Source organism: Myodes glareolus, chromosome 22 (genome assembly GCF_982192425.1).
Source record: "Myodes glareolus chromosome 22, mMyoGla1.1, whole genome shotgun sequence".
Classification (NCBI taxonomy): Eukaryota; Metazoa; Chordata; class Mammalia; order Rodentia; family Cricetidae; genus Myodes; species Myodes glareolus.
This window is the reverse complement of record NC_142047.1, coordinates 34,025,586-34,169,764: the sequence shown is the minus strand read 5'-3', so window position 1 is coordinate 34,169,764 and position 144,179 is coordinate 34,025,586. Positions and strand designations below refer to the sequence as shown.

The 144,179-nt window shown below is 40.6% G+C and overlaps 2 protein-coding genes and 1 long non-coding RNA gene across 13 annotated transcripts; 1 reads left to right on the top strand and 2 right to left on the bottom strand.

Annotated features, from left to right (window-relative positions):
- Positions 1-22,715: 22,715 nt before the first annotated feature.
- Positions 22,716-28,374, bottom strand: LOC146890139 (uncharacterized). The gene is made up of 3 exons (XR_015735900.1): positions 25,949-28,374; positions 23,869-23,976; positions 22,716-23,071 (listed from the first exon to the last, which is right to left on the bottom strand). It is a non-coding gene; the product is annotated as an uncharacterized LOC146890139 (long non-coding RNA).
- A 13,340-nt stretch (positions 28,375-41,714) lies between these two features.
- Nfat5 (nuclear factor of activated T cells 5) lies at positions 41,715-129,953 on the top strand. 11 transcript variants are annotated; one of them, XM_085681614.2, is made up of 16 exons: positions 41,715-42,136; positions 43,875-43,928; positions 72,637-72,762; positions 87,568-87,707; positions 87,849-88,126; positions 93,206-93,398; positions 100,031-100,221; positions 103,232-103,404; positions 105,303-105,437; positions 105,559-105,611; positions 108,610-108,742; positions 111,231-111,314; positions 117,323-117,471; positions 118,190-120,728; positions 121,474-121,717; positions 122,189-129,953. In XM_085681614.2, exons 1-15 carry the CDS (start codon positions 42,064-42,066, stop codon positions 121,707-121,709), a joined length of 4,557 nt encoding a protein of 1,518 aa, XP_085537740.2. In that variant the 5' UTR covers positions 41,715-42,063; the 3' UTR covers positions 121,710-121,717; positions 122,189-129,953. The 11 variants fall into 11 exon arrangements, with proteins under 11 accessions (XP_085537740.2, XP_085537737.2, XP_085537736.2 ...); XM_085681611.2 differs by having other exon boundaries at positions 87,568-88,126; positions 111,234-111,314; XM_085681610.2 differs by having other exon boundaries at positions 87,568-88,126.
- Positions 129,954-137,414: 7,461 nt separating this feature from the next.
- On the bottom strand, positions 137,415-140,466 carry Nqo1 (NAD(P)H quinone dehydrogenase 1). Its single transcript, XM_048432716.3, has 2 exons — positions 140,327-140,466; positions 137,415-138,561 (listed from the first exon to the last, which is right to left on the bottom strand). Exons 1-2 carry the CDS (start codon positions 140,381-140,383, stop codon positions 138,274-138,276), a joined length of 345 nt encoding a protein of 114 aa, XP_048288673.2. The 5' UTR covers positions 140,384-140,466; the 3' UTR covers positions 137,415-138,273.
- Between the last annotated feature and the right edge of the window lie 3,713 nt (positions 140,467-144,179).

Sequence of the window (144,179 nt, the reverse complement as noted above, 5' to 3'; positions counted from 1 at the left end):
CAGGTCTTACTATGTAGTCCAGGCTAGTGAAGCAGAACGTGTCAGATGGGGGTGGGGCGAGTAAAGGAATCCCACGCTAGCTCAGAATAGGGTATACTAAGGTTTTTTTTTTTTTTTTATTAAACGGGAAACTCACGGATTACAATGAGGAAAACAGGAACGGAATCCAACCATCCAGGTGTGACGAGTCAGTGGGGGGGAGGGAGACTGAGTAGGCGCTGCTGGGCTCTTGGGTACCAAAAGCCACGCCCCACCTGGTTCAGCCTCTCAAAGGCCATTGGCTGAAGGAGGTTTCCCATCAGGCTAGCCTCAAACTAAGGATCTTCCTCAACCTTTCGCGTGCTGGGACTACAGATATGCAAAACCATCCTGGTTTGCTTTCCTATTTCTGTGATAAACACTGACCAGAAGCAGCTTAGTTGGAAAGGGCTTATTTCACTTACAGTGTACAGCCCATCAGGGCGGGAAGTCAAGGCAGGGCTCCCAGCTCCGGGTAGGGCCTGGTGCAGAAGCCGTGGAAGAACACTGCTTCCTAGCTTGCTCCCCGTGGCTTGCTTTTCTTTATTTTCGACAGGGTTTCAGCTTGCAGCCCTGGCTGGCCTGGAAATCACTACCGAGACCAGACTGGCCTCAGACTCACAGAGACCCACCTGCCTCTGCCTCCCTAAGTATTGGGATTAAAGGTTTGCGTAGTGAGTTGCAGGCTTGGCAGGGTTACAAAGTGAGACCCCATCTCAAACAAACAAACACAAAAACAAAGGAAAAGGAGAAAACAAGAAGCAAAGATGTTTCTCAAGAAAACACTACAGATTCCTTTTCGTTGGAGTGTTGGTAATAACGTAGCCGCACACCAGCATTCTAATTTATACAAAACAGCCCAAAGCTTTGATTTTTTTTTTTTTTTTGGTTTTTTGAGACAGGGTTTTGCTGTAGTTTTAGAGCCTGACCTGGAACTAGCTCTTGTAGACCAGGCTGGTCTCGAACTCACAGAGATCTGCCTGCCTCTGCCTCCCAAGTGCTGGGATTAAAGGTGTGCGTCACCACTGCCCGGCTTTGATTTTAAAAGAAACATGGTGGGGGCTGTGATGTGGCTCAGTGATTAAGGGAGCTTGATCCTCTTGTCTGGAGTCTGCTTCTCAGCTTCTGCATTGGGCAGCTCACAAGCACCTGTCCCTCCAGATTCACAGGATCTGACAGGTGCCACAGGTACCCACACACACACTTCTTTACAAACAGGCGTAAAACATAATAGACAATAAATCCAAAAGGTAGGACTTGTAGTGGGTACACATGTGTGTGTTTCCATACATACACACACACACACACAGAAACTGAAAATAGGATTTAAGAGTGGAGTCCGGCCACACAGTGGCACACACCCTTAATCCCAGCACTCAAGAGGCAGAGGCAGGTGAATCTCTGTGAGTTCCAGGGCAGCCGGAGTGGAGGCTGGAGTTGGGGTAGGAATTGGATAGAAATAAAACTTGATAGGAACCATTTTCCAGTGAGTGTATATGTGTATTCTGTATGTCACTTTTGACTCACGTGACTGTATTATGTATAAAACATTGTATTCCCAAAATATAAACAAGCCTCAAATGAAGAGGATGTTTAGTCCCCAGGTGTAACTCCGGACTGGTGGCATCTGTGCGGGGGTGGCACTCTTGGGGCAGCCACACCACATGAGCATCAGTTTACTCGGTCCTGGCCCCACCCACTTTAGCTAATAAACTGAAACCAAGTCTGGGCTCCGGGAGAAGGCCAAGAGTGGCTTGTGGCCTGATTCTGAAGGGAGCAGAAGCATGGACGCTTTCCCCCCCACCCCCCAAGGGTTTCTCAGTGGCAAAAGCTCCTTTTAGTCTCTCACCGGTGGAAAGAACTTCACCTGCAGGTCCTTCTTTAAGGAGTTAAGGTGGACCGAATTTGTACGTTAGCGTTAGCGTGAGTGTCCGCCAGGCGAGTTCTGCTGAGGAGCTGCTGCTCTCCTAGCCCCAGGCATAAGACTCAGAGACTTTGCCCCAGAAACCGTGTTTTGTGAGAGAGCAAGAAGAACAGATGAGGACTCTGGCCAGATGACAGGAACATGGAAGACAAGAGTTCATTTCTTCAAATTTGTTCTGGGGCAGACCTGGATGAGAGCTCCACAAAACACAAACCGGGTGTGTGTGTGGGGGGGGGGGAGTGGATCCAGCGCCGTCTGAGGCTCCGGCTTTGGAGGCAGGCCTGAATTGGAGTCTCAGCCTCTTCTTCACTGAGCTCTGAGTGTTGAACCTCTGGGAGTCTGTTTTCCCCTTTGTAGAGTGGGGTAGTTGATAAGCCCCCTGTGGAACGGCCGCGTTTGAGAACAGAGCCGCAGACGAGGCTGAGGTGCTGCCACAAATGAGGGGCTTTACAAGACCAGTCGCCAGGAGCCTTTTCTCTGTAAAGTGTGCAGGAGCCAGCCACCTCAAGGCCACACATGTGGTTCAGGGGAGAAAGGTGACAGAGAGGAGCAGCCACGTGGAACAATACCAAGAACGAGAGCAGGGTGGTGGGACTGACTCACCGGTGAGTCACTTCCTTGCCCGGGGAAGCTCTGAGCCAGGCTGCTTCTCACATGCCTCGCACCTTAGGTTCCCTTTCTGTGGAGAACAGACCCCTGCCCCTCAAGGAGAGCGAGCAGGGCGTCACACTGTTCTCTCCACCCCTGCCCCTCAAGGAGAGCGAGCAGGGCGTCACACTGTTCCCGACATACCCAGCTTCAAAGGAGAGCTCAGTGAGTTGGAACCTCAGATCTGAATTCAGGAAAGAGCAGTTGCATGGTTAGAAGGAAGGATAGCTTTTGACTGGGGTGCAGGAGAGACCCTGGAACCCTCTTGCCCTTTTCTGGATTATCACATGGGTATCTGTACCCCGCAGGAAGGCACAAAAGAGTGTCAGACACTGAAAAACCCACCCATCACTCTGCTACCCGGACTCAGTCATAGGGCTCGCTTTGGTATTTTTCCACTCCATTTTTTTTTCACTTGCCTTTCATCTCAGCCAAGTTTATATTATCTGTATAAATACTATTCAAGAGACATAAACTTGAGAAGTAGAGACGGGATGGGGGGGGGAATGGAAGTTCAAGGTCACCTTTGGATATATGGTAAGTTCAAGGCTAGCCTGGGCTATATGACACTCTACATCTTTTTTTTTTAAGGTGAACAAAATAACAAATGCGAGTCACACGTGTACCTGTAGGTGGTTCTCAGTAGCCTCGTTATTAAAGAACACGGAAACTAGCCAGTCATGGTGGCACACAAGCCAGTCCCAGTATTTGAAAGGCAGAGGTTGACCAGGGGCCAACCTGGTCTACACACTTGAGTTCCAGGCTAGCCAGAGCTATGTAATGAGGCCTTGTCTCAAAACAACAAAGACAAGAGACAAAGAAAAGAAGCACACAGAATGCCCTGAATATATCTTCTTTAGATCAACTTATCCCAAAGGTTTTCACCTTATCACAGTGAATCAGTATAAAAATGATCGTATATCTCAGGTATGAGACTAGGAACACCTTGGGTGCTCAGTAGCAACGTGGGCTGGCGGTACACCAGCAGATGGTACACGTCTCTTCATTTCCCATCTTCCTTTAGCTTTTGCTTGAGTTGCACCCTGGGTACGTGTCATAAAATACCCTATGGGATAGGTAACTTTCAAGAGCAGCAGTGGCATCAGATGTGACCGTGGACACCTATGACTCCAGCCCCGGGGAAGTGGAGGCCTGAGGGACAGGTGTCAGGAGATAAAGGTCATCCTTAGCTCCAGAGTGAGCTCTAGGCCAACCTGGGCTACATGAGACCTTGCTGCCCCACCCTCAACCCCCACCAAAAAAGTTCTACAGTAACATGCCTACTCTCTGATTTCAAAGGTAATAGATTCAGTTTCTGTTGGGTTGTATTTTGGGTATTTTCCGCTCGAGGACAATGTGTGATTTGCCACTTCATGCAATTACTTTGGACTATTTTCTCAGTAGCTATTCATATTAAACAAAAATTGAACATACATAATATATACTTCTTTATAACTATTCTTTTTATTTCATGTTATATTGTGAACACACAAGCGTCACTAATCATGTCAAAGGCCAACTTCCGCCTCTGCAGAGAGCCGAGTGTGTTTCAAACACCTGTTCCCCTCCCTGGGACAAAGCAGAGCATTTCCATTCCCTGTTTCTCAGATGTGGAAACGGAAGCTCTAGGTTAGTACAAAGACTTTGGATTCTTGGGCTAGGGACTGTAGCTCAGCTGGTAGCCCAGCATGCCCAAAGCCCTGGGTTCGATTGCATAAAACCAGGTATGGTGATGTAATCCCAGCACTTGGAGGAGAAGCAGGAGGATCAGAAAATCAAGGTCACCCCGGCTACACAGTGAATTCAAGGCCAGTCTGGGATCCATGAGACCCTGTCTCAAAGGGAAAAAAACTTAATTCCTGCAAAGCTGGGACTCAGCCCAGAGCTGATTTTAGCCCCGGAGCCTTTCATTTTTACCATATGGTCTCCTTCTGTAGGGAGGCAGGGAGAGGAGCCAAGACATGCCAAGGAAACAATTTACAAATTAACTTTTGCAGTAGGAGCCTCAGGAAATTGAGATTTTTCTCTCTCCATACTTCTGCCTAACAACCTCCGTAATCACTCAGGTAACCCCTCCCCTCTCTGCAGCCCCCCCCCCCCCGGGACTCCAGTTCCCTCCTTAGACATAGTTTCCTTTGCAGGTTGCTTTTCTCGGACGGCCAAGAAAGAGACCCTAGAGTCTAGAGTCAAGATTGCTTAGGAGCAGCACTCATGGTATTCAAGCCGGGGAATTTCTTGTTGTTCGATGCTTTGGAGGTGGTTTATCAGCATCCTTCATCTCTATCTACCAGATGCCAATAGCGTCTTCCCGCCCTCACTTCCACCACCCCAGTTTTGGCATTTAAAACTGCAGGTATTGCCAAACGTTAGGTGTGGGGAGCACCCCCTCCTGCTGGGAGTCACCACTTTCATTGGAAGAGATGGGAGATGCTTTCTTGTATGTTGCTTGAGATGGGTCTTGGTGTCTGTCCCTGGCTGGTCAAATTCTTGATATGTAACTCAGGTTGGTCCTGTACTTATAGTAATCCCCTGCTTTGACTTGCTAAATACTGGGACCTAGTCTTTTCTAAACCAGTCATTTGAGGCTACCCAGGGGAGAGACAAGACAATCCCTTCCCATACAGGTTGCATGGCCCACCGTTAGGAATCCATTCTTTCTGCCACAAAGTCTCCATTGTCTGTATACAGTGGGCACTCAATAGATGTGGGCACTGATGATTTTTGTTGTTTAGTTTATTTATTTTTTGAGGCAGGGTGTCATAGAGCTCAGGCTAGCTTCAAACTTATTACATAGCTGGGTCTGGCTTTGAACTTCTGACCCTCCTGCCTCTGCCTCCCAAGAGACAGGATCATCGGTATGTGCCATCATACCTGGTGATTTGGAGTGGGGGTTTTATGTTAAGCTTTTCAAGAATGCACCAAATGTGCAGAGCACATGTCTCAAGCAAGAATACCCTTAAAGATCATTTTCTTGGGCGAGCATGATACTCATCAGATAAAAGCACCTGCCACGAAGGCTGACAGCCTGCATTCCACCTGAACCCACACAGTGAAAGGAGGGAATGGACTCCTAAAAGTTGTCCTCTCACTGTGGTATGTGTGTGCCCACATACATGGACACATGCAATAAATAAAATGTAATAGGCTTCTTTTTAGGAGATACACACGTGCAATAAATAGAAGGCAATAAGATCACGTGCTTTTCTCTTGGACTTCTACACCTTCCAGATTCCTTTAGCTAATCTGTTATTTAGATACAGTCTTACCAACCTATCCCTAAGTATTATATTATTCTTTGACTGCACATACATTCCCTGTGCTAGGTTGGCAAATATTTCTGAGGCAAAAAAAAGATAGTTTTGAAATTTACATTATATACCGCATATCACTTGTCAAATGTTATGGTTTACGTTGTTCCCAACTTACTCATATTTTCAAAATTTTGCTTGTTTGTTTTTAAAATTTTAACTTTTATTTTTATTTTGTGAGTATGGGTGTTTTGCCTGCACGTATGTCTCTGCATAGATCTCCCGAGCCTGGAGTTACAGCTGCCATGTGGGTGCTGGGAATGGAGCCTGAGTCCTCTGGAAGAGAAGCCAGTACTTCGAATCACTGAGCCATTTGCCCAGTCCTGCTGGTTTTTGTTTGTTTGTTTTTCTTTTTCTTTTTGGTACAGCGTCTTTCTGTGGGACCCTGGCTGGCCTAGAACTCCCCCAAAATCCTCCTGCCTCAGCCTCTTGAGTGCTGGAATTACAGGCATGAGCTAACATGCCTAGCTTCCACTTTAACAGTACTACAATGAACATCACACACACACACACACACACACACACACACACACACACACACTCCTCCTTGGGATTTTTCTTTCTTCCAGATGAAGATCTATCTTTGGAATCAGAAAGAACAAATTCGTTCTTGTTTAACACGAAGCCTTTTTAAACTGAATTTTACAGCTGGAAACTCCTCTGAATCAGAAAATAAATCTCCAACATAAACAGAACTGGTCATATTCCACTGGATTCAGCTCAGGTTGGCCTTCTGGAGCGGAGGCTTTGTAGACAGTAGCTTTGCAGATACTTGTCTCTCTTCCCAGGTCTTTAATCTCCATTTCCTCACTTTTAGATGGGGCGGTGCTGCTGCCAACTTCAAAGAGGAGTCCTGAAGGATTCAGCGAGATTACCCGTGAAGCTTCCCGGCACATATAAGAAAACAATAAAAAGATTCAAGCTGATCTGGAGAGATGGATCAGCATAAGATGGTATCTGCTGTGCGTGGCCATCTGAGTTGGAGTCCCAGAACCCTCATAACGGTGGAAGAGAACCAACTCCTCAAAGTTGGCTTCGGACTTTCAAACATACTGTGGCACAAGCCCACCTCCACCACACATGGCACTTAAAATAATAATAAAAATAAAAATTATTTAAGCAATGTAATACAGTGTTTTTATTTTATGGTGTGTGTGTGTGTGTGTGTGTGTGTGTGTGTAGGACAACATTTTGGAGTGCACTCCACATTTGGTCTGGAGTGTGTATGGAACTCAGGTTGTCAGGCCTATGCAGCAAGTGCTTTCCCCCACTGAGCCATCTTCTTGGCCCGGGTGTAGTGAAACTAGAAATGGAGCAATCTAGACGGTGGGTGTATGTGAGTTTGCCCCCCAAAGTTCCTTCTTGACTGCGTATGACATTTTTCATAATCAAACTCTGAGAACAGAAACCTTAAATTTTATTCTAGTTTGATATCACAATTTTTACAAAAGAATGAACGGGGCAAATATTTGAGCAAGATGGAACATATTATATCGAGCTTAAAATGTGGATTCTGAGCCGGGTCTGGCCTCTCATGATTATGATCCCGTCTAGGCAGATGTGGAGGCAAGAAGGTTAGGAGTTCAAGGACATCCTTGGCTGTAGAGGGAGTTTGAGGCCACCCTGGGCTACTTGAGACCCTGTCTCAAACAAACAAACAAAATACCAAAAAGCAACCAGAAACTAACAAACAAAAAATGGAACCTATACTTGGATTATCTCATTTAGTTCTTTCCTCTTTGAACACAGAAACCTGTGTCCAGAACTTATGTACACACCAGGAACGGCCTTCAGTTTAGTTTTACCATCTGGTCTCAGAATATGTAGCACTATGTGTGTGACTAGCATATGCTATGGGATGATTGGGTGGAGGTTTTTCTTTTTTGAGATTAAAATATATGGTTTGTTTGCAAAGCTACTTTGAAACAGTTGGAACAAGGAGCTGCCTTAGAGTCAAATGCAGTGGGTCTGACTTGGCAATCCTTTCTCAACTAGTTTGTGACATTTGGGTGCAGCAACTCTCTTTTGGGGGCTCAATTTCCCGGACTGGAGGATGGGGATGAGCACCTTCCTCAGCAATGTGAAGGTCAAATAAGAGCACGTAGAAGTACGTGATGTAGAGCGTGGCTCCACATGGCTCCGGCGTAGGTTATTAATGTGGATTTCCACTCCTCCAAGGGGCAGCACAAATATCCAGTGCACTACTCTACTGGTGAATCTGGAGGCAGGCACACGGGTTGGGGGGGGGTTGAGGTTTTCTTATTTGTTTGTTTTTGTCTGGGGAGGTGGGGCGTAGTTCAGTTGAGAAGGTCACAACAGGGCCCAATCTTCTGAACTGCCAACCCGCCCAGGGTGAAAATATTGTTCCCATTTCCTCCTATTCAAAGCCCCTACGAGCAGTAACTAGCTTTATGATTCACATAACAGCCTCCCCTCAAAATTCACTTCGACCATTTAAGGTGTGAAAATTCCATTCCTGGCGAGTGGCTCACATGGCTTTGAGAGGAGGTCTGAGTGCATCTTATGCTCTGAATTTTCTATTGGCTGAATTCGGAGAACTCACTATGTGTGCCTGTCATATGGGTTTGCTAAAACGATACAAAACACCAGGCATGGTAGAATGGCTCAGCAGGCAAAGGCCTTGCCACCAAGCCTGATGACCTGAGCCCAATTCCCGGAACCCACATAATGGAAGGAGAGAACTGACTCCTGCCAGTTGTCCTCTGACCTCCTCCACATGTGCAGCGCAGCACACCCTGTGTTCCAGAGAGCTACAGAATATATCCCTCCCATCCGATGCCAATGGCAACATAAAATACATATAGGATCACATTCATTATTTTCTAAGCAATCGTGGTTACTGCCTGCAACGCTTTCCTCTTGGCAGAGAACAGCAAGGAAATAGGAAGGCTGATGTTAGCCTGTGGGAGCCTTGTGCCAAGTGAGGGAGCCCACCCCCACTGCCCACCCCAGGCACAGCCCTTTCCAAGCATCTACTATGTAGAGCACAGAGAGATAAACCAATGCCTGCTCTCCTGCCTCCTAAGCCCGGGGCATCCCGGGAACAGCATGGATTTACTGCTTCCTAGCTGTGATTTTGGGGTACTTACTCTCTGAGTAACCTGAGACTCAGTTTCTCCATTTGGCTGTAATACCATCTTCACACCATTATTTGAATGGTTTAATGAGTTACAATATCCTTTAGATTTTTATTACATTTATTTGTGTACTGACTTGTGTGTATATGTGTGGGCATACCCGTGTCATGGCATGAATGGCTGAAGGTCAGAGAACAACTGCAGGGGCCAGGACTCTCCTTCCACCCCGGGGTCTCCGGCAGCAAGCGCAGGTCACCAGACTTGGCAGCAAGCACCTTTCTTTGCCTTTACCCACTGAACCGTCTTGCTGGCCTAAGACACAATATTGTAAAACTTGGTATGTTTGCATAAACATAGATTCTAGAAAAAGACACACAGTAAGCTATTAAATAGGTTTGGATTTAGGGGTAGAATAGCAAAGCAGAAATATTTCATTCTTTTGGTAAGGTTGATTTATTTGTTTATTTATTTTATGTATAAGGGTGTTTTGTCATTAAGTACATCTGCACACCAGAACAGGATATCTGATCCCGTGAGACTCCAATTATCGATGGTTGTTAGCCTCCATGTGGGTGCTGGGAATTGAACTCAGAAGAATAGCCAGTGTTCTTAACTGCTGAGCCATCTCTTCATTTACCAGAAAGGAGAGATTTTAATTTCTTTAAACTTTTTGTTTTCTTAATTTTAAACCAGGTGTGGTGGCACTAGATTTTAATCCCAGCACTGAGGAGCCAGAGGCAGGAGGATCTCTGAGTTGGAGGTCAGCATGGTCTACACAGAATGTTCTAGGTCAGCCAGTGCTACATAGAGAGAACTGTCTCTGCATCCTCGTGTGTGTGTGGTATGTGTGTATGTGGTGTGTGTGTGTATGTATGTGTGGTGTGGTGTGTGGTGTGGTGTGTGTGTATGTGTGTGTATGTGTGGTGTATGTGTGTGTGTGTGTGTGTGCAGGTAGACTTAAAACCAGAAGAAGGAGTGAGATTCTGTTGAGCTACAGTTACAGGTGATTGTAAGCTTCCCAACATGGGTGCTGGGAAGAAATTTTGGTCTTCTGGAAGAACAAACAGTAAATGCTCCTAATCACTGAGCCATCTCTTGAGTCCTTATAAGCATTTATTATTTCTTTGTATTTTTAAAAATGATTTGTTGTTTTATAATTTTATGTACAGGAATGTTTTCCCTGTGTGTTTGTATGTGCATTACGTGCCTGGAGCCCAAGGAGGCCAGAAGAGGATGCCAGATCCCTTGGATGGTTGTAAGCTACCACACGGGTGCAGGGGCCTGAGCCTGGCTCCTCCACAAGAGCAGCAAGTGCTCTTAATCACTGAGTCATCTCTTCAGCCCCTTGAATTTATTTTAATGTGCCTTTTTTTCAAACAATGACTTTACTGTAGACTAATTTTGTATCTATAAAAGAAATACAAAGTAACACACACACACACACACACACACACACCTGTAACATGAAGGCCGGCTTGTTGGGGTGTCTGTCCCTGCCCAGTACCCCACAACCGGCAAGTCCCAGAGAAAAATCAATCACACAGAGATCCCCACAGCTGGCAACTCCCAAGGAAAATCACACACAAGACTCCATAAGATTATAAACTGATTGGCCCATTAGGTCAGGCTACTTATTAGCTCTTATAACTTTTGTTACCCCATTATCCTTATCTATGTTAGCCACACGGCTCAGTACCTTTCTCAGCTGGGCAGCTTACATCTTGCCTCTTCTGTGGTCTGCGTAGAACTGCGGAGGGAGCTTCCTGCTTCCCAGAAGCACCCTTTATCCAGCTCCTCTGTGTTAATATTTTACATAGCATTTGTCAAAACTAATAAACCAGCTGAGCTAGGTGGTGGTGACACATCCCTTAAATCCCAGCGCTAGGGGAGGCAGAGGCAGGCAGATCTCTCTGAGTTCAAGGCCAGCTTGGTCTACAGAGTGAGTTCTGGAACAGCCAGAGCCCATTACATGAAAAAAAACCCTGTCAACAAAAACAAAAACAAAAACAAAACAAAAAAGAAAGGAAAGAAAGAAAAACCAGCTGAACACAGTAAAGTGCATCTACCATCCCAGCACTTGGGAGGTTGAAAAGAAAGAATTCAAGTTCAAGGCCAGTTTGAGCTACTTGAGCTACACAGAGGCCCAATCAACTAAACAGCAACAGTAACAATAACAACAACAAATAAACAAAGCTATATTAAGAAATCAACATAGTGCATCACTATTTAATTGCAAACGTCATTGGTTCTTTCTACTAATGCCATTTTTCTATTTCAGTGTACCACAGTGCATTGGGATATATTTGTGGTACAGATGTATGAATGTATATGTAATATATTAAATAATATAACATGTTGCTCCCAAGTAGGTAAAAGAATAAATCAGAAGTTTGAGGAAGACTCTGATTTGTATAGTTATGACACTTTCAGCATGATACTTGGAACTCCATAATCTTGTTGGTAAAAGAAGTGGATAAGCCCAGCATGGTGGCTCATGCCTGTATCCTAGCATTTGAGATGTGGAGGCAGAGGCGTTAGGGAAAGTCATGATCTGTTACCAGAGACCCTGTCTCCAAAAAACAAAGCAATAATAACAACTAGTGGCCAGCGTAGGAGATCTCTCTCACAGCCCAGACCCATTGCTCTTCAGAGAGGAGAAGGTGAGGATGTTAAGCCAGTGCCCAAAGGTGATTCTAAAAAAGAATTCTCAAAATATTAAAATTGATACCATAGCACCAACAAGTCCCTGTTGGCCTCATTAAGGAAAGAAACACAGCTAAAAATCTAACCACGCCTTCCAACTGGGGACTCCTGACTCCCATGGCCACTGGGGATGGAGGTATTTGGGGATCTTGACGGTCTTTTCCATTCCTCGCTGCTAGCATTTATCCTAGTACCAGGCTTAGAGGGAGGCAGGGGGAGGGTTCCATTCAAATTCTATAAGAAATGACAAGGGGTAAGTTCTGATTCTTGTTCTCTGTTACTTGTGACCTCTGTTGCAGAAGATAGCATCTGAGGCTGGGCTCTGAGTTTAACCGGCTGTTTTAGTCTGAAGTTCATGGCACCTTGCCCATGCTGTACCACTTGAGTGAGCTTTAGATAGCAGGCCCTGAAATGGGTAATTACCCTACAAAACCCCATCTACCGCGGTTGGCGCTGCGGCACAGCGAGGTCATGACCTTAGCGTACGTGGGTCTTGGGTTCAGTCTCCAGCACTAAAAGCACGCAAACAACATCCCCTCAGCCCACCTTTGTTTCCCAAAAGGAACCTGACATCTGACTTCCTTTCCCCGGGACTCTTGACCTGGACCTGTTTATTCAGGGTTCTATTGGTGGCAGGCAGGTTCTGCGCGTGTTTGGCTAAAGAGATTATGTTGTCATATCCTCAGGGAAGAATTCATCGTCTGCCCTGACATAATCACGTGAAGTCTCTGTGTATATTTTCAAATATCTCTCATGTTTCATTTACAAGGGAGTGTATTTGTCTCCTTGGAAATATTTACCATCATTTCATTAGTTTCTGTCATTCCTGGTGGCTCTCAGTGAAGCCAGTTTTGTGCTTCTGGAAATCTCTGGCCATGTTTGGACACGGTTAATGGCTGGCTATCACAGAGCGAGGGCAATGGCGCTGGCATCTAGTGTGTAGAGATAGAGATCAAAGGTGCTGCTCAAAGGCCTCCCATGTACAGGACACTCCATGACAAAACTGTCCATCCAAAATATCTGTAGCTGGGGCTAGAGAGATAGCTGAGCGGTTAGCATGCACTGCTCCTACCAAGCACCCAGGTTCAGTTCCCAGCACTCATATCGGGTGGCTCACAACCATCTGATACTCCAGCTCCGGGTCAGCCTACATCTTCTATGGGCACCTGTGCTAATGTATATACACACACACACACACACACAATGCACATGCAATAAAAACAAGCACAATTAAAAACAATAAAATAGGCCGGGTGTGGTGACACATGCCTTTATTGTCAGCACTTGGGAGGCAGAGACCTGCAGATCTCTGAGTTCAAGACCAGTCTGGTATACAAAGTGAATCCTAGGATAGCCAGGGCTGTTACACAGAGAAATTCTGTCTCAAAACACCTAAATAAATAAATAAAATCTTTAAAACAACATCCATTGGTGAAGGAGTTCCTTCTGTTTATGTGTTGCTTTCATTGGTTAATCAATAAAGAAACTGCTTGACCTGATAGGACAGAACGTAGGTAGGCAGAGAAGACAGAACTGAATTCTGGGAGGCAGGAAGCAGAGTCAGAGAGAGAGCCGCCTTGGAGATGCCAGGTCAGACATGCTAAATCTTTCCTGGTAAGCCACAACCTCGTGGTGGACACGGATTAATAGAAATGGGTTAAATCAAGATGTGAGAGTTAGCCAATAGGAGGCTAGAGCTAATGGGCCAGGCAGTGATTTAATTAATAGAATTTCTGTGTGATTATTTTGGGTGTAAGCTAGCTGGGCGGCCGGGACGACAAGCAGCCCACTCCTCCTGTTAGAATTCATAGTTTTGAGTGCTGGAGAGAAGGCCAGACTCATCAGTTTGAACTTGATCCCTGGGACCCACATGATGGAAAGAGAAAACTAACTCCCACAGTTATCTGACCTCAGCTCTAGTACCATGGCATGCATACACTCATGTACACACATGCGCATCCACACACAAGAAATAAATGAATAGTAAGTGCAAAAAAAGAGACACAAAATGCCTACAGTCTTGAGAAATTCTGTTGAGGATCATGAGGCTTGTGAGGACGGGTTCAACACTGTCAACGCCTACTGCCGGTTTCTCCCAGCATCTGCCACAGCAAAGGCATTTATTTGGAACGGAGTTGAGAAAAGACACTTGCCCAATCTGTCCGTCTGGGACTTTGATGGCATTGGGTTGATTATTGCCCTCTCCAAATCTATCTGTCTATATCTAATGCAATTAGCTTACTGTAATAGCCAGTGGCTGATAGTGAGCACATCTAAGAGCAATGTAACTCTTTTAGAAGACGTCTACGTTCAATATCATACCCCATCTACTGTGCCCATACAAAAACAACACTGGAAGTTTTTGTATACATAGACTGCAACCTGGTTTTCATTTTGGTCTACTCTACAGAGGTATTCTGTATGGCTGCTTTCATGATTTAATTCGCCATCCTTCTGTGATTTTCCAATTTTTTTTAATGCTCTTATTTAAACAATGTCTTGGTGACGATCTCTGTTCTTTGGCTCCTGCGCAGCTTCTCTTGAGAGGATTGCTCACATGTCATAGCGTAATATAACTTTAATATCATCATTTCCTGCTGAAATTGTGCCCTAATCTATCCACCTGTTAAAGGAGTGAGACCCAACGATTTCTAAGGTTTTTTTCCCAAGGTGTTAAAACCCTATCCTTCTGGAACAATAGACGCTAACTTTAAGCTCCTGGCAATGGCCTAGTCTACACCACCTTCAGGCACAGCGGAAACAGGTCCTATCCAGGGTTACATGTTCCCAATTGTTCCCTCTCTGGGTCCCTGGGAAGAGAAAACTCCATAAAGCATCAGATCAGATTTTCTTATAATCCTCTAAGTAATGAAGTGAATCAAAGATTCTGACCAGTGGAAAACTCCGGTTATTCAATTTCATTAAAATAAACCTGTTTCCAGACTTGGAAACCCAAACCTCTCTCACTCAGATGGCTACAAAAGTAGGAAGGTTTCCATGTTATACACACTCTTTCTAACTTCCCCCGTGTGACTGGTTTGGGGTCATTTTACCCAGTCACACCTGCTCTTGCCCAACTTTATCAGCTCAATGAATGACGTCACAGACTGTAAGGGGAACCCTGTCTAATTCCAGTAACTACCTCGTTTTCAATTTTTAGTATGCCAGTTGTCTTTGAGCAGGAACCACAGCTCAGTGCATAAGAATATATTCACATGCAGGTAACCATATATTTTATTTCTTGGGATCGAAAGACACAATAGACATCCTGGCTGTGATTCATGACCACATGAACTTGAAGCTCATGAGAAGATTCTAGTTCATTTGTCAGGGTGGGAGAACACTGTTAGGGTGACAAGATTTTCCATCATCTATTTAGTTCAGAGAATGGTAGCATGCGCTACCATTAATCCCAGCTCTTGGGAGGCAGAGGCAGGTGAATTTCTGTGAGTTAAGGATAACCTGCTCTACATAGTTCCAGGTCAGGAAGAGCTCTACACAGTGAGACTGACCTTGTCTCAAAACAAAACAAAAAACTATCTTATCTACTCATTTATCTATGCATCTATGTATGTATCTATGTATATATCTATGTATGTGTGTGTGTATGTATGTATGTATGTATCTATCTATCTATCTATCTATCTATCTATTTTTAATCACCCACTTTATGGGTGGCATCATTCCGTTGGCTAGGGTCCTAGACTGGCTAAAAAGGAGGCGGTGAGCTGGGCACAAGCATTCACCACTCTCAGCTCTTTGGCTGCCCATGCAATGTGATCATCTGCTTTACACCCCAGCATTCATGACTTCCCTTCACGACGGGCTGTGCTCCCAAACTATGGGCCCAAACAATCGTTTCTCCTTTATAGTCACGTCCAAGAGAAATGTAATACAGTGGCTTTACAGTTTTTTTTTCCCACCATTCTTTGTAACTGTTGTTTGGGTGGATAGTGATGAACAGTGCTGTTTCCATGTGTAATGCACTGCTGCGACCTCATTGCTTCATGCTGGAAGATTGGCAAGGTGTGATGGCTCACACGAAACGAGAATAGTACGTGTGAACGTCGCACCCTGGATGAGATTATTAAGTGAGATACCATGATAATATGAACACTAGGAACACTCTCTGTGCCTCGCTCCCTCCCACTGAGACCTTGAGACCAGCTGGTGAGACTCTAGTACTAGCTACTTATGTGACCTGAGTCACAAGCCTGACCCCTGTGAACCCGAGTTTTCATGTATTTATAATGCAGATCTCTGTGTGTGTGTGTGTGTGTCTACCTGTCTCTATTTCTCTCTTTCTCACACATACACGTACATTGTGATAATGAAGTAAGATAACAGAATGTCTTTCCTAGGGGGTGGGGACTGACATATTGTAAACACAAAGAAACTAAGAGCAGCTGAGTGTCATTATGTCCTTAGCCATTACTCTTTCATTTGACTCGCTCGCTTTAAAATTAATTAATGAAGTATTATTTACACACATGTGGAAGTCAGAAGAAACTTGTGAGAGTCAGTTCTCTCCTTCCAGCATGTAGGTTTTGGGCATTGATCTCAGGTCATCTGCAATTTTATGAACTGAGCCATCTTGTCAGTCTTCTTTGTTTCTCAGGTGGTATAGTAGTCAGGGTTCTTACTAATAGAATAAATAACTATACAATTCACACACACACACACACACACACACACACGCACACACACATATATATATGGGATTCATTAGCTGTGGTCTGAGTAATCCGACAATAGTTGTCTCCTGATGGATCTGGAAGTTCTTCAGTCCGTGAGGCTGGATGTCTCTCGGCAGTCCCAGTCTGGTGCTGGAATCCTGGGAAGGTTCTAGAGAGCTGCCAGTTCTCACTATATATTGGGAACAGAAAGTAGGTTCTAACACAGCAAAGGACAGAAAAGCACAGGCTCCCTTCTTCTACATCCTTTAGTGGGCTACCACCTGAGGTGTGGCCCAGATTTAGAGTGGATCTTCTGACCTCGGAAGATCCAGATTTAGAGTGGGTCTCCAGCCTCAAGTAAGCCAACCAAGAAACAATACCTAGGGTTTGCACAGCGGCTTGGGTTTTAGTTACTTCCAAATGTCATCAAGTAGACAACCAAGAGTGACCATCACAGTCTAAGACTCACGTGATCCAAGCAGTCACCCTTAATCTCTGATCTTCCTGCCTCTACTTTTCAGTGAGTTTACAGACATATGATACCACATTTAGCTCTCAACAGATGTCAATGGCTGAACGTGAATTGATGGAAAAGATGTTTGGTGGTCAAGTGAGTTTGGGGAGCTCCAGTTAACCCTTGACTTATAGTGCATAGAAAAATATTTTAAAAGTACATTATGCTAGGTGAATTGATCCAGAAAGAAAGAAGAATCAGACGTGATGTTACCAATTGGTATCCAGAGGATAATTGGATAGAGGAGGGAGAGGTTAGTCACAGGTCCAAGGTTGATTATGAGGAGGAGTAAGTTCTGGTGTTGTGTTTCATTATGTTCTGAGTAGAGTCAGTACTGTTGCGTTGTGTATGTCAAATAGCAGGAGGAGACGCTTTTTAGTATTTCACTGAATAGACAAATGATAGGGCTGGGTGCTTGGCACTTGACCATGAAGACCCTAGTCCAGACCCTAAGCTCGCATGTATAAAGTTGGGGGTAGCAGTGCACATGTGTCCTCCCAGGGCTGGGAGGCAGGAGCAGGTGGATTTCTGGGGCTGGCTGGGCACCTAGGGTAGCCAATCTGTCAGAGAAGGACCCTTTCCCAAAATAACAGAGCAGAAAAGAGAAAGAATTTTAAGGTGTTCTGTGCCCACCCCAAGAGCATGTGCTGGGCGTGTGCTCACACACACACACACACACACACACACACACACACACACACATGCAAAGAAGTTCCAAGTGTGGTTGCAAAGATGGTCCAGTGGTTAAGAGAATTTGTTGCTCTTGCAGAGGACCTAGGTTCTATCCCCAGTACCCATTTGGAGGATTATAACCATTTGTAACTCCAGGTCGGGTGCTATCTTCTAACACCCTGCCTTGGGTACCATGCACACTTGTGATCCTCCATACATGCAAGCAAAACATTCATACACATAAAATAAATAAATCTAAAAAAGTTCAACATTATGTTTGGATATATACATATACATTATGTATATAATCTCAACCTGGGTGTCATCTTGAGCCACATACTTTATTTGAGAAGAAAGAAAGAAAGAAAGAAAGAAAGAAAGAAAGAAAGAAAGAAAGAAAGAAAGAAAGAGAAGTGAATTTCTGAGTTTGAGGTCAACCTGGTCTACAGAGTGAGTTCCAGGACAGCCATGGCTACACAGAGAAATCTTGTCTTTAAAATTTAAAGAGAGAGAGAGAGAGAGAGAGAGAGAGAGAAGCAAATTCCATCAGTTATTTTTGAGTTTGCATATACATGTATGTTTACGTATATGTGTACATATCTAAGCAAATATTACATATAATAGAATCTTAAAAGCAAACAGGACATGACATACTCTAACTTCAAATTTTAGAATAACAGTTAATATGGGGGATGAAGGAATTAAGTATGGTTACCAAGACTTCAATGCCATATATAACGGTGAGTTCTTTTTAATTTAATTTAATGTGTATGAGTATTTTGCCTACATGTGTGCCTGTGTGCCACATGCGTGCCTGGTACTAACAGAGGCCAGAGGACGATATTGGATCTCCTGGAACTGGAATTACAGAGGTTGTGAGACACCGTGTGGGTTGAGAATTGAACCTGGGTCCTCTGCAAGAGCAGCCAGTACTCTTAACCACTGAGCCATCTCTCCAGTCCAAATGCTTTATTTCTTTCTAAAAGTGTGAAACGCTGTGGGGACAGCGAGATGGCTTAGTGGGGCTAAGTACTTGCTGCCGTCATGATGGCCTGAGTTTGATCAGGGATCCACTTAACGGATTCTCTCTCTCTCTCTGAATATAATTAAAAATAATGTGATGCTTCTATTAAATCTGAGTAGTAGGGAAGATGATATCTTTTCTCATATACTTGAAATACGTCTTCTCTAAAATAAAAAAAAGAAAAAAATTTCACTTAAAGCCGATTAACATGAATGTGAGCCTTTGTACATAAAATATTTCTGTCTCAAGTATTTGATTTCATTTTTTCACTGGCGAGTTTTGTGCTTTGGTCCAACTTATATGAGATGCTTCGTCCATGGGTCGGACATGTTGGATGTTATGGTTTGATTGGTCTCTAGGGCCTAGAGTACAAACGCATAGGCTTTGCTCAATAGCTGTGTCTTTTTCCTTAAAAAATAAACAAACAAACTGGGAGAGCTGGGAAGATAGCTCGGTGGTAGAGACTAGCCCACGTTTTGAACTCTGGGGCTGAGAAGAAAGGAAGAAAGGAAGGCTTTGGATTACTGGGACGATAATCTCTAGATCTAACCAGCCAGATTCAGTACAGTTGCAAGTGACAGGAAATCATCGCAAACAGATTTAAGACATAGTTTTATCTGTCGAGCTGGGCCTCTGGGAAGTGGGTCACATTTTAAGCACTGTATTAGGGACTTTCCTATAGCTGTGACTAAAATCCGACAAGAAATGATTTAAAGGAGGCTTCCTTTGGCCTGGGCTTTGAGGGTACAATCCATCATGGTGGGTTAGACCCCTTCTGGATTTAGTTTGGAGCGAGGCAGCAGGAATATGAAGCTGCTTGTTCACATCTCCGTGGGCTGAGAAGCAAAGAAAAAAGGAAACACAGACACTCAGTGGCTTTCTCTGCTTCCCCTTTCTAGTCTGTCTGGGTCTCCAGATGGCCAGAGGGTGCCTTCTACATTCAGGCTAGCCTTTCGCCCTTAGTCAGTCCTCTCCAGCAAAGCCTTCACAGACACACCCTAGGGTTGCCACATTCATGTCCTTATTTTTATTATTATTTTTTTGAGACAGGATTATGCTATATTCCTGTTTTTCTAGACGAGTCTTGAACTTGATGGTCCTCCTGGCTCAGACTTCCAATGCATGTCACTAACTGAAGATCTTCTGTTTGTCCTTTAAAGGAAGATTAATTTTTTTTATTTATTTGTATATGGGTGTGTGCCTGTGTGCAGATGTCCTCTGAGGCCTGAAGAAGTCAGATCCCCCTGGAGTTCAGGCGGTTACAAACTGCCTGACTTGGGTGCTGGGAACCAAACCTGGGTCCTCTGGAAGATCAGGAAATAGTCTTAAATCCTAAGCTGTCTCTCCAGTCCAGATTTTCTTATTTTGAAAAAATGATTCTGGATCAGCAAAATGGCTCAGCTGGTAAAGGCTGTACAAGCCTGATGACCTGAGTTTAGTTCCAGGGACCCGCGTGGTAAAGAGAACCCATGTGCACAAACTGTCTTCTGACCTTCACACATGTGCTGTTCGCATGCACACATATGCACACATATGCACACACACACACAATTAAAACTGTAAGAAAAATAATTTTTTTTTTGAGATAGGGTTTCTCTGTATAACAGCTCCAGCTACCCTGGAACTTGCTCTGTAGACTAGGCTGTCCTCGAACTGCCTCTGCCTCCCACCTGCTGGGATTAAAAGCATGCGCCCCCACCGCCAGGCAATTTGTTAGGATTTTTATGGATCCAGAGTATTAGTCTTTTGTTGGATAAATGGGTTGTGAACATCAAAATTATAGGTTAAGCTCTGGTTGTTTCTATGATGATCTTTTGTCCATACATTTCGTGTTTGAATTGTGTTTGTGTCAGGGGTGTCCCTGTGTGGGTGTGAACTCTGTGCTGTACCAGAGGCCAGAAGTCAACATGGGTGCTGTTCCTCAGGAGCCATCTACCTTGTTTTTTGAAACAGGGCCTCTCATTGGAGGCTAAGGTACACTAATTATTTTAGGTTGGTTGGCCAAGGAGCTTCAGGGATCCTCCTGTGTCCACCTCCCAGGACAGAGCTGGGATTACAAGGACAGCTTTCATAGCTTCATGCCTCCATGAATGGCTTTTTTTTTTTTTAAAAAGCAACAACAACAAAAAAAACCCATGTGAGTCCTAGGGTCCAAACTCAAGTTCTCAGAGTCCTCTCATGCTTGCATTTTTACGGATTGAGCCATCTGTTCATCCCCTGTACACAGATATTTTGTGGTGTGTGTGTGTGTGTGTGTGTGTGTGTGTGTGGCGCGCACATGCGGGGGTGGGAGGGTGGGCAGCCATTCGAGACAGGGTTTTTCTATGAAACAGCCCTAGCTGTCCTGGAACTTGAGCTCACTTTGTAGACCAAGATGGCCTTGAATGCCGCACCTGCACGGACTGGAACCACGAGTCTGCACGAGTCTTGGCGGAGGGTGAATGAATCCACAGAACACGAAGTTGAGGTGGAACAGCTTCTTTATTGGTCTGCTGGTGCTGGCTTTTATACCATGGCACCAAAAGAGTAGGGGGCTGCGAAGGGACTGTCACCTAACCCCAGCAGGGACTGTCACCTAACCCCAGCAGGGACTGTCACCCGACCCCAGCAGGGATCAAGGAATGATCACGTGCACTCAAACTTCCTTACCCAACTCCAGGAGCAGAGGGAAGTTATTATGTTTTCTTTGCAGAGAAGCACCTCAAATGAGTCAGGGAAATGTAACTCGGGGCTGCAATTCTTCCCACACTTGAACTCACAGAGATCAGCCTGCCTCTGCCTCCCAAGTGCTGAGATTAAAGACAGGTGCCACCACCATCTGGCTCCCTCAAAGTACTCTTTTAAATTGGATTGCTTTCTTTCTACAATAAGAAACTGATTCATTTAGTTTAATTTGTTGTTTAAATAGCTAATAGTTTCAGAACCCCTAAGTTTTTCATCTTTCCTCACTGGTTTATAGTGCTGTTTCTGTTTTCTGATGTTACTGTGTATATTTCAACTGTGTCTGACCTATCTTCTTGGGTATTTGTCTGTCCCTCAATAAATGGTGCATTAAATGAAATAAGCCTGCATGATAAGTGCATTCATCCGATGGATGAAGCCCCCCCTTTGTAACCTCAGAGCTTTTTTTTTATGGCTATTTTGGTCAATTCATATAAAATTTAAGACTAGTTATAGGAGCTATAGAAGTACCCTTGGGGCCTGAAAAAAATGGTCGGCAGTTAAGAACACCATCACTCTTCCTGAGGACTCCAGGTTTGATTCCACACACCCGTATGGTGGCTTGCAGCCATCTACAACTCCATTTCCAGAGGATCTGACATCTGCTTTCGGCCTCCACAGGCACCAGGCACATAGTACATATACATACATCCAGCAAAACATCCATACTAATAAAATGATTTTAAAAAATGTTTTCAAGTCCTCTCGGGCCGGGAGCTGAGCGTGGTGTTAAATGCCTGCAGCCTCGGCATTTGGGAGGTGAAGGTGGGACAATCAAGGGGAGTTCAATGCCAGCCCAGGAACTTGCTTGGCAGGGAAAAGGCACTCGCCACAAAGCCGCGCCAAGTGAGTTTGATCTCCAGGATTCACATGGTAGGAGAGTGACTCTTAAGTTACACACACATACACACACACACACAGAGTCTGGAGAGACAGCTCAGTGATTACAAGAACTTGCTTTTGCAGAGATTCAGTTTGGAGAACCTTTATGGCAATTCACAACCGTCTGTAACCCTAGATCCAGAGGACCTAACACCCTCTCCCTGGCTTCCTAGGGCATCAGGCATGCACACGGCACACATATATACATGCAGGTGAACATACACATAAAATAATTAAATAAATCCACAAAAAGTAAATAAAACAAACAAAAAATTCTTCTCAGATTTTTTTGTAGGGGAGAAAGCACAGGGTCTCACAACACAAACCTAGCTGGCTTGGTTGGTACTTCACTATCTAGATTAGGCTAGCCTTGAATTCAGAGATCTTCCTTCTTCTGCCCCCCAAATGCTGGATTTAAAGGTTTGTGCCACCTCACCTCGCTTCTTGGAACTTTTGTGATGCGATAGTGAACTTTCTAATACTAAGCCAATTTAGGAACATACTACAGTCTCCAGGCTTTTTTAAAGATTACTTTTATTTTATGTGTATGGGTATTTTTGCTTGCATGCATGTCTGGGCACCACATGCATGCAGGATCAGAGTCAGGCATTCAATCTTCTGAAACTGGAGTCCTCTGGAAGAGCAGCCAGTGCTCTTAACCACTGAGCCATTTCTCCAGCCCCTATAGTTTTCCTTTTAATCTTTCTGAATCCTTTAGCGTGTTTCTTTGACGTCTTGTCTGCCTTCTGTGGTTTGTGATGGGCATCGCCTAGGTTTCATCAGGTTTACAGCGCTTGAACTCTTTATCACGAGCCCTGTAGAGTGTTTTGGATGTTTTCCTTAACAGCAAGTTGTTGGGTTGTTTATGTTTTTCCTGGGTTTCCTGTGTAAACAATAATTTCCATTACAAAAACAAACACATGTTCTTTCTTTATCCTCCCCAAGGCAATGAAGATTGAACCCAAGCCCTTATCCATGCTAAGCAAGTGCACTATCATTGAACTTTAAACGGATTCCTTTGAAACCAGTGCTTTCTTAGTTTCTAATTTTGAAGCTTCTGTTTTTTTCTTATTATATTTACTAGAACCTCTATGACAATAATTAAGAGTTTCCTAGACTGGTCTCAAACTCACTGTGTAGCCAAGGATGACTTTGAAATACTGAATCTCCTGCCTCTACCCCCAAGTGCTAGAATTATAGGTGTGCAGCACCATACCCAACTGTTTCCTTTATTATCTAATTTTGCTTGTCTGTTTCTTTTGATACAAAGTCTCACTATGCAGCCCGGGCTGTCTTGGAACATGCTATGCAGTCCAGTCTAGCTTCAAAGCCACTGTATCACCAAGCCTCCCGTATTTTTCCCCATTTTGTATTTTAGGTGTTTGTTTGGTTTTTCTCTGTAGATTTGGAGCCTGTCCTGGAACTTGTTCTGTAGACCTGGCTGGCCTCAAACTCACAGAGATCCGTCTGTCTCTGCCTCAACCTCAGTGCTGGGATTAAAGGCGTGCGCCACCACCCCTCGGCGTTTCCCCCACTCTTTAGACAGGGTCTCACTAAGGTAACTTAGGTTGGTCTAGAACTTACTGTGTAGCCCCAGCTGGCCTGACACAATGATCTTACCACAGCCTTTCATATGCCAAGATTAAAGATTATAGGTGTGATCTACCATTCTTGGCCTACCTTCTTATTGTAACGAAATCTTTCCAAATTTCTTCTTTCATTTGATGTTTTTGTAGGTTTGCTGTAGCTTTTTGGTAGGTAGTTACCTGCTATTGTCCGTTCTGGTCTCTATAGCAAAGAAGAAATCATGATTTTAGAAATATTTATTTTTAAACTGTGTGTGTGTGCACGCCTGTGCATGCGTGCTCATGAGTGCAATGCCCATAGAGGTCAGAAGAGAGTGTCTGATCCCCAAGAGCTGGAGTTACAGGCAGTTCAAGCTCAGGTCCTCTGGAAGAGCAGTGCTCACTCGTAGCACTGAGCCATCTCTCCGGCCCCCAGAGCTCCAAATTGTTAACTGATTGTGTAGCTGTCTGAAATCCCAATCTCGTTCCACTTCACTTACAGTTAGCAGGTGTGGCTGCACCTCTAAACTCTGGGTAAGCTGACATAATTGGAAGTGACCTTTGACCTTAAAGGGAAGGAACTCAAGATAGGAGGGATCTGGGGTAATGAGGATCTTGGAGCTGCCCTACTTGCTAGAGATTGCTCACATTCGAACAAGGAAGAAAATTAAGTCATTTGCAGCTAACCCTATCTTAATTAAATTTCTATTAGGTTAAGAAACTCTTGTGGGAGGCTGGAGTGATGGCTCAGTGGTTAAGGGCACTGACTACTCTTCCAGAGAATCTGGGTTCAATTCCCAGTAACCACGTGACGGCTCACAACTGCCTGCAATTCCAGTTCCAGAAGATCTGACACACTCACACAGGCATGCATACAGACAACACACCAATGTACACAAAATTAAAAAAAAAAATTAGCCGGGAGGTGATGGTGCACACCTTTAATCCCAGCACTCAGGAGGCAGAAGCAGGTGGATCTCTCTCTCTCTCTCTCTCTCTCTCTCTCTCTCTCTCTCTCCTTCTCTGTTCCCCTCTCTCAGCACACCTACCTCACCAGGCCTGTACAACCCCCGTCCCCCCATAAACTCCTAAGCGGATTTGTTGTATGTTCCGTGTTTCCTTCTCACTTGCGCCAGATAATTTCAACAGAGGATGACTCTGAACTTCTGATTTTCTTGCTTCTCTCAAGTGCTAGGATTATAAGAGTGTACACCACACCTGGATAACACTATGTTTTCTTAAGAAATATTTTTATTATTATATTTTTAATCATTGTGCATGCATGTGTGTGCGTGTGTGTGCTATACTGAGACTAGAGGACAACCTGCAGGAGTGAATTCTCTCCTTCCACCATGTGGGTCCTGGAGATAGACAATAGGTTATTAAGCTTGGTAGCTAAGTGCCTTTGTCCACTGAGCTCTCTGGCCAGCCCTAATAGCACACGTGTTTTTCAGCTGTCTGCTGCCTCCTCCTCCTCTTTCGTCTCCTCTTCCACCACCTCTTCTGGTGCTGGGGTTCAAATCCAGGGCCTTGGCAGGCGAGGCAAGCATTTTATCACTGGACTCTGTCTTCAGCCCTTGCTGTTCTGAGACAGGGTCTCGCTGTTCTCACCGTGCAGTCCAGGCTGTCCTTGAACTCTGACCTTTCTGCTCCCATCTCCTGACTGCTGCTGGGATTTTGTTCACGTATCCGTTTATACTTATGATAATATTGTAATATAGGTTTTGGCATTTTGATAAATTAAATATGTGGGGTCCAGTACTGGTGGTGCACACCTTCAATCCCAGCAGTTGGGAGGCAGAGGCAGGTGGATCTCTATGAGTTTTGAGGTCAGTTTGGTCTAGATAATGAGTTTTAAGTCAGCCAAGGCTACATGGTGAGACCTTGTCTTTAAAAAAAAAAAAGTTAAAAAATCAACTTGACTTAAGTTTAAAGTTCAGGACACTTTAAGTGCCTGCCAGAGACCTGTTTTGGTAGGGGGTTAAGTCCCAAAAGGAATGTGTGGAGTTGGTGTAGGGGGTGGGGTTTGGGCGGAGTGGACAAGATCTGAGGATGAATCAGAATGGCTGGAAATGAGTTTATTGAAAAAGAATACCTTTTAAATTCTAGAGCTGAAAATAGGGTTAAATCGGAGAAAGGAGGCAGATGAGTTGGGGTGTGGTTTGAGATCAGGGGTTGAGGAAATTAACACTGACCTTGATAAAAGACACCAGTCTTCTGTTAATAGAAGGGCCACAAGGTCCTCTTGCCAGAGATAAGAATTTGTCTCCCTTTTTAGCAAGCAGAAACTTTCTTCAAGCACCTGAGGAAATGGGTACTTGCATAACTGCCTGACCTTGGGAAAAGGACTTTCTTTTCGGGGCTGGGGGTGGGGAGTGGAGGGTGGGGGTGGGGCGGTCAGACATTCCATTATAGAATGTTGCAGTTTCTTGTTTGACTCAGTTTATCTAAAGAGCTAAAGTTTAACGTGAGCAAAGACGAAGCTAGACAAGTACTACTGTGAACCTGAGTAGACTTTAGGAATTTATAAATCTTGATTATAAAATATAAAGTGCAGGTTACTTATGTCATTTTTCTAGCAGCTTGGTGTTAGCTTGTATGGGAGTAGGCAGTTACCAGGCTATACAGTTCTACATGGGTGTGGATTTTTTTTCAAAGAATTATTTTGTTTAGAGAGGCTGCCATTGTACACATTTCATTCCTCACCAAAGCACGCACAAAATTTCCCAAAGGGAAAGTCATAATAATAGTGAGAATCATTAAAAATGAAAGTAAGCTGGGTAGTGGTGCACCTTGAATCTTGGCACTCGGGAGGCGGAGGCAGGACTGTTACACAGAGAAACCCCATCTCGAAAAACAAAACAAAAACAAAAAACAAAATGAATAAATAAAAGGGGAAAAAAAGAAAGTGAAAGAGTCTTGGAGACTTGCCATCTGCAAAACTGAAATGCTGGGACTTTGTCAGGCTGCAGTGGTCGCCACGGGGTGCACACCAAGTCTGCTGGGCGGTGCACACCGAGTCTCCACATACGAAATGATACTTACAGCGAAAGTATCCAGAGTCCATCTCCTCTCAGCTCAGTTCTCCAACAGCCGTCTAGGATGACGGAAGTCTTTGCGGCTCTAGGATTGGTATTTGACGACAGGTTTTGTTGAATGCTCTCAGACCATTAAGCTCTGCTCTGTTTAGTTTGGTTTTGCGTTGCGGGCACAGGGTCTCCCTATAAAGCAATGGTTTTGAACTTTCCTAATGCTGCGACCCTTGAGCGTAGATCTTCGTGTTGTGGAAACCCTCAACCAGAAAATTATTTTTATTTTTACTTCATAATTGTAATTTTGCTACTGTTACAAATTGTAATGTAAACATCTGTGTTTTCTGATGGTCTTGGGCGGCCTCTGTGAAAGGGTCGTTTGACCCCCTACAGCACCTCCCCGAAGGGGTCGTGACTCAGATGTCGAGACCTGCGGGCTTGAGAGCTCTTACAGGCCTGGAACTCGCTATGCAGGAGAGGCTGATCTTAAACTTGCACAGGTCCTTCTGCCTCTTTCTGAGTGCTAGAGAAACAGGTGTATACCACCACACCTGGCCTTTAAATCATAAACTTATTTTTATAATAAAAAGTAGGTCTGTCTGTGTGAATAGATACAAGCATTCATGTCTATATGTGTGCACGTTTTGAGACAGGGTCCCACACATCCAAGACTGGCCCCAAAGCCACCATATACTGCAGGATGCTTCTGCCCACACCACCGCCTGAATACTTGCGTTATTGTTTATGTCATGCCTGGTTTTATGCAAGCTAGGATTGAACCCAGTGTCTTCTGCATGCCAGGCAAGCACTCTATCGTCTGAGCTACACTCCCAGCCCCCACATCACTAAGCTCTTATATTTAGGTTGCAGCTATACTTTCCAATCTTTGTGAGGAAAGACTGGGATTTTTCAATACTTCATCAACGGTAGCAGCAACTACTGGAAACATCTGTGTCCTGGCATTACGCTTTACTAAGTGTTTTCTCACAATTTAGCTCGTTTTTCTCCTGAAGACAGAACGTACTGTTATTAAAAGCACTTCTCCAAGGAGTGGATTGGATTTCAGAGTGACTGAGCCACTTTGGGACGGGAGGGGTAACTCAGGGGATGCAGCAAGCAGAGCGGTGACATGCTTCCAAAGTCCCGGGGACAAGGGCAGAGCTTGGTCCTCAGTCCTGACAGAGGGAGGAGAGAGAGGCCAGGAAGGAGGAGGTGAGAAAGGGAGCGGGTCAAAACACAGATGTTTTGCCTTTTCCACCTGCATTAATGGCTGTTTGCTTTTCTTTGTGAGACAGGATCTTATTTTGGACCCTACATGCTGGCTTCACTCCAGTGGAAGTCTCAAGCAAATTAGTATTTGATGTGTCCAAACTTTCTTGCTGATGAGTTGTGCTCTGCTGACTTGTCTTAGACATCTCACGCTGGTCTGTGCCAGCCACTGAGAGGGAGGACAGCATCTAAGTTAGCATGAAGTTCTGTGTTCTGTGAGTCTTAAGTTTTAGCATCAGCGTTTCTGCAGAGTTCTGCGGAGAGCTCCAATTTCCAGGTGTTGTGCTATGGAGATACATTTTTAACACCGGGTTCTGCTGAGTAAGCCTTGGAACCTGCAAGCCTCATGCATTTTAGGTACAAACAGTGGCAAAGAGCTATTGCGAGCTTTTTTCACTCCCTACCATTGCATATGTTATTTTATTTTATTTTATGTTTTGGTTTTTCAAGACAGAGTTTCTCTGTAACTTTGGAGCCTGTCCTGGAACTAGCTCTTGTAGACCAGGATGGCCTCGAACTCACAGAGATCCGCCTGCCTCTGCCTCCCGAGTGCTAGGATTAAAGGCATGCGCCACAACTGCCTGGCTCATATGCTGTTATTGAGCTTAGGTCTCCCTGTGTATTTCTGAATGGCCTAGAACTTGCCTTGTAGATCAGACTGGCTTCAAATGTCTACAGACTCTCTTGCCTCTGCCTTTTGATTGCTGGGATTATAGGCTAAGCATGGTTTTCCCATTTCATGTGTGTGTGTGTGTGTATAACTGGGATTGAACCCAGGGTCCTGTACATGGCCTATGTCCTAAGCATCATCATCATCATCATTAACATCATCATTAAGATTATTATTGAGGTTTCATGTCTCCTAGGCTGGCCTCAGACTCACTATATGTGGAAGAATAGCCTTGAACTAATGATCCCTCTGCCTTCACTTCACAAATGCTAAGATTACAAGCCGGGGCCACCATACTTGTGTATGGGTTTTGTGGTTTTGGGAACCAAGTTTTGTGCATGCCAGACAAACACTACTAACTGCGATATATGCCAAGTCCTCTTTTGGCATTTTGTTTTGGGATATGGATCTTCCTAAGTTGCCCAGTGTGGTGGTTTGAATAAATATGGCCCCCATAGGTCATAGGGTGTGGAGTGGACTATTAAGGAGGTAGGACTTTGTTGGAGCAGGTACGGTACTGGAGGAAGTGTGTCACTGGTTTTGAGGTCTCAAATGCTCAAGCCTAGCCAGTGTGTTTCAGTCTCTTCCTGTTGCCTGAGTATCCAGATGTAGAACTCTCAGCAACTTCTCCAGCACCATGTCTGCCTGCATGCTGCCATGTCCCACCACGATGATAATGGACTGAACCTCTGAATTGTAATTGAACCACCCCAGTTAAATATTTTCCTTTATAAGAGTTGCTGTGACCATGGTGTCTCTTCACAGCAATAGAACCCTAACTAAGACATCCAAGCTGGCCTTGAGCTTCCAGTCTCCTGTCTTGTCATTTTGAATAGCTGGGATTATAGGTTTATGTCATTGGGCCCAGCTCTCTAGCTTTCCTATTTCATCTGATATATGTATTAATCCTCTTTATTAGTTTTCAAAGTAAATCTTACTGAGGATGAAGAGAGTGTATCTTGCAACAGCAGTGACTTTTTTATTTGTTTAGTTTTTTGAGACAGGGTCTCACTGTATAGTTTTGGCTCTTCGGGAGCTCACCATGTAAACCAGGCTGGCCTTGAACTCGTAGAGTCATTACCGAGGCAATGACTTTTAAAAGACCATAAGTACAGATTTAGCAGCAAAAATGTTCATTCCAGCGGTATTTAGAAAGGTGGTTGTTTTGTTGTTGTTGCTTATTTGTTTGTTCAATTTTGAGACAGAGCCTCTCTATGTACCTTGGCTGGCCTGGAACTCACTAAATAAACAGGCTGGTTTTTATCTAACTGTGATCTGCCTGCCTCTGCCTCCTGAGTGTTGGGGTTAAAGATATGTAACACTGTGCCTAGCTACCCTCCACTCTTGTTTAAAAATGTATTATTTAACAATTTCATACACATATATAACAAATATGCCCACCCCCATTCTTCTCTCTGATCTCCCCTCCCCATTTCCTCTGAATCTCCTCTTCCCACCAAGTCTCCTTGCTACTTTTGTAAAGCATTGGTAAACATGTTCCCTGCTGCACTCTGTCAACTGAGGGAACAAAGAAGAAAAAATGGTTTGTGCCCAGAATTTAATTTAGACATAGAAGAGTTTCCAGAAGGTAAGACTTTTTAATCCATTAAAATGGGAAAGGAAGTGGCCAGGGCAGACTCAGCTGGGTGGTGTGCAGAGTTTAATGGTGGAGAGGATTTGAAGGTAGAAAATAAAAGATTTCTACAGAGAGCTACCTAGGATACAAATTGCCTTGGTATTGACTCTGAAAGGCTGTCAGTTAACACACACACACACACACACACGCACGCACACACGCACACATGCACACATGAAGACAAGGTTCTGAGGGGAGGGAAGAAATAGAAACTCAGATTTCAATCGTTCATTCATTCATTATTCACACATTATCGATTGCTCATTACAAATCCAGCATTGTGCAGTGTGTCCAGCTTTGCTCTTGACAGATTTACAGTTCAGTCAGGAGAGATGAAACAAGGAAATGAAATCACTTCAGAAGCCAGCAGCTTAGTTCACTCATGGAAGGAACCAGAATGTCTGGGACTGATGAGAATAAACTTCCTGAAGACTGATCTTTAAGTTTTAAGAAAGGTGCCTGTGGCCTCGAAGATGGTTTAGCAAGGTAATGGTGCTGCTGTTAAATCTGACAACCTGAGTTCGAGATCCACACGGTGAATGGAGAAAACTGACTATCACAACATTGTCCTCTGACATCAAACATCTGCACAGACACAGTCACATACAAAGTAAATAAAAATGTAGTCATCCTTAAGAAAGAAAAAGAGGGCAGGGTGATGGTAGTGAACACCTTTAATCCTAGCACTCAGGAGGCAGAGGCAGGCAGATTTCTGTGAGTTTGAAGTCAGCCAGGTCTATGGAGCGAGTTCCAGAACTGGGTTCATAGCTACTGAGAAACCCTGTCTTGAAAAACCAAAGAAAGAAAGAAAGAAAGAGGAAAGAAAAGGAAAGAGGGAGGGAGGGAGGGAGGGAGGGAGAGAGGGAGGGAGGGAAGGAAGGAAAGAAAGAAAGGAAGAAAGAAAGAACCCTCTGAAAACTGAAGTTCCTCCTCTGTGGGTAGGCGCCTCAAGAAAGGGTTGAGTTGTGAGTGCTGGGTGACTTAGTTTATGGCGTCCTGTAACGGAAGGGGGATGATCCATGAGTTAAGGTGTAGAAAAGAGGGGAAATCCAGAAGTAGTTGGGATTTTCCTGAAATAAAGTTTAATCTTCCTTTCGCTTTTTATATGAGGCTTACCTGATGTGGCATAGAGTCAGGTGCGTGATGGAAACAGGTAATTCTGCAAGGTTAATGATATGGTTATGCCATTATTCTGAAGCAAAGTTAGTGTGGGTCACCTTGGCCGTCTATGTTGGTCCCAGTCTTTATGGGATGGTCTTGGGTCCTTTAAGTGATTATGTGTTCTAGAACATCTGAAAAAAAAATTAAAGCAGTAAGCTTTAGTTTCTGAAACATATGAGTATAATAGAAAAAAAAATCTATCTAGAAGGAATCGAAGCTGGGTAAGATGGTCCCCACACTGAAGGTCAAGATTGCTTTGGGATTTAGGATTAATCTGCTTTTGAGGAATGATGCAGGTTCCATTCTTCTCTTCCTTTAAGTTCCATTCTTCTCTTCCTTTAAGTTCTCAGCCTCTGAGTTGAGACCCCTCTGGGAGTTGAATGATCCTTTCACAGGTTGCCTAAGACCATAGGAAAACACAGATATTTACATTACAAACCATAATGGTAGCACAATTACAATATGAAGTAGCAATGAGATAATTTTATGATTAGGGTCACCACGACATGAGGAACTGTATGAAAGGGTTGCAGCCTTAGGAAGGTTGAGAACCACCTCTCTAGAGGGAGCATATTGGCATAAGTGTCTACATGGGTCTGCTTTACTTTCTCCTTTGGTCTGAGATTGACTCCAAGCCTCACATACGCTAAGCCTAGTTGTATCCCTGAGAATTCCTTCTTTTTCATATCCCCCTGTATAAAAAAGCTTTCAGGCTGGGGTTGTAGTTCAGTTGGTAGAGTGTTTACTTAGCATGTACAAGGTTGTGGGCTTGGTGTATCCACATAACCTGGATCCCTGTCATTCCAGGACTTGGGAGGTAAAGGCAGGAAGAATAGTTCAAGGTCATCTTTGGCTACCTAGTGAATTTGAGGCAAGCCTGTGCTACACCAGGCTCTGTTTCAAAACAAAAAGCCAAGTTTTAGTAGACACATGGTTCATAAAGATGGTCTGCTCATTCTTTATTCTTTAAGGCTAAGTTCAGAGTTTCTCAGTCTGTTTTCTAAAGGTCCTGAACCTTGGTGCAGGCTTACAGAGCCAAGTCCTGGTTCATTATCGCCCAAGTCTCCCTCAAGGGTTTGCATACTTATCTGTCCTTTGAGACCACCAATAGCCCCATTTTCTTCCTTCTTGCTTTCTGTCTCCACTCCCACTTTCTATTAAAATTATTGGTCTTTAGAATTCCTGCACTTCTTCCCCATTCACTTATTAAGAAAAATGGGTGTGGAACGGCTTAAACATTAATGCTTGAGCGGGCCCCGGGTGAACACTGTGCATATCAGCATATATTCTTTCTTATCAACCTATTCTTTCCCGAGTTTAGGCAACCGGTGTTTACTTTGATTTCCTACCAGTAGGTCCAAGATCACTAATTTTCTGTTCAGTCTTTATCCTCCCAGATAACAGTGGAAAGTCTCTGGAATGATTCACCTCCATTGTCTATCCAGCGTTTTTTGGACCTTTGTCTTCACCTTATCCTATGTATTCTTCCATGCAGTGCTGTCTTCGGGTATCTGCCATTATTATTCTCATAACATGGCCGAAGCATCTCAAGCACCATTGCCATATCCTGTAATTTACTTCCTTCTATAGATGGAGCTATTTCTTAATGACATCATTGTGCAGCCTATATCTTTGTGTGACTCCTAGAATACTCCCGAGACATGCCATCTTAAACACATTCAGCCGCTGTTCTGAGGAGCGCTTCATAGTCCAGGTTTCAGAGTTGTAAAGTCAGCTCAAGACAAGTGTCTCATATACTTGTAATTTTGTTGTTGTTATTGTGTCTCTTGCTGACCAAACCTCTCCTAGTGCCTGGAATGCAGCCCTCATTATCCCTATCTGCCTCTTGACGTCTGAAATAGTTCCTCCTTTGAACTGAGGGAACTATTTCACTTACTTCACTTACCAAATAGAGTGGTGGAAGTTAGTGAAAACCTTGGTATGAAAGTAAACATTGAGAAGACTGAGATACAACACATGGGAAGGGCACACAAGGATTCTAACGTTGTAATAAAGAATCAGAACCTCAAGCAAACAGCTTTGTCTAGCTGGTAATCTCTTACCCAGAAGAAATTCTTTCTCCCTCCCCCCCCCCCCCCCCCCCCCCGCTAACAGGGTTCTCATGTATCACAGGCTGGCAGGCTGGTCTCAAACTCAACCAACTCACCAACGACAACCCTAAACTTCTGATGGACTTATAGGCCTGACCATTTTATCCAGTTTTGGAGTGATGTGGATAGAGATTAGGGTTCTGTGAAAGCTAGACCAGTACTCTACCAACCAAGGTACACCCACCAGGTCCCAATATTAAATTCTGACCAAAATGTCAACAGATGGCTACTAGCGGACTTATTTCATTCTGTCTGGGTTCTGAAACCATGTGCTCACTAGCAATTACAAGTTATTTAAGGAAAGAATTGTCTGTCATTTATTTTTTTGGTGTCGAGTTGATCCCAGGTCTTAGATCACGCTAGGGACAAACTCTTCCACTGAGCCCCTCTGCCCTCCAGGCCCATGTATGTATGTGAGTATGTCAGCAATTTGGGCCAGTGTTACAAAAAGCCATCAGACAGAATAATTAGCATTCTTGGAAACCAGGCCTGGTAACTCACACCTGTAATTCCAGCATTTGGGAGGCTGAGGCAAGAAAGAGGATTTTGTCAAGTTTGAGGCCAGCCTGGGCGAATAATAAGATCTTATTATATATATGTAAAAGGCATTTTGTATGTGTGTGTTGGCTCAGCAGGTAAAGGTGCCTGCCATACAAGCCTGACAGCTCGAGTTGAATCTTCAAAACCCATGTGAAGGTCAAACGAAAGAACTGATTCTAAAAAGTTGTCCTCTTGTGACAGAGCATGTGGGCATGTGCAAGCATGTGGGGGTGAGCACACACACACACACACACACACACACACACAAATTTCAGTGTAGTGGTACAAGTCTTTAATCCTAGCACTCTGGAAGCAGAGGCAGGTGGAGTTCTGTGGGATCTAGGGCCAATCTAGTCTATATAGTGAGTTCCAGGACTGCCAGGGCAATATAAAGACATCTTGTCACAAACAAATGAAAACAAACTAATAAATGAAATACTTAAAGATGTTGAAGAGTTCAGGATGAATTTACATAGGTAGGGCATTTTACCTTAGCTGATTTTGAATACAAAGGGATTTTTTTATAGGTGGAGAAGATGACTGAATAAATAAAGAAATATTCCAAGTTTCATGTTTTATAATTACATTCTAACACCATTTACAGATCTGTTGTGAATTTCTTCCCATGTCTGGGGCAGTCCCAGTCTTTTAAATTTTTTATTCAGCTGAAACAAATGCCTCTCAGGCAGAATATGTTATTTCTAAAGTCAATCCAGCTTATCCAATAACTTTACCTCAGCCCTTAAACTGGGGCTTAGTTGTGGATGACCAATTCGACTATTTTATCGCCACATCCTTAACCAGAACATCTCGCCATAATCCTCGGTAAAGTGGAGGAAAAGACACCTGTTGTTTTTCCAACTATCCGCTGACAAGGTCCAGCGAGGCGCAGGTATTCCTTGGAATATATGCATCAACACATCATAGCCCTGGTGCATTGCATTATCGACAGGAGTGTACTGGGACTTCACCCTGCAGAATCTGGCTCTTTTCACCCTTGGGAAGCTGCTACTGCAGCGAAGAGAGAGTGGGAGAAGCAGGAATGTGGTGTGTGGAGACGGCATTCCTTTCTTTATCCCTCTATCAAATGGACTGAAAAGCAAACAGAGCTTATTGTAGATGCCACCAAGGATTTCTTGCCTAGTACTTATCACAGTGCAGGGGTTTGTTTACGGGGTAAATGACCAGGCTGAGTTTTCCTCTTAGATCTTTGTTATCTCCCACCCCTAGAAAAGTCCTGACATCCATTGGTGGAACAAAGAAAATAGATTTGCTTCATGTAGAGGAATTTTCTTTTCACATTTTCTGGATTATATGTCTTTCTTGCAGAAAACTTAAGAAGGCTAAACTTTTAACCTTTGTTTGCTTCCCAAGGGAAGGATACGTGTAGGTACTGAATGAAAGAAAGAAAGGAAGAAAGAAAGAAAGAAAGAAAGAAAGAAAGAAAGAAGGAAAGAAAGAAAAGGAGACATGACTGTTTCTCCTAGGTATGGTGGAGATGAAGGTTTATTGTAGATAAAAGAGAGAGCGCAGCCAGAGGCAGAGACATCTGGGAGGGTCCAGAGTGAATAGGACCCTGAACTGAGTCAATGAGGAAAACGAGGAGGGGAGAGTCAGGAAACCAGGGAGACCAAGAGATCAGGAGCGTAAATGGTAAAAAGGATGGGTGTAGCCAAAATGGCTGGATTATATAGGGAAAAACTGCTGGGGATAAAGATAGTCAGTCCCTGGGCTGGAACTTTTACAGTAGGGGGCAGGGTATGCCAGTCATCCCCTGTGACAGGTAGGGACTGTGGGATGCTGGGAGAACCTGGTGGCCTGGTCTGCTTTGATTTGTTAAATAGGCATCTCTGTTAGCCGTTTGTCCTGGCTTACAGAATTTATGTACCAGTTTAGAGAGCTGATAAAGACCTTGAAGCCGTGGACCTCTAGGTAAAACTTGGTATGAGGAGCGATAGAAAAAGGGACTCCTAACACCTCTGCCAGGTCATAAGCTTGGTCAAACTAGTGTCACTGCTGAGAGGGGGTACTAGTTAGATGCAATAAATAACTAGAGGTGGAAAAGGACTTTTTCAAAGCCAGTAAGAATAAGACCTTGCTTGCAATCTGCATGCTTGACTGGCGTAGAGTTGGGAGAATTTAAAGACATATGTCCTTTTTGGCTTATTATTATTTTTATGTGTGTATGGCTTATGTGTGTGTTTACATTTGCTTTTGGATACATTTGTCACCTGTGTGTGTGTGTGTGTGTGTGTGTGTAGACCAGAGATTGACATTTGGAGATTTCTTCTGCTGCCCTCCACTTTATAATTTTTTGATATAGGGTCTCAATGATCTTTTTACTAGACTGGCTGGTCAGTGTGTCTGCCTCTCAGCACTTGGGTTACTCATTCATAGTGTCCGGTCTTCAATGAGGGTGCTGCGGATCTGAACTCAGGTCCTCATGCTTGTCACAGCAAGTGCTTTACTCACGGAGCCGTCTGTTTTCTACCCATGAGCCTCAAAGTCATAGACGACAACCGTGTGTCCCACTGTCAAAAGGCTGTTCATCCCTGTAAAACCCTGAGAAACTTGACTGATGTTTGTAAGACTTCAGATCAAAAGTGACGTGGACAATCTCATAACAGCATACAGAAGTATTTTATAGAATTAAATGTCTGGTTATCATGAGATGTAGGCACTTTGGAAGATAGAGGAATCTTCTCGATCTGATGCAAATAGCACACAGTCTAATTTTGCCTTCAGGAATATTTGCTAGGACATGTTTTCAGTGTGGCTACTGATACATAAACATAAGCAAGTATAAATTTAATTAGAATTTCAGCACAATGAGGTCATTGCTACTTCATACCACAATCAGTTCTCTTTTGTTATTATAAAGGAGTGCTCCCAAGGTGGGGCAAGAATAATCCGTGCCCCAAACCCGCTTTGGTTTATTACCCAAATTGCTCTGGAAAATTTCCTTTCTGTTTTTGCGTTTGTTTAGCAGGCTCCTTACAATACACGTGTGACTAAAATCATTTTAAAAGCCTTAATTGTATTACAAGGGCAGCGATTCTGCAGATCTTGTGACAACACATTCCTTTCTTCTGTACGCGTTTATTTCATTTCTTTTCAGTGGTTGATATTTGAACCTCTCTCATTTACAGTAGACCCAGCCACACAGTTCACAAAAGTGCCTAAGCAGGTTCAGGAGGGGTTAAAGAATGCACTGCTGATATAAAAACTGCCACTCTGTTATGTAATCGCTGCAATCTTGTAGTCGAATCTGGGCTCTTGTGAAATTATCAAATGACTAGGGAATATGATATATGATTGGGAAGTAATATAAAAAGAATTGTACACGCTGCCATACCTGTACATTTTGTTCCATGAACCTATTATGATTTTTGACAAGAAGCAGCAACTTCCAAGTTTTAGATGTTTAAATGATTTAATTTTTGTTGTTGCTTGTCTTCATATTTTATGAAGAAGTACAGGTTGTGGATTGTGTCTAAAATATATCATTACAATTCCAGACAAAACAGAATGCCAGTGAGACATTAATGAACACGCAGGGAAATACCATGGGAATTAGAAGTCACATATAATTTACAAAGAAAACAAAAACCATTTTTTTTTGGTTTGTTTTTTGTTATTGTTGTTTTTGAGATGAGGTCTCAATATGTAGCCTTGGCTGAACTGGAACTCAGAGAGATCTGCCTGCCTTGCCTCTCAAGCACAGGGGTCAAAAGCATGGGGTGCCATCACACCCAACTGTTTTTGATTTTGTTGTTTTGAAGCAAGGTTTCACATGGCTCAGGATAGCCTTGAACTTCTGGTTCTCCCTCAAGCACTGGGATGACAGCACACATGATGACAGCACACATTTCCACATCTTCTTCTTCTTGATATAGGATCCCATGTACTTCGGAGTGTTGGGGTTACAGACATGTATCCCCGTATTCAGCTCACCATTTATTTACTTCCTTCCTTGAGACAGGGTGTCCTGTAACCCAGGCTAGGGTCATAGTGGGTATATAACCAAGGAGATCTTGACCTTCTGTTCTTCTTGCCTCTACTGGGACTGAAGGTGTACTAGTGCATGTCCTCACACACAGTGTATACAGAGCAGACAACTGGAACTAGAGTTTCATCCATTCTAGGCAAACATGCTCCTGAGCTACAGTAGTCTTCTGTTTTTGTGTTTTGTTTTTGTGACAGAGTCTCTACATAGTTCAAGCTAGCCTCGAACTTACTGCACAGCCCAAGCCAGCTTTGAAAACTTGTCATAGTCTTGCTTAGCATTGCTCTCTGTTAAGATTCATGCATGAGTCACCATTCTTGGCTCATTTGAATTAAGTCAATGAAATTGAAAAGACTAAAATGAAAATCTAGTGTTTTTTTGTTTTTTTTTTGTTATTTTGTTCTTGTTTAAAATAAGGTCTCAAACTATATTCCAAATGTAACCTCAGGTTTGTATTGATCCTCTTGCTTCAGTCTAGTAAGTGTTTACATCATAGGTGTGAGCCATGCTTGGCATAAATCTAGGTTTCTATGTTGCTACAAAGCATGGACACAAAATTCTCCTAAAGAGTTTTCCAGGCTGGTAAGATGCTCAGTGAGGAAAGGCACTTGCCACACAAAGCTGGAGACCTGAGTTTGGTCCTTAGATCCTTGGAACTCAATGATTCATTTCACAAAGTTGTCCTTGGACTTGGAAACATGCACATGGCACACATTTGATTGCATAAGGCACATACATATATCATAATAACAAATAAGATTTAAGAACTTAATTGAAATAATTTTTTAAAAAGAATATATATATATCTTCGTTAATTTAGTTATAATGAATGCTTGCTGTTCTTGAGGCAGGAGGATCACTGGGCGTTTAAGGACAACCTGATCTACACACTGAAAGGCAGGCCAACCTAGGCTACAGAGAGAGGGAGAGAGAGATGCTGTCTCAAATCACACACACACACACACACACACACACACACACACACACACACAGAGAGAGAGAGAGAGAGAGTATTCAGTGCAGGACCTGCTGGGGTGATGGGTTCTGGACCTGTGGAATCCCAGTCTAAGAATTAACTGTCAAAACCAAAGTCAAGTCACACTTTGGAGGATCCCTCTTCATTTTCCTTTTTCTTTCTTTTCTTCTTTTTTCTTCTTTTCTTTTCTTTTCTTTTCTTTTTTTTTTTTTTGGTTCAAGACAGAGCTTCTCTGTGTAGGTCTGGTGCTTGTCCTGGAACTTGCTCTATAGACCAGGCTGACCTCGAGCTCAGAGATCTGCCTGCCTCTGTCTCCTGAGAGCTGGGATGAAAGGCATGCGCCACCACCACCCGGCCATTTTGCTTTTCTCTAATCAGAGGAAATTTGATAAACTAGAAAGCATAATGGAAAAAAGTCAATAAAGGGCAGAGAAGAGCTAAAGAAAGGGGAAGAGACCTTGGCTCTTCTTGTTAATTAGGGCCAGAAAGGGGATTTCCTATACCCTAAGTGTGTTTCAATCTCCTAGGCTTGGCGAAAGGAAAATGCTCAGTGATTCACCCCGCTTTCTCAGTAGTGAGGCTCGGCCTGGTGCACTGCAATTTCCTCTTCATGTATTATGGAGTGACTAATGGGAGAGCTAGGTCGCCAACCAATGTTTCACTCCACCTCAAAGCTATAGGATTTCAATTGGCCTTCGCCTGCTGGGAAAGAGGAGATTTAAATCTTCTCTTATCATGAGCAGGGCTCTTAGAAGTTATGAAGGGACTTCCCTTGGGACTTGTTACAACAGAGGGCAGTGGCCATAGAAGTTTGAGGGTAGTTTCCTGTTTTGCTCTGCTGTATCTTGGGGTGGCTCTGAAACTCTTACCTCTAACAGAGGAAAATGCTCACAGGGTTGATTAATTATCACTGGGAATTCACTGAGGGAAATTGGGCAAGGATAGGTAGTTTCTGATGGCACGTGTAAATTCTAGGTTGTAGGTGAAGCTTTGTCAAGGGCCCACTCCAGAGGTTCCCACGCTGGGCTCTCCTTTGCTTGGAGAGTCTTCATCAGTACCAGCATTCCAACTCCTGATGAAGTGGCCAAATTCACAGGGACAAAGCTGTGGGAAGGATTTACACATACAAAATCGGCAGGGTTTTAGGCCCTGTGACTAGCTTTGTAGACACAGAAACACAAACCAAGCCATCTTGAGTACCTCAAAAACTTTGCCCTTTTTTGATGGCTGCTGGCATCAACACTCCACACAAAATTAAAAATTATTTCCCAAGATGCACACCCTGTGCTTCAGTTGATATTTTAATAACTTGATTAAAAATTTCCCAGAAGTCTATTAAGAGTCAGGAAACAGTCTGTGGTGTAGGTGAGGATTTGTTTTTGCAACGGAAACTTTTAGCCCCCACGAACAGACTAGCCAAAAACCCTCAGTTACGTGTTTGTCCTCCATCCTTACTTGAATGGACAATGAGTAGTGAAAACCTGTTTGGAAGAGTAGGTTTGCTTCTTACGCTCTCTCTCTCATGGCCAAGTGGACTCACAGTAGCCAATTTTCAAATTGTCTTTCATTTTCCACTCTCGAATAAATTTGGGCATTCATTATCAGAGACATTGTTATCAATAAAATTAAAAAGATCAAAGCCAGGCGTAGTGACACTCTTCTGTAATATGAGATTCGGAAGGCCCGAATCAGGAGGATTGTTCTAAATTTGAAGCCAGTCTAAATCTACACAGTGAGCTCCAGGTCACTGAGACCTACATAGCAATACCATGTGTCTAAATAAATAAATAAATGCAGTTACCACAAATACGATGTGGGTAACCTGGGGGAAATATTTTAATTAAAATAATCAGTAGCTGGGCATTGTGGCATGTACCTGGCAGAGGCAAGCACAGCTCTGTGAGTTTGAGGCCAGCCTGGTCGACATAGTGAGCTAGAGGCTAGAAAGGGTTAAAAAAAAATCAACAAGAACAAAAACAAAAATTCACAAAAACAAACAAACAAACCCCCAAAACTCGGGGTGGTGGTGGTGGTGGTTAGAGTATGGTTTGCCCTTTCTTAATTAAAACTGAGTCTGAGAGTCCTTTGGCCAGCTCACTGCACAAACTATGAAAAACCCCCGAAGGGCTGGGTTGCTGTCCAAGCCATGGAACTCCATTCCCCTGTGCGAGCTCCAGCCTGCCGGCCTCGGTCGCTGCAAGTCTCTGGAGGTCTTTCCCCTGCTTGCAGACATCTAGGTTCCCCAGGGCCGGGATCCTCCAGAGTACACCACGGTGCAAGGCCGGCCCGCCTCAGGCTCGCCGCCACCAGGTCGTGGCAAAAATCTCTTCCCTTCTCGGGGCCCCAGGAGCCAGGCCGCCTCCCTCCTCCCTCCCTGCTGGCGGGGCCCTTTCCCAACCCGGGATCAGCAGCAGCCGCGGCAGCGAAGGCAGGAAGCGAAGCCCTTGTTGATGCTGTTCCATGGCGCGCCTGTCCGCCCTCCGGCGGCCTCTAGGCTCTTCCGGGCTTCTGGCCTTCCCCCCTCCGCGCGTGCGCAGTGCCTCACGAGGGGGCGGGGCTCAGATTCCTGTCAGCGGCGGCGGCGGTGGCGGCGGCCGTCAGTGTGCGCTGAGGAGAAGCCTGAAACGGACCCTTTGGCTCTCCCTCTCCCCTTCCCCGCCCGAACCTTCTTCTCTCTGGACTCACCGGGACTCAGTTCTCCACTCCGCAGAGCCGCTTTTCACGCCGACGCCGTTCTTGTCGCTCGGCCGGCTGGGAAGTGACTGCCCTCGAGGAGGAGGAGGAGGCAGCGACTGCCGCCCTCGCCTCGCCACCCCCGGTTCGGTGCCCGCGGTCCCGGAGAGGAGGTGCCGCCGCCACCGCCGCTCCCCCCCTCCCGCTGCCCTCGGGCCGGGCTGGGTCGAGCTGCGATGCCCTCGGACTTCATCTCATTGCTCAGCGCGGACCTAGACCTGGAATCGCCCAAGTCCCTGTACTCGCGAGGTGAGTCAGATGGGGGGGTGGGGCGTGGGGGCGGGGAGCGCGGGCGCGCGAAGTCCCGGGGGTGCCCGTCGGAGCCCGGCTCAACCGGGCTTGCCCCCTTCCGAAAGTCCCGGACTGGCCCGGGGGCGCCCCGGGAGGGCCGGGGGTGATTTGAGAACCGCGGAGCGGCGGCCCCTCCCCAGCGCAGCGTGGGGCGCCCCAGGGGCTCAGGTTCCACGTCCTCCACCCCCCCTCCCCAGCCCCCGAGTCCTCTGCGGCCCCCGAGGTTCGCATCCTGACCGGCGGCCGCTCCCGGCGCCGCCACCCTCAGCGGGCTGCCGGCCCAGCCCTCCCCCGGCTCGGGAATCACCCCACTGGTCCCGGTGCCGGCGCCGCCGGGGGTGTCGGGACGCCGCGGCTTCTGTCTCCCGGACCCTCCTCCCCGGCAAAGTTGCCCCACGCGGGGCTGCGTAGTCCCAAGCGGCTTCCGAGCTCAGGGTCACCATTTTTTTTTTCCTCCCTCTTTCGGCTTGTTTGTGCGCGGTCGTTCTTACCCCCCCCCCCCCCCCCCCGCTCCGGCCTAGTCCACTCCCTCCCCATGTCGGGACGGCCCCCCTCAAACAGGCGTTCTTCCTTTCCTCGTCATCCTCTTGCCTGGAAAAGGCTCGAATTTTCTTCTTTTCTCTCTTTCACCTCCGTGGCATTCTAATTACTTCTCTTCTTTGGCAAAGATAAGGATGCCCTCCCTGGATTACTTGTATTTCTCTCCCTGGAGTACCAGGCTCGGGCACAGTCCTGCCCTTAGAGAAATTTCTCTTTGCTCTTCAAGGGCTCCTTGCAGAGAGGAGGCAATGAACAGAGCTTCCCATTTAAAATTATTTTGGCTAAAGCCTTCAGGGGATTCCCAGCATCTAAAACATTAACACTTGAGGTGATCTCTGCTGAGGTTAAATTCCTACACTGGACACCATAAGAATGTGTCAGAACAGGTTTCCTTTGCAAGGGGTATCAAACCCAAAACACCCGCGTTTGTACTCCACCACTTAGACCAGTGGGAGGGGGCAAAATACGGTTCTTAAAGATTCATTTATGTTTTAAAACATACCACGGTGAACCCTTTTCCCGAGAAATTCAGCATTTCTCCTGTTTTTAGTTTTACAAACCTACCGGATAATTTTTACCTCTTGAGGTTGGGAAACCAGAGGGGACTTAAGCCTGGCATTAGTGTGTGGTCATATTGTTTCAGTGAATCAAAGGGATATGGTTTACCCTGAAAGGTGCTGACTTTATAGACTATTGAGTTTATACACGGAGCCCTGCTTAGTAACTGTTAGGCCATTGTCTGTTGCGCTGATGACTTTAGTTGGCAGTCACTATCCTATAGGATGTTTCTCAGATATTACCTACATAGCTTAGAAATATTGTAGTCTGAAGTGTCAGAAGGAAAAGAAAATATCAAGAGGTGATCCTTAGAATAGGGCTAATGTACAATTGAATGCTAAAAATAATCAAGACAGTAACACCATTTGTGCAGTAGTCATTAGATAATTTTCCATGAAACAAATGCTTTATCAAAATCTAAGTTTAGCTTTGAGACCAGAGTAGAAGCAACCTAACCTTCCTTTTGCAGGGAATAGACTAAACTAATATGGGCTTTAAGCTCTTAAAAATACATAATAGTTATATAAGAGATGTATGCTATCCTTGGCATTTTTCTCATTCAGCATAAAAAGTACTTAATGCTTTTTGTGTTTTTCAGATTCTCTGAAGTTACACCCATCCCAGAATTTTCATAGAGCTGGACTATTGGAAGGTCAGCAAAGTGCCGTTTTACAGCATATTGTGTTAGTATGCAAAGGCTTTCTCTGAGATGGAGTTGAAATGGAAAAGAGGGAAACTTTGCAGACTCACACAATGTAGTTTTTTGCTAAGGAGCCTGATCCTTCTTTTAGAGCAGCTTAATGTTTCAGTGGGTTTCGTTGTTGTGCTTGAAGTGCTTGTAGGCCATTGTATCTGCTTTGAGAGCCCTCGGGGGAAATCCCTTATAATCATTTAAAATTATATGTTGGATGTTCTACTTTAGAAATTCAATTAATTTTTTTTAAACACAAACTGAATTTGAAAAGTTCAAACATAAAGATGATAAATTAATAAATATAGCAGTGACACCAAACACATACTTTTTTGGATGTTGTGCATTTCAAAATGATACATAATTTATTTACCAATTATTGATCTTATTTCTATATCATTATATCTAAGGATAAAAAGCTAAGTAATCAATGATTAAACTATGCTTAGAAAAAAAGGCCCGTAGAATGTTCTGGAAAAGTTAATAGGATATGTACCTTAAACAGATGACAATTGCTTTAAAATCTTTTTATTTATTTTTTTATACTTTATGCTTAATCATCAGAGTTTGGTATTAGATAGTAAGGATATTATTTCTCCATTATTTAGAGATGAGAAACAAGCTGAAAGTAAGAGACTTGGAGAAAAAGTTCAGCAGCAGGAGAAACATTCCTTTCTGTGTTAGTCCATACTTCCTATCTAAAGCCAAGTGCCACAATGAAATCTACGTATCCACTAACAAGTACTTTATGATCTCTTTGAAAAGGGCCTTGGATATTTTTCTATAACTTCAATTCATGGCTTTTTCCTCCCTTAGAGGTAGGTTAGTCCTGTAGATACAGTGGGGGAAGTGGGTGTTGTAATTCACCTTAGGTATAAATACCAGTTTAGCAACTTCTTCAGCTCTGTGACCTGAGGCAAGAGATTTTACTATTCTAAACTTTATTATTTCTTCTACAAAAGTAGCTCTCTCCTTAGTTAGCTAATGTGTATTAAAGTGCCTAGTTATAGTGTTTGGCTTTATAATTATTATTTTATTATTGGACAGTACTGGGGATTTATTTTCTTTTGATTTTTGAGACAAGTCTCACTGTGTAGCTCTTTTGTTGTTCTGATACAACTCCTTATAGGTCAGACTGTCCTGAAACTTAGAGTTATCTGCCTCTGCTTTGAGTGCTGAAATTAAAGAGTGTGCCACAGTGCCCAGCAGTACTGGGGATTTAACCTGGAACTTCAAGAATGGGAAACAAATATTCTCACTGTGCCATATAGCTCTCGCAGGGAGAATCATAGTTGGAGAGATTAGCAGGCAGTAGAAAGACAGGGAAAATGTGTTCATTATTAAGGATGTATTTTATAAATGTTAAGGGTTTTCTTTTTTTGTTTGTTTTTAAGATTATTTTTATGTGTATGGGTGTTTTGCCTGCCTATACATGTCTGTGTAGCACGTGTGTGCCTTGTGCTAAAAGACCAGAAAAGAGTTTTGGATCCCCAGAGACTGGAGTTACAGATGGTTGTGAGCTGTCATGTATGTGCTGGGAATCAAACTTGAGTCCTCTGAAAGAGCAGCCAGTGTTCTTCTGAGCTACCTCTTCAGTTTCCTAAAAGTTAGTTTTTTAACTTTAGCATCAGCTATATTGTTTTAGCAATATAATTTAGAGCATATAAAAGGTTCTCAAATATTTGATTATATTTGTACATATAAGCTTGTGCATGTGTGTATTAATGTGAAGATGTTTTTAAAACTACAATCAGAAGAAGAGAAACATTTTTAGAAGGGTGTTCTGTTTTGTTGTGCTTTTTGTTCTTTTGGAGACAGAATCTCATTATGTAGCCCTGCTGTCTTAGACTCACTATGTAGAACAAGCTGGCCTCAAACTCACATCCTCTGATCCTCTGTTGGTTGCCCAAGTGCTGGATTAACGTTGTGATTAACGTTGTGTAGAAGTATTTTTTTTCCCCAAGACAGGGTTTTTCAGTGTTAACAGCCTTAGCTGTCCTAGTATTTGTTCTGTAGACCAGGCTGGCCTTGAACTACATAGATCCTCCTGCCTCTGTCTCCTGGGTGCTGGGATTAAAGGCATGTGCCACCACTGCCTGGTGAAATTCCCCTCCCCCCCCTCGAGACAGGGTTTCTCTGTGTAACTTTAGAGCCTGTCCTGAAACTCGCCCTGTAGACCAGGCTGGCCTCGAACTCATAGAGATCTACCTACAAGGTGTGTGTCACTACTGCCCGGTGTGAAGTGTTTCTTAATGAAGGAGATTTTTAGGTTTTGTTCTCATGATGATAATGCCAGACCATATTTGTTTACACTGTCCTTTCTCTTTCCTGGACTACAAACCCAGGGAGTATTATAATCAGAGAGATTATAAGGCAGAAGAAATGTGTTAATTATTTATGAGCTATTTTAAAGAGTTTATGAAAATACTAATGTGCATACTACATGTTTGTGCCTATATGTTAATTTTTTTTTTTTTTTTTTTTTGTGTTTTGGAGACAGGGTTTCTCTGCCTAGCCCTGGCTGCATTTTTATAGTTTCTTCTACTTTTTGTTTGTTTGGTTTTGGTTTTTTCTTTTTTCTTTTTGAAACAGGGTTTCTCTGTAGCTTTGGAGTTTATCCTAGAACTTACTCTGTAGACCAGGCTGGCTCCAAACTCACAGATCACAGAGATCCGCCTGCCTCTGCCTCCCAAGTGCTGGGATTAAAGATGTGCACTACTACCGCTTGACAGCCAGTACTTTAAATTAATCACTGGACCATCTTCTCCAGCCTTCTTCTTCTTTTTTTTTTTAAATAGCAATTATCCCACTTTAGAGATAAAATGGAGGCATATGAACATTTAGTGACTTGCCTAGAAGCACATAATAAGTTATAGCGTCCTGCTGTTGCAGCTGCTATTTCTTTTCTTCCTTCTCCCTCTTTCAAACTTTCAGTCTTCTGCTTCAGCCTCTCAGTGCTTGGATTTCATGCCCAGCCAACTTAAGTTTTTAAGAAAACAAGTTATAAAACCTGCAATTGGAAATTATTAAACTTGATAAATGGGTTAAAAATTATCCTTGCCATTCAGCAGTGTTTGCTTTTAGCCTGCCTATTAAAATAGTGCTGAGATTTCTTGCTACTGTGATTTTAGTTAATGTGATGATTGCCTGACAATAGGTACAGGGTCTTAACTAATTAGTACAATAATGCTTAAGTATTAAAATGACTTCAACTGTAGGAGATCCATTGCTCTCTTCTGACTTCAAAGGGCTCCCTCACATGCCTGGCATATGCACACATAAATTTAAAATATATATAAATCTTTAAAAAACACTATTTTTGTTATTAAAGGTTTTATTTTATGAGTGTGAATATTTCGCTTGCATGCATGTGTACCATGTACATGCAGTGCCTTTGAGACCATAGTGGGTGTGAGATTTCCTGGAACTGTAGTTCTAAAGGTGGTTTTGAGCCACCATATGGGTGCTGGAAATTGAACCCCTGTCCTCTGCAAGAGCCAGAAGTGCTTTTAATTGGAGAGAGAGAGAGAGAGAGAGAGAGAGAGAGAGAGAGAGAGATGGAGGGAGGGAGGGAGGAAGAGAGAGAGAGAGAGAGAGTGTGTGTGTGTGTGTTTTGCGGCGGGGGGGGAGAGGGAGGGAGAGAAGAAATGTATATAATATATATGTATTTTATTTTATTTTATTTTATTTTTTATTTTTTCGAGACAGGGTGTCTCTGTTGTTTTTGATTCCTGTCCTGGAACTAGCTCTTGTAGACCAGGCTGGCCTCGAACTCACAAGGATTCGCCTGCCTCTGCCTCCCGAGTGCTGGGATTAAAGGCGTGCGCCACCACCGCCCGGCATATATATGTATTTTAAAATAGATTTCTAGTTAGGTACAGATTTGATGACTAGCTGGGCATTAGTGATACACGCCTTTTCCCCAACACTCAGGAGGCAGAGGCAGGCAGATCTCTGTGAGTTCGAGGCCAGCCTGGACTACAAGAGCTAGTTCCAGGACAGGCTCCAAAACTACAGAGAAACCCTGTCTTGAAAAAACAAAACAAAGCAAACAAACAAACAACCCCTCCCTCCCCAAACCAAACTTGATTACTAAAGCTAAGAATTATCTGGGGGAAAAGTCACCATATTTTAGAAATTGTCTACTGAAAGACACTTGTTTTGGTTTATTTTGTTTGCCAAACAGAAATAATCGCCAGGCCTGATAACGTAGACTTATAAGGCTGAGGCCAGAACATGACAGGGCCAGTCTGATCAACTTCGTGACACATTGTCTCAAAATAAGTCTGACAGATGATCTGGAAATTGCAGCTTTTAGTACAGTGTTTTCAGTGTTCTAGGTCCAATGCTCAGTACAAATGTACACCTAAGAAATGAAAGTAGACATTAAGGGAAAAGGTCAAAGATGGGCAGTGGTTACCCATGCCTTTAATCCCAGCACTCAGGCAGAGGCAGGCAGATCTCTAAATTTGAGGCCAGCCTGGTTTAGAGAGCAAGTTCCAGGACAGCCAAGGATATACAGAGAAACTCATGTCTTTAAAAAAAGAAAAGAAAAAAAACCTAAAAAAACTATTGAATTCTTTTTTTGTTTTGAATTTTTATTTAATTTTTATTGATCTGGACCATACCTAAAGACTGTGAATATCATCATTATGAAAATAATGACGTTAAAACATGTCAAAAGTCCTGACTAGAAGTTCTTATTCCAGCTTCTTGTTAATTCATTCTCCCAATGATTTCCTATCATGTATTTTGTTGTTACTTGTTTGTTTTTAGAGAAAGTTTTTGTTTTTACCTCTCAAGTACTAGAATTATCCAGTATGGGAATTACAACAATATGGGATTCTTTAAGAAGCATTCATAGGGTAGTGAAAGAAGTTCAACATGTTACACAATAGAAATCAGTAGAAACATAATATCCTCTTGGCAATATTTATCTATTCATTTATATGGGGTGGGGTGGGGGAGGGTTTCTTTGTATGTAGCCCTCACTATCCTGGAACTCACTCTGTAGACCAGGGTCACCTCAAACCCAGAGATCTGCCTGCCTTTGCTTCCTGAGTGCAGGGAGTAAAGGTGTGTGCCACTACCTCCTGACTTGTTTTATTTATTGAAAATAATTTTTTTCATACTCAGTGAGGCTCCACTGGAGATTTTTCATTTTTGAGTAGTTATCAGTTGAAGATAGCTTCTTGGTTAGGGATGGGAGCTCATGTCCCTCATGTCCACTTTGGAGGAATATTTTAATGTTCACAATTAGCAAATCGTTTGCTCTCTCTGGTAAGGGTCTTAGGGTTTTCTAAAGCTGCAGCAAAACACTGTGGCCAAAAAACAGGTTGGAGAGGAAAGGGTTTATTAGATTTACACTTCAGTATTGCTTTTCATCATTGAAGGAAGTCAGGACAGCAACTCAGACAAGGCAGGATTCTGGAGGCAGGAACTGATACAGAGGCCATGGAGGGTCACTGCTTACTTACTGGCTTGCTTACCATGACTTGCTCAGTCTGCTTTCTTTATTTTTGTTTTTAAGTTTTATTTATGTGCATTGGTGTTTTGCCAGCATGAGGGTATTGGTTATCTTGGAACTAGAGTTACAGCTGTGATCTCCCATGTGGGTGCTGGGAATTGAACTTGGGTCCTCTGGAATAACAATCAGTTCTCTTAACCACCGAGCCATCTCAAGTTCTCTTTCTTATAGAACCTAGGACCGCCAGCCCTGGGATGGTATCACCCACCATGGGCTGAGCCCTCCTGCATTGTTGATCACTTGATGAGAAAATGCCTTACAGCTGGATCTCATGGAGGCATTTCTTCAACTGAGCCTCCTTCTTATTATGCTTTTGTCAAATTGACACATAAAGCCAGCTAGTACAGTATCTTTATGAGGTAGTTGTAGCATATCATAGGTTTAAACTCTTATCTTGGTTGATAATCAGGCTTAGAATTTGAAAGTAGGAAAAAAATAAGCAGAAGTCAGTTCTCTCTCTCCCTCTCTGTTTTTTTTTTTCCTCTCTATTTAATTTTATTATTGTGTATGAAGTGTGATGTGGATGAAGTACTCATATTTGTAGATTGGGGGACAACTTTCTGGAGTTGGTTCTCTTTCTTTCCACCATGGGTTACAGAGATGGAACTCATATTATCAAGCTGTTATTCTTGCTGACCTAGAGCACTTGATTTCTTTGGCAGTACTTTTATGACATCATAGGAGTCTGTTTCTGCTGCTTATTTCTGCTGGCATGTTTCAGAGACAAAATGAAATTGAGAAGAGATGGGTGACAGAATAGGAGCCTCAAAAATTAGTTCTTTATTTTGCTGGTGTTGGTTTTTTTCCTGAACTTCCTGAAAGTTCTGTGTTAGGAATTAGAATATTGCAGTGTGGCCCTAGAACCTGAGGGATATCACAGTACTTTTCTTCACTACAAACACTCAGGGTACTTTCTTTGGAGTTGCTAAGTTCTCCTTTGTATAAAGTTAAAACAATATGAAGGGTTTTTGTTGGTTTTGTTTGAAACAAGATATTTTATAATTTAGAAGGTTTGCCTTGAACTTGTTAGGCAGTTGAGAATGACCTTGAACTAATTTTTATTATCTTGTCTATCTCCCAAGTACTGGGATTGAAGGCCTATGCCCTCATACCTATTTTATATGGTGTTGGAGATCAGACTCAGTGCCTTGTGAAAGCCAGGCATGCATTGCACCAACTTACCTACATCTCCAGCACAGAACAGGAGTTCTTTGGTCTATTAAAGGCAGCAAAATCCTTCTTGTGCTAGTAAATGTACTTTTTTTAAGGACACGCTGACTTTAATGCTGGTAAACTATATTTAAGTGTTGACAGAGGTTTTCTGTCCTGCCCAGTTTCTGCAGTCATTAAGTCCCAAAGAAATCACACAGAAGTCTATATTAACTATAAACTGATTGGCTCATTAGCTCAGGCTTCTTATTAACTGTTATAATTTATTTTTCTTTTCTTTTTTTTTAAGTTTATTAAATTATGAAAGTTTTCATTTCCGCCCCTCCTCCCAGCACCCTCCCACTCCCCCCTCCCCCTCCTCCTCCCTCTTCATCCCTAAGAGCAGTCAGGGCTTCCAGCCCTGTGGGAAGTTCAAGTTCCTCCCCACTCCTTCCAGGTCCCTGAAGGTGAGTATCCGAACAGACTGGATCCCAAAAATCCAGCATATGCAGAGGAAACAAGTCCCAGTGTCATTGTCAGTGGCTTTTCAGAAAGGCTCTGGACCAGCCACGTTCAGAGATCCGGCCACATTCAGAGAATCTGGTTGGATCACATGCTCGTTCAGTCCCAGTCCAACTGGCCTTGGTGAACTCTCATTAGGTCAGTCCCCTTGTATCAGTGGGTGATCGCACCCCTCGTGGTCCTGAGTTTTTTTCATGTTCTTCCTTTTTCTGCCCCTCATTTGGACCATGGGGGGCTCCGTCCGGTGCTCCAATGTGGGTTTCCATCTGTATCGCCATCCATCGTCAGATGAAGGATCTATGGTGATAAGCAAAATCTTCATCAGTATGGTTATAGGCCAAGGCCGGTTCAGGCACCTTCTCCTCTGTCTAGAGAACAGTCTGGGGATCTCTCCTTGGACCTGGGATCCCATTTATAATCAAGTCTCCAGTAAACCCTAAAATGACTCCCTTAGTTGAAATATATTCTTCCCTGATCTCATATCCATCCTTCCTCCCTCCCCCCATCCCAGTCCACCCAGCTTTCCCCATTCCTCCCCTATTCCCTTCTCTCTAACCCTCTCCCCTTCCAACAACCCTCCCACCCCCCCATGCACCCGAGGTTACCTGGGACTCTTGTCTATTTCCAATCTCCAGGCAGATAGCTACATGATTTTCAACAGGTTCACCTTATTTAGCTTCTCTAGGATCACGAATAATAGGCTCAAAGACCTTTAATTATGGTTAGAATCCACATATGAGTGAATACATACCATATTCCTCTTTTTGGGTCTGGCTTACCTCACTCAGTAAGGCGTTTTCTATTTCCATCCATTTGCATGCAAAATTCAAGATGTCATTGTTTTTTACCGCTGAGTAGAACTCTAATGTGTATATGTTCCACACCTTTATTAACCATTCTTCTATTGAGGGGCACCTAGGTTGTTTCCAGGTTCTGGCTATTACAAATAGTGCTGCTATGAACATAGTTGAACAAATGCTTTTGTGGTATGATAGGGCATCTCTTGGGTATATTCCCAAGAGTGGAATTGCTGGGTCCTGAGGGAGGTTGACTCCCAGTATTAGCCCATTATTCTTGCCTATGTTAGCCACGTGGCTGGGTACTTTATTCAGCGAGGCAGTCACATTTTGCTTCTTCTGTGGCTGGGTCAGGACTGCAAAGGAACGGGCTTCCTTCTTCCCAGAATTCTCCTGTTCTCAATGACCCACCTCTACTTCCTGTCTGGTTGTGCGGCCTATACTCCCTGCCTCGCTACTGGCCAATCAGCGTTCATTTAAAATATAATTGACAGAATACAGATCATTGTCTCACACCATTTAAGTACATACTCATTTTAATAATAGTTTTCACAAATATTACTAAGCATAACTTTTAGCATAAAACAATAAATTATATAAATCACTTAATAAATCCATGTAAGATGTTCTTCATCATTAACATTGGGAAATATAATTAAAATTACCAGAGATACTTCTCTCACTTGTTAAGATAACTGTGATCAAAAAGATGAGGCAAGCATTGTGGTACATTCTTGTCATCCCAGTTATTCAGGAGACTGAGGTAGGAAGATTCCTTGAACCCTTTTGAAGCCAGCCTGGGTTACCTAGTAAGACCCTGTCTGAAACAGAAAAGGACGATCATGTGGTAATAAATACACTACTGTTGGGATGTAGAAATCATGATATTAACATTTTAAAGAATCTGGCATTTCCCCAAAGTTAAAAAAAATGTGGGGGCTGGAGAGATGGAGAGTACTCACTGATGGTTCTTCCAAAAGACTTGGGTTCAGAAGACACGGGTTTGTTTCCCAGCACCCAAATGGCAGCTTCCTACCACCTGCAACTCCAGTTCAGGGCATCTGACACCTTCCTCTGGCCTCTAAGGGCACCAAACACACATGTGGTGCAGATATATATGTAGGCAAACCACTCATATACATGAAATAAGAGTAAATTTTTAAAAAGTAAAGCATATGAAATTACCCTATTATCTAGAAATTGTGCTTTTAGATAAGCACCCAAGAGAAATGAATACATATGTCCACACAAAAGTATTTGTAGCAGCATTACTTATAAATAGCCTCAAATGTCTCTAAAAACTTTAAAAACCCAAATGTCTATAAATTGATCGATAAATGGTTAAGCAAAATTTGGAATATCCATACATTGGAATATTATTTGACCATAAAAAGAAATAAAGAAAGCTGGATGGTGGTGGCGCATATTTTTAATCCTAGCAGTTGGAGGCGGAGGCAGGTGGATTTCTGTGAGCTTGAGGCCAGCCTGGTGTACAAAGTGAGTTCCAGGACAGCCAGAACTAAACAGTAAAATCCTGTCTCAAAAAAACAAAACAAAAAACCAACCAACCAACCAAACAAACAAAAAAACCAAAAAAAGAAAGAAAAAAGAATCCACTATATCGTGGACTTGAAACGATGTTAATCACAATAACTACATGTTATATAGTCCCTAATACTGTACAAAAGTTAGGTAAATCTAGAGACATGTAAGTGTTTACTAAGGTGGGAGTGAGGAATAGGGGCATAGTAGTTTTCAAAAAAGATACAGAAGTCTTTTAGGAGTGATAAAGTGTTTTGTAATTTATAATAATGGCTGTGAAAAACTTGAGCTATACTAAAAGCTATTATTCACTTCAGGTGAATTTTACATGGTATATGAATTATATCAGTACACGTACATGAATAGCATTATAGGAAAAGTTGAAATAGTATGATTTAAAACAGTAGGGTTTATGTATTTGATTTTTTTTTAGTGTAAAAGGCTAGCTCTAGTAATAAAATATTGATTGTGGAATATTAAATGTATTGACTATAGGAATGTAGAATGGTGTAGCTGCTATGTACAACAGGCAGTTCTTCAATAGGTTAAGCATAATTCTCACACAATTCATCTATTCTACTTGTGGTTACATATAAAAACAGCAATTTAAAATAATACTTGCATGCTAGCAACATACTTTACAATAGTCAAAAGGGGGAAAGGATGGGAACTCAGTGGTAGAGAACCTGCTAAGCATATACAAGCTCCTAGTTCATTCACACAGAAGTCTCGGCAAGGTAGCACACACCTGTCATTTCAGCAAGCGAGAAAATTATGAATTTGAAACCAACCTGGATTATGTATTGAGGCTGGCTCAAAATTAAAAAAAATAAAGATGGAAACAACTAATGTCCACGAATACATGTGATGGCTAAATAAAGTACATTATGTGTGAGAACAATAGAGTATTATTCACCCTTAAACAGAAGTGAAATTTTGATACTTCCCACATTGTATATTAACTTTCAAAAATTACTCAGAAAGTAAGCTAGTCATGGAATATACCTATGAACCCAGCACTCAAGAGGTGAAAACTGGAAGAAGATCAGAAGTTCATGGTCAGCTTGGCTACATAGTGAGTTGAGGTCAGGCTTGGCTACATGAGATCTGTCTCTCAGAAAATCAAAACAAACCAAAAACATACAAAGTGAAACAAGCCAGACAAAAAGAGACAAAGTATGGTTAAAAGATATGCTTGTCTTTTATACTAATTACTTACTGCCATTGAATTGTGTACTTAGAAATGGCTAAGATAGTATAAATGTGTTTTACCACAAAAATATTCATAATTTTAAAAATTTAAGTGACACATACTAATTCTCTCTCTCTTTGAGACAGGGTTTCGGGTAGCTCAGGCTAATCTCAAATTCAGTATGTAACTGAGGGTGACTTTAAACTTTGATACTCTTACCTCTGCCTTCTAATTCCTGGTATTGCAGGCTTGGCTACTATGCTGTATACTTAATAATCAAAACTAAAACTTAAGAAGCCAGATAGATGGCTTCATGAAAAATTTGTGAATAGGTATATTAGCCTCATTTAGATGGGGTGGAATATTTTTCACTATGGTTGATTCATTTTGTTGATTTGTAGAAAGCAAATGTTTATATTTAATAATAGCAGGAGGATTGCAGTTGTCCAATAAATGTCACAAAATTGTGGTAGTGAGCCAGAAAGAAAAGAAATTTACATAAGTGAAGTGAGACATACTTCTGTAGCTATGGAAACTTTAAGCTCTACTGAGTCTCAAAAAGATGTTCTTGTGCTTATATTTGTATCATTAACTAGACATTGATGGGGTTAATGAGGACCTCGGATAAAATTGTTAAGTTAAATTGATATAATTATATTCATTGAAGGACTTGGTTAAAGGGCACTGTTGGGTGGTTTAATGCTTGTTTTATATGAACATTAAAGTAATTTTTGTTTAACTTATGAGATAATTTTATATGAGAGTATATGAATTTTTGTATTTTCAGAGACAGGTCCTCACTTTTCAGCTCAGGCTGCCCTCTTAACTCATCCTTCTGCTTTAGTCTCCAGAGTACTAAGATTGCAAGTATGTGCTATTATGTCTGGCATATGTGAATTTTTTGGGTTTTACATTGTGCTAATACCTGTGAGTATTTTTTGAAAGTGAATCTATTTTGCACTGAACGTTTTGAAGAAAAGTTGTATCTGTTCAAAGGAAATAAGGTCTTTTTGTTTGTTTTGGTTTTTGTTTGTTTTAGGGTAAGTTATTCTTTTTTTTTAAGACAAGGTTTCTCTGTGTAGCCCTGGTTATCCTAGTATTCGCTCTGTAGAACTGACTGGGCTGGGACTCAAAGAGATCCATCTGCCTCTGCCTCTGAGTTCTGGGATTAAAGGTATGTGGTACCATCACTTGACAAGATAAGTTATTTTTTTGGGTTAAGATCTTTTACAGAGAAGTCTTTCAGAAATTGAAGCTTATTTTTCAGGTTCTAATGAAATTAAACTTTTAAATGTTGTGTGTGTGTGTGCTTGGAATTGAACCTAGGACCTTAGATGTGCTAGGAAAATAGTCTATCCACTCACCATTTAGCTATATTCCCAGTCCTAAAAAGGGTGGTAACCTGGAAGGTTGCTAGAAATTGAACTTTTTTTTTTTCCCTCCAAGACAGGGCTTCTCTGTGTAGCTTTTGGAGCCTGTCCTGGAACTCACTCTGTAGAGCAGGCTGGCCCCAAACTCAAAGAGATCTGCCTGCCTCTACCTCCCGAGTGCTGGGATTCTAGGAGCACGCCTCCACCTCCTGGCCTAAATAGGATTTTTTAAAAGAAGATTTAGTTTATATTTAATATGTTTGTTCATGTGGGGTGGAGTTTTGTGCATATGTGTGCATAAAATGTTGCATATTTGTGCAGGTGTCACTAGAGGCCAGAAGAGGAAGTCAGAGTCCCTGGGAACCAGAGTTGGTCCCCTGGAAGAGCTCTATGTGGAGACTGAAGCAGTAGTATTTAATTAAAGTTTAAGGCCAGCTTGGCCTAGCAGTGAGCTGTTGAGTGAGACCCTGTCTCAAACAAAAACAAACCAACGAAACAAAAACAGAAAGGAAAAGAAAATGGCAGTTTTAAATAGATATTTTTCTAGTTATATTTTTGTTCAAACCAAACAAATTCTAGAGTTTTGATATAATTCCAACGTTGTGTGTGTGTGTGTGTCTGTGCACACACTTTCTAAGTATGATTGCATGGATTAATGAGTAAAGGTTAGAATTTTATTGATCAACTTCTAAAAAAATGTGACCTGTGCCAAGTCCTTTCTTCCACGTTATAGTAAAATATCTTGAGGAGGGAGCTGAAATTAAATGACATTTGCCAAATGAATAACTTGAATTTACCACTTGTACTGTGGGCACAGTTCCTGGGAACTGTTGGGAGTGCTCGACCTCTGACTGATTTGCCTCTTTTCTTTCTTTTCTTTTCTTTTCTTTTCTTTTCTTTTCTTTTCTTTTCTTTTCTTTTCTTTTACTTGTTACTTTGAGACAGTCTCACTAAATGGTGCAGGCTCTTCTAGAGCTCACTATGAAACCCAGTCAGGCCTTGAACTTTTGAAATCTCCTGTTTCTACCTCCAGAGTGTCCAGAAGTACAGAGGCCTGTGGTACCAGTAACTCTTAGAATACAAATTAAGACTGGTTTGATCCTGTAAATGGTTGGTATGCAATATGAGAGATAAGGAGGAATGATGGTAAACTGATAGAAGTTCATTATTGGAAGACAATACACCATTAAAATTATTATTATTAGCTGGGTGGGGGTATCACACGCCTTTAATCCCAGTACTCTGGGAGGCAGAGGTAGGCAGATTTCTGAGTTTGATGCCAGCCTGGTCTACAAAGTGAGCTCCAGGACAGCCAGGACTATACATAGACACCTTGTTTCAAAAACAACAATAACAAATTATTATTACTATTACTACTATTACCACTACTACATACATGCATGAGTGTTTGGCCTGTATATAAGCCTGTACACCATGTGCATACAGTACCTGCAGAAGCCAGAAGAAGGCAGCAGATTCCACTAGAGTTGGTTGTGAACCACCATGTGGTTGCTGGGAATTCAAAACTCAGGATTGCTTAACCACTGAGCTATCTCTCCAGCTCTTTAAAGATTGTTTTTGTGACTGTGTGAATGTGTGCCCACATGTGTGTGCAGGTGCTCTGTTGACCAGGTTAGTCTCAAAGTCACCGAGATCTGCCAGCCTCTGTCTCCTGAGTGCTGGGATTAAATATGTGCACCACTGCTGCCTTGCCGCCATACAAATATTTTTAAGTTATATTTGGGGGAAGCATGCTATGGCACACATGAAAGTAGAAGTAAAACAAATCAGTTCTCTCTACGACGTGAGTTCTGGGGATCAAACTAGTCACAGGCTGGGTGGCAAGTGTCATTAACTACCAATACATTTCTGAAAGTAGTAGTAGTCCACCATGCCAGCGATGAGAAATAAGTCAATTAGGAACTGATTGCAGTGTTATGAACAAAAGCCTAGTTAGTTAAGAGATAAATGTGAGAAGAGGAAGTAGTGGCAGATAGCACAGATGGCTGCTAAAAGCATTTGTGAAGAGTTATGACAAGAAGCCCCTAAGGGAAGGTAGAAAATGCAGTAGTAGCATCAATAGGACTCTTTGGGGTGAAGGAGTTGATAAAAAGGAATGATGGGCAGGCCTAGTGGCACAGGACTGTTACAGTCTGAGCTGCTCTGCAGTTAGAGGCATTAGGTTTCCAAGTTTAAGAGTTGCCTAGTTTTCAGAATTAGTTAAAGACTGTAGGACCTAGCTGTGACAAACTCAGTAGAGGCCCGAGTCTCAGTAATTTACCCTGAGGCAATACCTGGTTCCCTTAAGGACCATAAACTGAGACTACCCAGGCACCATCCAGGAACAAACCATCCAAAGGAAATTCCTAATGTTCCAACCAGTGTAGATAGGATCACCTGCCAACACACACCCATTGCTTTTTACCAGGACACCCCTTGATAAATGTCAGCTAATCAGGGGTCCTAAATCTTAGAAATGTGTCACCACGCACCCTGCTAATGTAACTTTTCTGTTTTGTTGCCTTTAAATAATGCCCTCTAGAAGGGCAGGGTATCTCCTCTTGGTACTGCTGCTGCGCCAGTTGTTCCTGCCAGGTTGTATTGTAAACACAATAAACCTTGTTTTTGAATTTGGTGAGTTGGTCTCCCTGGTGGTTTTTTGGGGTCCCCACGGACTGGGCACAACAAAAATCAACCTGGGATAAAGTAAGACCTTGTCAAAAGAAAAAGGAAAGAAAGAAAAAGAGATTTGGGAATATATTTTGGTGGTAGAACACTTGCCTAGCATGTACAAGATGCAAAATTCAACCCTAAGTGCCACAAACAAAGCAAACAGATAAATATAAGTTTTGTAAACAACAACAAACCCCAAAAACAAAAATACCCCCTCCCCATCAAAGCTGAGTCGTGGTGGTGCACACCTTTAATCCCAGCACTTGGGAGGCAGAGACAAGTGGATCTCCATGAGTTCGAGGCCAGCCTGGTCTACAGAGCGAGTTTCAGGACTGCCAGAACAGTTACACAGAGAAACCCTGTGTTGGAAAAAAAATAAAAGTCTTGGCAACCAAGTTAAAATTGGATTTGGGATTTAGAATTCTCTTGAATTTTAAAGAACAGATGATAGTCATCTATGGGTATGCTTACCTTTCGTCCCACTGAGGTAGGTGAATCTCTGTGAGTTTGAGCCAGTCTGGTCTACGAAGTGAATGAAGGCCAACCAGGGATATACAGTGAGAATTTCTCTCAAAAATAGCTAGCTATCTAGCTAAATAATAATAAAGGCCCAGAGATGAATATAAGAAAGTCTGAAAGTTGGTGATCTGTAGTCTGATTTCTCCATGGAGAAATGAACTTCCAAGAGTGACGACACAGGGGAGTGACTTTCAAAGAACCATTGCGAGGAATTGTTGGGAAAGCTGACAGGATGACAAGGAATACGTTTTTATAAAAGGTTTCTGGGTTACTTGGAGGAAGGTCATGAATTCCTAGAGGTACTAGTCTGTAAGCTTTGGTTATTCTCCATCAAAACCTTGAAGCTGTGGGTTTAGAAATGTTGAAGATGAGTGGTTAGTTTTTCAGGATTTGACATTATTAATAGGATGAAAAACAGTATGAGCAGAGTATTACCTTTCTCTCTGCTCCCTCCCCCCTTTTTTGTGGTGGTGGTGGTAGGACTGGTTCTTGCTTTGCTTTGTTTTTTTTGAAACATGATCTCATCACCTTGAATTTTGTGATCCTTGTACTTCATCTCCACAATGATAAGAATACAGGTGTGAGCCATTGTGTCCTGTTTAGATGTTTCTTTGTATTGAACCCAGGCTTTATGCATGATGAACAAGCCCTCTTAACTACATTTCCAGCCTGCCTTTCCTTTCATCCCCTATCCCATCCACCCATCTGTCCGTCCGTCCGTCCGTCCGTCCGTCCGTCCGTCCATCCATCCATCCATCCATCTCTTTTGACAATTTTCCCACTGTAGACTAAGTTGGCTTCAGAATTCATGGTAGTTCTCTTGCCTCAGCTCGCACATGTTGAGAATAACAGGCATGATCTATGGTGCCTTCTTACTACTGATTTTGTACTTTTCTCTGATAATACTGCCTTATGTTTGATCTGTCAGAATTTAAGTATACACATATAAATATGTGTGAACACACAAATATTACGCTGTGTCTCTTTAAATATGGGAAAGTACAAAGCAAGAATAAATCATGAAATTCTGTGATAACTGGATAGTGACCACCATTAAATAAGTTCATGATGATTCTTTCATGTATTTATCTCTATGTACATGCTTCTGTTTTTTAATATGTTGCCTCATGAGTAGAATTCTAGAATACATTCTATTGTAGCGGCTTAATGATGCTATTAAATGTAGATCTGTTACCATTTACAATAGCTAGAAAATATTACATTGTTTAAATAACCAGGTTTACTCAATTAGCCAATTCTTTCATAATGGACTATTAATTCATTTTTAATACAACTTATCAATCAGTGTAATGAATATAGTGTGATTATTACCTGTGAGGAGTAATGCTGCTGATCATGCAAGATTTTTGTATATGATGATCACTGTTCCTGAACACTTTATCTTGTGTTTTAAAATTTGTCTTGTGTTTCTCAATTTCCCAGTGAATGGTTTCCCAGTGAATGGTGCAGACTTGTCTTCTAGCTTTATTTTGAGAATAAGAGTACATAAATGACTTGTATGCTATTAGGAAAGAGCTCACCAGATCATTAAGTATAGTTTTTTTTTAGTACAGGGTGTCTTGTAACCTAGTATGAAACTGTCCATGTAGCCAGAGATGACCTTGAACTCCTGATCCTCCTGTTTCTACCTCCCAAATTCTGGGATTATAGATCTGAGCCACCACACTTGACTTTTGAATTAAAAAAAAAAGGCCTTTATTGAATTCTTCAAAACTCTTGAAGAAACTGATAAGTCTATGAAAGTTTATTCCTTTAAAAAAAAAACCAGGATGCATTTTTGTTCTTGTATTGAAGATGATGGCTATCACAGGTAGTTTCTTTTAAATTTTACTTGTAGCGGAAGATGTTTAATCAAGAAAATTGGCCACTCATTGTTCTGGTCTTTAAACTTGAAAATTTTCATTAGGAAAGAAATTCATTCTCTCTCTCTCTCTCTCTCTCTCTCTCTCTCTCTCTCTCTCTCTCTCTCTCTCTCTCTCTCCTACACAGAAACACCTCAATCTTGCAACCCTAATACTGGAATTGAAAACTCTGCTGCAAATTGGGCACCATCAGTGTAATGCAAGTCATTGAAACTGGCTTAATGGTACTTCCTACAACTGAGCTCTCAAGGGATAGGCAGCTCCAGCTTTTTTATATATTGGCCAGATCTTGTGGTTTGTCAAGAGAAGCCCAAAGTCTGTATTTTTATGTAAAATCTGATTATTCAATGTTGACATTGACAAACACTGTAAAGGCCAAAGGGAACATTTTTTTATTATTATTTTTGTGTTTGTTGTATGCAGTGTGCATGTTTGTGTGTCACCCAAGTGGAAGCAAGAAGTTGAAATCAGGTACTTTCTGCTAATGCTTCCATCTTATTTTTTTGAGGTCTTTCTATAGCTAGGAAGCCTAAGACCTATAGTAAGGAAAGCTATGTGTTTTCCCTTGAAATTAAAATAATTTAGAATGGGCATGAGATATTTACATGATTAATTCTTTTAATAAAAGAAATAATGTCCAAGTCGTATCTCAGTAATACTTCCTTATGGCATACCCTTTTGAGGGCAGAAACTATGGCTTCCATTTGTTTCTAGATGTTCCAATTACTATATAATATTAATAGTAGTTTTGGGTGCCTTTTAATATATCCCTGCTAGCTTTCACAAGGCAGATAGGTATTGCCACTATTTTAAAGTAAGTCTTCATCTCTTGAGTAATTTACGTAAGGTTATGTTGGTATACAACAGTGCCCACAATTGTCCCAAATCCAGGGTGATTGAAACCACTGATAGTGCTGTTTCCACCATAGTATGTTTTTTCTATGTATGAATACCCATGATAAGAGCAGTTTGAAAGGCCATGTGTGATGTCACATGCTTGGAATTCCAAATGCTCAGGAGATAGACACAAGAGGATCCCTGCAAGTTGGAGGACAGCCTGTTCCATGCAGTATTTTTTTTTTTTCCAAGCCTGGGATGCATAGTGGGATCCTGTCTAAAAAAACAAAAACAAAATAAAAAAAAAAACGAACAAATAGAAATTTACAAATATGTCACAATAAGAGATTAGCAAAAATAGCTAATAGTAAAAGTAGAACAATCACAAACCATTAATATAATAAAACTGCTAGTGTAACTACTCTTGCCCATTGGGATCATTATTAAGTACAATAAAGTTTGCTTGGTTTCCTGAATAGTTGGGAATACAATCACATGCCACTGTGGTAGCTTGATGGTGTTTTCTAAAATGAATTTTCTTTCCTTTTTGGGTATCTCAGGCATTTTCTTATTAACTGGTACTTATCTTTATATTGTCAAGTATATGCAGTCTTTTTTCACCAAATAACATAAAATAAATAAGCCCTGTTTTCTCAAGTATCCTTTTTTTTCTCTTTGGAAAGGTTATAGAACAGTAGTTTTGTTTCAACTTACCCTGAACTTACTTCCTCTGTTCCACTTGGACTTCAGCTCTGCCTTTTGGCTTCTACCTCTGTTATTCCCTTTGGCAGAAGTAACAGAAAGTACCTTTTTCCTTTTTCCACACATCAAATAAGTGAGACTTTTTTTTTTTTTTTTTGACAGGGTTTCTCTATGTAACAGTCTTGGCTGTACTGGAACTCTTTGTAGACCTGGCTGGCCTCACTGAGATCTGCCTGCCTGTGCCTTCCCAGTGCTGGGATTAAAGGTGCCTCCCCTCCCCCAGTAAGTGGATTCTTTCAAGTTTTTTCTTCCTTGAGCTGAGACATTTTCACTTGTGGAAGTCCTCAGTATTCTTCTTTCTTGTTGACACTTTTTTTAAAATCTTTAATGCTTATTAATTTGTTTTTGAGATGGTGAGATGGGCTCTCTGTAGCCCTGGCTGTCCTTGGAACTTACTACATAGACTGTACTGACCTCGAACTCAAAGAGATCGCCTTGCCTCTGCCTCCCAAGTGCTGAGATTAAAGGTGTGTGCCATCATGCTCAACTCTTTGTTTTTTTTTTGTTTGTTTGTTATTTGTTTTTTATTTGTTTTGTTTAGGTGTTTTAGGGTTTTGTTTGTTTGTTTATTTTGTTCTTTTCCCTTTCAAGAAAGGGTCTCACTGTGTAGGCCTGGTTGCCTTGGGACTCACTATGTAGACCAGACTGGACTTGAACTCACAGAGATCTACCTGATTCTGCCTCCCAAGTGTTGGAATTAAAGGCATTAGCCACTACACCCTAGCTTGGTTCTATATTATTTTTTTTAAATTGATTTATTTTTACTTTATGTGCATTATTGGTATTTTGCCTGGATGTATGTCTATGTGAGGGTTTCAGATTCCTTGTAGTCAGTTGTGAATTGCCATGTGGGTGCTGGGAATTGAATCCCGGGTCCTTTGGAAGAGCAGCCAGTGCTCTTAACCTCCGAGCCATCTTTCCAGACTGGTTCTATATTCTTAAAGTTCCTTCCTCCCCATGATTTTCCTGCTCTATTGCTTTTCCTATTCTCATCTCTCTTCATATTTTTTTAAAATTTATTTTGTGATACATGATGTGTGCTTATGAGTGTTTGTACCACAGTCAGTGTGGAAGCCAGAGGAAAACTGTGGAGTAAGTAATCTTCACCTTTGTGTTGGTTTCAGGGATCAAACTCAGGTTACCAGACTTGACTGGCCAAGCCCTATTGAAACCCTTTTTTTTTTTTTTAATGTATTATTAGCCCCCTCTCCCCAAAAAAACCATACAAAATAACAGGAAATTTAAAGTGTAGGGTTTGTTTGTTTGTTTTGTGGGCTTTTTTGGACATAATTTTCCTGTCCAAGCTGGTTTTGAACTCCCTGAGTAGCCAAGGATGACCTTGAACTGCTGAATCTCCTGTTTCTACTTTCAGAGTGCTGAATTATAGGATAAGTTTGTGCTACCCTGGGAATTGACTGTACACTTGGTAATTACTTTACCAAGTGAGCTACACCCCCTGTCCTAAGCTAGCAGATAATGAAATAACTGAATGATGTCTGTGGAACTCTAGTTTCCCATTTTCCCCAGTTGGCATAATGTGTACAGTATATACTATCTAAATAACTTAAAACACTAATATGCTTGGGAAAACTATACAATCTGAAAAATAATTCAAATAAATACACATTTGGTAGCAAATTAGTAAGTTGGCTTACACTTTAAAATAGAAAAATTTGTTAAAACAAAGGGTCACCTACCAGTTATTCTTGGACTCTATCATCTTTCAGAAACAAAATATCCAGTGGACCTGTAGCCAGTACATTTTTCCAGCAGAGATGCCAAGTATGATGACTGTCAAGGCTGAAGTGTTTTTGTTTTTTGTTTTTAAACAAAAGAATGTTGTCTCTTCAGTGCATAACGGGGTTGGCACACTGGAGATGTCAGGACTTGGTTGTAGAGTATCTGATACGAAACCTTAGCTTGGGATTTCACCTGCTTATCGAGGCAGTGAACAGAGGGGAGGATAAGGGGGATGCAAATATTTCCCAAACCTTGTTTTGGGAGTGGGTTGTGTTAAGGAAACTTTCTATGCCTTATAGTAGTCATATTTACAGGGGTGCCAGGTGTTGTTTTTGTTTTTATATTTAAAACAAGATGAAAGTGTTTGCAAGTAGTATTTCATTTTTATACCTGATGATTGGGCATTGGAGATGGCATGGGCATGGCTATAGACAGTGCCTATACCTTGGTAATCAAGGGAACGTCTATTATTTATGTAATTGTACCTGTTAGGGGCATTAATTCATGCCTTTAAAACATTTTATGTGTATGACTATTTTGCTTGCATGTATGTCTATGCACGGTTCTCAAGCCAGAAGAGGGCATTGAATCCTTGTAACTGGAGTTAATAGTGTGTTGTGAACTACCATACGGTGGATTATGGGAATTGAACTTTGGCCCATTGTAAGAGCCCTCTAACCAGTGTCCTCTAACCATTGGCACCATCTCTCATTTTTTTTTTTTTTCTGGTGTTTTGAGACAGGGTTTCTCAGTGTAGCCTTTTTCCTAGAACTCACTTTGTAGACCAGACGGGCCTTGAACTTACTGAGATCTGTTTGCTTCTACCTCCCAAGTGCTGGACTAAAGACATGCACCACCACCGCCCTGCTTCATTTTTGCATTTTTAAAGCATTCTCAACACAAAGTGTTATCTTTGCCCAGCATGGTAATGTACAACTTAACCAGAGCTACACAACAGAGAGATTCTATTTTAAGACAGGGTTTCACTATGTAGCACTAACTGGTCTGAACTCACTATATAAACAAGGCTGACACAACTCACAGAACTTTCCCTGCTTTTTCATCCCTTTTCTTATCACAAATATTTTTTATTAAAATATTAAATATTAAAAATAAATATTTATTTTTACTTGCCTGACAAAAATGCTTGTGTGTGTTCACATATACATGTACATGCCCCTGGCCAAGAAATGCCATGCAGAACTGCTTTTTTTTTCTTTCATTTCATTTTAGGCATAAGTCAATTTTCATTGTGTTCAGCTTGATTATTTGAAAGTAAATCAAGAGATTCTTGAGGAACATTATAAAGGAAATGAGCTTTCTGACAATTTTGGTGTTTAGTCTAACCCCAAAGCAATTGAGTTTACGTTCTCAGATCAATAAAGGTGAAGTGGAGACTAATAATTCAAAATCTATTAATAATATATTTCTTAGGAACAGATCTTGCTCTTTGAACTACAGCTGCTCTATGAGCTGTGCCCATGTTTGAATACCACCTTTATTGTGTGTGCTTATTCAGTGATTTATCTCCTAAAAAGATCGTGTATGAGTCCACTGTCTAGTCCAGTTTCATTCTTTTTTTGTTCCTTTGTTCTGTCTCCAAGTTTCTTATCAGAGGGAAACTGTTTTATTTTTTATTCCCCCTTTGTTTCATCACACATTTTTATGTGTGTGTGTGTGTGTGTGTGTATGTATGTATGTCTGTATTTGGCTTTTTGAGACAGGGTTTCTCTGTGTAATAACCATGGTTGTCCTGGAACTAGCTTTGTAGATCGGGTTGGCCTGGAATTCACAGAGATCCACCTGCTTCTGCCTCCCAAGTGATGATGTTAAAGTCATGTGGTGCCGCCACTACCACTTAGCAATTCTGATATTGTTCTGTTTCTCATGAGAATTGTTTTGAGATTGAGACTCTATGTATATGTGTGGGGTTTTAATATCTCTTCCTTCCTTTCTTCCTTCCTTCCTTCCTTCCTTCCTTCCTTCCTTCCTTCCTTCCTTCCTTCCTTCCTTCCTTCCTTCCTTCCTTTCTTTTTTTTTAGACTGAGTTCCCCTGTATAACAGTTCTAGCTGTCCTGGAACTAGCTCTTGTAGACCAGGCTGGTCTCAAACTCACAGAGATTCACCTGCCTCTGCCCCCCCCATCCACTTTTAAAAACTACAGTTTCATCCAGATGTGGTGGTTCATGCCTTTGATCCTAGTACTTGGGAGGTAGAGGCAGATGGATCTCTGAGTTCAAGGCCAGCCAGAGTTACTAGAGAGACCCTGCCTCAAAACAAACAAACAAAAACACAATTTCTCCTTTCCTCTTCTCCTGCTGCAGGGTAGAATTTCTATTTTGAGCTTGTTGTGCACTATGTTGAAAGTTCGTTGAACATTGAATAAAGAACTAAATTGACCCTGAAGTAATTGGTAATGTAAATGGATCAATTAGAATTTGTAGAGTAGGACCAAGCAAACAAGCCAGCCAGCTCATTTTCACATTGTTGCCTTTGTACCTAGAGACATTAATTTGTTTTGAGTACCTAAAAATGCTGATTTCATTCCGTCTCCTTTTCTAATTGGTCTGAGCCCTTACAGCAAATTCCTAGTTTCTGAATCTGCTCCCCATTCTACTTATTTTCTTTCCTTGTACCCTTGAACCAGTCATCGGACTGGGGGAACCTTTTGTCCTACCTCGATAGAAACCTTGAGTAGGTAAGGAGAGAAGCACTTTGTGGACTGAGCTTTGATGCCCCTGTGTTTGACACCAGTGAGGTGGCCACAGGCAGGCCAGTACAGTGGCATTTGGCGCCCTCTAGTGTTACAGCTCCTGTGCAGATCCCTTGTAGGATCTTAGCCCTACAAAATGTGAGCTGCAGTGTTTCTATACACCAAGGAAGTTAAAATGCCTTAGCCTTTGGCAGAAGCTCAGTTCTGGATTTTGTTTAGATAAGGACATGACCTTGACAGCTGTCAGTTTTACTGCTCCAGACCCTGAAGTATCTGAAACCCTCAGTTCCAAAGGCTTGACAAGTCTCTGGAAATCTTCCAATAACCGCAGCCTGTGATGTGTCTTTTGGATATCATAGTCTTTTGTCCTCCAGCCTCTGCTCTTGCTCTTTGTCTGGTTTCACAGACTCATCCCAACTTGACCATCTTTGGGAACTCTTCAGCTCCCTCTTTTTCAGCTGTCAGCCAGCTTACCTTGCCACTTTCTGCAGTTTGGCCTGCAAGCTGCCATTCTTGCTTTTTATTGACTCTGCTTCTTGTGTTGGCAGTTCAGCCCTCGTTACTGGAAGCAACAAGAAAGTACTGCTAGAGAGAAACCTTGTATTGGGCTTAGTGATGTAATACTGAGGCATGTATCATAGGGTGGTCTTCCAGCTAAGTGAACCAGTCTGCTCCTATAGCCAGAGAAAGGATCTATTGACGGAAGTTTCTGTTTTGCCTTGTCCCGTAGCTGCTTACTTCCAAAGAAACACACAGAGGCTTATCCTAATTATAACTGTTTGGTCTATTAGCTCAGGCTTATTAATTTGTTCATACAACTTAAACTAACCCATTTAGCCATGTGGCTTGGTACCTTTTGTCAGTGAGACATTCATTCTCATCTTGCTGCCTCTATATCTATCTGCCTTTCCTTTTCCCAAAATTCTTCTAGTCTGGTTGCCTTGCCTGTACTTTCTGCCTAACTACTGGTCAATCAGCATTTTATTAAACCCATATGAGTGACAAATTTTTACAGTGTAGAAGAACATTATTCCACAGCATTTCCCCATTTTTCTTTTCTAAACAAAAACCCTGAATCTTATCTCCTTTGTTTAGCCTTTTTCTTGACCATTGTCTATAACTTGTAACCAACACGCTAATAAACAAAGATAAACATCCATAACCTATTTTTTTTGGAATGTGGGCATAGTTTTCTGTGCTACTTCCTGTGATTGGGGGTGCTGGTAATCTTATGGGGACCCAAAGAAAATTTAGGATTATGGTCAAGTCCTGAGAGGCTTGATCATCTCAGCCAGCAGCCTTGAAGCTTGTTCTGCATCCAGTTCTGGATGCACTGGATGCAGAACTCAGAAGAAACTGCAACAGAGGTGCTCTGAAATGTTGAATCATCTGAGCCATCCATTCCCAGTGGAGATTTTTCAAGGGGTCTTCCTCAATCAAACCTTATTTTTCTTAACCAAAAATAAATCTATAGCCTTTATTTCTTGTGGAAACAAAAGCAAAACCTCTCTCCAAAGTAGCTATCTTTGACTTAAAATTTGAAGTCAAGGCATTTTCAAACTATATAGGTTAGATTAATCCAGAAGCGTATTATAATCAAATGTGTTTTTTTTGGGAAGGGGGAGTTCGAGACAGGGTTTCTCTGTGTAGCTTTGAAGCCTGTCCTGGCACTTGCTCTGTAGACCAGGCTGGCCTCAGAAGTTACAGAGATCTGCTTCCCTCTGCTTCCCCAGTGCTGGGATAAAAGGCCTGCACCACCACTGCCTAGCTTCAGATGTCTTGTAGCAGATGTTGCTCTTTCCTCAACAAATAATTCAAAACAACACAATAATATATAGTATCCACATTCTTTGTGTATTTTCCACCTTTATGTGGCTTTTTAAAAACCTCTATTTCTTTTTACTTTTTACTTTTTGGTTTTATGAGATGTTTGGCTGTCCCGGAATGCACTCTGTAGACCACACTAAAGTCGAACTCTCTGAGATCCGCCTGCCTCTGCCTGAGATAAAAGGCATGTTCGCCACACCTGACTATTGTATTTCTCTCTCTCTCCCTCCCTCTCTCTCTTTCTTTCTTTCTTTTTTTTTGAGACAAGGTTTCTCTGTAGTTTTGGTACCCCCCCCCCCTCTCTCTCTCTCTCTCTCTCTCTCTCTCTCTCTCTCTCTCTCTTTTTAAAGGATTTTCTCTGTCCTTTTTCTTTTCTCTCCCAAGCCTATGTATATTTTTTTAAACACACTGTAAACCATTTAGAGGTCTTTTTTTTCCCCATCTGAATCTCTATTGTATATCTTTTTTTTTTTTTTTTTTCTGAGCACGTGAGTCTTTAATCTACTAAACAACATGGCTAGGATTAAAGCTGTGGCTTTGGGGATTGGTTCTGCCCCATTCCTTAGTTTTCTGAGAGTTTCATGGCGGAGGTACTGGTGGAAACCGTGTTTATTGTCACAACTCTAGAGTTGCAAGGTCCATACCACTACCAAGAAGCCTGACGCTGCCAGCTGCTCATAAATACCATTTAATTGTTTGGTGGCAAGCCTCTTAAAAGAGCTGCAAGGTTTTTGCCACTATCGCTGAGTCAGGAAGCCTCTCTTAAGGGAGCTGTGCCTCTGCTTGCCTCTAGCAAACAGAGCCCACTTGAGAAAATGCTGCTACCAAGAGCCTGTGTTTGACTCTGTTCTTCTGTGTCTAGAATCCTTTCCCAAACTCTCTCAGGTTTTATGTGGATATAGTTGCTGAAAATTGGGCACCTTTTATAAATGGAAGTTTCTGTCCTGCCTGGTCCTGCAGCCAAGCCGTTCAGTCCCAAATAAACACATAGAGGCTTATTAATTATAAATTGCTCGGCCTGTTAGAAATCAAAATGTATTTGCACTAACTTTTTGTTAATTGTGATGAGTTATAATAATGCATATTTATCCCTCTTAAATCTCTGTCATTTGCAAATTAGAAATATTCAAGTTATTGATGCAATGACCATTTCCTTCCTACATCTTGAGTGTAGTTGGTAGAAAGTTACTTATTTTATGAAGCTGACATTTCTTCATCATGTATAAAGGAACTTCCTTGGTTTTTCAAGACAGGATTTCTCTCTGTATCCCTGACTGTCCTAGAACTCACTCTATAGGCCAGGCTGACCTGTAACTCAGAAATCCCAGTGCCTCTGCCTTCTGAGTGCCGGGATTAAATGTGCTACTACTGCCTGACTCTTTCTTTTCTTTCTTTGAACTTTTAAAAATCACTGAGTTAAACATAACTGTGCGTGCGGCATTTTCCTGATTTCCAGGAGAACCAAAACAAACAAACAAAACACCTGCTTGCTATTTGTCATTCATGATTTGGTTCTCACAAATAGAAGCCAATTTTGTTCATGAAGTTTAGCAGGGACATTTTTAGGAGCCCTACTTGTTCTTGTGCTTCTCACTTGTGCGACCCCATTCTTTTTTTTTGGTAAGACAAAAATTTAATAAATTGATTAGTGGGTTTATATGACCCATGGTGCTGTGCTAGTCTTATGGAACTGTCACAGGAGCATAAAACAAGAGCTGACGAAGAAAATGTTACATGCTGCCATCATCTGATTCATCTTTTCAAACATCCTCAGCCTGTTTCTCTGCCATCTCCTTTATATCTTTTAGAACGATTCCATATTCTTTTAGTTCTCCAACCCATTTGAGCTCTAGTTCAAAAGCTTTATCCTCAAAATATTTCACAACTCCTTTATCTGTACCACAGGAAGTAATTTCTTTCATCAGAAGCGTTTTTATTTCTTTCTTTGCAGCTTCCTGGCTTTGCTAATGGTACAACCACAGTAACCATGAAATACCCGATGGGTCGATACGTATGAGCTGTACATCCTCTTTCATACTGTAAGATCTAACTTGAAACTGCAGCCGAAAGGCCTAACAGTGGTGTATATGACTGTGTACAGATAGGGCCACTCTACAAAATGTTTTAGAGGAGTGTTTCAGCTAAAGTTAGAACTAATATTGGGGTGCTTCTCTTCTCGCAGCATCTGCTGATGAATGAACATCTGCCAACAAACCTGTGGCTGCCATTCTAATGTGTTGATCACCATTAAAGAATCGCTTATTGGAGCCTTCATAAAATTTAGAAAGGACCCCAAAGATAGCATAGATGTCTTTACATCTGCTCCCAATAACTGTACTGCTGTTTCCCACAACCTTCATAGCATATTCATCTTGAAAACTGTACCATCAGGAGAGAATTTTACTCTAGATTTTTACTCAAGATTTTACTTGGTTAAAATCTTGTCCAGGCTAACCTGGAACTTAACTGTGTGACTCAAACTGACCTGAACATTCCTTCTGCTTTGGGCTCCCAAAATGCTGGAATTACTAAAGCATAAACCTGGCATTACTCAAAGCCAGGCTCCTTTTCTTTCTGGCTTGTTTTTGTTTTGTTTTTGAAACACTGTCTCACTGTATATCTTTGGCTGGCCTGGAGCTTGATCCATAGACCAGGCTGTCTTCAACTAACAGAGATCTGACTGCCTTTGCCATGTGCATGGGCGTGCATGTGTGCATGTGTAAGAATACATTTAAAACAGTAAAATTTAATAGTTGTTTACAGAGTTGTTTAACCATTACCTTAATCTAATTATGGAACATTTTTTTTTTTAATCATCTCGTAAAGTGTTTTTACTTACAGAAGTCTTAGCAGGGGCCTAGTGGTAAAGTGCTTGCCTATGATGCCTGAAGCCCTTGGTTTAGTCTCCAATGCTAGAGGGAGCATTTTCTCTCAGAAACACTTTTTTTTATTTGTTGTTTAGTTTGCTTTTGTTTTTTAAGGCAGGGTTTCTCTGTGTATCGCTGGCTGTTTTGGAACTCACTCTGTGGATCAGGCTGGCCTAGAACTCAGGCATTCTGGCTCTGTCTCCTGAGTGCTGGTATTAAAGGAGTGCCTCACCATTGTCTGACTCAGAAACACTTTTTGAGGGGTAGTTTTTATTTTTGGAGATAGCGTCTTCCTGTATAACCCAAGCTAGTCTGGAATTAACTTTATGAGTCAGGATGGCCTCAAACCTGTGGTTTCTGGTCCTGCCTTAGCTGCTTGTGTTAGGATCATAAAAGGATTTCACCTTGCTTTTCCATTTAAATTTATGTGTTTGTCTGTAAGCCTTTATAAGTTTTTGGATTATGATTTTAGTTTTAGCTAGTTTTAAAAATATTTTTTCTAGAGATGATCTTGAACAAATAAAGAATAAAAGTAAAACCAAAATCAGAGTAGAACCAATGGAAAGTTCATTCTCTAGTTTTTAATAAGATTGTATACTAAAAGAACAAATACTGCTAATAACTGTTCACAACCTTCATGATACAGTTTTTTTTTGTGAATTTATAATTCTCAAAAGAGAAAAGATACTTATTTCATGTATATGCAATTAGGTTATTGACTGATCTTCAAATTTTTTTCCTCCCTACAGAATCTGTCTATGATCTTCTCCCAAAGGAGTTACAGTTACCTCCACCTAGAGAAACTTCTGTAGCATCAATGAGTCAGACAAGTGGTGGTGAGGCAGGCTCGCCTCCTCCAGCTGTAGTTGCTGCTGGTATGCATTCATTTTACTTCTCTCACGAAAACTAGGGTATTATCTGGCCTACATGAACAGTATTGGCAAAGTTATATCAAAAAGAGTATGATTTGAGGGTTTGTTTTAGAAGGGTTTAAAGACTATACCCTTTAAATGGAAAGGTTTTCAATTTTTTCATTTTTTAAATTTATGTATATATACATGTATATATATAAAAATTTTAAAATTTTGTACGTTTGTAAATGCTATCTCCTAAAATGGACTTTGTGTTCAGATATGGGAACCAATTTAAAATGACTGTTGAGTGCACATAAAATGGTTAAATACCAAACTATATCTAGAAAATGATATTTTTTTAGAGACTTGCTCAAAGGGAAAAATGTTATATGATCTGAAAAAGGACTCAAGTTCTCAAGTTTCTTTTCTGTTTATAGGGATGTAACTATAACCTTTTTCCTATATTTAAATATACATGTGGCCTGATTTATTTTAAATTCATGGAAAATAATAAAAAAATTGAGTACTATATGTAAATACATTCTCCAGTACCAGTGAAAAGCATTAAAAATGTTTGAAGTTTGTCAAGTTTATTTTTACTCAGCTCTCAAATCATACACTTTATAACTATAATTAAATTGGTTCAGACTTTACTTTGAATTAGGATAAAACATGACAGATAAACTTATAGGAAAAAAGTCTTTAATAATAAATTAGTATGAATGATTTCCTTATTAGCTTGCCCAACTATAGTACTTTAAGAAGTTGGGTTTATAGGATGCTAAATGTATTTGCTTTAGAAAAATGGATACATTATTTCTACTTTTCTGAAGGTTGCATTTTTCCTATAGAGGTTTCCTGCCTTGTGATACTTGTTATCTTTTAAAATGGTATTTAAAGTCCATCAAAGCATTCACAAGGAAAAAATCAAAAGGGAAGGCTGTAGTCCTAATGACAGTATTGGTACTGTGTTCTAGCAGCAGGTATTTAATTTCTTATATGCACTAACTTGTATACCATTAGCCTTTCTCAAGCCAAACAGTGCAGTATGAAGCCTTCTTGGTTGAGTGCAGGAAAGATTTAAGCATGATAAAGAGATATTGGCCTTCCTCACTGTTCATGTGTGGCCAGACATTTTCTAACAGTTTCTGTGGATTTAATTGTGAATTAGTGCGTTTTTTCATGATCAATTTGATAAGATGATCTGGTTCACTTCATATCTACCAGATTCTAGCTCTGAATATTTTTTTTTTAAAATTTGGAGCTTCAAATCTAGTTTTAAAAGACGGAATCATAAAATAAAATAGAAAATATTTTAAAGAAGTATTGTTTCACTTTAAATCCACACGTAGAAATTGACTAACTGATTTCTTTTGTGTCTTGAAATTGTTTTTTTAAGGACATTTTGAATCTACATAGAACTACAAGTCTGTTTCTTCTGTGCTTTTTAACATCTGTTTACAGTAGATCCAGTTCCTTTTAAAAGCTGAAAAAAATTAGCAAAGTTTAGAAAAAGAACAACACTTGCTTTTATAGCACTGCATGTTTCAGGAATTCTTATGTATAAATATTTAAAGCCCTTGATTTGGGGTCACTAATGAAAAGTTTCATCTCCTGTATAGTTGAGAAATTCTTTCCAGGTAAATTAGATTCAAAGCAATGAGTTGGAACATGAAAATAAAAGATTTGACCAAAGGAAATATTCTAAAACTATCTCTGTGTGTATATATAAATAAATATATAAATGTATTTATATTTATACCTTGGGTTTAAACTCAAGGCCTCATGCATGATAGGCAGGTGCTCTACCACCAAGACAGACCCCAGTAAATTCTTACTATCTTGAAATCATTGGCATTATAAAAGTGGTAAAGAGATTAAAAAGGTAACTTTGAAAGTTTTCATTTCACAGCAAGTTTCTGTGATTTAAATCCAAGAAATCAATCTTTTAATTTGCAATTCTTCTTTTTTTAGTAACCAACATAGTTTATTCTATTTTCTGATGTCTTATTAATCGAAAAGACTCCTTTATTATGTGCTGTTAAAGATAAGAGTTTAAATTACAGAGTAGTAGTTCTGGGGACATCAGTATGTATTATATGTGAAATCATTGGAGCCACAATTTTATTTATCAGATTGATAACTTTGGTGATACAACTATCAAGGAGAAAAAACTGGGAATATATTATCAAGTTACTCAGTGTCCTGGCCAAAAGCTTGATAGCTAGGGAAAATGCACATTAATATCTGATGTTTTTAAAAACAAAAATCTGTAGCATTTGCTGTTTACATGTGAAATGCATAAAAATGATGACTCTTGATATAGTTAATTCTTCAGAGTTTTGAAGGAGCTGGATTGGCTGCTATCAGGTATGAGGGCCTGGTGGGAACAGACTTCTAGTTCTGCCATAAAGGTTTGTGTTTCACACATTTTAAATCAGTTTAAATCTTAAAAAATTTTAGAGACCGGGAATATGTGTGTTCATGGCATTCTTTATTATTTATTAAAAATGTGTTTCTCAGATTCACCATTTTTTTTTCTTTCTGCCTCACATATTACTGAGGGCATAAATAAATGTGATGCTGCTGATCCACAATCCAGAATTCTGGGTAAAAGAATGTTTCTCAGCCCCTTTTAATTTGTTAGGATTTTGGTCTTTGTACTATTACTCCTTTACATACTTCCATCAGTAGTATCTTCTTTTTTTGCTATATGAGACTCAGGGTTAGGGTGAAGGAAGACGAGGGCAGGAGGCCTCTCCTCTTCTATATGAAGACAAGGTCAAAACCTTTCATTAGTTTGAAATTTGTTCACCTGCCTGTGCACAGAGAAACCCTGTCTCAAAAAAAAAAAAAAAAACTAGAAAAAAATTTCTTTTCGGAAACTAGTTAAGAATTCGAAGTTCAATATGTGAATAAATGACAGATTCAGAAATAAAAACTTTAGATCATGTTGCAGGTTCCGTAGGTAGCTATGACAGAGGCCATTTCTTTAAAAAAAAAGGTCAATAAATTAATTGTTGCACGAATAATAAAAACCCAGAGACAGATATTGGTGTTCAAGCTGAAGATCAGAAGAGCAAAGCAGCCAACCACTAGAGAGACCTCTACCTTTTACCTCTCCCAAATCTTCAGACTGAAAGGGCAAGATCCTATCTTCAGGAATCCTCAGACTCCACACTCCAGTGAGTTCCTGTCTCTCTTCCAGTTTATATTCCCATCTCAACCCAGCCACATCCCTCCCTCCTGGCTCCACTTCCCTAGTGCTAGGATTAAGGGTGTGTGACTCCCAGACACTGGGATTAAAGGTGTAAGCCACCACCACCTGGATCTGTTACTGAATCCATCTTGTGTAACCCAGGTTAACCTTGAAATCTGTCTGCCTCTCTCTCCCTAGTCCTTGGATTACAGGTGTGTGCCACCACTCTGGCCTGTGTGACTGACTAGTGTGGCTGCTTTACCCTCTGGTCTTCAGGCAAGCTTTATTTATTAAAACAAATAATATACCACTATAATTAATAGTATTAGTAAAATAAAGAGTTGACCAACAAGTTATAGCAAATCAAATATTATTTTTAGGCTTTTAGAGTTTCTTTTGTTTTGTTTTGTTTTGTTTTTTCTTTTTGTTTTTTTCGAGACAGGATTTCTCTGTAGCTTTTGGGGACTTTCCAGAACTAGCTTCATAGACCAGGCTGACCTTGGACTCACAGAGATCTGCCTACCTCTGCCTCCTGAGTGCTGGGATTAAAGGTGGGTGCCACCACCACCCAGCACATTTATAGTTTTTAATCCTGAGGTTTGTTTATAATAATAAATCTTTCATGGAAATTAGGATTAACTTTTTTTTTTGTCTCAATTTAAGAAATAAGGTCTAGTATACCTATAATACCAGCATTTGAGAAGTGATGGGAAGATCAGGGTCTTCCTCTGCTACATAGTGAATTTGAAGCCAGCCTGAGCTATGTGGGACGACCGCCCCCCCCCCTCCCCCCGCCCCAACACAGACACCAAAAAAAGTCAAATTAGTTTGTCTATTTTCATTTGGAGGATATTTGATGGGTATTATATTTCTTAGTTTATATTTAGAATAAACTGCTTTCAAACAATGGTGGTTTCCCCCTCCCTTTGCCTCTAGGGTGCTGGGATTATAGATATGTGCTACTATACCCAGTGAGTAATTCATTGTTTACCTCAAGAATTTGAGTTAAAATCTTTCAATAGCCTTCAAGAATGGCTGCTAGTTTGAGGCTACTTAGGGTGCTTCTCTTGTCTCAAAAAAAAAGCAAAAAACCCTAAAATAATAACAAAAAATTGATAAAACTATACATTTTATAATTCAGTGAAAAGTTAATAACTAGTATATAATTCATTGTTTTCACAAAGTTTATATTTTACTTTAAGTAATTATGTTAGTATTTATTTTGCATGTATGTGGACAGGATCTCAAAATCCCTTTATAGACAAGCCTAGCCTGGAACTCCAATTTCTCTGGCTTCCAAATTCTGGGGTTACTAGTTTGTCTTTCTTAGAAGCAGTATAGCCTCTAATTATGCTAATTCACAATGCAGCTTTTAAAAACATGTATAGATAGCTACAGTCATAAAGCATGTACAATAGAATGTCTCTTGAGGTCTAGGGAAATGCTGAAAGTGATTGAAGACTTTTGCTCAGATTTTCAGACTCCATGTAAAACCTTGTTGCATTGGTGCATTTATGTAACCCTGTCACTGCGGTAGGGTGTGTGTGTGAAAAGACAGGTGGATCTTTCAAAGGCTCCATGGTCAGCCAGTCTAGTCAAAAATGAATGGCAAGCTTCAGTTTTAGTTTAAAAAAACAAAAAAACCCAAGTAAAACGAGCCCGCCCAAAAATAAAGTGGAGAAGTGATTGAGGAAGATTATCCTGATTTCAATGACTGGTCTCCATATACACTTCCACGTGAGTGAATACACTCCCCCCCAATACATCACACGTAGAGAGTCTCTGTTGAATATTTCCATTATTAGATCAGTGTAGGGTTTTTATTCTGTTCTATTTTGGTTTGGTTTTGGGTTTGTTTGTTTTGTTTTGATAATTTTTTCATAACATTTATTTATTTATTTATTGAGGAATGTGTTTTCTGTGGTGTGCTTGTGAAGGTTTGAGGACAACTTTTTGGAAATTTCTTTCATTTTATATGGCCCAGAATCAAACTCAGATCCTTAGGTTTGGCAGTGCCTTAACTTGCCCAAGCCATTTGATGGGCTGTTATTATTTATTTTTATTTATTTGTTTGTTTATTTGAGAGAAGGTCTCAGATAGCCTTGAGCTATGTAGCAAAGGATGATCTCAAATTCTTGATTCTCCTGACCCTCCAAGTACTGGGATTACAGACGTATGTCAGCATACCTGGATCAGGGTAAAATTTACTGAACCTTTTTTTGTTTGTTTAGAAGAAAATGAGCCAAGGTGTTTTTGTTTTTGTTTTGTTGTTGTTCATTTTTATATTTGAAGTTCTCTTTGACATTCTTGACCTGTGAAATTTGTAAGCCCCACACAACTGCAATCAACCACTTTATTGGGTTTCTCTCCTGGTCAGTTTTGTTCCAAGTTGACATCAACCTTATTAGGTTTATATAGTTCTCAGCATAAAGAGCCTCCACCAACTTGACATATACAGGCTCATTACAATTGTATGTTAGCATACCAAGGTGTTCTTTGGCACTTGTTTAAGGCTTTAAAAGGTTTGTGAATTCTACATGTTATGCTCTTGTGGATGAGAGCCATCTTCAGCACCTCTAATAAAGTAGTGCCAACATCCAGCAGCTGTGCCTTCCTCAGCCACTGATGGTGAGCCATTTATGAAGTAGAGTTTTGATTGCAGATGAGCCTCCACTTCTGCTGACTTGGCAATATCACAGAAAGGATTAGTGAGTTTTTAATGGTGTAATTTAAGTTTGTATTTTTTTGATATCTATGATACAAACTTTTTAAGAAAACCTTTTTAGGTTCTTTGAATTCTATGCTATGACAATTAATAAATTTCAAGTATCTTACAAGTATTTTCTACATTGAAGCAACTTGTTGAGTGAGTGCTAGTTATACTAGAGGAGTGGACACTAGAAAATTAAAGATCTGTAACCAAAGAACAGCTATACTTTAAGTCATTTTAGACCTATGAATGATCTAAATTAAAACTGTAGGAATTTGGGACGAGGGTGGTGTTTGTGCATGCCTTTAATTCCAGCTCTGTGGAGAGAGGGGTGGTGGCAGGTGGATCTCTGAATTCGAGACCAGCTCGAGTTCCAGAGAGAAATCTTGTCTCAAACAAAACAAAACCAGTAATCCCAGTACGCAGAAGCAGAGATAGGAGAATCTCAAATACTTGTAAGCCAATGTTAAACAACAAAACAAGAGCTGACATATAAGTTAGTGATCCAGTGTACACCTAGCATGCACATGGATCGGAGATCAATATTTAGTACCCAGAAAAAGAAAAAAAAATCAATAACAAAAAGTCATAGGAAGAAGGTGAAGAAAATGTTAGAATAGTATATCGTTGCAGTTGTGTCTCAACCCTTCTAACTACAAGTACCTTTCTTCTTTCTTGATGAAGTTGTTGTACTCCTTGATGGATGCTAGGGCAGGGCTTAAACTTTTTTTCAGTCAGTCATGTTTCACTCAAAAAAATGTTTTACATGGCCTCAAGTGTATAGATGCATGAAATATATATATATACACTAATAATATTAGTTATAACATAATTATAATAAGTCAAATTCATTTTAAGGCTGTGGGTACAGTTTGATATAGTGCTTATTTGGTGTATTCAAGGCCCTGGGTTTAATTTCCTACACTGTATAAACTGGACATAGTGTCATACACCTGTAGTCCCACAGTATTGGAGGTGGAAGCCAAGGGATTAGAAGTTCAAGGTCATTCTTTGCACACAGGGAGTTTGAGGCCAGCCTGGGCTACAATAAAGCACAGTTCCCCACCCCACCCCCCTTTTAAAAATATGATAGTTTTACAGAGTTGACTAAGCACTTAAAAAAATCTTTATTCATAAAACGAGCAATCTCTGTTTCAGCATTATTTTTTGAGGTGGGGGGGTCTCACTATGGATATTAGGCATTAGGCTAGCCTTGAACTTATAGAGGTCTGCCTGCTTTTGTCTTCTGAATGCTAGGATTAAAGATATTTACTACTGCATCCATTTTTGTTTGGTTGGTTTTTTGTTTTTGTTTTTCTTGAGACAGAATTTCTCTGTATAGCCCTGACTGTCCTGGAACTTGCTTTGTAGACCAGGCTGACCTAGAACTCACAGACATCTACCTGCCTCTATCTCTTGAGTGCTGGGCTCAGAGGTATGCACCACCACCCAGTTTGCATCCAGTTGTTTTGTCGAGACCCCATCACATTATCAGGCTGGCCTAGAACTCACTATTTAGCCCAGTTTCTTAACTCTTAGCACTTTCTTAACTCATAGCAGTCCTCTTGCTTCAGCCTCTAAAATGCTGAGATAATAGTCATAGGCTACCACATTTACTTTTTAAAAGTAACTTTTTAAAAGACCTGTATGGAAGTATGTGGCCACTGGTATGACAAAGAAATTAAAGATAGATGGTATTTTGTTGTTGGTGTTTTGTTTTGAAATAGGATCTTCGTTATAGCTTTAAGTGCTTTGTTCAGAATATGCCTCTTCTTAAAAATGTTCGGATAAAGGCACAGCCTAAAAATTTTTAAACAACCACACAAAATAGAGCATTCTGGCTTATGGATTAGATTGCATTTATAAACTGGAAAATATATTGGTGAATATGAGTTAACCAAAGTTTTGGGTAAAAAATTTACATGCATTTATCTGATGTTAATAATTAAAATTTTAAAGTTTATCTTAAAAGATGATTATTATAGCATGTAAACTTATATTGGGTGGGAGAAGTATGTGTGGGAAATTGAAACTGTTTTAAACATGTAAATTGATCAATCCTACAGTTTTTGGGTTTTTGTTTTTGTTTTTTTGTAAAATAATCTGGGTTGCTTATTTTATATGCTGGGATGCTAGTTGTTTTTCTGTTAATACACTTAACTTGCATTCTAGCTTCGCCATTCAAAGACAGGCATCGTGTGGTGGGTTGTATGACAGTGTCTGTCAATAGTGAAGACAAATAGTACCAGAGACACTTAACCCATCCAATCTCACCCAGGGTATAGGTTGGTCTTGTTTTCAGACTTCTTTATAAGTCCTATTTTCTTTCATTCTTTCTCTTTCCTTTTTTTCCCCTAAATAGTGGATTGATACTAATTGAAACTAAATCTGTTTGTAAAGTTTTAAACTTTACATTAATTTATCATAAGAAGAAAAGTAGAAAATGAAGGTTGGCATGTAAGGTGTTGAAAAAGCAGGTTTGCAGCCACTTTGTGTCTTCTGTGTTTCAGTTTATTGATAACACAAATGTCCTTAGAATTTTTTTCTGAGTGTCTGTCTTTTTTGATCTGAAAATATGACTTGAAAATTTATCTGGTGACTTTTACGAGACAAGATGTTTGCCAGTAAGACAAATATTGCTCCTCATCAAGAATAACCAAGATTCAATGGTGTGTTGTAGATCTGAAAGTGTGTACCAAGTGCGTGTATTGGTTTTTAGGAATATTTTTGAGTAGGCAGTAGTTGCCTCCTTCTCTGTTCCACTATTGGTTTGCATAATACAATACAGAAGGTCATGGCCTTTTTAGTGACCTTTTAGAAAATTCAACTAATGTGCACAGATAGTTGAAAATGTACAAATATATGTGCATATTTAATTGCTAGGATCAGATCTGAACTCAAGGTCTTAGTTAAATACCATTTATGGAATGATATTTTAAATCAGTGAAACCTGTTTATTTATTTTGAGGACTTTAAAAGAAAAGTTCTGATTTCAGAGCTCTCTAAGTATTTTAGATCAGATAAAATAATAAACTCCTTATAATGTCATTTTAAGCACTAAAATGCTAATGGTTGTTGAATAACTTGAAATTGACATGACCCATCTAGAACTGAATTCTTCAGGTTAATGAGTAGTTTAAGCAAGAGATAAATGAAACAGACATAAGTTTCTGTATGTGATAAAACTTAAAATCCAGTTTTTATTTTTCTAACAAATTAGATATTTGTGTATTCTGGCATATTTATCTGACAAATCTTTTATCCCAGGCACTTTGAACAATCCTTGTGGCCTTTAGTGATGTGTCACTTCTCTTTGTAAGGGGAGTGAAGCCAGGGCCGCATGTGGTAGGCATTGCTCTGCTACTAAGCTGTGTTTTAACTCCCTCCGTCAGTTAAAAGAAGCCACACAGGGCTTAAGTGAGTGCAGACACTTGCTACTACACCTGACAACTTGAGCTGGATTCCTGGAACTCACCTGGCAGACAGAGAACCAACTCACAGTTTGTCATCTGACCTCTATTTGTGTGTAATGGCGTGAGCATACACACAAAATAAGTAAAGAGTTAAATAAATATAACAATAAATTTTAACTTTGAGAAAAAGAAGCCATATGCACAGTTCAAGTTCATCATCTTGGGTGACATTTAATTTGCAGAGAATAGAACTATAGGACACTAGAGACGTGATGTTGATGTTTTCCTCACAGAGATTTACCTACCTCTGCCTCCTAACTTCTGGAATTAAAAACATATGCCACTATGCCGAGATTCACTTCCTTTTTAAACTTTAAAATTAATATATTCTCTTGAGGTTATAAATGTTCACCAGTAAATTGTAGACTGATAGGTCAGTTTTCCTCTTGGTTTGTAATATTCTCTGTGGTCACAGGAAGTATTGTGGGAATAGTTAGCTTATATAAATTAGGCTAAGTTCAAAAATAGTTATTTCGCAAAAGAAAATGAAAATATATTAACATGCTACTTAGTTGATTCAATGAGTTCAGGAAAATTTCCATGTTTCTAAAAGATAGGTAAGAAACTTGAGGAACAAATAAATTGTATAATTAATCATGGAAATACATTATACCTATTTTGCTTTGTATGGCAGTAAAAGTGCTTTTCTGGGGACCAGGGTTTGGGTCCCAGTACTCACATGGTGACTCACAGTAGTCTGTAACTGTAGTCTCGTGCAACCCAGTGCCCTCTTCTTTTGACCTTTGTGGTCACTGCAAGCATACAGTACAATGACATTCATACAGGCAAAACACCTATACACATATAATAAAAATAAATCTCTTAACATATACAATAAAAAAATCTCTTAAAAGAGAAAAAAAGCATTTATTAAAACATTTTTATTTGGGGGGGCTCTATATTTTTTAATATGCAGCAATTTAACAAAGACTGAACAATTCTAACCGTTAAAAAATAGGGTCTTTGCTGCTGGGCAGTGGAGGCATGCATTTTTTTAAAAATATTTATTTATTTATTATGTATATAATATTCTGTATATTTGTGGATTCTGCAGGCCAGAAGAGGGCACCAGACCTCATTACAGATGGTTGTGAGCCACCATGTGGTTGCCGGGAATTGAACTCAGGACCTTTGGAAGAGCAGGCAATGCTCTTAACCACTGAGCCATCTCCAGCCCCCGGAGGCATGCATTTTTAATCCCAGCACTTGGGAGGCAGAGGCAGGTGGATCTCTGTGAGTTCTAGGCCATTTCGATCTACCAAGTTTCAAGATAGCCAAAACTGTTATACAGAGAAACCCTGTCTTGAAAAACCAACCTACTAACCAGCCAGCCAGTCAGCCAACCATACAAAAGGGTTTGTACTGAAAACAGATCAGGGAAGTAATCACCGTATTTTGTTCACAGGAACAAATAAAAATGAGTATCCCAGGCTAGGGTGGTAGTACACAGCTGCAACCTCAGCACTCAGGAGGATGCAGCAAGAAGAGGGCTGTGAATACAAGGCTAACCTGGGCTACATAGCAAGACCCTAACTCAAAAAAAAAAAAAAGCGGAGCACATTCGCTTAATCACAGCACTGAAGAGGCAGCAGCTGGCAGGTCTCTGTGAGTTCCAGGCCAGCCAGAGTTACATAGTAAGACTGCTTCAGACAAATCACCTCCCATCAATGAAAAAACGAATTGGAAAAAATATGTATATATAAAGAAGCAAGGCTTTTATTGTCACTTCAGTTCTGTAGAATACCAATTAATTTTTTTTTGTTTTGTTTTGATTTTGGTTTTTAGAGATAGGGTTTCACTGTGTAGCTTTGGTGCTTGTTCTGGAGCTAGTTCTTATAGACCAGGCTGGCCTTGAACTCAACAGAAATCTGCCTGCCTCTGCCCTCTGTGCTATGATTAAAGGCATGCACCACCACGGCCCAGCTCCAATTAATTTTTTGAGTGATTGCATGTTTATAGTATTCCCAGAAATATTCTGTATTACTTTTCTGGGAATGCTTGAAATTGACAGGCTAGTAGTGTTTAGAAATATAAAATGTCCTTGTTATTGTTTTTATCTTTACATTTTAATGAAATAATGCAATGGATTTTTTCATGGTATTTTAATGCTAATATGTAAATAAGTAATATATGTAATTGTAACATACATATAAAGTAATATGTAATATATGTCTTACATATATTTTTAGGAAATGATGTTGTAGTGCTCTCTGGGGGAAAGGGACAGATAGTTCTCTATAAGCTCTCAGTGGCTTGTCTGTATCAGACACTGCTGCTGTAATGCATCTAAGCATTTTACATTTCAGATACTAAATTCTTTTTAATCTCCAACCCAGCTTGTTTGCCAATTTAACTTAATAGAATTCAGTATTGATCTGATTGCTTATAATTGAACTTCCCATGATCCACAGGTTGAGTTTAATTAATTTACTAGTACAGTAACTCCGAACTCAGGAAACATTTACTAATTCATTATAAAGAGTTTTGGTTTTTCGAGAGAGGGTTTCTCTTTTTAACAACCCTGGCTCTCCTAGAACTAGCTCTTGTAGACCAGGCTGACCTGGAACCCACAGACATCCATGTGCCGCTGCCTCCCAAGTGCTAGGATTAAAGGTGTGCACCACCACCACTCGACTATAAAAAGTATTTTAAAGCAGAGAAATGAATAGACAATGAGTTGATGCATAGGACTAGAAGCCTCAGTCTCAAGTGGGAGTTTGACCATGCCTCTTTCTTGGGACATGGTGTGTTCTTGTTCACTTTCCTGGATATCTGAATTAAGTCTGTTTGAATTTTTATATAGAAAAAAAAATTTGAAGAGACTTCCATTATGTAAATAGGATTGACTAAGTTTTTGACTGTTGTTTATTACTCTAACCCCCAGGCCTTCTGCTACCTGGAGGTTGGAGGATGGGTGAGCACTAACCCTTTGAGGACATAGTTTATTCTTGTGGCAACCAGCCTCTCCTCCCATCTTATATCATTTAGCAACTTTCTCCAAATCACATTATTAATACAGTCTCAGGCGGTTGAAAGGTGTTTGTTATAAATTAAAACTAAAAAGACAAGAGAGATGCTGTCAAGAAAAGCACCAAGCAAACAAAACCCATCTTTTATCTTTATCATTTTGAAGTGAAAAGCCAAAACTTTAACCACAGATGCTTATTGCTCTATTTAATGTAGGAAGTTGCTAGGAGTTGTAAGCCAGGAACCCTGGATCAAAACAAAACAAATATATCAGAATATCACAACTGTATATAATTTGCTGTTGACTTCATTGTGACTTTGCACATATATACTTTCCCTTTGTCCTTGACACGAATGCTTGTATTTTGCATTCTTGTGTTGCATGAAAGTTAAACTCAGAAAGGGGGAGTGGGGAAGTGCGTTAGAAATATAAGTTCACAACATTCATGCTGCTTTGTGTCATCCATTGCAAATAGTGCATGCTGTCTTCTAGTGTTTCTCTGAAAATCAAGAATATAGACACAACTATCACAAAGTTTAGATTCATTTATAGCTAATAGTTGGAACAGATGGAGGAACATTAGATATATCTTTCTTGTTTTGTCCAAAATGAGAATCATAGCATTTTCCAAAGGAAAAAAAAAAAGGAAAAAATTTTAAACCCAAAGTGGCTACAAATCAGCTTCTAAATTGTCATTGACATTAGCATCTAGTTTTTACAGATCTTTAGGAATATTTATATACTAAGAAAACATTGCATTAATGCATGATATAAAATTGATAAATTTTTCTTTAAATTGGAATGCAGTTTAAAAGTGACTGAATTTTCTAGTTTCAGCTGCTGCATTTGACAAGGATACAAACTAAAAAGTGGAACTGGTGTCATCTACTCCTTCAGGTTCTTTGACTTATGGTAGTTGGGAGAAAAATTTTGAGTGTGGCATTACATAGATCACATTACAGATGGCTAACATGACTGTGCTCTTCAACCTTGACAACAATGGAAAATTTGGGGGTGGTTGTCATTCTTTCATGTAATTTACATGTTTTGATATGTGTTTTCAGTTGAGTTCAGTTAATTTACTAGCACAGCTTTTTATTATCTAAACATTGACTTTCTTACATTGTAGCACTGAATTGGCAATGAATATTGTGATTTCAATACTGGTACATCAATTTAAATAATGGTACATCACATTTAAATTTTTATTGTACAGTTTTAAAACTGGCATAAATGGCTACAGACACAAATTCAAGCACATTACCAATTTTTCTTTATGCCTTCAATTATGTCTTGTACACAATAAAATAGTATTTTTGAAATTGCAGGTAACGTCCAGCCTAAGCAGTGTTAATGTGTCTGAGTTTATGCTGCTAAGGGTTAGAGCAGCAGTGTTGCCAGCACTACTGCTAGTTGCCACACAGTCTTTTCTGCAGATATTTATGTAAATCTGCTTTTTTTTGCTATGCATACTTGATAAATAATTGAAAATATTTTTATAGGAATTATGGTGTTTTAGAAATTTTCATGCTTAATTTTTTTTGTTAAACTTTAGACAGTAAGATTTACTATTCACTACCATATATAATTAGCAGGCCTTTTTAAAAGAGAGCTAATACGTAAGGAGCTAATTTTTGAGCACATGAGACTTTAGGAAAAGCCCATCTAGTAGCCACCCTCTGCTGCTTTTTATTCATTCTTAAAGGATGGATTTTTTTGTTACTCTTGGTTTTGATGTGCTATTTTTATCTTTGAGATTCTCTGTTTATCTTCTACAACCAAGCATGTTCCCATTAAGTCTTCCTCACCTCTCATGGATTTTACAGCTATAGTAATGGTACCAGTTCCATTTTGCCTCCAGTTCAGTTGATTATCTTTTTTTCTCTATTTATTTTTCATTTTATAATTGGTATCTGGAATAATCAGCAGCTCTTTTCTCATTTATTTTCTCATATTTTTATTCCAGGATTTGCCTCTGAAGCAGGGAGTGTCTGCATTAAAAATGACCTGTAGTTCTCTGCTTCATAGGTTAGAAACTTATTTTAATATTTTGTGGCTAAGCACAGTCCCACTTTTCAAATTCTGTAATGAATTATTTAATTGGCATTGAATGTGGACCACAAACATATATATTTCACATTGGGGTTTTCTGTATTACTTTAATGATTAAAATTCAACAGAACATTCAGCTGAGGCAATAAAAGCTTTATTCTGGCTTTACAGCTTAAAACACTAAATTAGATTTTTAAAAATTTATCAATTATAACAAAAGTAAAAATGCTATTTGGGCATTTTTAAAAAATTGTATTTCTTAGGCTTTGTATTGCTTAAAGCATTTATATTCTAAAACTTAACCAAATTCCAATTATTTGTTTGGGGAAAACAATCACTTCACAAATCACATTTTCATTGGGACTGCTAGCCAGCATAGGTGAAAACATGTATAGTGTATTTACTCTTGAATTGTACACTGCAGATGCTTCTTCAGCTCCCTCCTCTTCCTCCATGGGCGGTGCTTGCAGCTCCTTTACCACCTCTTCCAGCCCTACCATTTATTCTACCTCAGTCACCGACAGCAAGGCTATGCAAGTGGAGAGCTGCTCCTCAGCCGTGGGGGTAAGTAACAGAGGGGTAAGTGAAAAGCAGTTAACCGGTAACACAGTTCAGCAGCATCCATCAACCCCGAAGAGGCACACAGTGTTGTACATCTCACCACCACCTGAGGACTTGCTGGATAACAGTCGGATGTCCTGCCAGGATGAGGGGTGTGGATTGGAATCTGAGCAGAGCTGCAGTATGTGGATGGAGGATTCCCCCTCCAACTTCAGTAACATGAGCACCAGTTCCTACAATGATAACACTGAGGTACCTCGTAAATCACGAAAACGAAATCCAAAGCAGAGGCCGGGGGTCAAACGACGAGATTGTGAAGAATCTAATATGGATATATTTGATGCCGACAGTGCCAAAGCACCTCACTATGTGCTTTCTCAGCTTACCACGGACAACAAAGGCAACTCAAAAGCTGGAAATGGGTTGGTATCCACATTTTTTAAAGTTCTATCAACATTATGCAAAACAACAGTAAATCATTCCCAAATTTTCTTAATTCTCAGTTCAAATTTGCATATAAAGCAAAAAATGCTAATTTTTATCCTTGAAGTACATGAAATTTTCAACTTAAAATAAATTTTACTAGAAAAAAATAATTTGAAAATAGCTGTAGATTATAGCAAAGGAATTTTGTTCTGGGTTATGTTTAGGAGTAGTAGAAAAGATAACCTGTTTTGAAATAACTTAAACTTCAAATGGGCTTACTTTAAAAGAAATAAGCAGCAGTGTAATGATGCTAGCTAAAACATTTAAATGTTCTCCAGAAGCTAATTTGTTCTTTTAGCAGTTTATTTCATATGGTTCATTCCATTATTTTTTTCAAAGAATTTTACGTTTTATTTTTGTTTTTCATCTTTACTTGATGAAAACAAGAAAAAAACAAAGATAACTCAATTCTCATGTAGGTGCCTCTGTTTGAATCTTTTTTTCCTTTGATACATTTTTCTAGTTCAGGACTTTTTTAAAAAAAATTATCTTACTGCCCTCTGGATTCTGTTTCTTTCTTGAAGGACGATGAAACGGGATCGTGGATACATATTTGAGCTTTTTCTTTCATCTGTGCCTTTGGTGCACTGCTCACCAAATATATTTAAATGGTTATATTACAGAATATTCCATGGTATAATCTAAATTAGCATGATTTACTTTAGGATTCCTGTAGTGTTTTAATTGTAATATTTAGTTGTTAGATTAAAATTTCCTACAGTGTATTCAGTACAGTTTAACTCACTAGTTTTTAAGGAGGCAGACTGTGATTCCTTAGGTGACCTAGGATCGCTTGGAATCCTTGCTTACCGCAAAAAATTAAAAAAGTCTGAAATGTTAGATTGGCGTACTCTGTGATGACATCTTTGATCTGTTACATTAAAAATCCAGCTCAGTATTATATTTGTTGTAGTAAATATTAAACATGTCCGCAAATAATTCCCTGTGTGCATTATAAATTCGTAAGTCATTTAAGCAAGAATTAGTTAAGTCTATACTCATCATGTTTGAAAACCCGTAATAAAACTCATTTCCTGATAGTCTAGCCTGAAAATTAATTTGAAAAAAATTAACATACTTTTTTCCTTTATACTTTTATTTAAAACTTCTTTAGAATTAAATAATTTAAATGATTTACAGTTTCAAAAAGTCTAGATTAGGCAATTTCCAAAAGCAAACAAGATAATGTGGCCATTCCTAGTATGTCACATTTTAATAGTCCAGAACTTGAAAAAGGAGTATTTACTCAACTATAAAATGTAGGTTAAGGCTCTGAAACATGATGAACACCCCGAGTCAAGTGAGGAAGTGTGACTGATGGTACAGATCTGAAAGTTGTGTGGATGTCAGGAAATGCATGTGTGCTTATTTGGGCTGCAGTGGAAAAAGTCTTTATAAATTTTCAGAGAAAGATACTTTCCTATTTGTACTGAAATAATTATTAAAATTACCAGTGAAGAACAGTAAAGTTTGGACTTGGGGATGGCCAGCATCAAACAGTGATTTACTGTTGCTGGTTGAAGAGATTTCCTGACCTGCTTTTTTCTGCTTCTGCTTTTGTATGATAGATATATCTTAGAAATGATTTGAGGTTACCAGGGAAAGTATAGTGACATTGGTCAAGACAAACCTTTTATGAAATAATTCATGAAGCAGAAACTCCATCAAGCAGCAGAAGAAATGCCCATCTTCTTAGGTAATGGAAAATTATTTGACAATAGTATGTGGAAATGATGAAGAAGTTTAAAAATTGAATTTATAAGAAATATTTTGAGGAAAAGACGAAACTAAATGTAAAATACATGGACAACCATTCTTAATCTGTAGTTGGAGCTAATTGCCTATTTTTCCAATGATGAGAAAGATATTAGAAACATGAAACTTGAAATGCTCTGAGAGATAAGTAACATAGTCTTCAATATGAGGTGACAAGAATTTGCAGTTTATGTAATGCTAAATATTTATTAAATGAACTTTCAAGTGTGCTGCATATAGAAGTTTATTTATCTTCATGATGCCGGAAGTCTTGATAACTGATGGATAGAAAGACAATTACTTTTACAACTAAAAAATTAGAGCTTATTAGGAAATATCTGTTTTCAAAAAGTTGCTTGTTTGTAAATATTGCTGACCATATCATTCTTAAATTTTTCAACTACTGTCCTGAGAATCAACAGCACAGTTTCATCTAAAGTTCTAGAAGTCTAGGTATATCATGTGCATTTGAAAGTCATTTTAGGCCTTTTTATAGTGAAGATTATTTTTATAACATAGCAACCTGTAGGAATATCTAGCACGAAGGACCTGAATGTCATTCTAAGACTTCTATGTAGAACATGACACATGACATTGTCTGTGGTAGTTGTCATTTAGATGTCACCTGGCTTTGATGTCTAGCCTGCAAAAATCAATCAACTAATCCCTCATGTAATGAATTGCTGCTTGCTTCCTTTTTCTAATGTTTTACCTTAACAATTTACAAATTGAATTGCTACTCTTCTAAGAATTAGTTGATCTTTTCATTGTTTTAATGTGTCTGTAGATATAAATATACATGTTTTCCATTTTTTTCATTTAAACCTAGAGAATAAAGAGAATTTTAGAATATAATTTCTGGGCCAGGCATTGTAGGTGGTAAATTTGTGAAAACCCAGCAAAAGGGAGGCTGAGGTAGTGGGGTTTTGAGAGGGAGACCAGCCTGACTTGTAGTGAGTTCAAGACCAGTTTGGGCTGTGTAGTTAGAGCTCTCTCTCAAAAAAAGGAAGGAAGGAAGGAAGGAAGGCAGGCAAGCAGAACCTTTTTCAGTATTTTAGAAATTTTTATATTACTTGTGTTTTTTTTAGTGTGTGTGTATTTAAATATTTAATTTTTTAGTACATACATATTAATTCAACAAATATAGATACTTTACAGGAATCATTGTTATTTACTTTTAGAATACTAGCTTGACTGGTATAAATATAAAAAGCACAGCTGACAAAATTAGTTGTCATCATTCAAATTTTCTTAGTATTTCAGTCTAAAATTTATCATTATTTATTATGACTAATATATATGAACTATAAATATTTGAAAAATACAAGAAAGTAAGTAAATAACCTATAATTCAGTCACTCATGTAAACTGCTGTTATTATTACGCTATTTCTTTTAGTTCTTATATATATGTATATATATGATATGACATATATCATATATATATACATATATATATATAATGTGTGGGATATATTTTCATAGTTTCACTATACCTTTTCCCCTTTGGTAATAAGATGAATACAAACAGATTATTATAGAATCTTGTGTTTAAAACATTGTATACTCTTCAAACCAAACATTTGAATTCACTCAGAACTCTAAAACAAACAAACAAACAAACAAACAAACAAACAAATTTCTTGCCCCCATTGTTCTGGCTTTAGACTGGTACTTTTATTCATAGATTCATTCCTCTAGGGCTTTTAAAATGACTTACATATACAGGTAATCTTTGACTTAGTTGTGTCAGACTTACGTGAATGGCATTTCTTGTCCAGTTTAGGTCTGGTCTTGCCCATCTCCTTATTATAGAAGCTCCTTTTCCCCTTTGCTTTCCTTGTCCATTTCTTCTTCCTGTTTGCCTTCATCAGCAAACATCCTATGTGAAGTTTCCCTTGCTACTGAATTCTGGATCAGTGCTATCCTTTCCCCCACACTTCTGCCCCTTTCCTGGGTAGTTTGTTTAGTGAGTGACTGCCTTCTTTTCCTTTGTTCTTACTGTTGAACAACAGCTTGGTTTACCTGGATTGGTAAAGTATGGGGTCAGGTTTAAAGCTGTTCTTTGTTTTAAAAATCATATTATTCTTCTTGGGACCCAGTTACTTTATTGTGAGTGAAAAAGAATGACAGGCCCTGACTTTTCAAGAACATACATGGATGATTTTAAATCTACTTCAAGTTTCTTGGAGGGGGTAGGCAGTGTTGTGTGTGTGTATGATTTTATTCTGCTTATTTTTATCAGGTATTTGCATTGCATTAGCTACTTCATTAGAAGCCCTAATCACAAATTTGGCTATTACATAATAAACAAAAAAATGCTTAAAATAGTCTTAGAACCAGGCATGTGCCTGAGGTAGGTGGGGCAGCAGAGCCTCAACTATTGAGCAGCTTGAAGACAGCCTGGGATATATCTGAGATCCTGTCTCAAAAACCTACAAAACAGGCCTGGAGGGATGGCTCAGCCGTTAAAGGGTAGGCTCACAACCAAAAAATATAAGAGTTCGGTTCCTAGCACCCATAGCTGTCCCTCCAGGTACCAAGAAAAAAAAAAAAAACCCTACAAAACAAAGCTTCCACAATTAAAAAAAAAAAAGTAAAATTACCTTTGCTATAGATAGAGTTCAGATAAGATTTTTTTTGAGCTTTTACCACTTAACCAGTCACAGATAAAAATAATCTGAAAATTCACACTTATTAAAGTAAACCTCATTTCCCAATAAAAGTTGAATCACTTTTTTTTATTATAAATTTCTCATTTTGATTTACTGAGAGATTCAAAAAGATATTTCTGATTAATGATTAACATATACCTCCATTGTCAGTCTTTTAGGCCTTCTGTATGCTGGTTTAGTAGTTCTTACCATTCCCTTTTTTCTTTTTGCTTTGCAAATCTGATTTAAAAAGTAATCATGATCTTTAGTTTTATATAAAATTCATGTGTGATTTTTACATTTCATTTTAACTGAATTGTAGTGTGAAAACAAATTATTGCATTGTTTTCCTTCTATCACCCAACAGTTTTTTTTTCATTTCCCTTTCCAGCTTTCTTTTTCATGGCATTTAGTTATACTTGGCTCAAAAATATTTTAAAGATACTTTGGTTATATAGGATGTTTCTTCCTTTAGAGTGTATTCTATTTTATCAATAATCTAAACAGTTATTTTCTATGTTATCGCCCATCTGTTTCTTCCTTTAAGTAGCTTTCGTAGAAAACTGTTTCTGATATTTTCTTCCCATGTTGTGCTTTGGTTTCTCAGAACATTGGACAACCAAAAGGGAGCTGGAGTAAAGAAGAGCCCTATGTTGTGTGGACAGTATCCTGTTAAAAGTGAGGGGAAGGAGCTGAAGATAGTTGTACAGCCTGAAACCCAGCACCGAGCTCGGTACCTGACAGAGGGCAGCCGAGGCTCAGTAAAAGATAGAACACAGCAAGGGTTTCCAACGGTGAAGGTACTCATTTTATTTTGTAATGTCTGAAGACTGGCCCATGAGATGACTGTGGTTAAAGGTTTATTCACAGAACCCGAAGAGAACTGGCTCTACTTAGTTGTCCTGACCACCACACACCCATGCCATGGCACAAACATGCCCATATACATGTTCCCCACACACAACCATCAAATAAATGAATAAGTAAAAATAATACATATGTATGTGAGGAATTTCCTTCAGTTTTATTATTTTAACATCAGAAAAAGCTTCCTGGAATAGAAGGATAGAATTATTAGTTAGCTCAGTATAATAGAAAACAAATGTCTAATTGGGCCATGAGCCAAATAGTATTTAGATAATATTTGAATTGTTGTTTGTTTAGCTGGTTGGTTTTGGTTTTTTAATATTTTACTATAACCCAGGAACTCATTATGTATAGTTCAGTCCAGCCTTGAATTCATGGCAAGCCTCCTGCCCCAGTCTCCTGAGTGTTTGAATTACAGGTATGAGCCAACATGCCTGGTTAAATTTTAGTTAGAAAGATGAAAGTATGTTCTGAAAAGAAAAAAAATATCTGCAGTTCATCATTTATTTTCCTTGTTTGTTTGGTAGTGATAGATTCATCCGAAAATATTTAAGAAGAAATTTTAAAGTGAATGCAAAGAAACATAGCAGAAATTACTAAGAACTTAACCAGACTTGTAGCATATGCATTCATTCGTTTGTTTGCTTACTCATTCATTCATTCGTCCATTCATTTATTTATTTTTATATATGAGTGTTCTGTTCATATATACAAATGCATGCCAGGCTGTGAGCCACCATGTGGGTGCTGGAAATTGAACTCAGGACCTCTGGAAGAGCAACAGAACAGTTTTTTTTAACTCTTTCCCCTCTGGGGGCTCGCACCCAGCTCCCAAATAAGTACAGGGAGACTTATCCTTACTCATAAATGCCCGACCTTAGCTTAGCTTGTTTCTAGCCAGCTTTTCTTAAATTATCTCATCTACCTTTTGCCTCTGGGCTTTTACCTTTCTCAATTCTATATACCTCTCTCTTACTCTGTTACTGACTGTGCGAGTGGGTGGTTGGCCTCTGGGATCCTCTTCTTCTTTTCTTATTCTTCCCTCCTCTCTTCTATTTTATTCATTCTTTCTGCCAGCCAGTTCCGCCTATCCCTCTCCTGCCTAGTGATTGGCCATTCAGCTATTAGGCAAATCAGGTGTTTTAGGCAGGCATACAGCTTCACAATGTTAAACAAATGCAATATAAAAAATGCAATACAGGGGCTGGAGAGATGGCTCAGAGGTTAAGAGCATTGTCTGCTCTTGCAAAGGTCCTGAGTTCAAGTCCCAGCAACCACATGGTGGCTCACAACCATCTGTAATGGGGTCTAGTGCCCTCTTCTGGCATGCAGGCATATACACAGACAGAACATTGTATACTAAATATTAAAAAAAAACGCAGTACATCTTTGCATCATTGTAGTGATGAGGCAGACAGGCCTGCTTTTCGTCCCGCCTGGCTCCCGCAAGGCTAGCTTTACACTCGAAATAATTACACAGAAACTGTATTCTTTTAAATACTGTCTGGCCCATTGTCTCCAGCCCCTTATTGGCTAACTCTCACATATTAATTAACCCATTTCTAATAATCTGTATATCACCACGAGGTCATGGCTTACCTGGAAGATTCTAAACCACATCCATCTTGGAGAGGCGAGCCATGGCGTCTACTTGCCTCTGCTTTCTTTCTCCCATAGTTCTGTTCTGTCTTCCCCGCCTACCTATGTTCTGACCTATCAGGCCAAGCAGTTTTCTTTATTAATTAACCAATGAAAGCAACAGATTTCCCCCTTTTCTGTGTAAACAAAAAGGAAGGCTTTAACTTTAACATAGCAAAATTACATATAACAAAACAGTTTATAAAGCAAGAATTACAGTTACAATATTTATATCTATTTTATCTTTTATCATAACTAAGGAAAACTATAACTAACTATTCTTCAACTCCATCAAAGACTCCAGAAGGATATAATATTACCTAAGTAAACAAGAAATAAGCAACTTTCAAAATTCTAGAAACGACAGAGACATCTCGCTGTCTGGACAGTCACCCAAAGTTTTTTTGTACTGTTGGGGCATCCATCTTCAGCCTACAGGCCCATAGTATCCAGCAGACATTTCCATGAAGCAGGAAAATTCAAAGGCAGTTCAGTCACTTTTTGCTGTGTCCTGCAGAATGTCTCGTAGACTCTTTCATAAATCAGGAACCCCGAAAGACCATCTCATCTTCAGACAAGTTCAGCAGTCCTCTCTCTGCAGGTTCTTTATGTCCAGTTTATGCAACAGTCCAGGCAAGAGCAGTTTCTTGCCCAAATGGCTGTCAAACTCCATAAGAAGCCTCTTCGATGCCCATCTTCCTCTTGAAGTAGATTGGTACTGCCAGGAGCAGATGTGTCTCATCGTCATGAAAACCCTAAGTTATTAAAACATTAAATGCCCTATTCTGTAGTCTTTGAAAGATATGAAGAATGCCTATCTAACTGAAATATATCTCTGTATATCTAGAAAATCTAACTAACGTGACTATAAGCTTGACTATTATTGATGATTATCTAGTAACCTATATTTCTAATTATACATTACATTTTAAAATGAGCTACAAAATCACAATACCTTACTCAAGATCAGAAATACATATACATATAACAAAATTGATCTTAAAATCCATACCAAAGCAAATTATTCATATCTATATCATATCCCCCTTTAAATGTAAAAGAACATTTATAAACAATATATGAGAATATGGGTGCAGTTATTTCTCTCCAAACTTCTTCCTGCTGTATAGGGACACTGTTAATCAAGTCTTTCATGGTAAAACCTGTGTGCTAGGTTCATCTTACTTGGCAGTTGAATGAAGTAATTTTTTGAGTGTGTTCACAGCAACCTTTCAGGAGGGTATCGTGTATCGTACCATATTGGGATAGAAGCAATCCACAGGGTCTCATCCTCTGTGAAAACAAAAGAAGAACCTCTTTTTCAAAGCATCATGTCCTTAGACCCAAATTCTGCAGTCATAATACTTTTATAATAATATACTGGTGGTTTAGCTTAGCAGCCCATACAATGAAATGTCTCTTTGTACTTAGCTCCTTTACAGTCAAAAATTTTAAAGAAAACACAATAATACACAGAATCCAGGCTCTCTGAGAATTTTCCATTTTTACGTGGCTTATTTTTCTTTATTTCTTTTAATCTATAACTATCTGTACTCTGTCTCTTTAAAGACTTTAAACCCCCCCCCCCCTTTTAAGGCATTAACTTTAGTCTCTATATTCTTTTTTCTTCTCTCTCCCAAGCCTACATACACTCATTCAACACTGTGACCCATTTAGAGGTCTTCTGTGTCTGAATCTGTCCTATTGTATTGTCTGTTTTTGCTTTGTGCTTTTAAATCACAAAGTGCTTAAGAATCTAAGCTGTGACATTCCTAGGTCAAAAACAGGTACTGCTGGTCTTGCCACGCCCAGTCCAATATGGCGGAACTGCTTGTGCCTTTAGGCTGCAGAGCCTTGGGCTGCTCTGGATGTTGGCTCCACCTCTCTCCAATTTCAAAATGGTGAACTACCATTTCTGTTAGCTCTGGGGTGACTAGGTAGGAGCCACAGTCAGCAGTTTAACTCTGAGACTGAGCGTGCAGCAGAGAAACTCTTTTCATCCAAGTTACATCCAAATCTGACACGCAGAGCACTGCACAGCCTGGAAACATCTCTGTGTATGGTGGCAGAAATTCGCCATGCTCTCCCACCTGCCTAAGCCTGATTTCACTGTCTGTCTAGGTGCAGGCGGGGAGCGCTGAGCCATTGGCTTGATCTCAGAGTACTTTCTTCCCAATCCCGGGCGGGCACACATATATCTGAGCCCAGAAGTGCTCCATAGCCAGAGTTTGCACTGGCGACAGGGCCCAGGAAGCCGTGTTTTAAAACGGTGCAGCTTTTTTTCTGCTGCTATTGCTGAAACAGGAAATCTCTCTACGGCACGTCCTAGCAAACAGCAAAAAGCGGTGTTAAACTCTATATTTTTGTCTGCAATTCCTTTTAAAGCCCTCTTAGGTTTTATGTGGAGTTAGTTACCACGTTGGGCAGCCATTCTGTAAACAGAACAGCGGACCACTTCCCACCGCCTGCCCTCCTGGCCAGCTTTACCCGAAATAATTACACGGAAACTGTATTCTTTTAAACACTGCCTGGCCCATTAGTTCTAGCCTGATATTGGCTAACTCTCACATATTAATTAACCCATTTCTAATAATGTGTGTAGCACCATGAGGTCGTGGCTTACCAGGAAGATTCTAACCTATGTCCATCTTGGAGAGGAGAGCCATGGCATCTGCCTGACTCTGCTTCTTTCTCCCAGCATCCTGTTCTGTCTACTCCGCCTATCTAAGCTGCTCTCCTATCGAAAGCCAAGGCAGTTTCTTTGTTAGCCAATGAAAGTAACACATAGACAGATGATCCTCCTACATCACATCATTAAACAAATATTCCACAGCATAAACAAATGTAGCACATCTTTAACTAATATTCTACAACACTTAACCTCTGAGTCATTTCTTTAGCCCCTAAAGCATATACTTTTAATTTTCAACATTTAAGAGACAGAGACAGAGACTGGAGAGATGACTCAGTGGTTAAGAGCACTGCCTGTTCTTCCAGAAGACTAGGGTTCAATTCCCAGCACCCACATGGCAGCTCACAGCTGTCTGTAACTCCATTTCCAGGGGACCCAACATCTTCAGATAGACATGTACACACACAAGACATCAGTGCACATAAAAAATTATTATTAAAAAAAAAAAGAAGCAGAGATAGGCAGAGCTCCATGAATTGGAGGTCAGCATGGTCTCCATAGAGAGTTCCAGGCCAGCCAGGAGTACCAGTCTCAAAACATAAGAATTTGGAAAATAAGAGTTTCAAAGTTATCAGAATTACCTTTTAAGAACTTTGACTTGTTTTTTTATTACTTGGTGTATTTATTATAAAGAATATTATCATTGAAAACATGGACTGTCGTTTATTTCATACTTGAATGAAATGATTGAAGCTCAGGATTGGGAAACTTGTCTATGATCATTTATTTATATCAGTGTTACCACCCTGATCCATCTGCAACCAGTCCCTCAAATCCAGGACACATAACAGACGAGAGAAATTCAAGTTTTGCTTTGTGTGTGTCTAGCTGGATAGTTTAATAGTTTTGTCAGTCTTCTTAATCTGATTATTTGTCTGTAAGTTCTGCTTGGTTTAAATACTTACACAGTTAAATGCATTAGTATTAGATTAATTGCCTCACTATGATATGAATGAACTGACTGCCCTGAGCAATGTAATTCATTTACTCACTCACTCACTCACTCACTCACTCAACAGACACTCAAAAAACAAACAAACAAAAATTCCAATTTTTTTTTACATGTTTTCTGTTCTCTGCTAAAACATAATCATTTTGTAAAGGGAGGCCAGAATGGATACATGTTTTCTTATTTCTTTAATTATTTGTCTGATGATGATAGTCTACTGCAAAGAGATGCAATATAATGGGACAGAAAGATGTGACATTTTTGTAATTTTTTTTCTTGCATTTTTTATATCAACGGCTTCAGTGTCTTTTATTATAAGACATAATAGTCTATATATGAACTAACATTTATTTATGAGAGTTTTGCTAGAGGCTTATATGATCATGTATCTGATCATAGATGTTCTGGACCAGGATTTCATGAAGCAGTCTTTGGAATTGAACTTCATTTTTCTGTCATTTTAAATGCTTTTCTTCTTAAACTGCTTCCGTAGTAATAATTGATCATATATATTCTCCTTTGATGGTGAAGACGTTGCCATTAATATAATTCAGTGGTGGTAGCAGATCCCAAGTAATCTAATCTGTATCCTGTCTGAGCAATTGCTTATCTATTCCCATCTGCTTATACAAATAGATTTTGTGATAGTTTAGCTTAGACATTTAAAGTAATTTAAAATGTAGTTATTGTAGAAGTGGTACAGTATTTTTCTTTATTTTGGTGTGAGCCTGGCCTTTGATGGTTGAGCCATCTCTCCAGCTCCCCCTGCATACTTTTTTTTTTTTTTTTTTTTTTTTTTGAGACAGGATTCTCTATAGTTCTGGCTATCATGGAATTCACAGAGATCCACCTGTCTGTACTGTGCCACCAGGCCTGACTGCAGTTTTTATTTATAAGAAAATGCTTGAGCTGGATTGTGGGTAGAGTATTGACTAGCATTTGTGAGCATCTGGGTTTAGTCTTCAACACACCAAAAACAAAAAGGAAGGAAAAGAAAAGTTTACATATTTTCTTTTATGTTTAAAACTAGATGAAGTCCAGTTTTAAATATAGGATTTGATTTTGGTTTTTGAGACAGGGTTTCTCTGTGTAGTTGTGGCTGTCCTGGAACTCACTCTGTAGACCAGACTGCCTGGAACTCAGAGAACCGCCTGCCTCTGCCTCCCAAATGCTGGGATTAAAGGCATGTTCCACCACTGCCTTTAATTTGATTTTTAATGTTGAGTTTATAATGAGCTTATTTAAAATGCTACCTTGTGCTTATGCTACATATTTTCTTGTTCCAGCTGGAAGGTCATAATGAACCGGTAGTATTACAGGTGTTTGTGGGCAATGATTCTGGTCGAGTGAAACCACACGGATTTTACCAAGCCTGTAGGGTAACTGGACGAAATACCACCCCCTGCAAAGAAGTGGACATTGAAGGGACCACTGTTATAGAAGTCGGCCTCGATCCTAGCAACAACATGACACTGGCGTAAGAACTTAATAAAATCTCTCTCTTTCTCTCTATTTCTCCTTTGCCCTCCTCCCCTTTCTCTCCCCCCCCTTCCCTTTTCTTCTTTAGGGGCAAGGTTAGGCAAGGTTGCAGTATATCATTCTGATTGGCCTGAAACTCACAGAGATCTGCCACCTGAGTGCTAGGTTAAAGGTGTGTGCCACTATGCCTGGCAAATTTTTATTTTATTATTTTTTTTTAATCTGTTTGGTTTTTTTGTTTGTTTTGTTTTAGTTTTGATTTTATTGTTTTTGGAGACAGGATCTCTCTACATAACCCTGGCTGTACTGTGAAACTACTGTGTAGACCAGGCTGGGCCTGTCTCTGCCTTCCAAGCCCTTAGATTAAAGTTGTGTACCACCACACCTGGCTGATGGGAAACTTTAAAAATAGATTTACTTTATTATGTGTAAGTGTGTATTCCTTTGTGAGTTTCTGTGCTTTGTGTGTGTGCGATTGCCCACAGAGACGAGAAGAGGATATTGAATCTCCTGGAATTAGAGTGACAGGCAGTTGCGAGCCAACCTACGTGACTGCTGGAAACCAAACCCAAATCCTCTGCAGGAGTAGCAAGTGCTCTTAACTTCTGTGCCATCTCTCTAGTTCTTACGATACTTTTTATTATTTATTATACTTTTATGATACTCAGGAGAATATTTCTCGTTCCAGAGAATAGAATATTTTGAGTCTCTCTCTCTTTCTCTCTCTCTGTCTTTGATTTTTCAAGACAGGGTTTCTCTGTATACCCCTGGCTGTACTGGAACTAGCTCTGTAGACCAGGCTGGCTTCTAACTCAGAGATCCACCTGCCTCTGTTTCCTGAGTGTTGGGTATTAAAGGTGTGGGTCACCATGTTTAGCTGATTTTTGAGGATCTTACTAAAATGTTTTAAATAGAACAAACTCTTCTTTTAAAGAGGTTCCTACAGGGCTATAGCAATGGTTCGGCCATTAAAGGCTAGGCTCACAACCAAAAAGACAAAAAGGGTTCCTCTAGAATGGTGATGGACTAAATTATACCCTTTTTTCCTTTCCTAAAAATTCCCAAAGCAGGGAAATGAAGGCTCAGGAGAACGCCGGCTTTTTAGAAGATGAGATCAAGACTTATCTATTGAAATTTTTAATATTAATACTGAGAATAAAAGTTACATAGCCAGGGGCCTGGGGATGTATCTTAAATGGCCCTACGTTGGATCCCCAGCACAATGTGACCTAGGTGTGATGGCATATGTCTGTAACACACGCACTCAGAGGTGGAGTCAAGAGAGCCAGAAGTTCATGGTCGTACTTGGCTACATAGTGAAATTGAGACCCTGCTTCCAAAAGAAAACAGAGAAGAAATATGTTTTAAAACCCTAAAATATACCCTTCCAGAGGTGGCTCAGAGAAGACATCCTAGGGCCTGTATGGTAGAATGAGGTATTAAGTCACAAAAAGTTGTCTTCTGACCTCCACGCGTACCTTGGCATGCATGCCCCCAACATGGATGAACAAATGAATGTTTTAAAAATTGTATGAATAACTTTTAAATTTTATTGTTTGGATTTTTTTTGGGTTTTGTTTCTTTGTGTTTGTTTTTGTATAGTCCTGGCTGTCCTGCAGTTCTCTATATAGACAATGTTTATCTTTCCAGGTTTTGTTCAGTTTTGTTTTTGACAAAATTGAGATAATGATAATAGTATGCCATTAGTTTGTAATCTGCTTTTCAGTTAATTTAGGAATATTTTGCAATTTTCAAAAATGCTATCAGTTTTTAATGCCTATATAACCTTCTACTGCAGAGGCTAGTTACTAATCCCCCCCCTCCCCACTGAGATAGGGTTTCTCTGTGTAGCTTTGGAGCCTGTCCTGACACTAATTCTATAAACCAGATGGGTTGTCCTTGAACTCACAAAGATCCACCTGACTCTGTCTTTCCAAGTCCTGGGATTAAAGGCGTGTGCCTGGCAATTTTTTTTTTTTAAATAAAGCATAACCCATTCTGGTTTTTTTAAAACATTTTACTTTAGGTGTATGAAGTTTTGCCTGTATGTCTATGCACCACTTGCATGCCTGATGCCCACAGAGAGCATCACGTCCTCTGAGATTTTAGTAACAGACAGTTTTTTGAGCCTTCGTGTAGGCATTAGGAACCTGAGGCATTGTCCTCTGTTCTAGTTAGATAGAGCCAGTGTTCTTAATTGCTGAGCCATCTCTTCACTCCCTCTGTTTTAATATCTGAGGTAGCTACAAAAACAAAGTCTGTTTTCCTTTCTAAAAGAAACAGAATAGGGGCTGGAGAGATATAGTTCATCAGTTAAGAGCACTTATGGCTTGTTTAGAGAATAAGGTTTTCAGTTCCCAGCACCTACATGGCTGCTTAGAAACTGACCTTTTAACTTCAATTCCAAGAGATCTGATGCCCTCCTCTAGCTCCGAGGATACCAAGCACACACATGGTGCACAGATACACTGACAAACAAATGCATACAATAAATAAATAAGACAGTATATAATATGCATGCACACATATATGTTTTTTTTTAAGACAGAGTCTCACTGTGTAGCCTGAGTTTCTTGAAACTTGCTATGTTGACAAGACTGGCCTCAAACTCAGAGAGGTCTGCCTGAAATATATAAATCTCTTGAAGGCCATTACATATGTTCATATTTAAGGAATAATTTTGTCTCTACTGTTTTTTCATTTTAAATCGAAGACTGATGAGAATAAGAACTTTAATATTTAAAATTTATTCTTTGGGGGCCTTTTGACTATTATATATTCAAAGAATTAAAAGAATCAGCCTTTTAAATAAAGAAACTTGTTTTAAAATGTTGTACTATTGCTGGGCAGTGGTGGCACTGACCTTTAATCCCAGCACTGAGGAAGCAGAGGCAGGTAGATCTCTTGAGTTTCGGACCAGCCTGATCCACAACCATCTCAAAAAACAACAAAATGTTGTACTATTTAGACAATAACAGTGTCACTTGGTACATTTTTTCTGTTTTTAGGGTGGACTGCGTAGGAATATTGAAGCTGAGGAATGCCGATGTTGAAGCCAGAATAGGAATTGCTGGTTCCAAGAAAAAGAGCACTCGAGCCAGATTGGTTTTTCGAGTCAATATCACAAGGAAAGACGGCTCCACTCTGACATTGCAGACACCCTCTTCCCCCATTTTGTGTAGTAAGTAAGAAAATATGACGATGCTAGATATATGAAGAGTTCTTAAGCTCAATTTTTTAGGTATCTGTAAAATTTAATGTTTATACTTCAGCTCATGAACATATCAAACTTGAACACTTTAAAGCTATAGTCAAGAGAACGCAGTGGTGCTGGATGGATGGTGGTGGTGCATGCCTTTAACCCCAGCATTTGGGAGGTAGAGACAGGCGGATCTCTGTGAATTCGAGGCCAGCCTGGTCTACAGAGTGAGTGCCAAGACAGGACAGGCTCCAAAGCTACTGAGAAACCCTGTCTTGGAAAAAAAAAAAGTTGTTAGCTGAATATGGTGGCACAGACTGTAATCCTAGTTAACTAAGAGTAGAAGCAAGAAGACGGCCAGAGTATAGTCCAGTCTGTTCTGAAAGACAAGATATGTTTCAGACTCTTAAGGCATTCTTAGCTCTCTCCTTAGTAGTGAGGTTAAGGACAGCCTGAGCTACCAGAAATCCATCTCAGAACTTAAAAATATTTAAATACATTGGAAAGATACACAACCATTTCTTTATAGGACCCTATTATCATCATATGCTGATATTGTAAAGGGCTGAAGAGAGGATGGTTGTTCTTCTAGAGGACTTAGATTTGATTCCTAACAGTTACAGGGTAGCTCAGAGTCTCAGGGATCTGATACCCCATTCCCCCTCCATGGGCAGTGCATGCATGTGGTGCACAGACATACATGCAGACAAAACACATAAAATTATGTTAAATTAAAAAAATTTAAGTAATTTGAGGGCTTCTAAGATGGCTCAGCAGGTAAAAGCACTTGTTACCAAGCCTGATGTTATGAGTTCTGGAACCCACATGGTAGAGAGGACTGACTCCCATAAGTTGTAATATACAATAAATTTTAATATAATTTTAAAAATATTTTACATAATTTGAGCCGGAGATCGTGTCACTTAAGTGGCCTGGATTAGTTTCCCAGAAGTGTCCCCCCCAAATAAGTTATTTAAATAGGATGCCAGAAAGCAATTGCCAAGCCCTGGGATTTCTAAGCATCTTTGCCATGAGCTTTTAGAACATTAAAGTAAAACGAGCATTATGTGTATTATGTGTTTAGGTGTGTGTGCTCCACAGTGCACATGCAAGGTCAAAGACTGCTTATATAGTAAAGGGTTCTTGGCTTCTGCCATGTGGATTCTGGGACTCAAGTCTTCAGAGCCATCTCACCAACCTAAACACTTTCGTTTCTTTAAAAATAGAGTTTTAGGGGCTGCTGAAGGTGGCTCAGAGGTTAAGAGCACTGACTGCTCTTCCAGAGGTTTTGAGTTCAATTCCCAACAACCACATGTTGGCTAACAACCGTCTATAATGAGATTTGATGCCCTTTTCTAGCCTGCAGACATATATGGAAAAGGACTATTTATCATTATTGTTATAAATAATAAATAAATCCTTTTAAAAAATAGATTTTTTTGAGTTTAGTGTGAATGGGTGGTTTTGTCTGCATTTATAACTGTTTACCACATTGTTCCTGGTACCCAAAGAGGCCAGAAGATGACATCAGATCCCCTGGAACTGGAGTTCCAAATGATTGTTAACGGCCATGTGGGTGCTAGGAATTGAACCTGACAACTTGAGTTTGATACTCTGGACCCACATAGTAGAAGTAAAGAACTGACTCTAACAGGTTGTTCTTGGACCCCCCACCCACTGTGGCATGCATGTGTACATGCGTGCATACACAGAGAGAGACACAGGTGGATACACAGTCTGATATAAATAAAATGTAATAACCCCCCCAAATTTGCGATTAACAGAAACAACTCGTAAAACTGGATTCATGATATAAGTTGTGGATAAGACTGAGTGTTGGTGGCTCTTTTTATGGAATGTTTATTTGTGTATATCCACAGCTCAGCCAGCAGGAGTTCCTGAGATCTTAAAGAAAAGTTTGCATAGCTGTTCAGTGAAAGGAGAGGAAGAAGTGTTTTTAATTGGGAAGAACTTTCTGAAAGGAACTAAAGTTATTTTCCAGGAAAATGTTTCTGGTAAGTAGGGCATATAAGTGGTAGAGAATATAAGGTATATTCCCTTGTTATAAGAATACAGTTAAAGCTGCAGAGTGGAAAAGTTCAAAATCTTTTAAATCACTGTTTTTGTTTCCATCAGATGAACACTCTTGGAAATCAGAAGCTGAGATAGACATGGAATTGTTCCATCAGGTATAAATTAAAAGTGTGAAGTAATTTTGTTGTTTATTCTGAGCAGTTTCACTTTTGTTTGGGCAGCTTCATCAATTATGTATTTTATTTATTCTGTCACATAATCAGGTGACCCCCACTTTGCCATGAGCAACAGGAACATCCTCTGGAGCACTATTGACAGGAACAAGTGGGGTCCTTGCAATACCAAGCTTGGAATAGATACCGTGGAAGACTTGCCAGTTCATTTCCTTGTCCTGAAGGAAAAGGGAACTGTGATCTAAAATCCGCTCTTTCTGAGAGCACTGCACCCCTAGTTCTAATTTAATTCTATATACCTAGTTTTACTAGGTAATTGAAGCCTATGACTCCGTAGAATACTTTCTTGTGCTGTGAACATGTATCAGTTTGTTATTGTTACCTATTTAGACAGGGTCTCACTATATACATATACATGCTTTGGGTTTTGACACATTGGTTAGATTACTATAATCCCCCTTTATTTTAGTGCTCTCTCACCTTTACCCCCCCCTCCTCCTTGCCCTCTCTCCCCCCTTTACGCCCCTCTTTCCCCTTCTCTCTCTCTCTTTCTTTCTCTCTCTCTCTCCCTCTCTCTTCCCTTTACCCTCTCTCCCCTCACTCTCTCCCCATTACCCTCATTCTCTTTCCCTTTTTCGTCTTCTCTCGCACTTGTTTCCTCTCCTCTTCCATCCATTTTTTATTCTTCCTTCCCTTCTGAGAAATGGGATGCCCCCCCCCCCCGTTTTTTTCTTTTGATGAAATGCTCATGTAGTCTAGGCTGGTTGTGAATTCGCTATGTAGCCAAGGATGACCTTGAACTTCTGCCTCTGCTTCCCTGGTGTTAGGATCATAAACATATATCATTATTCCTGGCTTCTCCAGTACCAGGGATTGAATCCAGGGCTTCATGCATACTAGACAAGCACTAATATTGAGCCATGTCCATCCTCAGCCTAATAATTAAATTTATATTAAAAATATGTATGATGTGTGTGTGTGTGTGTGTATGTGTGGGTACACATGGCATGTAGTATGTGCATGATAAGTCAGGACAGATTTATGGACTTGGCTCTGTTTTTCCACTGTTGGACCCTAGAGGAGGAGGAGTCGCCCCCCAGAGACCATCTCTCACCATCACAGCTGATGTAAAAGCATGAGGATTTTATTAATTCTGTCATGACAGGGTCTTCCAGCATTCGGGAGGCTAGAAGATCCCGAATGGCTGATACAGGCTATTTTTAAAGGGAAAAACCAGAGAAGGAAGGGATGTCTGGGGGTTGTTCTTTAACTATTATGATTGTCTTATTCAAAAGGGCTATTACCAATAATTGGCTGGTGAGTGGTTGCCAGATCAGATGAGGTAAGGGAAAACATCTGAGGGTCACTTTGCCCCTTCCCAGGGACTAAGTCAAAGCCTCAGTCACTGAGTCAACATCTAAGGGTTATCTTGCCTCTATTCAATAACTGAGTTCTATTTGGAGAACATTCACAAGGACTCAGGGAGATGATGGAAAGTTCCCAACATTTCTGTATGTGTGTGGGCAATTGTTAGATCCTTGCTTCCCAAGGGGGAAGTGGGGGAGCATTACTGCTGAGACCGAGAGCTGTCAGAAATGGCTTCAGAGTTCCACACCACCATATGATCCAGGTATCAAATCGGGTTTGTGTGGTGGTAGATTTGGAATGCTAGAGGTCTTTAGAGGGTTGTGATTTTGTTGTTACTTTACTATCGTATAGGGTGTGTTGGAGTGTGTGTACATGTGGCAGTCAGAGAACAACTCTGTGGTGTTAGTTCTCTCCTTCTACCTTTCTGTGGGTTCCAGGATCAAACTAGGTCATTAGGCTTTTTCAGCAAGTATTTTTACCTGGTGAGCCATCTCCCCAGCCCAGTCTTGGACTTCCTGCCAATGAACTTATAAACTAAAGCATAGCATGATAAGTCATTGGTTCTGTGGTTTTGTTCATTTTTTAATTTATTATTTTTTTCAGAGAGAGAGAGAGAGGGAGGGAGGAGTTAAGTGCCTTTCTGTGAAACATTTTCTTAGAGTAGAGTAAGGTTTGGTATCCTAGAGAACTGACCTAGAACTTGCATTAAATGGAAAATAAAACTGAAGTATTCGAGAGAAAAAGGTGTTGAAATGACAGAACCTTGAAACTGGGAGAGAAAAAAGTGTTGAAATGACAGAACCTTGAAACTGGGCATGGTGGTGCACACACCTGTAAACCCAGGTTGAAGGGGAGTAGTAAGACTCACAGGCCAGCCAGGCAAGGTGTTTTAGATGACATCGGAGTGCGTTTGGTATATATGCATCCTGACAGATTGTGAGGCAGAGCACCACGAATCTTTGTGGAGCTTCTACTTTCTTTTGTTTGAGAGAGACAAAAAACAGTACTTTGAAGTGATTAAAAAGTGCTGTTATGCTGGGCAATGGTGATGCATGCCTTTAAGCAGAGGCAGGTGTATCTTTGAGTTCAAGGCCAGCCTGGTCTATAGAGTGAGTTCCAGGACAGGCTCCAAAGCTACAGGGAAACCCTATCTTGAAAAACAAAACAAAAACTCAAATCAAAACAGCACCAAAAGAAAAGAAAAGAAAGGAAGAAAGAAAGAAAGATAGAAAGAAAGAGAAAAAGTTCTGTTGTGAAAATAAATATAATTAGGTTTGGGGAAGAATAACTACTTCAAAAGAATGGACGGGGAAGGGAAGACTTCTGAGGAGGTGGTGTTTTGTTTAAGACCCGGGTATGGGTAAGGAACTTGCCGACTGAGAGAGATGAAAGTACTACAGTTGGAGAGAATGGTCTGAGATAAAGCAGGAGTCTGAATGGAGCAGGAAGACCTAGAGATTGAGGCGGGTTTGAGCTCCATAGCAAGACCTGGCTCTAAAAATCAAGTGCATTTTTTTTTATAAACAAAGTTTTAAAAGTTGTACAGATATTGTATTTATTTTTCTCTTTTAACATTGCCTCTTTTTTGATTCTTATACTTTTCTTTAATTAGAATCATCTTATTGTGAAGGTTCCCCCATATCATGACCAACATATAACTTTGCCTGTATCAGTGGGAATATATGTTGTGACCAATGCTGGAAGATCTCATGATGTTCAGCCATTTACATACACTCCAGACCCAGGTACGTCAAAATGAAAAACTCTGAACTAAAATGAATAATTAATTTCTAGTTAGTCCTTTTGAAAAAGTTTGAAGTCCAGACAACCAAAAGTAAAAAACCCGTATATATGAATTTCTACTAATTTGACTTAGAGATGGGTATTTTCTAAAAAGACAGCTACAAGATACTACTGTTGCTCTTAGAATCCTTCCCTCCTGTTCTCAATAATAGAAGAGCTGACAGTGCTTGAAGGCCAGTGCTTCCGAGTCCGCACAGCTCACTTCCTAGTGAAGACCACTGTTCATTGACTGCCTTTAAATGCAGAGGTGAAACTCCCAACTGGAAATTATTAATGCTCTAGTTCGGCTGGTTTATTACCCCCTCCCTCCCCTCACATTGGGTTTGGTTCCAGGGCCTTAATATGCTAATTACATGCTTGACCACCAAACTATTCCTCTGGCCCTAGTGTGCATTCTGGAAAGAAGAAACTTGAAGTGATAAGTAATAACATAAAACTAGACTTAGGATAAATGTTTTGGTAGTTTGGTTGGTTGGCTTGGTTTGGTTTTTTGATACAGGATTTCTCTGTGTAACAGCTCTGGCTATTCCAGAACTCTCTATGTAGACCAGGCTGGTTGCCTGCCTTCTGAATGCTGGGATTAAAGACATTTGCCACCACTCCCTGGCAATGTTTTAAATATAATTTTAAACACTTCATGGTTTAGAAATCAGGGTGGCATGTGCTTTTAATCCCAGCAAGCAGATCTCTGTGAGTTCCAGGATAGCCAGAACTCTTACACATAGAAACTGAGAACCCTTATCCAGGGGGAAAAAAGGAAAACAAAATTGGAGCACAAAAGTAACTGGGGTTAAAGGCTACACCACTACTGCCTTGCTTTTAAAAACATTTTTATTAGGCTTGAGAATTCAGTCTGTAGGGTAAAGTGCTTGCCATGCAAGTGTGAAAACCTGAACTTGATTCCCTGAACACATTTTCTAAAACCAATTGTAATGGTGTGAGCTTGTAAGTACCAGAGCTAGTGAGTGTGAGATAGGTGAATCCCTGAGACTTGCTCACCAGCCAAGCCTAATCAGTGAGCTTCAGGCCAATGAAAGACCCTGTCTTAATAGAAAAAAATGGTTAGTTCCTAGGGATACCTGAGGTTTACCTTTGGCCTCTTATACAAATGGACATATATGCACACATATATCTACACATACTTGAACACACATACATATAATAAAGGGAATTTAAAAAAATAGAGATTAGGGAGGTGGCTCAGTCAGTAAATACTTGTTGCACAAGCTTAAGATCTGGAGTCCATGGCCAGGGCCCATGGCATGACTACAGTGGTACATGCCTGGAGAACTGGATTAGTGATTGTCTTAGGGTTTCTGCTTTCTGATAGAACCCAGGACCGCCAGCCCAGGGATAGAGCCACCCACAATGGACTGGGCCCTCCCCCATCAATCAATAATTAATAACATTCCTTACAGTCAGATGTTATGGAAGCATTTTCTCAGTTGAGTTTCCTCAAGATTGTGTGTTGTTGAACAGTTTGCTCTTGCAGAGAACCCAGGTTCAGTTCCCAGCATCCACATGCACTGGAGAAATGGAGGCAGGAAGATCTGTGACTTGGTAGCCAGCCAATCAAGCTAAATCTACATGACCTCCTGATTTGACTAGGACACTGTTTCCTCAGCGTTTCTAATGCTTTGACCCTTTAGTACAGTTCCTCATGTTGTGGTGACCCTCACCCCAGCCATAAAATTATTTCTTTGCTACTTAATAACTGTAATTTTGCCACTATTATCATAAATTTCTGGTATGCAGGATATCTGATAAATGACCCCTTTGGGGTTTTGACGCACAGGTTGAGAACCACTGGGAAAGGAACCCTTGACTCAGCAATAGTAATAAAAATCATTACCATTTGAAGCCAAACCTACTTATTTGGAGTTCAACATTATCATTTAGAAATGATGTTTGTTCTTCAGCTCATAAAATCTGTTCTGGAAGATTTAATAGTAGGCTTACTGCTCTGTTAATGCTAGTAAAGATTCTTTTCTAAAGTTTTACTGAAAGAATAATCATAGAGCTATATGTTCATCATGTATATTTTAACTTAACTTTAAATATTAACAAATGTTTTTGAGTTGGTACTTTTAAATAAATTTATATAGGTAAATAGTTTTTTTTTCTTGCTAGTGCTCTAATATAGCTGTTAAGTTTTAAATGTCTGCCTTCCATTCATCTCATATTACTAATATGTATAGTGTTTAAAGGATCCTTAAAGTTTTCTGTTTTGGTAAGTGATCATATGTCCTATCTACTTGGAGATGAATGCATTTTAGAGGGTAGACTGCTGGTTATAAAAATTACCTCAACCTAGGACTTAGAGTAAATAAGTCAGTGATGTACTGAGAAGATATTCCAGTTAAAGAGTAAGAATATGTGCTTTACTAGGATCAATAAATTGAAATAAATATGTGTCTTTTATTTTCACAGCAGCAGCTGGAGCTTTGAATGTCAGTGTGAAAAAGGAGACATCTAGTCCAGCAAGGCCTTGCTCTTTTGAAGAAGCCATGAAAGGTACCAAGCTGATATTTCTTAGATACTAATTTGGCCATCCTAAGTGTTCACTAGTAAACCTTAGTGCATTGTCTACTCTGATGTGTTCTGATACTTAGCAAGGTGTTTTCCAAATTATAAAATAAATATTTGTCTGACTTTACTGATGCAGAGACTTGTTTTTCAATTTGCTACTTTTATTTAGCGTATTGGTATACTTTAAAAACAAAACCATAATAGACCAAATATGATGGTGTGTACTTGGAATCCTAACACTTGGGAGGCAGGGGAATCATGAGTTCAAGTTCAAGACCATAGACCTTCTATCAAAATAACAACAAATGCGTTAGAGTAGAGGAATTTTGTTTTAAAATTCTTTTTGTTTTTTTCAAGATAGGGTTTCTCTGTAGCTTTGGAGCCTATCCTGGAACTAGCTCTTGTATACCAGACTGGCCTTGAACTCACAGAGATCCACCCGTGTCTACCTCCTGAGTGCTGGGATTAAAGGCGTGTAACACCACCGCCTGGCTGTTTTTAAATTCTTAAGTGTAAAAAAAAAAAATCCTTAAAGGGGGACTGAAGACATGGCTCAGCAATTAAGAGCACTGCATTAGCTGCTCTCCCAGAGGACTCAGGTTTGATTTCTAGCACCCCTGTGGCAGCTCACGACTGTTTTAACCCCTGTTCCATGGTAGTGGACTCCCTTACATACATGTAGGCAAATATACATAAAATAAAAAAAATATAATCAAAACAAAACAAAGCAAAAACTTTAAGGGCCTTCAAGATGACTCAGTGGATAAAAGCATTTGCCAGTAGTCTGATGACCTGGGTTAAATTCCTGAACACACATGGTGGAAGAAAAGAACCAACTCTGACATTTTGTCCTTTAACCTTCCCATAGTATGTGCACTTGGGTACCCACACATACACATAGATTAATACATAAATAGAAAAAAACCAAAACAACAAAAACAAAGTCCAAACCCCTTAAAAGTAATAAACACACAAAAAATATAAAACAGAAGTCTGCTGGTAGTAGTGCACATGTTTGATCTTCAGCGCACATGTTTGATCCTCGGCACCCATGAGGCAGAGTCAGGTGGATCTCTGAGTTCAAGGCCAACCTGGTCTACAGAGCAAGTTTCAGGACAGCCAGGGATACACAAAGAAACCCTTTCTCAACCCCCCTTACCCCAAAAATGTAAAGTAGAAATTATGAAGCTTTTTTTATGAAAGGATTGTACTTGTTACCAAGACCAAAAAGACTGACATGAACTGTAGATATATGAAAAGTTGCCCTGGGATCTAGCCATTCTTCCTTCTGACATGTTTATAATTTTCTTACCAATTAAGATGTCTGTTTTTCGAAACTATGACAGTCCTGGAACTGGAACTGGCTTTGTAAACTAGGCTGGCTGCTAACTCAGAGATCTGCCTTTGCCTCCCACTGCCCTGTTCTATCTTTTTTTTTTTTTTTGGTTTTTCGAGACAGGGTTTCTCTGTAGCTTTGGAGCCTGTCCTGGAACTAACTCTTGTAGACCAGGCTAGCCTCGAACTCACAGAGAACCACCTGCTTCTGCCTCCTGAGTGCTGAGATTAAAGGTGTGTGCCATCACCACCCGGCTGTTCTACCTTTTTAAAACAACAACAAAAATGGGTGTGATGCCTACAGTGCCAGTGCTGGGCCTGTCTAGCCTGCATAATAAAACTGTCTCAGAAAGCCCTAGTCCAAAGGAAACCATAAATATAAAGTGATTTAAGTCTGTTACAGTGTGGTAGGGCAGATTGCTGCGCCACAGTTTACAGTATGTTGTGATGATGCTTTTATGATGCTTTACCTATGAAAGTATAGATTACATAACGACACCGTTTTGTAACCCCCCGCCCATTTTCCTGCCCTTAAATTCATGTGGATTAAATTATATAAAGGAGTATAATGAACTTGGTTATAATAAAACTTCTCAGTAGTAAAACTGAGAATTCGTATGTAGAATAGTTCCTTACTTGCTATTGTAATTGTGACCATGAACCTTTTCCAGAATAGATTAGTAAAAGACTGGGAAGTTTATCAGACTCAACTAAAGAAGGCCACAAGCTTGACTGTGTAACTAGTGTTCATTGAACATTTACTTGAAGTCAATGCCGAGCTCTTCATAAGAAAATGAAGCCGGAACTCAGAAATTAAGTGACACAATTGTATAAGGTCACTTATAGCTTGATTGAAAATTTGTTTCAGTTTCATTCTGTAGATCTTTGTGAGCCATTGTCAGGCAGTGGTGGCATATACCCTTAATGTCAGCCCACCATGTAGAGGCAGGTAGGTCTTTGACTCTGAGGCCAGCCTGGTTGACATAGTGAGTTCTGGGACAGCCAGGACTACACGAGAAACTCTTATCTCAAAACAACAAAACCAAAAAACAAAGGGAAAAAGAAATATTAATTAATTAATCAATTCACATTCATTAAATGAATACTCTAATTACTAAAGAACATCAGGTATGTTTGTAATCTGTCCTGTTTGTTTTGTGACAGGATTTCACTCTGTTAACCAGGCTGGCCTGGAACTCCTGGCAATCTCCTGTCTCAGCCTCCAGCATGTTGGGATTACAGGCGTGAGCTATGGTGCCTGACTATAGTCCACCCTTAAACCTGTGTTCCTAGAGAATTGGATCCAGTAGGTAGATCACAACCCAGTCCTACATGAAATTTCACATAAAAGAGCATGTTTTGAATTTTAAAAAGCAATGGTTTTTATTGTGTTTTTAGTGATAAAATATTTAGTCATTTGAGCAAAATTTTACTAGTTCCCCCCTCCAAATAAACTGAATATGAAACAGGCACTCTTTTTCATAATTCAGATCTTATTTTGATAAATACCTTATCAATTAAAAGTAGGAAAAAATGGTGTGGGGGACGACTGGAGAGACGGCTCAGTGGTTAAGAGCACTGACTGATCTTCCAGAGGACCTGGATTCAATTCACAGCACCTACATGGAAGCTCATAACTGTCTATAATTCCACTTCCAGGGAACCCAATGCCATGGCAAAACGCCAGTGCACATAAAATAAATAAATTTTAAAAAGTAAGGTAAAAGAATTTTATGAAGATGTAAACTAAATTGAGCTCTAAACTGTTTTATAGGTTTAGACTTTAAATTTGTCATCATAAGCAAAGTAAGTAGTTCTATATTAAAAGGAAGTAATAACTTCAGAACTAGGAATTTTTTTTTAACAAATAGCTTATATTTTATGATTCTCAAGCTTTAGTGCTGAGCCAGAATGCTTTGTGGAAATTTAATTAGCAATACTTTCATGATGAAGACTATATGGCATGAATGACACTTAAATTTCTATAGCAGTGATAATCCTTGTAGGATCTTTCTTAAAAATAGCCATGATTGTAATAATATTTAGTTCTTGATCCCCCAAGATAATACTGTGGCTACATATTGAAAACTCTTATAGCAGGCTCGCACTCTGTCTGTTTGTCTGTCTGTCTGTCTCTCTCTCTCTTGCTCTTTCGTTTCCTAGCAAAATCCAAGGTGGTCTTGAAGTAATTTTTGAAGACATTTGTCATATTATGAACCAAGAAAAATTACAACTGGAATGAGAAAAGATAACTGGAATGATAAAGATGTGAATATTAAGTGTTGGAACTATGTAACAAAAAGTTTGACCATGAGATTAATGCGACAAGTAATTCTGAATTTTGTAATGAAAGTCAAAATTAAAACAGAAGATTTTAGTAAGGAAAGTGGAGGTTTTTAAAAAAGAACCAAATGGAAATTATAGAACTTAAAACTGAACTGTTTTTTGTTTTTGTTGTTGATGTTGCTAGTTATGTTTCATTGAAACTGGGGGAAATTATGTCTTCCACTTATAGTGGAATCAAACAAGAAATCAGTAATAAAGTAAGACAGGAGGATCTCTGTGAGGTTGAGGTCAGTCTGATCTACATAGTGAATTCCAGAACCACATAGGCCCTCTCCCCAAAAGTAAATAAACAAATAAAAACGAAAGAAAGTAATCAGTAATAAAAAGAATAGGAAAGCCTTCACATTTTCCTATTTCTCTTAAAGTTTCTGACTGTGGGTGTGGCTCAGTTGGTAAAATGCTTGCCTGACAGATGAGGCCCTGGGTTGGCTCTCCACACTGCATAAACTAGGGCATGGTGGTATCCACCTGCAATCCCAGTGTTCACTGCGTAAACCAGGTGTGATGGTATCCACCTGCAATCCCAGTGTTTGGAAAGTGAAGGCAGTGGTATTGGTTCAGGTCTTGGGCTTTGAGTTTAAGCTACTCTGGGAAAGATGAGAGTGTCTCAAAGAGTGCAGAGAGCTAGAGAGATGGCTCAGTGGTTAAAAGCATTTGTTCTTGCAAAGGACCCTGGTTTCATTCTCAGTACCTACATGGTGGCTCACAGGTGTCTGTAATTCCTGTTCCAGGGATTCTGACCTTTAGCAGTGCATAGTACACATACTTACAAACAGGCAGAACACTCATTCACATAATGTAAAAATAAATATTTTTTAAAACAACAAGAATATCAAAAGGAAATTGAAAAATAAATGAATAAAAATTAATAATATTTGAAAGTTTCTGAGATGCTAGGCATAGTGGCATGTGATCTGTTATGCTTGCACCCTGGAGGCTAAGAAGGGAAAATGAAATGTTTGAGACCAGCATGAGCTGCATATTAGTAAAAACTGTCTTAATAATATGTATTTCTGCTGGACTTGTAGTGGCACACACCTTTAATCTCTTTAATGCACTCAGGAGGCAGAGGCAGGCAGATCTATGTGACTTGAGGCCAACCTGAACTACAGAGAGAGTTTGCTAGGACAGCTAGGGTTACACAGAGAAACCCTGTATGGAAAAACAATAAACAAGACAAAAATTAAAAAAACTAACAAAAAATAAAGACCTATTTCTTTTCCAGAGTAACAAAGTAATAAGGGTTTGAGTCTCAAATTCTGGATCAGGCTTTAGCTGTGTGATCAATTCAGAGACTGTGATAAACAATAACAGTAGGCTCCATAAAGTACCAGTGGCAAACTCAAGTAAAGTTAAAAAGAAGAAAAAGAATTGAAGTCATGGGGTGGGGGAATGGGACTAGAGTAGAAAAGTAATAGTTGCCACTCCTAGCTGTAGATCAATAGCTATTCGAAGTGGAGGTTGATAGAGGTTAAAAAATAGTGAGAAATGTATTTAATGTACCATCTCGAATTGTTCAAGTTTCTAAAACATTGAACAGAGAATAAAAATTTATAAATTACTTTATGTTTTCTTAAATTTTTACTGTGAGATACTTCAATAATCTTAGCCTTTAAAAGATTGGAATGCTTGGAGATTACTAGTTTGTATGCTAAAAGAGCTAAGCATGATCCTTGTTCAGTGACACCTAGTATGGGGCTTGTGGGATACAGCTTGATATTTGAACCCTTATTGTTTAGCTTATTATTTAGTGATGGGGGCTCTCTAGGTTTCAAGTGTTCCTCGGTTTGATTACCTGGCGTGATACTGCATAAATAAGCCTGCCTTCTCAGCCAATACCAAGAATCTTCAAGCCAGGTAGGGGTGGGGATAAGTAGCAGAGTGGGCAGAGTGCTGGCCTAGGATGCATTAAGCCCTGGGCTCAATTTAAGCATAATGACCCACACGTGTAGTGCCAAGTCAAGGCAGGAGGATCAAAAGTTTGAGGTAACTCTTAGGGTACATATCTAGTTTGAAATCAGCCTGAACTACATGAGAGCCTCTCAAAAATGGGGTAAGGGTAAATATATCATTCATTACAACATCAAAAAAATAGACATTTAAGTAAATAAAATAGACATTTAAACCAGGTATAGTGGTACACCCATACTTTGAGCTGTTGGCTGCTGAGGCAGTAAGATGATAAGTTTGAGGCCAGTCTAGACTGTATAGAGACTACTTCAAACAAAAAAATTGGCTTAAACAATGGCTTATAGTAAATAGATTGTTTTTTTGGTTATGTTTATGATTTGCAATTTTTTTTATGTGTGTAGCAATGAAAACATCTGGATGTAACTTAGATAAGGTGAACATTCTTCCTAATGCCCTGATCACTCCACTCATATCAAGCAGTATGATTAAGACTGAAGATGTCACTCCAATGGAAGTAACAGCAGAGAAAAGATCTTCCCCTATTTTTCAGGTGAGTTATGTTATCTAGTGCCCCATATCTTTATCTCACATATGAAAACTACTATATTCGCCTTTCTTGTTTCTTTGACATTTATTTTTCATTGAATATACCTACTTAATTTTGCTTTTCAGAGCATGTGCTTTATATGTCAGTAAAATTGTTGCAAAGTAACTTCCAGTACACATTTTGACAAGAGGAGGAATTAATACCTGTGAGATGAGGGGTTTTTATGACGGTATTACAAGTTGTTTTGGGGGCTAAGGAAGCAAGGATGTGAGTTCAAGTTTAACCTGATTGAACAGAAAGACCCTGCCCCCAAAATTGGTTGATTTAATTAAAGCACTAATTTTAGCATTTTCAGAGGTAGGAACATTTGATTATGGCTTCTTCTCTCCTGTCTTTTTAATTCCCCCTTTAACTCATTTTTCCCCATTGTAGTGTTGCCATGATTCACAATGTGGAAGTATTTTAAATTTGGTTATACACAAATCATAGGATTAATAGGATTAATGTTCTCTTACTGTTCTTAATTTGTCTATACATACCAATACATGATTACAGTACTGATCGTCAGAAATTAATTATATCATAGAGAATCAGTCTTACACCAATTTCTGATTGTAGTGTAGAGTAGAAAATTAGCTCTGTGCATTCTTAGAAATAATTTTTGGAGTAATAATGTAGTTATTGTATATGTACATATTATTTATGACTTTTTGTTTTTTAGACTACAAAGACAGTTGGATCGACTCAGCAAACTTTAGAAACTATTTCTAACATAACAGGAAATTCATCTTTTTCATCACCATCATCTTCCCACTTACCTTCTGAAAATGAAAATCAGCAGCAGCTTCAGCCCAAGGCATATAACCCAGAGGCCCTGACAACTATCCAAACACAGGACATCTCACAGCCTGGGACTTTTCCAGCAGTTTCTGCTTCTAGTCAGCTGCCCAGCAGTGATGCATTACTGCAGCAGGCTACACAGTTTCAGACAAGAGAAGCTCAGTCGAGAGACACATTACAGTCAGATGGCACAGTGGTTAATTTGTCACAGTTGACTGAGGCATCACAACAGCAGCAGCCATCCCCGCTTCAAGAACAAGCACAGACGTTACAACAGCAGATCTCATCAAATATTTTCCCACCGCCAAGTAGTGTGAGCCAGCTCCAGAGTACTATTCAGCATCTGCAAGCAGGAAGTTTTGCAGGTGGCACTGCTGGTGGCAGCAGTGGAAGTGTTGACTTGGTCCAGCAGGTTCTAGAAGCACAACAACAGTTATCTTCTGTTCTGTTTTCTGCTCCAGATGGTAATGAGAATGTTCAGGAACAACTTAATGCAGACATTTTCCAAGTCAGTCAAATTCAAAGTAGTGTAAGCCCTGGAATGTTTGCCTCAACAGAGCCTGCAGTTCATACCAGACCAGATAACTTACTACCTGGGAGGGCTGACAATGTCCATCAACAAACTGAAAACACACTGTCTAATCAGCAACAGCAGCAGCAACAACAACAACAGCAACAGCAAGTGATGGAATCATCAGCTGCAATGGTGATGGAGATGCAGCAGAGCATTTGCCAAGCGGCTGCCCAGATTCAGTCAGAACTATATCCTTCAGCTGCTTCAGCAAATGGAAGCCTTCAGCAGTCTCCAGTGTACCAGCAGCCTTCTCACATGATGAGTGCACTGCCTACCAGTGAGGACATGCAAATGCAGTGCGAGTTGTTCTCTTCTTCTCCCTCAGTTTCAGGAAATGAAACGTCAACAACCACCACACCACAGGTTACAACCCCTGGCTCCACTATGTTTCAGGCACCAAGTTCAGGAGATGGAGAAGAAACTGGAACACAGGCAAAACAAATTCAGAACAGTGTCTTTCAGACCATGGTTCAAATGCAACACAGTGGGGACAACCAGCCTCAAGTAAATCTCTTCTCATCTACAAAAAATATAATGAGTGTTCAGAATAGTGGTACCCAGCAACAAGGGAATAGCTTGTTCCAGCAAGGGAATGAGATGATGTCACTTCAGTCTGGGAACTTTTTGCAGCAGTCTTCTCATTCACAGGCTCAACTGTTTCATCCTCAAAATCCTATCGCTGATGCTCAGAACCTTTCCCAGGAAACCCAAGGTTCAATTTTTCACAGTCCAAATCCTATTGTCCACAGTCAGACTTCTACAGCGTCCTCTGAGCAGTTGCAGCCTCCAATGTTTCACTCTCAGAATACCATTGCTGTATTACAAGGCTCTTCAGTTCCTCAAGATCAGCAGTCACCCAACATATTTCTTTCCCAAAATTCTATGAATAATCTTCAAACGAACACAGTAGGCCAAGAAGAACAGATTTCATTTTTTGCAGCACAGAACTCAATTTCTCCACTTCAGTCAACATCAAACCCTGAACAGCAAGCTGCTTTTCAACAGCAGCCTCCAATCTCACACATCCCAACCCCGATTCTGTCCCAGGAACAGGCACAATCCACTCAGCAAGGTTTATTTCAGCCTCAGGTAGCCCTTGGCTCCCTTCCATCTAATCCAATGCCTCAAAGCCAGCAAGGAGCAATTTTCCAAACACAGCACTCAATAGTTGGCATGCAGAGCAACTCTCCATCCCAAGAACAGCAGCAACAGCAGCAACAGCAGCAGCAACAACAACAGCAGCAGCAGCAGCAACAGCAGCAGCAACAACAGCAACAGCAGCAGAATATTTTATTCAATAATCAGAATGCCATGGCTACAATGGCATCTCAGAAGCAGCCACCACCAAACATGATATTTAGCCCAAGCCAAAACCCAATGACTAGTCAGGAGCAGCAGAACCAGTCAATTTTTCACCAACAAAGTAATATGGCCCCAATGAACCAAGAGCAGCAACCCATGCAATTTCAGAATCAGCCTACAGTTTCCTCACTTCAGAACCCAGGTCCTACACAGTCTGAGTCACCACAGACCTCCTTGTTCCATAGTTCTCCTCAGATCCAGTTGGTACAAGGGTCACCTAATTCTCAAGAGCAGCAAGTAACACTCTTCCTCTCTCCAGCATCCATGTCTGCACTGCAAACCAGTATAAACCAACAAGACATGCAACAGTCTCCTCTTTATTCTGCTCAGAACAACATGCCTGGAATTCAAGGAGCCACTTCTTCAGCCCAGTCCCAGGCTACTTTATTTCACAACACTACAGGAGGCACAATGAACCAACTACAAAATTCTCCTGGTTCATCTCAACAGACTTCAGGAATGTTCTTATTTGGCATTCAAAACAGTAAGAAACAAATTTCTCTGTACTTAGTTGAGATGTCCAGATTATTATAAAGAAGTACAAAGCACAATGTTTTAAGAGCAGAGTAAAATTCCACCAACTGAAGACTGAGGCCTTGGACAAGTTATTTGGCCTTCATGGGCCTGAATGTCCATATTTTCAAAAGTGGTCAATTTTAGATTGGTCATGATGGTTCATGCCGTTGTAGTCCTAATCTTTCAGATGTAGAGGCAGGAAGATCAGAAATTCAAAGTCACCCGTGGCTTCATAGTGTATTTGAGACTAGCCTGGGATACATGAGACCTTATCTCAGAAATAGAAACCAAAAAAGGCAATAATTTTTTATACCTCACAAAGATAGTGGGAGCGTTTAAATATAGTAGTATATTAAAATGTATTTGCCATTTTAAGCCATTAATTTGAAAGGAAAATGAAAAATAAGGACAGATAATAGGCAATTAATTTTTTTTAAAGAAGTAGACATCAATTTTAACTGTTATGACAGGTAATTACGTAGGACTTGGATGATACCTAAGTAGTGTTTTTATTTAGAGTTAGGAACTCTCTGTGTAGACCAGGCTGACATTGAATTTAGAGGTTTACCTTCTGTGCTTCCCAAATGAGAGATTATTTGAGATGAATCCCAAATTAGATTCATCCTAAGAATGAGTGAATTTCCTCTGGCAAGTAAAGTATTTTTTCATGGATCTTGATTAATGAGATGTCTCTGATTTCATTGTCTCTACAGATTGTAGTCAGCTTTTAACATCCGGACCAGGTACCTTACCGGATCAACTGATGGCCATAAATCAGCCAGGCCAGGCACAAAATGAGGGTCAGGCTTCTGTGACAACACTTCTTTCTCAGCAAATGCCAGAGACTTCCCCACTGGCCTCGTCTGTGAGCAGCAGTCAGAGCATGGAGAAGATCGATTTGCTTGTCTCATTGCAAAGCCAAGGGAACAATTTAACTGGTTCCTTTTAATGAGATGCGTAAGTATTACATTTTGGCTTCTTAGATTTAAATGAGTTAATAGCACTGCTTAGACTTTATCCTTTTAAAATAGTACATTCCCTTTGAGCACACTCTGAATGATAGCTTAGATCAGGTCGGGAATACTGGACATTTCTTTTGACTGGAAACTTCTTTACTTTAGAGTGATAGAACATCCGGCTAACACATAAAGCCCTAGATTCAGTCATAGTAGAGAAAGAAGAGCAAGAAGAGGGAATTCTGTAGAATAATAAATATTATAAGCTGAGAATATATCTCAGTTGGGCACTTGCCTAGCATGCTTGAGACCTTAGGTTCAATACCCAGCACCAGAGACTAGACTAAAGCAAGAGACTAAAGATGTTAAGATTCCCTGCATGCATAGTGTCCTTTGGGATCATCCATGGTGACAGACATTTTGCAAATGCCTTTCTTCCCTAGTGAAGTAGTGATTTTTTTTTTCCTCCCAGAAATTCCGTGAAGAAAGAAATGATTCCAAGATGTCCTGAGAACTTGTTCTGTGAAGATTATTGAACTATTATGGAGAGCTACATTTGAATAAATGGATAGATTTCCTGGCAGTAAGAATACACCCATACTGCCTGTTGCTGTAATTCGCCACCAATGTGCTTTTTGTTTCTAGTAACAGTGATAACTGAGAATCTGTTGGATTTTCCAGCTGTGACAGAAATGTTTTTGTCCTAGGTTTTAAAGTGCAAGACTGGGTCTCTCAGTTATTATTGCTATTAGAAAATCACATTTGTCATGTTTACTTACATTCTTTTTTTTTCCCCTGCATTATTTTAGTCAAGTAATGGCTTAGGACAAAGTAAAGTTTAGTAATGAGTAAGCCTGTGATTTTGTTGATGTAAAAAACACATGGATGTTGGCCAAAGTGAAGGAGTTTCTTTCAGTTTTCATGGAGAAACTGAAGGGGATAATCTACAAAAACGCTGTATTTAGAACTCATCATCACACACATGCAGATGACATGCTTTTAAAACTGGATACAGCTGGAATGTTACTGAATTTATTTTTCAGAGAGTTGTTAGTTCTCTGTATTTTCTACTTAGGGATTTAGCCATAACTGCATAAAAATATTTTGTTCTATGAATGAAGGGGATAATACATGACATTATGATCTCATATTCTCCTTCAGTAGTTTAAACTGACAGAGTAATTTGAGTCTGTTTTCTTCTAATCCAGCATTAGGCTAGTGCTCCCATTTTATATGCATCTGTATTGTTTTCCTGTTTAGTTTTAGACAGCTATTAATATACAACGGCTTTATGACCCTGTAGTAATTTAGAGAAGGCAGCCACATTGATCCAGTGACCTGGCAGTCTGCAGCATGGGGCCAGGAATACTCTTTTAGGAATTATTGGGAGTTGATTCCTGAGAAAAAACAATTCTCTTTTTTTTTTCTTCCATGAACGGTGCTGTTCTGAAGTCTTCAAATTTTTCCCTCTAATGAAAAACAGTATAAATTTTTACTTTACAAACAAGGCAAACAAAAATTTCTCAAACTGTTACTTCACCCTGAGCTGCAGTGACTATAATTCACTTGTCACCTCAGTGCTTTACAGTCGAAGTGGTCACTTAATTGATGTAAAGCCTTGGGCTTTACAGGGTCATATCACTGATTTAAAAGGAAGAATTAACTTGTGTTACATCTATAGAGAGCAAAATTACGCACTCCAGAACTCACATTTGTAGCATTAGTTGTAGAGTTTTGGGTGTTCTTGCCACCCATGGGGTGCCTGCTCCTCACTACCACCTACATCTGGACACATGCTTATGTCTCATTTATCTTTGGCATGTGGAAAGAGTCAATGCAGCATAAGGCCAACTTGTGTGGCTTCTGTGTGCTGATATGTTTTGGTGTCCTGTTTGTTTCTTTTACTTTCTAAGTGTTTAAAAATTAGCCAGTCTGTAGTTTTCTTTTCCATCGCCTTAGTTTTCTTTTCATCTTATCTCTCCCTTCCTACACATTTGTTGAGCTGTATGAAGCTGTGTTGTTGGTTTTGTTTATATAGCCAGATTCCCTCTTTTGTGATCTTCTTTTGTTCTTTGACTGTTGTTCTTGTCATTTGTGTTTCCTCTTTGTCCTTGTTTTTCTGCCCTAGCCCTTCTTTCTCTCTCTGAGAGGCATTGGATTACGTTTTCAGTAGTACAGGCTTCTTGCCGATATGAAGGGAACTTTCTAGAAAGAGACCTACTCTGGTCATTTAATTTTGAAAACAGTTTTCAATCGTTCAAGTTTTGGATGGTTTATATCTAATGTGTGTTTCATTTTTTTGGAAAGCTATATTTTATATTTAGGAAATGGTATACTATTTTGCTATTTGTACTGAGTGAGTACATTGGCATAAATATAGAAATTTATATATATATATATATACATATATAAACTATTCTTTTTTGCCACACATTTTTGTGGTAAATTTGTGAGTTTGTCTGATGTTCTACCACAACGTGGCGTCTGATAACAGTGAGGGGTTTGTTATGTCTTTATTGAGTATTTAAGTACCTTTTGAAACAAATGGCCTGTTTATCTGTAGCCATTCCATCAGGCAGTTCCTTGATGTTACTAGTGAGCTAAAGGCAACTACTGTGCTTTTGCTGGATATTCACTCAGCAAGGTGTTAAAGAGCAAGGAAACTTATTGAGGCAGTGTGTCAAATGGTGTTTGACAAGAATGAGCCACTCTGTTCACTATATATTTAATATTTTATTATTGTTGTTCTTATTAATTGGCTTTCTGTATCCTATGCCTTTTATTTATAAAGACACTAAAAGTACCATGTTTGTAATTTTAATAACATTTTCCATCTTTTAATAGCCAGAACTACTTTATAGATTCTCTAAACCAAAAGTATTTTCCTCAGTATCTCCCTTCTCCCCTATGCCCTACAGGGAAAAATCACCCAACATGGTTCAGGTTCTGAGAGGGGTCAGCCACACAATTCAGTGCTGCAGCTTTAAAACATACAGTGGGCACTAGTGTGCTATCTGGAGCATCAGAGGAGGCAGACTGCAAGATTGCTTAGGAAAGATGGAAGTCAGAGTTTAAAACCACATTGACTTCTGAGTTTTCTGGTTTACTTTCTGAGATCAGGAAATCTGTTTATTCCAAGTTGAAATCAGAATGTTTGTTGCGACTGCACCGTCAGTGAAGTGGCAGCAAGCGGTCTGGCTTGTGTGGTGACTTCTGTTTGTTCTGTACTAGAAGCTTATCCTTATACAGTGCTGATTGGCAATGCCGAGTCACTGGAACCAATTTCTGTCTTAAACTGTCGGAGTGTAGAACAGAACATCACCTGAACTGTAGTGGTTTGAGTGGATGGAGGCAGAAACCCCTATTTTTAGTCTCATCACTTCTGTGGTTATTTATACAAGGGCTGTGCTGTGCTACCATATTCCTGTTCAATAATGATGGAGGTTTATTTGTTTTCTTACATTGTTAAACGTTCCTTGCCCCTAAAAGGTGTGTGTTAAGTACAATGTTCTGAATATATGATTTGGTTACAAAAAGTATGTGTCTTCTTATTGAAGAGTTAGCTCAGTGGTTGATACTTGTGCTAAGAATGCAGCTTCTCAGTTCCTGTTACTGATAGCTACCTGTGGGAAGACTCAGTGAGCCAGAAAAGACCTTGGTAATCAGGATATATTAAATTTTTATCTGGCAGAAGGACCTAAATAAACTGTGAACTACATTTTATTCCTTTGTTACATTCAGTTCTTGCTTTCAACAACTCACAGAAATGCTTGGAGCTTATCTCTCTCTCTCCCACCCCGCTCCTTGGATGAGCGTATGTGTGTGTGCATGCATTTATGTGCTTGTTATTCCTTATTGTCATTCCACACCAGGGAAAAAGACAATTAGATATTTTTGTTGTTGTTGTTTTCAAGGCAGTGTTTCTCTGTGTAGCCCTGGCTGCTCTGGAACTCACTCTGTAGATCAGGCTGACCTCGAACTCACAGAGATCCTTTGCCTCCTGAGTGCTGGGATTAAATGTGTGTGCACTACCACTGCTCGATTTAGATAATTAATTTCTAAGATTTGCTGTGGGCTTTTCTGATTTTAACATGTAATTTGTTATTTAGCCAATGTAGGTCTGTCTATCCCATCTCCTTAGAACAAGTGTTTAAAGAACTTTGTTTATTATAGAAGCTGTATTAATGAGAGGCCTCTTTCCCTCTCTCCCATTTTCCCATCCTTCTTTGCCCCGACCTCCTTATAGTATTGTGAATAATAGTTTAGAATTTCATTATTGTGGATTTATTGTCTACCAGAATTTTGGCTAATCTACTCAGAAAAGAAAAAAAAAAAACAGAAGGAAGAAATTGTGCATATGTCCCTTCAGAATGAAAATAATTTATTTTGACCTTTTTGAATGTTTGTTTTTGATTTTTCTATGAGGTTGCACTATGCTGCCCAAGTACTGGGCCTGGAGATATGAAACACCTTATCTGAGCCCCCTTTGGCCTTTTTAAGCTGTTGTAAATGTTTATTTGGGGAAAATGGAATCTGTCAGCAAATAAGAACCACAACAAAATGACTGAGTACTTCTTAAATTCAGCATAGTTGCACATATTCTCAGGGGCTAGACTGAGAATTTTTCTAGTAAAATTTTCTTCTATCCCTGTTTCCTGAGTTTCAACTGGTTGAAACTAGTTAAAAGTTATGGGGAGGCCTCATCATTTTACTCTGAATCACGAGCGTAGCTTCATTTCTAAGCGAGATGTTTATTTTATATCTGCGTGCTTTTGGTTATGTGGAGGGGCTCAATGACAAAGAAAAACTGTGATTCAGCAGATGTGTTAGAGAAGTAGCTCAGACCTGGGGGTGTGGCTCAGGGTAGAGAGTCTGCATACCTTGTGCAAGGACCTGAATTTGATGCCCAGCACCACCGAAAGTGAGAGAAGCAGAAGGTGGGTGTACACACTAGCGAGAGGACGAGCACTCATCCATCACATACTGAGAGCTTTCCCCTCTGCCTACCTTTGTCACTCGTGCTTAGCTGTGACGGTGGCATTCACTGTGCAGGAGACTGACTCTCTATAGTATCGTTGGTCAATTGTCCCAGCGCCCAAATTACTTTTAAACTCTCTGTTTTCATGCCATCTTAAGCCTTGTATGTTAATGAAATCCTGTTTTTATTGCTCTTTCAGACAATTTTTACATTTGTATTTTATATATAGATTAAATGTTTATGGAAAAGTGCCTTTTTACCATGCCAGTGCACCCTTCTTATAATTCCACCTTTCACTGTTGCCAAAAAATATGAATAACTGATTTCAACAGGTCCCAATGCTGTTGTGGCTTACATGAATTAACTCCAATTTTCTCATTCCAGCAAATTAGTATCTGGGTCTTACCTGAACAATAATGAAAATTTGTGTGTGTGTATGTGTGTGTGTGATTCCATGCACACAAGTGTGTGCATTAAATATTATGAAGGCACTACTTATAGCATCTTCTCTGGTCCTAATTAACGGCGTGAAGAGTGGTCATTAAAACATAGGTTTTGTAAGACCTGGAATAATGTTGATTTCTTTTTTTTTCCTGTCTAATTAAGCATGGCAAAGTAGTTTATTATATTTCTTTTCTATCAGGACTCTAGTTAATTGACCTTGGAAAACTTAGTGTCAGGAAAAATTAGGAAGAAGTCATTGAGTCCTGGGAGAGCTAAGGTAGTTTCTTTAGTATCAGATACAGTTGAATTGAATGTCCTGGTTTTTGTCCATTCTGTTTCTGATCTAGCACCTTACCAAGCGGTGGCACTTGAAGAAAGGGCCATCAGCCACAAATTAAGGACAGCCATAACTTAAACTTTGAAATGTGTTCCCCATGGAAGTGTTTTTGTGATTGTTGGTGGACTGAAGACTGAAGATGGCAAACTTTTATGCAATATTCTTAATACCCCATTGTGCACTTTAACCATTCCAAAGAAAGCCAAGAATACATCTTAACTCTTCAGAGCACTGCATCCGTTCTTATTTTAGATAGTTGGCTTGATGTGTTAGATGATGGCTTTTTAAAGTAACCTGGAGCAAGTGTGGAATTGCTGTTTTCTAAAGGATGCTTAAGACTTTGACATGTAGTGCAGGGAAATGACTCCACTCTAACAAACCATAGTAAACCTTTGACTAGCTGTTGAGTATATTGAGAACTACTTAGAACCATTCCCCTTCCTGTGTATCTTATAAGAAGGCTGTAATAGTTTGTATCCATGTGGTGAATGCAGACCAGTATGGTCCTCCATCCAGCAGCTAGTCAGTGAGCAGGAAGCCAGCTAGAGGTGCATATTCTTGGGCTATAGCCCAGTCTTGCTGAGTTACATCTGAAATGGGGCCCCGCAGTCCGTCTGACCCAAGTCCTCAATTGAGTCTGATTCACCTGAGCTTCAGAGCCTAGTAAAAGTGAGATTCTTTCTTCTTTATGTATATTCAGCCTCACCTGGTATTCTGTGATCATTTATCAGCAGTGGTAATTCATTCTTAGTACTGCCTAAGAAAATGCATATGTTTTATGTATGTATAGTATAGTTACTGATAATTCATTTAACTTGGTTTGGCATTTTTCTACCACTGACTAAAAAGTTTACATTAACTGATTTCAATATATAGGTGCAATGGTCTGTTTTTTCTTTAGTTGTTGTGACATTTACTTAGCTAAAATAATTGATGGGTGCTACAGTCTCCTGTTTATGCATAATATGGGTACGTTGTGGGCAGGGTAATATAAGCTCTCTCTTCATTGTCTCTTACTTTATCAGCAGACTATGGTTCTGCTCTGGCTAGACTAGCTTTCAGAACAGAGTCACCATTCCGTATCATTGTCTTGTATCTGCGATAGTAAATCAGATGGCTGGCCAGGCCAACATAGCACCTTGTTTAATTTCTTTTATGAGTTGATGAAGATTCCTATCAAGTAGCTTATTTGACATTTGAATGCTGCAGTAGAGTAATGGTTCTCTTTGGTACTCACGCTTCAGGTGAAGTACTTCACAGAATGCTAAGATAGTACATTTTATAACTTGGGTGTTTCCTCCATCTCAGTTGTGTGCATCCTACAAATAAGCAGGTTTATTCATATTTTTCCTTTATAATTCAGTACTTCCATCATTAATCTTCCTTCCACTGTTTACAAGTCACTGGTGAGGTAGCTCATGAAGAAGGATTCCCTTTTCAGAATAAACCATGAATACTTGCTTTCTGAGGATCACTGCTCTCTGTCCAACACAGCAGTACTAAGTGGCTTCCTCCACAAACTGATGCTGGAAAGTACGTAGGCAAACTGCTGAGATGTTCTAGAGACGTCCTCTCTTCCCCTCCTAATTATGTCATCTGTTGCTGGACCCAGAGCATTCTACACAATCTATTCAGCCCCCATTTGTAATACTTCCTTAAAAATCCTGCATTCAACCATGTCACCCTACCTGCTCTTTCACACTGATCTCCCCCACCAGAGCCCATCCCAGGAGGAATACATATGATTTGTAGGGGTGGCCTGTTAGCTGCCATTTTAGCTAATGAGCCTCAGGATGTTGAGAGTGGGTTTAGAATCAAACTTCTGTGACCAATAAAAGCCTGTCCGGCTGGAGTTAGAGCTAGGTAGTTATAACCTAAGGTGGGTGCAATCCCTAGTGCAAAAAGAGAGAGACTAGAGAAGGAAAAAGGAGCAGTCCTGCCCCAGAGTGATCATGATTTTACTCAGTAGAGACCTTCTGCAGTGCAATTGAACTAACTCCTTCTGTCTATAAACTGTACCTGCTCACCTTGTTCTTTTCAAGGATAAGCTCCAAGTGCTTGCTGCTTTCCTGGCCACTTGACTGCGTTTCACGCTCTTTTTACTTCGTGTTTTAATGAGTAACTTGGAATATTTCATTAACTTGTTCTCAAGTGATTTAGCTGCCATTCTGCCATTTTGAGTTTAATTTTATCTGCTTGAGCACACTGATCAACCACTGACCTGCCTTCTTGCATTGTCCTGCAATGATGTAAGAGTGACATTTGTGTAATGGCTTCATAGTTGGAATTTCAGAGCACTGACACCAGATATTCTTAGTTTCTTCTCTGGGGGAATTTCATTTGCATCTATGTTTTTAGCTATCTGTGATAACTTGTTAAATATTAAAAAGATATTTTGCTTCTATTGGAACATTTGTATACTCGCAATTATATTTCTGTAAACAGCTTCAGTCAAAAATAAAATATTGAAAGTTTTCATTTTGTAGTGGGTTGCCATCTTTCTTCCTCAGACTTTGTGTTGGCCTGAATGTATCTGCAGTGTGGGGAAGTGGCTGAGACTGGAGACCATTAGGGAGGTGATGGGAAGCAGAGGAAGGAACCTTTTGAGTTGTTATTTTGTACCTATCTTTTCCCCAGGCAGAATACTCAGTAAATTTCTCTTTAGTTGTTCATATTTATTGTATATGTAGATACACACAGAGAGCCTCTCAGTGAAAACCAGCATCTTCTTTAGCTCTTCACTCAGAGGCCATCTCTCTCTCTATTCTAGTTGCTTCAGCTTGTATGAACTGATCTTTGTATCAGAGTGTACCAAGCACAGCTAGCTATTGGTAGATTTCAGCGATCTCCATGAGATATGCAGATAGTCCTAAGGGTTCATGTGTGAGGGACTCAGCATGTAGCTTATAAGAGTGTTCACTCAAATATACAATTCCCTGGTTTCAGTTCAACATCTTGAAAAATAATGTGTTCACTAACCAGATCTTGTGGGAACGGGTGAATCAAAGAAAAACAAATTAGTAATATAGGTGATATAAGGATATCATGAATATAGTATATAAAGAACAACTTCAGACTGCCTTAGTAGGACATGGTGGCACATGCCTTTAATCCCAGCACAGGGGAGGCAGAAGCACGTGGATCTCTGTGATCTCAAGGTAAGCCAGAGGATGAGGAACTGAGTTGATCCTACCACCCCAGAAAAACCAGGTGTGATATATATGTGTGTGTGTGTGTGTGTGTGTGTGTGTGTGTGTGTATGTGTCCTGGAGAAATAGCTCTAGGTTCAGTGGAGAACCTGATAAGGAATCAAGGTGCAGAGCAAACAAAACAAGACACACGAAGTCAACCTCTGTCCTCCATATAGAAACATGGGTACACTTGCATATATAAATGCACACAATGCACACAGATGTACAAACACCACACATGTACACATAAAATCAGAGGATATTAATATTTGGCATTAATAATCTTAGCACTAAAAAGGTATAATAGCCAAAATGCAAAGGCAGCTGGAAAGATGGCTTAGCAATTGAAATGCCTGCTATTTTGCAGAGGGCCTCAGTTTGGTTCCCAGTGCCCGTATCTGGCAGCTCTCAACTGCCAGTGATTCCTACTCAGTGGGAATAGGCACCCTCTTCTGGCCTCTGCAGGCACCTCCATGTGTATGCATATACACATGCACATGTACATATAATTATTGTCTCTCCAAAAAACAAAAAAAAACCAAGGACCACCACTATGGCTCATTGTCTCATAAATCTGTCAACCTGAGTTTAGTCTTCAACCCAGAAAAAGATGAAAATTGAGAACCAACTCTGAATGTGTTCTCTGACCTCCACGAATTCACCATGACACGAATGCACACAACACAGAAACGTGTAAACACAAAAACAAGGGGTCTAGAGTTTGGTGCTGTGTGGAGCCTTGACTCCTACACTCTACAACCACTCACCAGTGTGTTTATTTATAAAGGAAACTGTCGCTTTAGGGTGTCACCAGAGTTACTATGTATTAGTTAACTTATTTCCTGGTTCACAGTATATACACCTGTTAACATTTACTAGTCTCTTGTATGCTAGCTACCATTTCCCTTTACTGAAAGATCCAGTCCTGTAACATGGTAATCATGAACTCACAGCAGCTAAGATTGTACCAGATCAAGCCAGCAAGGTTCTCGCATAGATGGGGAGGTACTCTTCAGGCCTCACCCTTAACTGTGGTGTTAATAGCAGTTATTGCTGCTGGGGGAAGGAAGGACCATTCTTTCTGAGGGTGTTCCCACCGGTAGATTTCTCATGCTCCAGTGGAAGGCCCCACACCCATGGATACAAGGACATCACTACTAATTGGACCTAGTGGGTTAGTGCATGCACGCACACACACAAGCACAATAGAGGACAGGAAGTTGTGAGGGAGGCTTGTTGGAGGGCGAAATTTGGGTGGATATATGTCATTGCAGATATGTATGAAATTCTCAAGAATAAAATTTATTTCTAATAAAAAGATAACAGTCCTTTTAATTGTTTTTAGCACCAAGGCTCTCTGTTATCCCATTAGTCTATAAATTTCTTAAAACATAAGGTAAAAAAAAAAAATTCATGGCCCCAAGTGCAGTCCACGGGAGCCAGGTTCTCTTTAGGCTACACTGTGTGTGTATTAAGGTTTCTGTTGCTGTCATGAAACACCAGAGCAAAGGAAACTGGGGAACGGAAGGGTCATTTCTCTCACCCATTTCAGAAGTCAGGGCAGAGACTCAAATGGGACAGGAACCTGGAGGCAGGAGCTGATGCAGAGGCCATGGAAGGGTGCTGTTTATTGACTTGCTCCTCATGGCTTGCTCAGACTGCTTTCTTGGAGGACTCAGGACCACCAGGCCTGAGGAGGACTCACCCACAGTGGGCTGCATCTGCCACATCAGTCACTAACCAAGAAAATGCACTACAGGCTTCCCGCCTGGCCTGTCTGGTGGAATGTTGATTCTAGCCTGTGGGAAGATGACATAAGAACTGGCCAGCGCAGCCTCCTTTCTGAGGCCTGAGTCTGACCCAGGTGGGACTTCCTTTTGCTGTCCTTCTGCCCTTGTCTCTCCGATGCTGGCCAGAGCCGCAGCACACTGACCCTAGTACTCCGCCTTCCTTACTCTGTTTCTCAAGTTCCCCTCCTGTTGGCCATGCAGCTCATGTCATGGCCGATTTCCATGCTTAACTCAAATGCCATGACTCTCCCTCTCCCCTACCTAGAAATCTATAACAAACTTCTTTCTATGAAAGAAGGTGAAGAGTCACCCAGCCCAGTGTGAGTCTTGTCCTGCAAGCAGGCCCAGCAGAAGGCCTAAAGCTGGCAGCAGTTTGGCTCAGAAGATGGCCTGTGTCAACAGCGGGTGAGTGATTCTCTGGGATCACTTCTCTTCCGTAGTGTTTTCACCTTCGCTCCCATCTCCATGCACACCCAGCATGGATCATCTACTCTACTGAAACAGCCGTTGTGCAGATCACCAAGGAGCGGTTTCCATGTGGCCACACTTAGAGATCTGTTCTTAGGACTCCTCTTATCTACAGTATTTGACACACTCAATGACTTTCTCCATGGCACACTTTCTTCAGTTGGCGCTCAGGATGGAACAGTCCTCTCCCCTTCTCCCCGGTGTGAAGAAGTCCTGGAAGAATCTGTGTCTGTCAAGGCTGTCTGGTTAAAACTTCAACGGCTGTGAAAAGTTTGGGATGCTGCAGGTCCACAGCCTAGTTAGTTTCTCTTGGACTTTCTTCAGCTCCCTAAAGAGCTCTTCCTAACCCACCTCTGTGCCAAATCAAACCTCCTGATAGCAGACATCTTGTTTGCTTTCTATTGCTGGGATAAAGCACTAAAACTAAAAGCATCCTGGAGAGGAAGGACAGCCAGGACGGAAACTTAAGAGCAGAATCCCAGGACCACCTGCCCATGGGTGGAATCACCCACAGTGAGCTGGGCCCCCTGCCATACCAGTCATTAATTAAATGTCCCCCAGATTTCCCTATAGCCCAGTCTGAAGGAAGCAGTTTTTCATTTGGGTTCTCTCTAACCAGATGACTCAAGTTTGTCAGATTGACAAATGAAACAAGAAACAACTAACCAGCGCAGAGACTTCAAAAAAAAAAAAAAAACCCCAAAACAAAACAAAACAAAAAAACAAACACAAAATAGGAATGTGCTAACCCTGTTCACTACAAACCCAAGGGCTAAGATAGTAACTGAGGCCTAAAGCTGAGATTCCTGGCTGTAACCACGCTCTGATGTCTCCACCAATGTATTTTTAAGATGTTTTGGTCTTTAATTTTGTTCTCTTACCATAAAAACTTTGTAACTATGGAAGTACTTAGACACTGGGACAGGGGATTTGGGACAACCTAAATCCCTGCTCCCAAGCAATGGTCACTCAGCTTGACTCTAGGACAATGTTGAGGTAGGAGCTCTGTTTTTTGTGCCTGCCTTGGCCACCTTTTTCAAACTCATTTTGACCTCAAGTGTTGAAGAGCCTCAGAGATCAGTTGGCAGACCTCCATACACAGCTCTAGGAGAGCACCCCCAGTTTCGTCACTTTAACGACTTGGTACCCACGTGTGTACCTAGATGATAAATTCCTTAAGTTCTACATATGTTCCTGGGATCCTGCTGTTCACTTATCAGCTTCACGTCAGTTGTCCTAGCAGATCTCAAATATGAGGTGAGGGAAGGCAGATGCTTGTCCCACCCCTCCTACTCCCTATTCCTACCCCCAAAAGGTCCTTCCAGATCCTAGCAAGTGCGATCTCTGTCTTTCCAATTGCTCAGGCCAATATACCTTTGAGATTTTGGACTCCCCGCTACTTCAGATCCATCATCAAATCCTGTGAACCCTGACCTTTGATCTGATCTGATGTTGGATGCCCCTCTGTATGCTGTGAATATGTTTTATTACCATTGGTTAATAAAGAAGCTGCTTTGCCTATGGCAGGGGTGAATATAGCTATGTGGAAAATCCAAACAGGGAGAAAGAAGGCGGAGTAGAAGACAGGGCCTTGGTGACACACAGATCAATTGAAATGGATTAATTTAAATATGTAGAGCTAGCTAGTAAGAAGCCTGAGCCATCCGCCAAACAGTTTGTAATTAATATTAAGTCTCAGAGTGGTTATTCAGGGACTGGCAGGCAGGAGAGAGATCTTCAGTAACACTGGTCAAACACAAGGTTGCCTTTATTGTATCGGCACCCTGAGGGGGCCAAGTCTACCCTAGTCTCTTAGACTTGGTTGCTCACACACCAGCCAGAATTACCTTTCTAAACAAGCCTTGGCACACCCCTGCTCAGAAGCCTGCAGGGACTTACCGCTGGGACCCACAGCCCCATTTGCTCTGACCTGTCAGTCCCCACTTCCTCTGTTTTAGCCCTGCCCACTTCCAGTTGCTTGAAGCTATGATCCTGCATGATCCTGTCCCAAGGGGTTATTACAGACACCCCAGTGCCTGGAGTGCTTCTCCTGGTACCCAGGCTCACTTAGCACTTTATCTGACAAGCATGGACTTAATGGGCAGCTTTCTCTATTGGCCTGTGTGAAACATCTCCCTCAGCCCCAGCTCTGTCCCTTTCATTCTTTTCTCTACAGCCCATTGGATGGGAATGTCAGAGTGAACACTGACCCCACCCAGGCATCCACAGCCCATTGGATGGGAATGTCAGAGTAAACACTGACCCCACCCCAGGCATCCATTCACCCCCTTTTCACTGTGTGCTGTAATTCCACTTTCTTTCCCAATGCTCTTGAAATAATGAAAGCAGGACAGCGATGGGTGCTTTGAATCCCAGCACTCAAGCAGAGGCAGATATGGACCTCTGAGTTCCAGGACAGCCTGGTCTACAGAGTGAGTTCCAGGATAGCCAGGGCTACAAAACAAAACACAACACTTTATTACATTATTTGTGTGTTTCCACATGCGTGACTGCTTTCAAACACATATGCATGGTACATGTGTGATCAAACTATGGCTTTCAGGGGTCAGTTTTCTCCTTCCACCATGTAAGTATCAGGGACAGGTGATTCCATGGTCATTTATTCAATATGAAGCAGCCCTCCTGGGTCAGCTCAGGCTACATCACCTTACCTACACATGGCCACCACTTGTTACTGAATCTCTTCAGATGGTCTCCCAGGAGATTCTCCTTCGGCCTGTGTGATGCCAATCCTTGGTTGTCAACTTGACTACATCCGGAATTACCTAAAACTCAAGTGGCTGGGTATACCTGTGAGGGAAGTTTTTCTTAACAAAATCATTTAACATGTGAAGATGCACCTTTTGTTTGTTTTGTTTTTCGATACAGGGTTTCTCTGTATAGCCCTGGCTTCCTAGAACTTACTCTGTAGACCAGGCTGGCCTCAAACTCAGAGCTCCACCTGCCTCTGCCTCCTGAGTGCTGGGTTAAAGGTGTGTGCCGCCACCTCCTGGCTGGAAAGATACACTTTTAATCCAGATATTTGAGGTGGGAAGATCCACATTTATCTGGCCACACTTCTGCTGGCAGCCTAGATAAAGGACATGAAAGCAGAAAGCTTGCTTTCTTTGCCTGCTTGCCTTCACTCTCACTAGTAAATTCATTCCTTCACTGACATTATAGCTGGTTTCTTCAGAAATCTGGCATACACTGAAGACCAGCTGAGACATCCAGCCTCGTGGACTGAACATCTACTCGATTCTTGGTCCTGTTGTTGTTAGACAGCCAGTGTTGGATTAGTTGGTCCACAGCCTGTAAACCATTCTAATAAATCACCTTTATCTATCTAGATTCATCTTTTAGGTTCTGTTCCTCCAAAGAACCCTGAGTATATCAACTTGATGCTTGTACTACTGGTACCAGTGAAGTGGGTTTATTGTTAAAATGGATTCAAAACATCCAGCACTAAGTTAGATCTGCAGATTTTCTGACCACCTAGCTTTGTATGTTTTCTTGCCATTTGCCGCAAGAGGGTGCACTATTGAAATATTGAATTGCACCCAAAAGATGCACCTAAAGTTGTTTGTTTCCCAGGATGGCCTCAAACTCATTATGTAGCTCAGGATGACCTTAGGCTTCTGACCCTCAGCCTCAGTCTCCTGAATGCTGGGATGATAGTCATAACACCATCAACATGCCCTGATGCATTTCAAGAATTTAAAGTGAGGGTGGGGTGGAGCTAGAGAGATAGCTCAACATTTAAGAGCCCTTGCAGAGGGCCCAAATGGAGTTCAATTGTGAGCACCTACATCAGGGGGTGTACAACCAGATGCCCGTGACTCCAGGAGTTGTGACTTCATCCTCTAGTCTCCATAGGCATGCACACTCGTGTGCATACACACCTAAATAAAAATTAATTTTTTGCCAAAGTGAGGAACTGAGAATGTAGTTCATCTGAAGAATGCTTGCTTCACATTTGTGAGATTATTCTTTAGCTACTCCCACAATTCACACACCACACACACACACAGACACACACAGTGTTGAAATTATTCGCCATACATAATAAGACCTACAACTTTATCCCAACAGTCATGAGATCCAAATATTCTCTTAAAATGATTGTGCTCATAGGGCTGGAGAGATCATTTAGTAGCCAAAGAGCATGTTCTGCTCTTGTGAGAACCTGAATTTGGTTTCCAGCACCCACTTCCTGTGGCTCACAAACACCTGTACCTCCAGCTCTGGGTGATTGAAGGCCCTCTTCTGGTCTCTGTGGACAGTTGTACTCATTGTCTCCAAACCCTCAGGCACACTCACATATACACACAAATAAAAATAAAACAGATCTTTAAATATGATTGTCATCAATTTCACAATATTATAGAAAAACCCTTAAGACATTTGTATAGATCAAACTTTTATTTTGGTGGAAGGATATAGTTTTTTTTTGTTTTGGCATTTTGGACTTATTTCATATGTATGGATGTTTTATTTGCATGCATGTCTGTGCACTGTGAACATTTGGTGCCTGCAGATGCCAGGAGAGGGCACTGGATCCTTGGAATTGGAGATAGAAACAGCTTTGAGCTTCTATGTAGGTGTCAGCCAAATGGAAGCTGAACCACAGGTCCTGAGTAAGAGCAACAAGTGCTCTTAACTGTCAGCAGAGCCATCTCTCCGGCTCAGTAGTGGGCTGTTATTTTAAGCATTGAAGAGCTTAAAGGCAAGCACCACCATGTCCTTGTGTGTTCATTTATTTCTGAAAAAGAAAAAAGCATTGGAAAAATGAGACAGAGACCCGTTTAACATTCCTTTCCTAGAACCTGTGTGTGCTGTGTACAAGACAGAGACAGCTGGAGAGAAATCCCCCTGGGAGGCATGTCAGTCACTGCGCAGTGATTGAAACCTGGATGCATTGTAAACAGACTTTAGCTTACTAACTGCAAACAAGTAGGTCCTTCAACCTTTGTTTTCTTTCAGCAATTCCCCTCCGCCCTAAACCACAGAGAGGTAATTAAAAGGAACCAATCTCTGGAGAGTTGGATTCTCTGTAGCCAGGGCTAGCCCTAAGATGGGTTTATATTGCATAGATGACCTAGAGGAGTATCTTCCAGCTTCCATAGCCCCTGCCCCCATATACCAAGCTTCCTGTGGCACCTCATCTGATTTTGGTCATTGTGCAGTCATAGTCATACACTCAATGACAACAGAACTATCCAAGAATGTATGAGGTGAACCTACTTCTTTTCCTATCCTTGTGGAATATAGGAAAAAAACAAGTCAGGCAAGCTGGAAGAAAGATAACTAGGTTTAACTTGCATGTTAGGAAAAAAAAAATCGTATTTTCTAGCTTTGGTCTGGAATGGATTTGCCCAAGTGATGGCCCACAGAAAGGCCAAACTTGTTCTTTTTCTGCTCCTCTTGAACCTCTTTTCTCAGTACGAATCCTGCCTGGAAGCTGAGGTCAAACAGGCTGCTCGGAGGAAAGTAGAGTGGCGTCTCCTCCCAGATGGTCTCCAGGCGCTTCTTCCACCCTTCCAGGATCTGCCTCTGAAAAACTGGTGGGGTGTGGCCAATGCCGTACGACAACTGTGGTTCTAAGCCCTGGAAGCCACAGAAATGCAGAATGCCACTCTGCAAGAGAAAGAACACAGAGTTAAGTCATTAAGTCACAGAAGGAGTCTGGCAGGTTGTACTGTAAACAAGCATCAGAAGTTGGTCTGGGGGCTGGAGAGATGGCTCAGTGGTTAAGAGCACTACCTGCCCTTCCAGAGGTTCTGAGTTCAATTTGGCATGCAGGGATACATGCAATCAGAATACTGTATACATAATTTAAAAAAAAAAAAAAGAGTGATCTGGGCTTGCCAGTGAGAGAATCCAGTCAGACTGAGGTGCCCTGGGGGACTGCCACAGTTCCTCCTCTTACCTCTGCCCTCCCTCCCTTTCTGTCACCTCATTTAGCCTCCTTGGTGGAGCTTTCCTTTGAATGAATAAAATCTCGAAACTGTGCCAACCTGGATCCTCTGCCAAAAGAGCCGGAAGTTCTGTTACATTAGGAGAGCGCTTGCTCCTTGGCAGTGGCTTGGGCCAGGGCATGTGGATGTGCATTTTTCTGCAGCTTGACATGGTGAGCTTAGTCTTTACACTGCACACCTCACTCACCGTCTTCTCCAATCCCCTTCCCTCATCCAAGCCCACCTCCAGAGCAAGCTGAATGAACTCAGTTCTTAACTTGTCCTGGAGAGCCAGGTGTGCTGGTCCATGCCTTAAACCCAGCACCCAACACACTGAGGCCGGAGAACTGCCACAAGTTCAAGTCACCCTGGGCTTACATAATGAGATCCCCCTCCCTTTTTAAGATTATTATTTTATGTGCATTGGGGTTTTGCCTGCATGCATGTCTGTGTGAGGGTATCAGATCCCGTGGAAGTGGAGCTGCAGACAGTTGTGAGCTGTTATGTGGGTACTGAGAATTGAACACAGGTCCATTGCTCTTAATCACACACTTAATCACTGAGCCATTTCCCTAGTCCGTGACATACCACACTGCACCACCACCCCCTTTAAAAAAATATAAAAGGAGTCAGGCGGTGGTGGTGCACACCTTTAATCCCAGCACTTGGGAGGCAGAAACAGGCGGATCTCTGTAAATTCAAGACCAGCCTTGTGTACCAGAGCTAATTGCAGGTTAGGCACCAAAGCTATACAGAGAAAGTCTTTCTCGAAAAACCAATAAACACGGAAACAAACGAACGAACAAACGAACGAACGAACAAACGAATGAATGAATGAATGAATGAATGAATGAATAAAAGGGCTGGGGAGATGGCTCACCAGTCTTGCAAGCCTGATGGCGTGAGTTAGAGCCCAGAGCCCATGTAAAAAAGTGAAGGCAGTGGCATGAATCCCGCAAGCTCAGACAAGATGGGAGGCGGGGACACCAGAACCTCTGAAGCTCCATGGTCTGCTAGCCTCTACGCAGTACCACGATAGAAACAAGGGAACCCGGCTGTCTTCCCAAAGTTGCCCTTTGGTATACACACACCCACACACCCACCCACACATACACACACCCACACCCACACACACCACTTCTTTCTTTTTTTTAAAGAAAAAAAATGTTCTGGAGCTGCAGATATAATTCCAGGAAGACTGGGGAGTCCAAGGTTTTGGCCCCACACGCTGAGGGCCGGGTGCACTTTGGTTAGGAGAGACTCTTTGACCATGTACCCCAGCGGCCTGGGTCACAAGCTCCCAAAGGAAGCCCGGGTGCAGCTGCACCATTGCCGGCCTGTCCTCCTCACACCTTGGGTCAGTTTTCGATTACTGCCTGGAAGGTTTGGACTCCGAGGACCGTTCAGCTAACTAACTCCCCTGTAGTTCACCCACAACAAGGTACCTGAAGTGGCCAGAGGGTGATGTTTATGTCCCCGTGGATACCGTGAAGAAAGAACATGGAGTCGCTACTCCCAGTGGTGAAGGAAAGCAAGGCCTTCTTATTCTGAAAGAGAAAACAAGTGTCATCCCCCCTCCTCTCCTGGGACCCAGTGAGTTAATGAATGGGGGCCCCAGGGAGAGGGGCGATTGAGTCCATCCTATGGGTGCTATCATTTCAGCTTCTCTGCAGCTTCGGCCTGACTCTGCACGTGTTCCAGTTGTGGCTGTGACCGGCACGTAGCTGTGGAGAGCCATGGCTGCAGCACAAATCACGCACTCACTTCAAACATTAGCAGATGACCCGCCATGGTAGATGACCCAGCATGGTGGCACATGGCTTTAATCCCAGCACTCAGGAGCCACAGGCAGGAGAATCAGTGAGGTTGCAGTCAGCCTGTTCTACAGAGTGAGTTCCAGAACAGCCAGGGCAACACAAAGAAACAAAACCAAACAACAAAAACATCGGTGGCACAAGTCTTTAATTCCAGGACTCAGGAGGCAGAGGCAGGTGGGTCTCTATGAGTTCCAGGCCAGCCTGGTCTGCAAAGTGAGACTCTGTATCATAAGATGTTTCTTGCCACTATTTGGCCGCCAAACAAGAAACTTTTTCTTCTTTTTTTAGTTGTTTTATTTGTTTCCAGGCAGGATCTTGTCTTAGGAACAAACACTGAGGTTTTTCTGTGGCTTCTACATACACAACAAATGAAAGTATGTGTACACACAGACACAAGTGCATCCGTATACATGTACTAATAAACACAGATACACACATGAGAGAGAGAGGAGAGAGAGAGAGAGGGAGAGAGAGAGAGAGGGAGAGAGAGAGAGAGAATAAAGAGAAAATCATAAAAGATCAATTGAACTTTTGTGGACTGGTTGGCGTCTCTCTCAAAGTATTTTTATTTTTGGTTCTTTGACACAGGGCTAGTGGCCCACTTAGTAATTGAATGAAGGCCCTATGTATCTAATGGTGATCTCAAACATCTATTCCTTCCGCCTCTACTGCTCAAGCGCTGACATTACAGGTATTGGCTTTCTCTCCATCTGTCTGCTACAAATCTATATCAGATACTATAGTGCTGTGCCAACACACATGGGTGAGGTCCATCCTGAAACCATTTCACAGATTTTATAGAGAGCTTGGAAATGAAAGTTTCTCTGGACTGCGCTGTCCAGCAGCCGTAACCCTTATGAGCTTTGCTTACCACCTGTGTGATTGTCACCATTGTGGATGTAGTATCATTTCTCCTTTTCAAGAGGTTTCTCCTTTTCAAAGCAAATCTTTATTAATTTTGATGATATCCATAACTTTTCTTCTCCTGTGGAAACAAGAGAAAACCCCCTTTCCCAATGTAGTACATCTCCTGGTTTCCATTGTCAACTCAACATCCTTGAATTATATGGGTTAATTCAATTCAGAAGTTTTTTCCCATCATCTAATACCTCTCTGCTGCTGCTGTTCCTTTCTCATTAGCATTAAGAAAATTCAAGGTTAATAAAGCATTATGCAATCTATTTCTTGGGGGGGGTATTTTCCATCCCTTTCTGTTAGTTCAGCGTATCCTTTGTAGTGCAATTTGACCTTTCTATAACTGCCTGACTTGCAGGATTATTTGGTATACCTGTAATGTGCTTTATTTTATAATAAGCAAAAACCAGTTTCATTTTCTTAGATACATATGCTGGACCATTGTCTGTCTTCATTTGTGCAGGTATACCCATGATGAATACAACCTCCAATAAGTGTGTAATTACTGAATCAGCCTTTTCTGAGCTCAAGGCAGTTGACCATTGAAAACCTGAATATGTGTGTATGGTATGGTGTACACATTTTAATTTACCAAATTCTGTAAAGTGGAACACATTCATCTGCCAGATTTTATTCCTTTGAGTACCCTTTGGGTTACTTCCTGCAGGAAACATTTTTTGATTATAGAAAGAGCAAATAGGGCATCTCTTTATAATCTCCTTAGCTTGTTACCATGTAATAAAAACTCTTTCTTTAAGCCTTTGCTACTGACATGATTTTTTTTATGAAATTCTGAGGCCTGCAACACACTTTCAATCAATAATTGATCAATTTCTGCATTACTTTGTGCTAGAGGACCTGGCAGAACTGGGATTGGATGTGTGTTATGTACATAGGACAAAACCTATTCCTAATTATATTTTGTACCTGGACAAACAATGAAGTCAATTCTGTATCATCTGGTATAAAGTCAGTAGTTTCAATATGCAAGATAACTCTTTCTGTATATTGCGAATCAGTCACTGTATGAAGAGGTTCTTTAAAATTCCTTAGCACCATAAGAATGGCACATAATTCTGCCTTCTGGACAGAACTTGAAGCCAGTCCAAGGCATGTTAACAGAAAATACAAAGAATTGCAGCAAGAAAAGCCACTGCATGAGATTCTATATTGAACCGCTGGCTCCATGCATGGGTCGTGGCTGAGGGAGGGCTTGTGCCAAGCCGAGCTGGTGGCAGGCAGCCAAGCCAGGGAGATTCTAAAATCAAATGTTGGGCGCCAGATGAAGGCATAAATCAAAAAACAGTCCCAAGCCAGTTTGTAATTATGATTAATAAAAGTGTTATTTATATAAGGGGAAAAACTTACAGATCACTGTCCCAGACAACAGCCCTCTGCTAGATCAGGAACAAAGTCTAACAGCCGGAATCCAGAAGCAAGAGAGAGAGAGTGCATGGCTACCACTGCTTTTTAAAGCAAAAGAGATGATACCCAAGTGGGCTGATATCTTAAAGGCTATTGCCTGAAGGAGCGAAAGGATCACCCACAGCAGTGCATACCTGCCCCTAGTGATTCTTCTCTTTAGGCCCTATCTCCTAATGGACTCACAGCCTTCAAAATAGTCCTCTAGCGATGGGCAAGCATGAGCTTGTGGGTCACTAGCCTGTAGTAACTACTGAAAGTCTAAAGAGTACCCCGGAATTGCTGTTGGTGAACTGTCCTGTGTATTCAGAGAAATGAGAGCCACATGGGAGAGGGTTTACAGTAGTGAGACTCAGTGCTGACCTTCCCTGCAACAGAGTCTTGTCAAAACACTTGAAGGCTTGGTGCTGGGGGAAAGGTGCTGAACAATCAGTCACATGAGCTCCCGATACCAGAAGCCAGTGCTGGTTCACGTCTCACAAATGTGCCAAACGGAGACCACAGACACCAAGTGAGAAAGTTACAGAGTTTATCTTCAGTGAAAGGGGAGCACTTGAGAGTGAGGGGGGTGCAAAGACACGACAACTCCAAACAGGATCAAAGGTCACCAGGATCCCACCCGACAGAGGGACCCAAAGATTGGTTTACACTCTCCTGCTTTTGCTTAGGGGATAAAAGGGCTTTGCAAAGAGGAGGGGAATGTGGGTGCAGCAGCATGGGCTGCCAGTCAGCACACTGTTGGTTGTCTGCCTCTGATTTTGCTTCTAGGAATCAGGAACATCTTCAGCTGATTTGGGCCGTGGTTGTCAACAGATACCAAGCTTACAGCAATGAAAGCTTTCAGGGTTGAAGCCCCAACCCGACTGCCTGGTGAGGAGCAGCCAACTACTGGTCTCACCAGGATTGCAGCAATGTATTAAGGCCCTGGCAAGAGCATCCCTCTGATCAGTTTCTTAATCAGGGCTCAACATCAGTCTCAACTATTTCCTGAGTAGGCAACAAGAAATCTTTGTTTTCAACTCAAAGGTCATGGTTCATTATGATTTGTATTCAGTGTAGTGGCTGGAAAATGGGACTTTGCTCTGGAGAAATGGCCCAAGCAGGGCAAGATGGTGAGAGGTAGAGGAATGGGGAGATACTAGGG

Excerpts from the sequence above, each read along its gene's own strand:
- Nqo1 (XM_048432716.3), bottom strand. The coding sequence starts at position 140,383 with ATGTTCTTTCTTCACGGTATCCACGGGGACATAAACATCACCCTCTGG. Across the intron at positions 138,562-140,326 it reads TCACCCTCTGGCCACTTCAG|AGTGGCATTCTGCATTTCTG; the intron begins GTACCTTGTTGT and ends TTTCTCTTGCAG.
- Nfat5 (XM_085681610.2), top strand. The coding sequence starts at position 42,064 with ATGCCCTCGGACTTCATCTCATTGCTCAGCGCGGACCTAGACCTGGAA. Across the intron at positions 103,405-105,302 it reads CTCTTCCCCCATTTTGTGTA|CTCAGCCAGCAGGAGTTCCT; the intron begins GTAAGTAAGAAA and ends GTATATCCACAG. Across the intron at positions 117,472-118,189 it reads GATCTTCCCCTATTTTTCAG|ACTACAAAGACAGTTGGATC; the intron begins GTGAGTTATGTT and ends TTTGTTTTTTAG.